Source organism: Hemitrygon akajei, chromosome 11 (genome assembly GCF_048418815.1).
Source record: "Hemitrygon akajei chromosome 11, sHemAka1.3, whole genome shotgun sequence".
In the NCBI taxonomy this organism is placed as follows: Eukaryota; Metazoa; Chordata; class Chondrichthyes; order Myliobatiformes; family Dasyatidae; genus Hemitrygon; species Hemitrygon akajei.
Genome location: NC_133134.1, coordinates 130,473,379 through 130,617,557, shown reverse-complemented (window position 1 = coordinate 130,617,557; position 144,179 = coordinate 130,473,379). Strand labels below are relative to the sequence as shown.

General features: G+C 40.3%; 3 protein-coding genes and 1 long non-coding RNA gene across 5 annotated transcripts; 2 read left to right on the top strand and 2 right to left on the bottom strand.

Annotated features, from left to right (window-relative positions):
* Positions 1-55,305: 55,305 nt before the first annotated feature.
* On the bottom strand, positions 55,306-69,338 carry LOC140736012 (spermatogenesis-associated protein 2-like). 2 transcript variants are annotated; one of them, XM_073061688.1, is made up of 3 exons: positions 69,268-69,338; positions 66,830-67,255; positions 55,306-61,098 (listed from the first exon to the last, which is right to left on the bottom strand). In XM_073061688.1, exons 2-3 carry the CDS (start codon positions 67,136-67,138, stop codon positions 59,851-59,853), a joined length of 1,557 nt encoding a protein of 518 aa, XP_072917789.1. In that variant the 5' UTR covers positions 67,139-67,255; positions 69,268-69,338; the 3' UTR covers positions 55,306-59,850. The 2 variants fall into 2 exon arrangements, with proteins under 2 accessions (XP_072917789.1, XP_072917788.1); XM_073061687.1 differs by lacking the exon at positions 69,268-69,338 and adding an exon at positions 69,101-69,261.
* A 5,804-nt stretch (positions 69,339-75,142) lies between these two features.
* LOC140736011 (uncharacterized) lies at positions 75,143-110,511 on the bottom strand. Its single transcript, XR_012100861.1, has 2 exons — positions 110,445-110,511; positions 75,143-75,509 (listed from the first exon to the last, which is right to left on the bottom strand). It is a non-coding gene; the product is annotated as an uncharacterized lncRNA (long non-coding RNA).
* rnf114 (ring finger protein 114) lies at positions 76,783-87,589 on the top strand. Its single transcript, XM_073061686.1, has 6 exons — positions 76,783-76,946; positions 79,983-80,133; positions 82,046-82,152; positions 83,571-83,682; positions 86,116-86,223; positions 87,169-87,589. The coding sequence occupies exons 1-6, from the start codon at positions 76,819-76,821 to the stop codon at positions 87,244-87,246; spliced, it is 684 nt and encodes a 227-aa protein (XP_072917787.1). The 5' UTR covers positions 76,783-76,818; the 3' UTR covers positions 87,247-87,589.
* Positions 99,957-103,335, top strand: LOC140736009 (protein snail homolog Sna-like). The gene is made up of 3 exons (XM_073061685.1): positions 99,957-100,166; positions 100,453-100,989; positions 102,419-103,335. The coding sequence occupies exons 1-3, from the start codon at positions 100,088-100,090 to the stop codon at positions 102,598-102,600; spliced, it is 798 nt and encodes a 265-aa protein (XP_072917786.1). The 5' UTR covers positions 99,957-100,087; the 3' UTR covers positions 102,601-103,335.
* Positions 110,512-144,179: the final 33,668 nt, after the last annotated feature.

The following is a 144,179-nucleotide window of genomic DNA, read 5'->3' as shown; positions in this document are numbered from 1 at the left end:
AGTTTTCTGTGCTCAGTGTCAGGTGTGGGAGGTCCTGGAGTTTCCCAGCCTCCCAGACGGCCATATCTGCTTCTGGAGTGTCGAGCTGCAGCTCCTGAAGAACTGAGTTTGGGAACTGGAGATGCAGCTGGATGACCTCTGCCTGGTCAGGGAGAGTGAGGAGGTGATAGAAAGGAGTTATAGGCGGGTGGTCACACCGGGGCCACGAGAGACAGGAGGGGGAAGAGGAACAATTAGGTACTAGAGCGTACCCCTGTAACTGTACCCCTTGACGTTAAGTACTCCTGTTTGAGTACTGTTTGGGGGGACAGCCTACCTGGGGGAAGCAACAGTGGCCGTGCCTCTGAAACAGTGTCTGGCCCTGTGGCTCAGAAGGGTAGGGAAGGGAAGAGTAAGGCAGTAGTGATAGGGGATTCCATAGTTAGGGGGTCAGACAGGTGACTCTGTGGACACAGGAAAGAAACTCCGATGGTAGTTTGCCTCCCAGGTGCCAGGGTCTGGGATGTTTCAGATCGTGTCCAAGATATCCTTCAGTGGGAGGGTGAACAGCCAGAGGTCGTGGCACATATTGGTACCAGTGACATAGGTAGAAAAAGGCAAGAGGTCCTGAAAAAAGACTACAGGGAGTTAGGAAGGAAATTGAGAAGCAGAACTGCAAAGGTAGTAATCTCGGGATTACTGCCTGTGCCATGTGCCAGTGAGAATGGGAATAGAGTGAGGTGGAGGATAAATGTGTGGCTGAGAGATTGGAGTGGGGGCAGGGATTCAGATTTCTAGATCATTGGTACATCTTTCGGGGCAGGTGTGACCTGTACAAAAAGGATGAGTTGCACCTGAATCCGAAGGGAACCAATATTCCTGTGGGGAGGTTTGCTAAGGCTATTGGAGTTTAAACTAGAATTGTTGTGGGGTGAGAACCGAACTGAAGCGACTGGGAAGAGGCAGTTCCCTCACAAATAGAGAAAACTTGTAGACAGTTCGAGAGGGAGGATAGGCAGGTGATAGATAAGGGATGACCTCAGACCGAGGGTTTGAGATGCGTCTATTTTAACACAAGGAGTGTTGTGAACAAAGCGGATGAGCTTAGAGCATGGATCAGTACTCAGAGCTATGATGTTGTGGCCATTACAGAGACTTGGATGGCTCAGTGACAGGAATGGTTACTTCAGGTTGCCGGGTTTTATATATTTCAGAAAGGACAGGGTGGGAGGCAAGAGAGGTGGGGCTGTGGCACTGTTGATCTGAGATAGTGTCACGGCTGCAGAAAAGGTGGACAACATGGAGGGATTGTCTACGGAGTCTCTGTGGGTGGAAGTTAGGAACAGGAAGGGGCCAATAACTTTACTGGGTGTTTTTTATAGGCTGCCCAATAGTAACAGGGATATCGAGGAGACAGATCCTGGAAAGGTGTAATAATAAGAGTTGTCGAGATGGGAGATATTAATTTCCCAAATATCGAATGGCATCTCCCTAAAGCAAGGGGTTTAGATGGGGTGGAGTTTGTTAAGTGTATTCAGGAAGGTTTCTTGATACAATATGTAGATCAGCCTACAAGAGGAGAGACTGTACTTGATTTGGTATTGGGAAATGAACCTGGTCAGGTGTCAGATCTCTCAGTGGGAGAGCATTTTGGAGATAGTGATCATAATTCTGTCTCCTTTACAATAGCATTGGAGAGAGATAGGAACAGACAAGTAAGAAAAATGTTTAATTGGAGTAAGGGGATTTATAAGGCTACCAGGCAGGAAATTGGAGGCTTAAATTGGAAACAGATGTTCTCAGGGAAAAGTATGGAAGAAATGCGGCAAATATTCAGGGGATATTTGTGTGGAGCTCTGTATAGCTACGTTCCAATGAGACAGGGAAGTTATGGTAGGGTACAGGAACTGTGGTGTACAAAGGCTCTAATAAATCTAGTCAAGAAGAAAAGAAAAGCTTACAAAAGATTCAGAGAGCTAGGTAGTGTTGTAGCTCTAGATCTAGAAGATTATAAAGCTAATAGGAAGGAGCTTAAGAAGGAAATTAGGAGAGCCAGAAGGGGCCATGAGAAGGCCTTGGCGGGCAGAATTAAGGAAAACCCCAAGGCATTCTACAAGTATGTGAAGAGCAAGAGGATAAGACATGAAAGAATAGGACCTATCAAGTGTGGCAGTGGGAAAATGTGTATGGAACCGGAGGAAATAGCAGAGGTACTTAATGAATACTTCACTTCAGTATTCACTATGGAAAAGGAACTTACTGATTGTAGTGATGACTTGCAGCAGACTGAAAAGCTTGAGCATGTAGATATTAAGAAAGAGGATGTGCTGGAGCTTTTGGAAAGCATCAAGTTGGATAAGTCATTGGGACCAGATGAGATGCACCCCAGGCTACTGTGGGAGGCGAGGGAGGAGACTACTAAGCCTCTGGCGATGATCTTTGCATCATCAATGGGGACGGGAGAGGTTCCGGAGGATTGGAGGGTTGTGGATATTGTTTCCTTATCTAAGAAAGGGATTAGAGATAGCCCAGGAATTTATAGACGAATGAGTCTTACCTCAGTGGTTGGTAAGTTTATGGAGAAGATCCTGAGAGGCAGGACTTATGAACATTTGGATTACAATTTGATTAGGAGTAGTCAGCATGGCTTCGTCAAGGCCAGGTTATGTCTTACGAGCCTGATTGAATTTTTTGAGGATGGGACTAAACACATTGATGAAGGAAGACCAGCAGATATAGCGTATATGGATTTCAGCAAGGGATTTGATAAGGTACCCCAGGCAAGGCTTATTGAGAAAGTAAGGAGGCATGGGATCCAAGGGGACATTGCTTTGTGGATCCAGAACTGGCTTGCCCACAGAAGGCAAAGAGTGGTTGTAGATGGGTCATATTCTGCATGGAGGTCGGTCACCAGTGGAGTGCCTCAGGGATCTGTTCTGGGACCCTTACTCTTTGTGATTTTTATAAATTACCTAGATGAGGAAGTGGAGTGATGGGTTAGTAAGTCTGCTGATGACATAAAGGCTGGAGGTGTTGTGGATAGTGTGGAGGGCCGTCAGAGGTTACAGCAGGGCATTGATAGGATGCAAAACTGGGCTGGGAAGTGGCAGATGGAGTTCAACCCAGATAAGGGTTAAGTGGTTCATTTTGGTAGGTCAAATATGATGGCAGAATATAGTATTAATGTTAAGACTCTTGGCAGTGTAGAGGATCAGAGGGATTTTGGGATCCAAGTCCATAGGACACTCAAAGCAGCTGTGCAGGTTGACTCTGAGGTTAAGAAGGTGTACGGTGTATTAGCCTTCATCAATTGTGGAATTGAAGTTAGGAGCCGAGAGGTAATGTTGCAGCTATATAGGACCCTGGTCAGACCCCACTTGGAGTACTGTGCTCAGTTCTGGTCGTCTCATTACAGGAAGGATGTGGAAGCCATAGAAAGGGTGCAGAGGAGATTTACAAGGATGTTTCCTGAATTGGGAAGCATGCCTTGTGAGAATAGGTTGAGTGAACTCGGCCTTTTCTCCTTGGAGTGATGGAAGATGAGAGGTGATCTGATAGAGTTGTATAAGATGATGAGAGGCATTGATCGTGTGTAATCGCTTTTTCCCAGGGCTGAAATGGTTGCCACAAGAGGACACAGGTTTAAGGTGCTGGGGAGTAGGTACAGAGGAGATGTCAGGGGTAAGTTTTTTCACTCAGAGTGGTAAATGCATGGAATGGGCTGCCTGCAACAGTGGTGGAGGCAGATACAAAGGGTATTTTAAGAGTCTTTTAGCTAGGTAAATGGAGCTTAGTAAAATAGAGGGCTTATAGGTAAGCCTAGTAATTTCTAAGGTAGGGACATGTTCGGCTCAACTTTGTGGGCCAAAGGGCCTGTATTACGCTGTAGGTTTTCTATGTTTCTAAATGAAAGGGTTGGCATTTAAGAAGCATTTCATGCCTGTGGGCTGTATACACAGGAGTTTAGAAGGTTGAGGGAGGAGATTTCATTGAAGCCTATTGAATATTGAAAGACCCGAACAGAGTGGAAATGAAGAGGATGTTTCCACTTGTGGGAAACTCCAGGACCAGAGGGCACAGCTTCAAAATAAAAGAATGCCTCTTTAGAACAGAGCCGAGGAGAAAGTTTTTTAGTAAGAGGCTGTGGAATTCATTGCCACAGATGGCTGTGGAGGCCAAGTCATTGGGGATATACAAAGTGGAGGTTGATATGTTCTTGATTAGTAAGTTTATCAATGATTATGGGGAGAAGGCGGGAGAATAGGGTTGCAAGAGGAAAGCAAGTCAGCCATGATCAAATGGTGAAGCAAACTTGAAGGGCTGAATGTTCTAATTCTGCTCCCATGTTTTAAGGTCTTATTTACTTATAGTGCACTATTAGGAATCAATACAATCATACATGAATAAAAGGATGCCCATCATCAAGGAAAAATGCTGCTGTTTCCCATCTCACTTCTTTAAAGAAATCACTGAACTACGTTCTGTGGCATTGCAGTTGATTTTCAATGACTAAATGTACTTACTGCACTTTTAAGTGGCAGCTTACTCATCATTGTGGGTTATCTAGCACAGTAGATTTGAAAACATTAAACAACATCCTTCACCAATGCTAACAGCCACAGAATTCAATAGAAAAAAATTGGCATTCTTGATGTACCATCTTATAGAGCAAGCTTACACTGAATTCTTTTTTCATGCTTTGAAACAGCAGGTTTTCAATAATGGATTAACAAATTAAGTTTTCTTCCTCTCCATAAGACATTCTTTTCCTAATTTTTCACTATATTTCTCATAGTGAACTTCAATCTTCCGTTGAGTCTGCCGTTGCTCACTCTTTCAATGATGCATAGCTCAACAATTTGAACAGTGGACACTCATTTGTTTATTGTTATTTTTCCCCCTCAGCATTTGAACACAAGCTCAAAATAATTCTAAGAATCCAGGCTTCAGGGGAAGCAAACAATAAATAGGATGATGGAATGTACAGAAGTTATCTCATAAAGTCGCCAGTGAATGTATGGTTTTGGTCTTTTGCTGCTCCAGCCCATTCACTTCAAGGTTCAATGTGCTGTTCATCTAGAGATGCTCTTCTGCACGCTACTGTTGTAGTGCATTACTGTCACCTTCCTATCAGCTTGAATCAGTCTGGTCATTCTCCTCTGACCTCTCTCATTAATATCTTGTTTTCATGCACAGATCTGTTGCTTACTTTTTGGGGGGGGGGGGGTTGCACCTTTCTCTGTAATCTCTGGAGACTTCTGTGAGTGAAAATCCTAAGAGATCAGTGGTTTCTGAGATACTCAAATCACCTTATCTGGCACCAACTATCATTGCATGGTCAAAGTCACTTAGATCACATTTCGTCCCTATTCTGATGTTTGATCTGTTTGATGTTACAGGAAGAAAGCTGAATCAGAGTATAAAAAATTGCTAGAAAGATGGAGAAGGAGGAGAGCTGTTGTTTCTCATTTCCAGCATCTGGTGTCCCTCATATCGAACAGCTGAATATAGTGTTACAGTTACAGAGATGGTGCAGTGCAGGGAGATAAAAAGTTCAAGAGTCCAATAAAAGTGGGATAGAAGCTGTCCTCGATTCTGGTGATTTGTCTCTCAGCCTTTGTATCTTCCACCCGACAGGAAAGGAGACGTGAGAAGAGAGAATGTGAAGGGCCTTGATTATGTTGGCTGCTTTCCTGAGGCAGTAAGAAGCATAGATGGAGTCAATGAGGGGTGGCAGGTTTGTGTGATGGATTGGACTGCATTTTCAACTCTCTGCAATTTTTTGTGACCTTGTGCAGAGTAGCTGCCATAACAAGCTGAGATGCATCCAGATAGAGTGGGAGGATGGGAAGGGGAGCTCTGAGAAACCAAAAGTGCCCCGGTTGTTCAGTAGTCAACCCAACACTATCTCTACACTTCATGAAGGGTAATCTCCATGAAACGTGCTATACTTGCAGGATCAACGTCAGGGAAGTGCAATGGTAGTGTTGTCACTGAGTGTCGCAGTAACTGTGACCATGAAGTTTTGTTTCAGTCTCTGTTAGGTTGGACCTGAAGAGGTTTTAAGAACTCACAGCTTGTCATGTACTGACACAGAAGGTTGTCCAAGCTTGGTGTCTCCAGAAAGAAATGTAGTTGTGTCACATTGCCTCTAGTCACACAGCAGCAAATAGACTGGGCACGTTAAGATATGAAGGTTACAAGCTTTAGCATGGTGCAAGTGCCACTAACAGCACAACTGCGATTTTCCATATTAATATCCCAAGAAGACAGAAAAATAGGGGCATGAGTAGACCAGCCAGATCCTCAAGCCTGCCCCAACCTAAAATATGATCTTGACTAGTCTTCCTCAGATCTCAACTATACATCTATATCAGTTCCATATAACCCTCAATTTCATGATATTTCTCAAAAATGTATTTTCTTCCTCTTAAACTAAATCCAAGGATTTACCTTCCATGACCATCTAGAGAAAACTTGATCTTGAAACTATGTCATCGAATTCAACATCCTCTCACCAGTGGAAACATCTCAACACCTTGCTCGTCAAGCCCCCTTAGGATCTCCCCTTTTGCAATATGCTTTATTTTTCTAAACTCCAAAGAATACTGATGTAACCTTTTTAACTGTGATTAAGCTGGCAAATCTCACATGTGTTGCTTCCATTGTCAGTATCTCTTCTTAAATCCAAGAATCAAAACTGTATAGTTTCCAAAATATTCTTCATCAAAAAGGGGCTTTATTCCCTCAGATCCACTGGGTACAGGCAACAACTAATAACCAGGTAGCTATCACCATCTTCATTCTGTGGGTATCATGTATACAGGTTTGCATTTGAATTTCCAATATCAAGTGATGTTTACTGGGCTACATGGCCTATCCCCAGTTAGCACAGCTGTTGATTTCTGCATATTGTGCCATCATTCGTACAAAAATGTTGCTCCACAGCACAAAATGTTACAGCACAGATCAATGGCATGCTAAAATAGTACTTCTTGCCTTGCAATACTTGGCAGAACTGAATTAAAGGAACGTGTTCTGTTTGATGCCCATCTCCTGCCAGGCTGCCCACGATCAATTTATGTCAGAACTCCTCCAGTATTTTGTGTTTGCTGCATTGGATTTTCAGCATTTGCAGAATTTCTGATGTTTGTAATGTAATTCACTTCTTCACTTATTGATAATCTTTGTGCATCATCATTTGGCTTTCACATAAAAATGCAACAATCTAGGAATCTAGGAGTAACGAGTAGGTACAAGCTGCATGATTCTTTATATTTGCTCACCCATTTAACTAGTTAATGAACCCTGCAAACCAGAATAATGAACTGGTTGAAAGGAAGGTCGTGAAGTGTCAGGATTTCAATCCGTACAGAGTGTTCAGTCGGTAAGTTATTGATCCCTGGTTTATTATTGACACTTGCACTGAGATACAATGAAAAGCTTTTGTTTGTTTGCCATTGAGATAATGCCATACTTATTTAAAAACAAAAACAGAATCCAGAATATCGTGGGCCAAGACACAAAGGAGTTGGAGTTACTCAGCGGGTCTGGTAGCATCTATGAAGAGAAATGAACAGTTGACATTCTGGGTCAAGATCCTTCAACAAGACAGGGGTCATTTCACAAACAAGAGAAAATCTGCAGATGCTGGAAATCCAAGCAACGCATACAAAATGCTGGAGGAGTTCAGAAGGCAGGCAGCATCTATGGAAAAAAGTTCAGTCGGCATTTCAGGCCGAGACCCTTCAGTAGGATGGACCTCTTCTAACCTCACTCCCTATGAACACTTTTCTCTCCACCCCCCCGCACCAATCCTAACCTCACCATCAAACCAGCATACAAAGGGGTTGCTGTACTAATCTAGTTGTCTGACCTCTACCTTGCTGAGACCCAGCGACAACTCTCAGACACCTCCTCATACCTACCCCTCGAACAGGATCACACTATGGAGTACCAGGCTATTGTCTCCCATACCATCACTGACCTTATTAACTCTGGGAATCTCCCATCCACTGCCACCAACCTCATTGTTCTAACAGCCCGCACTTCCCATTTCTACCTCCTACCCAAGATCCACACACCCACTTGTCCAGATTGTTTCAGCTTGTTCCTGCCCCACTGAACTCAGATCTGCATATCTCGACTCTGTCTTATCCCTCCTAGTTCAGACCCTTCCTACCTACATCCATGACTCTTCACACGCTTTGAACTCACTGAAAAGATCCAAGTTCCCTGGCCCCATCATCTTATTTTCACTATGGATGTCTAGTACCTATCTGTATCTCCCACCAGGAAGGCCTCAAAGCTCTCCATTTCTTTATGGACACCAGATCCAACCAGTTCCCCTCCACCACCCCTCTCCTCCATCTAGCAAAACTTGTCCTTACTCTTAATAATTTCTCCTTTGGCTCCTCCCACTTCCTTCAAACAAAAGGTGTAGCCATGGGCACTCGCATGAGTCCCAGCCATGCTTTTTGTCAGCGACATGGAACAGTCTAGGTTCCAGACCGACACTGGCATCCCTCCCCCAGTTTTCCTACACTACATCATTGGTGCTGCTTCCTGCACCCATGCCCAGCTCATCAACTTTGCCAGTCCTGCCGAAGGGTATCGGCCTGAAATGGCAACTGTACTTTTTTTTCCATAGATGCTGCCTGGCCTGCTGAGCTCCTCCAGCATTTTGTGTGTGTGTTGCTTGGGGTTCTTTGTTGTTTCTGATTTCCAGCAGCTGCTGTCCCTCATATCGAACAGCTGAATATAGTGTTACAGTTACAGAGATGGTGCAGTGCAGGGAGGTAAATAAAGTACAAGAGTCCAATAAAAGTGGGTTAGAAGCTGCCCTCGATTCTAGTGATTTGTCTCTCAGCCTTTGTATCTTCCACCCGACAGGAAAGGAGAGGCGAGAAGAGAGAATGTGAAGGGCCTGAGTTGGCTGCTTTCCTGAGGCAGTAAGAAGCATAGATGGAGTCAATGAGGGGAGGTAGGTTTGTGTGATGGATTGGACTGCATTTTCAACTCTCCGCAAGTTTTTGTGACCTTGTGCCATACCAAACTGTGATTCATCCAGATAGAATGCTTTCTGAAAAGGAACATCAATCGGAACATGCAAATTTCCTTCACCTTCTTAGCAGCAGCATTCATGTGAATAGACTAGGACAAATTGTCAGATATACTTACACGTCAGAACTTGAGGTAATCAAAGATCTCCACTTCAATCCTCATGATAGGGACATGTACTTGCCCCACTTTCTGAAGTCAATTGCCAGCTCTTTCATTTGCTGACAAGATTAAGCTTTGATGATATAAAGTTGTTGCAAAAATGTACACTCAGGGTCACTTGATTAGGTACATCTGTACACCAGCGCATTGATGCAACTATCCAATCAGCCAATCATGTAGCAGCAACTCAATGCATGAAAGCATGCAGACATGGTCAAGAGGTTCAGTTGTTGACCAAACATCAAAATGGGGAAGAAATGCAATCTAAGTGGCTTTGACCATGGACTGAATGTTGGTGCCAGACAGGGTGGTTTCAGTATCTCAGAAATTGCTGATCTCATGCAATTTTCATGCACAGCAGCCTCAAAAGTTTCCAGAGAATGGTGCAAAAAACAACAACAAAACAAACATCCAGTGCTGGCAGTGGGCAAAAATACCTTGTTAATGAGAGAGGTCAGAGGAGAATGGTCAGACTGGTTCAAGCTGACAATAAGGCAACAGTAACTCAAACAACCACATGTTACAAAAGTGGTGTGGAAGAACTTCTCTGAACACACAACACCTCAAACCTCAAAGTGGATGGGCTACAGCAACAAAAGTCCCCAAACATGCTCTCAGTGGCCCCACGTTGGGTACAGGAGGTGTCTAATAAAGTGGCTACTGAGTGCAGTTTTATATGGGCATGAGATGGAGTTTGAAACATACAGGAATGACAAAATGATAGTGCAGAGGTATTTGTATGAAACTCTACACAAGTAAAAAGTCAGCTGACACACTAGGTAGATTTCAGAAGGAATTTAGTTCCTTTAGGAATGATTGAGTGGAAAGAATTACAGTTTCATGACTTTAGTGGTTAGAACCTGACACCATTTAAGAATAAAATTAAAAGAAATGGCTCAAAAACTCACCTCCACTGTGAGTTGGGTGAAATGAAGGGGCTGAATTTAATAAGTACCAGCAGCCTTGCATTACACAATTGGCATTTATCTGCACACATCCCTCTCTTCCCAGCCCTACCTCCATTAGTGCCAAGAAGCTCTGGGCTCCCCTGTGGATTCAGAAGCCCTGACACTGCTGGGTAGGCTCTGCCAGGAAGTACTTAACCACACATAGAGTCCAGATTACAGCAACTTGCTATCAATTAGGCCAGAAATCCACCTGCCTGATTGGTTGTGTGGGGTCTTCATTTTATATAGAGTTGGGCCCTCTGCACATGGAATGAGACCCTCACTTAACTAATCATGTGATTAACTACTTAAGTAGTGAGATCACATGACAACACATGTCATGAGACCGGTAAGATGAGGACAGAATGACGAATAACTTACATAGGGTTATTTCTCCTCCTGAAATCATGAAAGGAGAGGAAAGTTTGCGAAGGACCATAGTATAAGGTAATTTACAGTTAGTTGTGAGTTAAAAGATTTAATTATTTAAAACATCTTTAAATAATTTCCTCATTTTCTTCCAAATTTTTAATGTGTTTTGAAGTTCTTAATAACTTGCTTACTGCTTGTTATGCTGCTGGTGTTTCGAGCAGCAGTGAAGGTCCTCTATCTCTATCTGTCCATACCATCGCATACAGATAAAGGAGGATTCTTCATTGCTGTATTCTGTAACAATTTTTTGGCCAGTCAGGGTTGTCAACCCTGAGCTGAACCCCAGAACCTGGAGGACTCGTAGATTGACCTCTATCCTTTGACCTGTTTGGCATAAGTGACCCTACGAAGGACCAAAACATTAGGCTGACTCTAGCCAATGTAGCCCTCTGGGTCATTAAGCCACACGAGCCTCCAAACCCTTTGATCAGGTTGTGGTCCTCTTAGAAGAGTGCGTTAAAAAAAAAGTAATTGTTAATTGTTTCTTTATGTATCTGAATGCGAGAAATCATCAGAAGCAGTTATTTTCTTTGATGATTGCAACAGCTAACTGTGCCTTGGAGCATATCAAGTGTGTTTTGGCTCAACGATTTGTGGCACCCCACACCAATTATCATCACCCCAAGTTTGGAGTTACTCCTGTGATGTCCTAGACATCTCACTATTTACATACATAAAGAGATTTAAAATCTACAAAGTATGAATAAGAAGATGATTGTGACACAGGGGTGCAGCCAGCAGAGCTGTTGCCACACAATTCTGGTAAGCTAGTTTGACCTTGTCCTCCAGTGCTGTCTGTGGGGAGTTTTCACATTCTATCTAATCTCATGGGTTCCCCCAGATACCCTGATCTCCTCCTATATTCTGAAGATTTGTGGTTTGCTAGGTTAATTAGCCTCTGGAAATTATGCTTTATGTGATGTAAATTGCAAAATCTTGTGGTAGATGATGGGAATATGAGAGAATAAAGTGCAGTAGCTTAATATACTTGGGTGTTTCATGGAGGCATGGAGCTAATGGGCAAAGGACCAATTTCTTGGAGCACCAGAGCTCCCCTCCCCTTTCTTTCTCCTGAGGCCTCCCGTCCCATGATCCTTTCCCTTCTCCAGCTCTGTATCACTTTCGCCAATCACCTTTCCAGCTCTTAGCTTCTTCCCACCCCCTCCGGTCTTCCCCTATCATTTCACATTTCCCCCTCCCCCCACTACTTTCAAATCTCTTACTATCTTTCCTTTCAGTTGTCCTGATGAAGGGTCTTGGCCCGAAACATCAACATTGCTTCTCCCTATAGATGCTGCCTGGCCTGCTGTGTTCCACCAGCATTTTGTGTGTGTTGTTTGAATTTCCAACATCAGCAGATTTCCTCGTGTTTGCTCTAAGGTACAGAATGCTACCTTCCAAAAGCATTTCTATAGTCTGCAAAACCATTGTGATGGTTTATCTCTTTATGACTCGAAATAGAATAACTATAGAGTATCTGAAAGAAAATACTTCTGATTGCGGCAAATAAAAAGATGCTTACAAGGGAAAGAACCATGCTGATGAAACACCAGAGTAGGTTTCTAGGCTAATCTTTTATGGTGCCAATTCATAGGACCTCATCTTAAATTCCCTAATGAACCATTTTATCAATGGGCAATGAATAAAACATTACAAAATGTTAGCATAGATTAAAAGAAAATTGTATTGTTGGGGCTACAGTTTTCTATTTATCATTTCCAATATACAAAAAGTTAAGGAGAAGCACTTACCAGAGAAAGTCTGTAGTTGCTAGAAATCCGAACAACATGCACAAAATGCAAGAGAAACTCAGCAGGCCTGCAGTGGGATCCCATCACCAAGCACATCTTGCCCTCCCACCCCCCCCCCCCACACACTTTCTGCTTACTGCAGGAATTGCTTCCTACACATTCGTCCCTCCCCACTGATCTTCCTCCTGGCACTTATCCTTGCAAGCGGAACAAGTGCTACAACTCCCTCACTACCATCCAGGGCCCTAAACAGTCCTTCCAGGTGAGGAGGCACTTCACCAGCGAGCCGGTTGGAGTCATTTACTGTGTTCAGTTCTCCTGGCGTGGCCTCCTGTACATCGGTGAGACCTGATGTAGATGGGAGACCGCTTCACCGAGTATCTAGGCTCCGTCCACCAGAACAAGCGGGATCTCCCAGTGGCCACCCATTTTAATTCCACTTCCCATTCCGATTCCAATATGTCCGTCAATGGCATCCTCCATTGTCATGATGAGGCCACACTTAGGTTGGAGAAACAACACCTTATATTCTGTTTGGGTAGCACCAACTGATGGCATGAACATCAATTTCTCAAACTTGCGGTAATACCCCCAACCCGCCACCCTCCTCCCCTCTATTTCCCAACCCCTTTTCCCTCTCTCATCTTATCTCACCATCAACTTCCCAGCTCTTTTCTTCATTCCTCCCCCTCCGGTTTTCACCTATCACCTGGTGGTTCTCTCTCCACTCCCCTCACAGTTTTTAAACCCAAAACGTCGACTGTACTTGTTCCCATAAATGCTACCTGGCCTGCTGACTTCCTCCAGCATTTTGTATGTGTTGCAAGAAGCTCTTGTAATATCCCAACACATCGCCACTGAAAGACCCTGCCTGGAAAAGCTTTCTCTTATTCATCTTCAGCATTCCTTCACTCAAAAAAAAATCCTTACCTCCATCATCTTCATTGCATAATTCTTTGACCTCATGTCCAGAAGTCCTTAATCTTGGTGTTCAATGTACTCAAACAGAATGTTCATTGTCCTAACCCACCTGGACAAAAAAGACACATATGTTAGGTTGCTGTTCATAGACTTTAGTTTAGCATTCAACACAATCATCCCTCAGAAACTGATTGGAAAGCTGAGCCTATTGGGCCTGAACACCTCCCTCTGCAACTGGATCCTAGACTTCCTGACTGGGAGATCTCAGTCAGTCCGGATCGGGAGCAGCATCTCCAACACCATCACACTGAGCACGGGGGCTCCCCAGGGCTGTGTGCTCAGTCCACTGCTGTTCACTCTGCTGACCCACGACTGTGCTGCAACATACAGCTCGAACCATATCATCAAGTTCGCTGATGACACGACCGTGGTGGGTCTCATCAGCAAGAATGATGAGTCAGCTTACAGAGAGGAAGTGCAGCAGCTAACGGGCTGGTGCAGAGCCAACAAACTGTCTCTTAATGTGAACAAAACAAAAGAGATGGTTGTTGACTTCAGGAGGGCACGGAGTGACATCTCCCTACTGAACATTGACGGCTCCTCGGTAAAGATCGTAAAGAGCACCAAATTTCTTGGTGTTCACCTGACGGAGAATCTCACCTGGTCCCTCAACACCAGCTCCATAGCAAAGAAAGCTCAGCAGCGTCTCTACTTTTTGTGAAGGCTGAGGAAAGTCCATCTCCCACCCCCCATCCTCATCACATTCTACAGGGGTTGTATTGAGAGTGTCCTGAGCAACTGCATCACTGCCTGGTTCGGAAATTGCACCATCTCGGATTGCCAGACCCTGCAGCAGATAGTGAGGTCAGCTGAGAAGATCATCGGGGTCTCTCTTCCCGTCATCACGGACATTTACACTACACGCTGCATCCACAAAGGAAACAGCATTATGAAGGACCCCACGCACCCCTCATACAATCTCTTCTCCCTCCTGCCGTCTGGGCAAAGGCTCCGAAGCATTCCGGCTCTTACGACCAGACTATATAACAATTTCTTCCCCCAAACTATCAGACTCCTCAATACCGAAGCCTGGACTGACACCTTCCTCTACTGTCCTGTTTATTATTTATTGTAATGCTGGTACTGTTTTTGTGCACTTTATGCAGTCCAGTGTAGGTCTGTAGTCTAGTATAGCTTTCTCTGTTTTTTTTAATTACGTAGTTCAGTCTAGTTTTTGTACTGTCATGTAAACCATGGTCCTGAAAAATTTTTTCTCATTTTTACTATGCACTGTACCAGCAGTTATGGTCGAAATGACAATAAAAGTTGACTTGACTTGAAGAGAAAATGAAACAAGCATAATCCCCACTTTCTGAGATGATGCAGCCAGAAGATAGTTTCTAAACATTTATACTCTCTGAATCAGTCATCTTTCAGTGCAACATCTTTCAATTTTTTAAAATCTCTGTTAATCTATAGGCATTCTTTATTGAATCTCTATTCAGAGGAGGACTTCTCCATCTCAGGGTGACAAATATGTCCAGCCATTAGGATGAAGACAGTATGGTGCCCAGTGCTCCAGATCTAATCCTACCAAAGCATGTAGATAGAATTGCAGTGTCTTCTTTAACCTTATACTTTAACAATCTTGCAATAAGCACAAGTGTATTCCTTCTTGCTCTCTCTGCTGTTTAGGGACCCAAATCCTTCTGAATATCAATATTACTAGGTCTTACCATTTAAAGTATGTTCTGTTTTCCTATATTTTACACTGAAATGAATACCCTTTCTTGATATTATGATATTTTCTCACTCACTTAAATCACTCATGATTCTTTGCAGATTTACTTCAACCTCCTTACAAGCTACTGTCCACTAACCATGAACTTTGGGAACATATATATAAAAAACCTGGTCTTCCACCCAAGTTAAATTGCAAATAATTTAGGTCCATGTTCCATATGTAGGAGCTTGTAAATTGGAGAATAATAATGTATTCCACTCCTGGCTTTCCATCTTTTATCTTAATTCATGCTAATATTTTTCTGCTAATGTTGAACCCCTATTTTATAACATAATAGCTTTTGAAAATCTACCTTTATGAACATCCTACAACCAGTGGTTCTCCATTATCTTCTCGGCTAGCTACCTTCCCTAAATATCTCGGCTATCCAGTCAAGATTTTTTTCTCTCAAAAGTATATTTTAATGTTGCCTAATTCCTGACACTGTAGGACACCAGCTCCCACTATTCAGCTTTCTGCCATGTTGATCTTCAAGCAATTTTCCCAACAATACCAGCTATAGACTTGTTGGTACAGCATGATAGAAATGACGTTGCAAAGAAATTTTCACGAGGATTATCTGTTATAGAGGCTACTTGCAGGTGTAGAGACAGTTATGCTGGTAGGCCACCATGTTAATTTCCTTAGATTTTCTGTCAGTATATTATGCAATCTGAATTTAGGCAGTTTGACTATTGCAAGTATTATCTACAGTTATGCAATAAGAAGAATTTATTGACAGCTATATAATTCTGTGCTAAGTCAAAGGTTGTAATATGAGAATCTTCTTGTAATGAACTCTTTGGGTTTGTGTGAGGAGCTGGAGAGCACTGGGCTCTGAAGTTTTGAGAGCAACTACATTGGTTAATTTTTGTTCAACAGAAGACATCCTTTTGAGTGTGAGTGTGGCAAAAGGGTGCAGAACATTGAACACATTCTGCGCAACTGCCCACTCTCACCTGACTTAGCTGACACTGGCCTGCTCAACATCAACCAAACAACACTAGAGTGGCTGGCTGTCCGGTGTGACAAGCTATGATGAACAGAAGTCATTATCATTTAGCGTTCCTTGTGCTTTTCTCAAGTGATGTACACTTTATTGTGCAGTCTACTGGTGCTTTCTGTAAAAACTTGTAAAGTTTATTTGAATAGGCCCATAGATTCCGTGTTCCTTGTATTATTTAAGCAGACACCCGATTAGCTAATCGCAAGACACAAGTTTTTGAGAATGTTGCATCTCACGGTACTGCTCAGCTGAGTCACCGATGTTCTGTTGGAATTCTTATGAATAGACCTTGGTCACTCTCTCTACATTGAAGTCTGCCTTTCCTCTGTACTTTGGTTATCACATTGCAAGCATACATTGTGACAGAAGGACCCCACCAAGTAATGGATCTAGTGGAGGTTGAACAGCATTTTTGACATTAGGTGGCTTTAGGTGAGAATATTATCTATTCTCAAGTCCAAGTTCTGAATGTTTCTAGTCTACATTATGAGTTTCTTGAGTCTATGTTCCAAGTATCTTCTGTCTACATTAAAAGTTTCTCTAGTCTATGTTCCAAGCATCTCTAGTTCATATTACAAATTTCTCAAGACTACATTCTGACTTTTTCTAATCTACATTCTGAGTTTCTCAGTCCACGTTCCGAGGACACATTCCAAATGTCTCTAGTCTAAGTTCCGAGTTTCTAAAATCCATGTTCTGTACTTCACTTGTCCACATTCCAAGTTTCTAAAGTCCATGTTCTGAATTTCTATAGTCTATGTTCAATGCTTTTTTGGGTCTAACGGCTTCCCATGGCCCTTTCAAAGCTTACCAGCTTTACTCAACATTTCCTCAGGTCTCTCATGGCTGTTAGGTGCCGGCCATAAAGAGGGGGGTAATGTAATGAGCTCTTTCAGATTTTGCGGGGAGCCAGAGAGCATTGGACACCAAGGTTTTTAAGAGCACCTGAACTGGTTAATTGTTGTTTAATGGCAGTCGTTTATCCATTGGAGTTCCTTGTGTTTTTCTTCAAGTAACTCACTCTTTGTAATGCAGTCTCCTGCTGCTTTCTGTTCTAAACTTGTTAAGTTTATTTTGATAAACTCAAGGATTCTGCGTTTCTTGTATTATTTAAGTGGATGCCTGATTAGCGATAATTGTGGTGCCCTAGTTTTGAGAATGTTGCATTACCAGTGACGTTGGTGACCGAGAAACCGATGTTCTGTAGGAATTCTTATGAATGAATGCTGGCTGCCATTTCTACGTTGAAGTCTGTCTTTCATCTGCACTTGGGTTCCAACATTGCCAGCACACATCGTGACTTCTTTTAATCTGAGGAACTACTGTTTCTTTGCTGAAAATATTTTTATACAAATTGATTTGTACTGAAAACAGCATTTCATACAATATGTAAACAGCTTGGTATGATTCATATGACAGTACCTAATGTTAAGAGATTAAAATAAACTAAATTGATTTCACTGAATAGCCTACTATATGAGATAGACAAATGTCAAGGTTCGTCAGCAAACTGTCCTACTGTACTTTCCAAACCATGGAGAAATATTCTGCTTTCATTACTGTAAGTCAGAACATCAGAAGTATAATATGAGTGTTAATTGATTCTCCTGTTTCTTGGTAAATTGAACCATAGAACATTACAGCACAGAAACAGGCCTTTTGGCCCTTCTTGGCTGTGCCGAACCATTTTTCTGCCTAGTCCCACAGACCTGCACCTACGCCATATCCCTCCATACCCCTCTCATCCATGTACCTGTCCAAGTTTTTCTTAAATGTTAAAAGTGAGCCCGCATTTACCACTTCATCTGGCAGCTCATTCCACACTCCCACTACTCTCTGTGTGAAGAAGCTCCCCCTAATGCTCCCTTTAAACTTTTCCCCCTTCACCCTTAACCCATGTCCTCTATTTTTTTCTCCCTTAGCCTCAGTGGAAAAAGCCTGCTTGCATTCACTCTATCTATACCCATCATAATTTTATACACCAGTGGTGTTAAAAGTCTTAATGAACTGTTTAATTCAGAAACCTCTATCAGAACCAAAACTGGCAAAAGTCTCTACCATATAAAGGTAATACTTAAAAACCTTCATTTCTCTCAAGCTGACAAGTACAGGGGCTGCTTTCAGCAGTGAAAAAGGTTTAAAAAGATCAAATCAAAAGGTTTACATCAGAGTCAGAGTTCTGATTTATTATCACTGACATATGTCATGACATTAGTGCAGTGCTAGACTTGGAAATTGCCGTAAATTTCAAAAATCAATAAATAATGCAAAAGAGGAATAGCAAGGTAGTGTTTGTGGGTTCATGGACCTTTCAGAAATCTGATAGCAGAGGTGAAGAATCTGTTCCAAAAATGCTGTGTGGCTCTTCAGGCTCCTGTACTTCCTCCAGAAGCTTGGTGAACATATCTCCACCACTGTCATTCTTGATTCTGGTGGACATCCCTCCTTTTGCTGAGTTGTTGTTAGAGTGGAGTGACTTCAGGCTTTAGACAAGTTAAGATTCAGGACAGCGTTTAGCAATCAGTTGTCAGAGAGAAAGATTACTAATTGAATGTTCTACATAAATGCTATTCTGGTTACAAAAAGACAAATATTGGGCTCTAAAATATTGCCTTTGTAGTATATTTAAATAAGTATGATATCAGTTGTGTCATATTTGATCATATGTGTATCACAGTTGGTATATGACCAGATAAGAAGAACCATAAATATTTTAGAATTCTCGGTGTTTTCTGCACCATAACCTGCACACTGCATGTTTCTTCACCATGAATGCTCAATGATAATACCTCAGTCTGGCAATGAGGAAGAATCAGAAAAGGAAGTGGGGGGTGCTTGACATTGCATAGTAACTGAAGACATGAAACAGCTATACACTGTGATGAATCACAGTGATTTCAAATTGACTTAAAGTGATTGGATTCAATTATAGACTTCAGTACAGAAATCAAGTGAAGTTACCAATCGTGAAACACCCAAATGTTGTATATTCAGAATTTTAGAAATATTTGAACAATATTATAAATATTTTGTTTGACTAAGCATTCTTTGTTGTTTTCATAATGCATTGCAGATTATACCTAAAAGTACATAAATGGCATATGTCATTACACCACCACATTATACATTCGCATCTCTCAGCTCCCTTGTTTTCTTTTCAACTGGTTTTATGTTTTGGGGTTAAAAACTTAACAGTGGTGATGAGGTAGAACCATAGGACACTACAGCACAGTACAGGCCCTTCAGCCTCCATGTTGTGTCGACCCATATAATCCTTAAAATAAATAGTACTAAACCCACACTACCCCATAACCATCCATTTTTCTTTCATCCATGTGTCTGTGGAAGAGGATCTTAAATACCCCTAAAGTTTTAGCCTCCACCACCATCCCTGGCAAGTCTTTCCAGGCACTCACAACCCTCTGTGCAAAAAAAACTTACCCTTGATGTCTCCCCTAAACTTCCCTCACTTAATTGAGCTTTAAAAGAATCCAAAACGACTACCCACCTGTTGAAGTGCATTGAGAAGTTTAAGTTTTTAAAAAAGTGCAGCAAGAAGTGGTCGAGTAAAAACATAATGCAGCACATGCTCAAGTTTAAAAAAGGCAGAAAATGGACAAGTCCACAGGTTCATATATGGTGAGTAGCAGGTCATAATAATCATAAATTAAAAAAAGCTAAAATAGCTGGCTACATTGGAAAGCTTGATGCATTCAATTGTACAAGAAGTATTTGGAATATGTATACTGAGCTAATTGAGTAAAATTTTAAAGCAAATGAAATAGCCAATGAGAAACAAGTACCAACCAATTTTTCTGAATGTATTGGATTTAAAGGCATACAGTTGTTAAGAAGTTCGACTGCTCCAACCAAACCAGCTGAAACAAGCTTTGTTGAAATCATGAAAGTAAAACAGAAACACTTAGAACTGAAACCATTGTTGATTGCAGAAAATTTCAGGTTTCATAAGTGGAATCAAAAGGAACCAGGGTCCTTTTCAGTGTATGTGGCTGAATTGAAGTGGTCGTCTGAGAATTGTCAATTCAGTGATGAGCTTAATGATACCCTGGTATCTTACAAGGAAGCATTCAAAAATAGCTCCTAACACAAGCACAATTCACATTTAAAAGAACAGTTGAAATCACTGTATCAATGGAAACAGGAGACAGAGACACAATTGAGTTGCATTCAGGAATGAAAGTAAGCGTGAACAAAATTGCAACATCGAAACAGAAACCTGCCTGGCCAAACAAATTGTGTTACCGTAGTGGCAGGGGCTCACATTCACTAGACCAAGGCATGTTTAAAAGTGAAACTTGCAGAAAATGCAACATTGTAGGACATACTCAAAGAGCATGTTAGGCAGACAAAAGTAAATGGACTACAGAGGGAAGAGAAAAAGATAAAAAGTCTAGTTACATTTTCAAAAAGAGCATTTTTAAAAATCCGTTGGTGAGAGTGACACAAGACTAGGTAGGCTTGAGATGTACAATGTAAAAACTAACATGAGACAAACAATATGGCTTACACCAGGAATGAAGGGTAAATTAATTAAAATGGAATTGGACACTGGCTTGGCTGTTTCAATCTTTCCTCAAAATGAGTATGAGTGGCATTCAATGATACTAATCTGAAGCCTGCAGATATTCAACAAAGAACTTGTACTGGAGAAAAGTTAACTCCTGTGGAAATGACATTTATAAACATGAAATACAACAACCAACAAGCCACATTGGGCTTGTATATGTTAAAAACAAGAAGTCCAGCATTTTGGGGGCCTGATTGGCTGAGACAACTACAACTTGATTGGAGATCCATCCACCATTTACATACCACATCCCCTGTAATTGAGTTAGCTAAAAAGCAAATTAAGAAAGATAGAGGATGATGCCACAAATGCCTCTATTCTGTACACCATAAACCATTGGCCAACAGACGGCTTACAGGTGTTGGTGGCAACCTCTGTACCTCTGGTTGGAAAGCATGTTGGACCAAGAAGGACCATTCTAATGAGAGGAATCCTGAAAATGATGAAAGCAATGGTCTGACTGCAGCAGTTTTTTTTTAGCCAGCATATCTGAGAAAGCTTCTGATATGTTAATCAGGCAACCACTTGTGAAATGTGGCTTGGTTTTAAGCTGGAAGATAGTTCAGAAAAGTTTCAAGCAGTCAGCTTTTATAAGTGAGTATAAAGAACCAGAACCTGCTCTGTGTGCAATAAGGTTATTGCATGAACTTCAAGCTGCTTGTAAAAGTTGATGCAAAGACCAAAGCCCAGCTAGATGAATGAAAGGCCAAAGAAAAGAGTCAATTGAGAGATAAAATCAAAAGATTCATCAGATGATGTTGTGGTTGAAGAAAGAAAGAGGAGAGATCAGATCATAGAGGGAGCAACTGAAGAATAAATAAGAGAATACGTACTCTAGTGAACTAAATGCATTTTTCCAAGATCAAGATATAAATTGTGTGGTCTGTACAAACCAGCTGTGTGGTGAATAAAAGCACAAGAGTGCCTCTTTCACCTCAGATGGTAGAAGAAGTTTAGCATGAGTCCCCAAATCCTAAGGACTTCCTACAGGGGCACAATTGAGAGCATCCTGACTGCCTGTATCACTGCCTGGTATGGGAACTGTATTTTACTCAATCACAGGACTCTGCAGGGAGTGGTGCAGACAGCCCAGTGCGTCTGTGGATGTGAACTTCCCACCATTCAGGACGTTTACAGTGACAGGTGCGCAAATGGGCCCAAAGGATCATTGGGGACCCAAATCATCTCAACCACAATCTGTTCCAGCTGTTACCATTCGGGAAACGGGCAGCATAAAAGCCAGGACCAACAGACTCCAGGACAGCTTCTTCCACCAGCCCATCAGACTAATTAACTTATGCTGATTTGAGTGTATTTCTATGTTACATTGACTGTTCTATTTATTATAAATTACTATGATTGCACATTTAGATGGAGACATAACATAAAGAATTTTACTCCTCATGTATGTGAAGGATGAAAGAAATAAAATCAATTCAATTCAATATATTCTTACATATAGCTGAAGGACCATTTCACAGCCCTCACTATCATCTTTCCTATACTGGTTCAAAGATTAAGCATTTACAGACAAACAAAAACGTAATTGCTCTTACCTGTGCCTTTTCACTGAAGCCTTTTTATAAAGAGCTGCTCTCACTCCCTACATCTCAGATTTTTTTATTTTATTGAAGTAGAATGGGAAAATGACAATCCTGTCCATTTGAGATTTCTTATCAGTAACTGCATGGGATTTGTTCATTTTGGAGACAATGACATTACCGATACTGACATCCCTGATCAAATTTGAAATTTAACAGTTTCACCTGAGAATCACCTTTAGAAGTATTGAATTTTACAACTTAAATTATTGAAACTTAAATCAAAAGTGATGTGTTACTCATTGGACCACTTATCCTCAGTCAAAATTTCAAGTAACTTCTTATTTCTACTTCATTCTCCACAAATGTGTTTGTAACTTTTTGTAATAATTTGTTTATTTTATTCTGTTTTCCATATCAAGGACATTCTACCCATTCTCCTTCACCTTACTCCTTGTCTTCTTTGACTTTGTCTTGGTACTCTGCTGCTGCAAAAAGCTGATTTTCATGGCATTTATATCCTGTGTATGTATACCAGTGACAACTATAAACTTGAACTTAGCTCACTGTAGTTTAAAACTTCTTGTTCTTCTCAGACTAAAAGTGATAAAACTTGTTCTTCTCAGACTAAAAGTGATAAAATTTATTATCATAAGTAAAGCTGGTTAACAATTTTTAAATAGCATTAGCCACTTAGTATTCTGCAGTGAACTCTTTGCTTATGCCATATAAAATCACAAAGCAAGAGTCTTAGAATTTTATGTAATTTAATTATCACTGAGAAATGCCTGAAACCACTTCAGGTACAAACGTTTGTAAATTGGCTCACATTTTACTGGAACAAGTGGAGATAGATTGTGTCCCATCAGTGTGAGTGGGAGCATGAGAAGAAGCTATGTTTTCACGTAGCTTCATAGCTCAAGATTAAAAAGGCAGCGCTTCGCAGTAATTTTTCAGAGTTGGACCACACCCAATCAGTGTGCGGGAGCATAAGAAGAAGCTATGCTTTCACTTCAAGATTAAAAAGGCAGCGCTTCGTGGCAGATTTTTGGAGTTGGACTATCCCCAATAAGTGAAGAGATTCATTAGAAAAGGTGAATAAAAAGAAGGCAGGGGCAAATGGAATGGCCACTGTTGGAGCAGCCATTGTGTGAGTGGGCCAGTATTGGAGTGGCTTTGGCTCATCAAATTTTGGCAAGATCGGGCTTGGGTGAGGTAAGTATCTGGTAAGTTTCTTTATCTTTTTTTTTTATTTTTCATTCCTTGTCTGTTAGGGCACAGTTAGTGCAATGAGAATGGTTCCAGGGTTTGTGTTTTGTCCTGCGTGTGGGTTGTGGGAATTCTGGGAGACCTCCAGCCTCCTGGATAACCACACCTGCACCAGGTACACTTGAGCTGCAGCTCCTCAGAGAACGTGTTAAGGAACTGGAACTGTAGCTCGATAACCTTCGATTCATAGGGGAGACACAGGAAGTGATAGATCAGAGCTACAGGAAGATAGTCACCCCTAGGTTGTAGGAGGCAGGTAACTGGATGACTGTTAGGAGAAGAAAGGGAAATGGGCAGCCCTGTGGCCATTCCTCTCAATAACACTTTAGATACTGTTGACAGCGAGGTCCTACCAGAAGGAGCTGCAGTGACTGGGTCTCTAGCACTGAGTCTGGTGCTGTAGCTCAGAAGGGAACAGAAGTGAAGAGGACTGCAGTGGTGATAGGAGGTTCCACAGTCAGAGGAACAGAGCCAAGATTCTGTGGTGCGATTGAGACACTGGCTGGTATGATGCCTCCCAGGTTCCAGGGTCAGGAATATCTTTGATTGGGACCATGGTATTCTAAAGGGGAGGGTGAGCAGCCAGAAGTCTTTGTAATATGTACATAGTTAGGAAAGGGGAGGAGATGCTAAAAGAGATTTTAAGGAGCTAGGTAGAAAGCAGAAAAGCAGGCCCTCTAGAGGAATAATCTCTGGACTGTTCGTGCCACATATTGTTGAGGGTAAGAATAGGATAATTTGGCAGATGACTGCATGGTTGAGGAACTGGTGCGGGGGCAGGGTTTCAGGTTTTTGGATCATTGGGGCCTCTTCTGGAGAAGGTATGACCTGTACATAAGGGATGGATGCATCTGAACCCAAGGGGGACCAATATCCATGCAGGTAGGTTTGCTAGAGCTGTTCTGGAAGGTTCAAACTAATTAAGCAGGATAGGAACTGGAGTGATGGGTCTGAGAATGTGGCCATTGTTTTACAAACAGAGGCAGAGAGTAGCGAGTCTGTTATCAAGGACAGGCTGAAACTAGGGCAAATTTGCAATGTACAAGGGAGACAGAATTGGAGAGGGTGAATACAGGACTGAAGGTGTTACATCTGAATGCACATAGTATACAAAATAAGGTAGATGAACTTGTAGCACAGTTACAGATTGGCATATATGATGCTGTGGGCATCATTGAATTGTGGCAGAAAGAAGTTTATAGCTGAGAGCTTAAAGTCCAAGGATATACATTGTATCAAAAGGACAGACAGGTGGGCAGAGGGGGTGTAGTGGCTTGGTTGGTAGAAAATGTAATCAAATCATTAGAAAAAGGTAACATGGGATTGGAAGGTGTAGAATCATTGTGGGTAAGCTAAGAAACTGCAAGGGTAAAAAGATCCTGATGGGAGTTACATACAGACCTCAAAACAGTAGAAAATAATAGGAGATAGAAAATGCATGTCAAAAGGGTAATGTTACAATACTCACGGCGGATTTCAATATGCCTGTAGATTGGAAAAAATAAGTTTGGTGCTGGTTTCCAAAACAAAGAATTTCTAGAGTGCTGACAAGATGGCTTTCTAGAGCAGCATAGTTGAGCCCACTTGGGAATTCACAATGCAATTTGTCAGATGTTTCAGTATTACTTTGGAATAAAGGGAATTACAGATGTATGAAAGAGCAGCTGGCCAAAATTAATTGAAAGGGAACACTAGCAGTGATGACTACAGAGCAACAACGACTGGAATTTTTTGGAGTAATTCGGAGGTGCAGCTCAAGGACGAAATATTCTAAAGGCAGAATGACGCAACTGTGGCTGACAAGAGAAATCAAATACAACATAAAAGCCAAAGAGAAGCAGAAGTAGATATTGGACCACTGGAAAACAATGCTGGAGAGGCAGTAATGGAGGACACGGAAATGGTGGATGAACTGAATAAGTATCTTGCATCAGTCTGCACTGAGGAAGACACTAGCTGTATGCACGAAGTTCAAGAGTGTCAAGGGGCAGATGTGAGTGAAGTTGCCATTACAAGGGAGAAGGTTCTTGGGAAAATGAAAGATCTGAAGTTAGATAAATCACCAGGACAGGGTGGTCTATACCACGGTGTTCTGAAATAGGTGGCTGAAGAGATTGCAGAAGCATTAGTAACAATCTTTCAAGAATCAATGGTTTCCGGCATAGTTCTGGAGGACTGGAAAACTGCAAATGTCATCCCACTCTTCAAGAAGGGAGAGGCAGAAGAAAGGAAACTATAGGCCAGTTAGTCTGACCTCTATGGTTGGGCAAATGTTGGAGTCAATTGTTCAGGATATGGTTTTGGGGTTCTTGGAAGCACATGATAAACTAGGCCATCGTCAGCACGCTTTCCTCAAGGTAAAATCTTGCCTGACAAATCTGTTGGAATTAATTGAAGAAATAGCAAGCACGATAGACAAAGGAGACTCAGATGATGTTGTGTACTCAGATTTTCAGAAGGCCCTTGACAAGGTGCCACACATGAGGCTGCTTAACAAGCTACGAGCCAATGGTATTACAGGAAAGATTCTAGCATGGATAAAGCACTGGCTAATTTGCAGAAGGTAAAGAACGGCTGCCTGTGACTAGTTGTGTTCCACAGGGGACTGTGTTGGGACCACCTGTTTTACACATGTCAGTGATTTGGATGAAGGAACTGATGGATTTGTGGCCAAGTCTGCAGATGATACAAAGATAAGTGGTGAGGCAGGTGGCATTCAGGAAAGCAGAGAAGCAATTGGAGGACGTAAACAGACTAGGAGAATGGACAAAGTGGCAGATGGAATACAGTGTAGGGAAGTGTCTGGTCATGCACTTTGGTAGAAGAAATGAGAGCATAGACTATTTTCTAAATGGATAGACAATTCAAAGATCTGAGATATGGAGGGATTTGGGAGTCCTTGTGCAGGATTTCCTAACAGTTAATTTGTAGGTTGAGCCAGAATTAAAGAAGGCAAATGCAATGTTAGCATTCATTTCAAAAGGACTAGAAGATGAAAGCAAGGATGTAATGTTAAGGCTTTATAAGACACTGGTAAGGACTCACTTGGTTTTGAGCTCCTTTTCTTAGAAAGGATGTGCTGACATTGGAGAGGATTTAAAGGAGATTCTCGAAAATGATTCTGGGATTGAAAGGCTTTTAATATGAGGAGCGTTTGATGGCTCTGAGCCTGTACTCACTGGAATTCAGAAGAATTACAGTGAGGGTGGATCTCATTGAAACCTATCAAATGTTGAAAGGCCTCAGTAGAGTGGATGTTGAGAGGATATTTCCTGTGGTGGGAGAGTCTAAGACCAGAGGACACAGCCTCAGAATAGAGGGTCTTCCTTTTAGAAAGAGGATGAGAAGGAATTTATTTAGCCAGAGTGTGGAGAATCTATGGAACTTGTTGCCACAGGCAGCTGTGAAGGCCAAGTTATTGTGTATATTTGAGACAAAGGTTAATAGATTCTTGATTAGTCATAGCATGAAGGGATACAGGGAGAAGGGGAGAAGGCACGAGATTTGGACTGAGAGGGAAATGGATCAGTCTTGATGAAATGGTGGAGCAGACCTGATGGGTCAAATGGCCTAATTCTGCTCCTAAATCTTATGGTTACACACATTTGTGCACATTTAATTTCAAAGCATTTGTTCACAATATTCATATAACTAGAAGCTCAAAACATCACATCAAGGAAATCAGTCCGCTATGAGAAACGGAACCACAATTTATCCCCTCCCCTGTGAGATGAATGGATTGATAAATAGATGCAGGAAGGCCTGAGAAAGCAGATATATTAAACTGAATGAATCCAATTATAAATCAAATAGAAATAAAATGAAAAGAGTTGGTTCAGGAGAGTTCATAAAAAGACAAAAGTTGGATATGTATTTAGAAAATGTCTTTTAAAGTATTCAAAATCTAAAGGAAAGAGATTCAACACTTAGAGTTGTCCATTTCCTGTGAATGTTTAACCATTAAGAATGTTTTAAAATGCAATTAGTTGCCTTTCATTTCATTTGCTATTATTTGAGGCATCATTTAGTGTGCTTATGTATTATCAATAACTTCTGTTAATAGAATATAAAGTGGGAATGTTCTAGAATGAGTGAAGATTCCATTTCTTTAGATTGCTGGCCATGCAGAATGATTCTGTGACTTCATGACTTTACCTAGAGTATAGTCAAGAATTCTGAGCTCTACTCTTTATGAAATATAAATAAATATGCTGCATAAGTTTTATAAATTTATAAAAATTTATGCTCACTACTTAATCTGTTATATTTTTCAAAGCTGGTTGAAACTGTTTGTTACATCCTTAAGTATAGACTACAGCATCTTCTCTTCTCCCGTCATTAGATTGTGAGATCAGTTATACCCAAAAGTTTCAAAGGTTCATTTATTATTACACCATGTAAACAACCCTATACAACTCTGAAATTTGTTTTCTCCAGATAGCCATGAAACAAAAAAAGAACATGAAGTCATTCAGCAAGAAACATCAAACCCACCTCCTCCCCTGGAACAAAACAGAATAGCATCCCAATCATCAATCCACCCCAAAAGCCTCTACCCCACACTAAACAGAACACTAGAACATCAACCCCCAAAATTCAATCTGTCCCCCACTAACAGAACACGAGAACATCAACCCCCAAAATTCAATCTGTCCCCCACTAACAGAACACGAGAACATCAACCCCCAAAATTCAATCTGTCCCCCACTAACAGAACACGAGAACATCAACCCTCAAAATTCAATCTGTCCCCCATTAACAGAACACGAGAACATCAACCCCCAAAATTCAATCTGTCCCCCACTAACAGAACACGAGAACATCAACCCCCAAAATTCAATCTGTCCCCCACTAACAGAACACTAGAACATCAACCCCCAAAATTCAATCTGTCCCCCACTAACAGAACACGAGAACATCAACCCCCAAAATTCAATCTGTCCCCCCCTAACAGAACACTAGAACATCAACCCCCAAAATTCAATCTGTCCCCCACTAACAGAACATGAGAACATCAACCCCCAAAATTCAATCTGTCCCCCACTAACAACACGAGAACATCAACCCCCAAAATTCAATCTGTCCCCCACTAACAACACTAGAACATCAACCCTCAAAATTCAATCTGTCCCCCACTAACAGAACACGAGAACATCAATCCTCAAAATTCAATCTGTCCCCCACTAACAGAACACGAGAACATCAACCCCCAAAATTCAATCTGTCCCCCACTAACAGAACACTAGAACATCAACCCCCAAAATTCAATCTGTCCCCCACTAATAGAACACGAGAACATCAACCCCCAAAATTCAATCTGTCCCCCACTAACAGAACACTAGAACATCAACCCTCAAAATTCAATCTGTCCCCCACTAACAGAACACGAGAACATCAACCCCCAAAATTCAATCTGTCCCCCACTAACAGAACACTAGAACATCAACCCCCAAAATTCAATCTGTCCCCCACTAACAGAACACTAGAACATCAACCCCCAAAATTCAATCTGTCCCCCACTAACAGAACACGAGAACATCAACCCCCAAAATTCAATCTGTCCCCCACTAACAGAACACTAGAACAACAACCCCCAAAATTCAATCTGTCCCCCACTAACAGAACACGAGAACATCAACCCCCAAAATTCAATCTGTCCCCCACTAACAACACTAGAACATCAACCCTCAAAATTCAATCTGTCCCCCACTAACAGAACACGAGAACATCAACCCTCAAAATTCAATCTGTCCCCCACTAACAGAACACGAGAACATCAACCCCCAAATTTCAATCTGTCCCCCACTAACAGAACACGAGAACATCAACCCCCAAAATTCAATCTGTCCCCCACTAACAGAACACTAGAACATCAACCCCCAAAATTCAATCTGTCCCCCACTAACAGAACACGAGAACATCAACCCCCAAAATTCAATCTGTCCCCCACTAACAGAACACTAGAACATCAACCCCCAAAATTCAATCTGTCCCCCACTAACAGAACACGAGAACATCAACCCCCAAAATTCAATCTGTCCCCCACTAACAGAACACGAGAACATCAACCCCCAAAATTCAATCTGTCCCCCACTAACAGAACACTAGAACATCAACCCCCAAAATTCAATCTGTCCCCCACTAACAGAACACGAGAACATCAACCCCCAAAATTCAATCTGTCCCCCACTAACAGAACACGAGAACATCAACCCCCAAAATTCAATCTGTCCCCCACTAACAACACGAGAACATCAACCCTCAAAATTCAATCTGTCCCCCACTAACAGAACACGAGAACATCAATCCTCAAAATTCAATCTGTCCCCCACTAACAGAACACGAGAACATCAACCCTCAAAATTCAATCTGTCCCCCACTAACAGAACACAAGAACATCAACCCCCAAAATTCAATCTGTCCCCCACTAACAGAACACGAGAACATCAACCCCCAAAATTCAATCTGTCCCCCACTGACAGAACACGAGAACATCAACCCCCAAAATTCAATCTGTCCCCCACTAACAGAACACGAGAACATCAACCCCCAAAATTCAATCTGTCCCCCACACAAAAAACTAACAGAACATTAGAATATCAATCCCCAAGCACCCTCCCCTCACAAAACAACGTGGAACAAGAATGGATGAAAGAAAAACACATTAAAACCGTAAGTCCGACGAAAGTCCACTGTCCATAAAAGCAATAGTTCAATCCATAAATGTAGAACTACGATACCACCCTACGATATCACCAGCATTCATCAAAAGAGAGGATGCCACACGAGCCGAGAGGCCTACCTGCCTGTCACAGCGAGCCACACAGTGATAGGCTGCTCACGGACTCCTTCTCTGGCAATGATCAGAGAAGTGTAGGCAGTCAGCACTGAAACTTTTGCTTATCGTTTTCATTCGCCTCAATGTCTCAATCTTCCTCGACACTTTAATCAGCAACTAATGAACGCCTTAGACTGAGAAATGGAGTCAAATATCGCCTCAAACACTGTCTCTAAGTTTCTTCTCATCAAGGCCACCCAAGTACTTGCTTGCTTCCCAGAATCTTCTCAGAGACAGCAAAGTGCTGGATCACTCAGATGAACTCCAAACTGTAAATCACAAGCTCTAACAGTCCCAGAAACACATTTAAGGTGAAAAACAGAAATAGAAGTAAAAAAGAGGGAGCGTTGAATGCTGGCGCCATCTTGACGAGACCTAGCTTTCTCTTCTCCCTGCTTTCCCAAGTAGATAGGTTACACAAATAATTCCAGACCCTAAGGAACTTTTGGAAAATGATAACAAGAGCATTCGCTATCTCTGTTGCCATTCCTTTTACAACTGTGAAACATAAATAACTGAGTTCTGGGATTTACCAGTTTATAGTTCTACCAACTTTAATGGTGTGATTTACAAATACTTATTTCCTACAGTTCCTCATTCTTGATTCTCTGTTATTTCTGGTACGTGTTATGTGATTTCTTCCATGTGTCAGGACCTCAGCCCCCTCCTTTGTGAGAATCGCAAGAGAGAGAGCCTTGCGGTTTGGAATGTGGGCTGGTCGCTCAACAAGACAAAAGCCTTGGACATAGCCATTGTCTTGGGAGACACCTTTGTGGAATAAGGAACTGGACTACGTGCAAACCCTAAGGGCAATGTGGGCTGGGTGATGGGGGAAAGATTGCCTTACCCCCACCCTGATTGACATCTACAACCCTGCCAGTCCAGATAAAAGGTGGGCTGCCGAGGCGGGGCCTCAGACGCACCAAGGAGACACCCGAAGAAGACACGATAGTGCTTCCAGTCGGGACGGGAAGCCATTCTGAAGGAAGCCACGTGCGTTAGATTCCGGATCGGGAGTCTGTGGCTGGACCCAAAAGGAAAAACAACTTTAACTAACAGCAGGGATTTGCTTCGCAAGGACGACGGGCAAGTGTTCCTTCTCTCTCTATCCAACACGTGAAATGCCAGCGGTCCACCAAAACGGGGAAGCCTCCAGACTTTGAGTGACTCTTATATTCCATTGGACTCAGTATCCCCTAGACAACGATAGAGCTCATTTTTGATTGATTATTACTACACCTGTGCTTTAGATTGAGTTTTGACAATGCATATGATCTGAATGTTTTGTATTAACCATACGTTTGTGCCCCTTTATAAATAAAACGTTTGAAAATAGTAGCACCAGGCTTCAGCGGACCTATCTATCTTTGCTGGTAAGTCACCCGGTTACTGGGGAATGTAACACATGAAAACAGACTCAAAGTAACTGCTTGATTCCTCTTGCATTTCCTTTTTCCCGGTCTGACAGGCAGAACAGGTGCAGAATGCTTTTAATAAAAAACAAATTACAAATTTGCATGAACCTCATCTTGCTCTGAAAAGATTCTTCATGTTTGTACAAGAATGCCAAGAGTCAATTAATGCTGTAAAATAGAATGAGAAATACCCATTAAGAATAGAGGTGAAAATTATATTTGGAAGATGGGTGGACTGAATGCAGGCAGTACATCCTGAAGCCTTGAAAGACTTTCAACCCTTCTGACAATAGCAACTGTAACTCTCTCTAATCTCCTCCATTCCAGCTCCAACCAGCCTGCAAGGTATTTGAGAATCGGTTTAAACATTTAAGTGCAGTGGGTTTTTCCTATGGCTAAATGCCAGATTTTGCAAGTATACTTAATGGAATAATGGTGTTTTAGCCAAATTGGGTTGGCTTAATTTAGCAGCGCTGGCATCAAACTGACATCACATAAAGACATTTATCAGTATCTGCCCACTCAGCATACAACTAATGTGAGTTATCATCTTATACTTTCTCCCAGATCCCCAAAGGTACAGGTTACTCTGAAAATTTGCCCGAGTGTAATTTGCCTCGGCTAAAATATAGACTTTCATTGTTGATTTTGTTTTAGAAACAAAGGTAGATTAAGTACTGCATAAGTTAGCCTGTAACAGCATAGTTTAGTTGTTCAGAGGGTTTCTTACATTGTGCTCATTTAGTCCCATTTCACAACCATATGGTTCTGAATTCTCAAATTTATGTCATGTTTGTGGAATGCTGAAGGCTCAATTTTAAATTTTGTATAACTGGAAACTTGATTTTATTGCCTGCTTCCATTGCTGGGGGGAAAGAAATCACACCAGCTTTCAGAGATGCAGATGAATAGGTACAGAAGTAGTGAGACTTGGAAGGAGGGAGGGTATTGGGGTGCGGGTTTGTGAAAAATGTGTGTGTGTGCGCGCGTGCACAATTACTGCTATTCTCTATGTTCTGTTTGAACCCGACAAGGCAGGAAATCCAGTTAAGGCTCACACAACTGCACAATTCAAGAATCCTTTCAGAAGCAAGGTTATTGAAACATGAAAAAAATGAAAATGAATAAAATAATATAAGTATTTTTTAAAATAATGTAACCTCCCTCGCTCTCCCCCCCACCTCTCCACTCACTCCCCTCTTGCCTCATTAGCTGCTCTACCTCTGTTTGTCTCTTTCTCCTATCTGCAGTTCAGATGCAAATTACCCTTTAAATATTACATCCTCTAATTATAGATGATTTAGGATACAAACCACTGTGATGGGCAGTCAGAATGTTATCCCAGTGGCTTTTTTAGAAATTCCCCTCTCCCTCTGACTGTATTTATTTATAATCCAAAAAAAAACGATACGCATGGCAATTTGATTGCTACAACCTTCCCGTCTGTTTGAAGCATCTTCATCCTATTTGCTGGATGCAGAAATATTTGATGTCAAACCATTGATGATGCTTTGATGGAGAAACAAATACCTGTACTCCTAATATTCACACTGACAACAGCCTGTTGAGGACAGCCAGACCGCCCCCACCCCATATCTTTATTTACACACAGCCGGGATCTGGGAACTGGCATAAATAGATACATTTGTAAATAGACATTTTTGTTTCTCCCTGCTTCCTTCATGAAGGCATCCTGCTTGATAACGTCAGAGCTGCTGGGCCCTAGGTTTCTCTTCAGACAGTTGCCAGTAGTGAAAATTGGAAAAGTTCTTGCTGCCGAGATCAGCAGACTTCGTGGGAAAATTCCTTGAGATCAGTGAGATCACTCTACTGCTGACTGCAAACTCCTAGTCTTCAGTGTGCAGATGGTGGAGGACGCTGTATTGTGGCTGATCTGGGCTCTTACACATATCAGCACCATTTGCATGAATTTTTGCAATGCTTCACAAAGGTTCTAACCAGAAAAATTAAATGGTGCATTATCATAAGTTTGATTTTGCTGATACAGCATCATTGTGACACAACACCACAATTATATAGGAGCACACAAGTTGTGTTCAATTGTTCCACAGATTTCAGAGCAGTATCTTTTTTAAATATTTCATTGAACATTTGAATTTTGATGAAATAATAGTGCTTTGACAGGTGGGTAGTGTTAACTTTGATTCAACTGATATTTTTAATTACTATTTCTGCAGCTTATTTACAATACATGGACAGTTCAATGTTTCTCACTGTTTCGAACAAAACCCAATGATAATGTCTCGATCTTATTTATGCAATTCACCAGGATGATGCACATTTCAGGTGAGGTTAGCAGAATGGAACAGCTCTCTCCTGCTCCTCCATCCTGAAAGTCACTTCATTGTGGCAGAAGAGGAGGCCATGGACTGACACGTCGGAATGGGAATAGGGATTGGAATTAATATGGTTCACCACAGGGAAATTGGTAGATGCAGCAGTGGTGCTTGACAAGGCAGTTCTCCAATTTACGTCGGGTCTCACCAGTGCAGAAGAGCCACATTGGGAGCACCGAATGCAATAGATGGCCCCAGCAGATTCACAGGAGAAACGTTGCCTGAAAGGTATCATAGCTGGGGGAGATAGTGAGGATAAGATCCCCACTACCTTTTAAATGCTCCCCATGGCATGAACCTCTAACAGCCTCTGACAACCAAGTCCAGCTCCTGGCCTTCACGTGTGGCTTAACTACTAATCTCGGCAGAACTGTTTCTACTGACGGGAGAAGAGGGAAAGATGAGTTACTGGCTCCTTAAAGCCAATTGCTTCAGGCAAATGGGGTTCATCGTTTGTAGTTGACAGCTCATCTAGGAGAAGGAAAACTTTGATCTCAAACCTCTTCTACCTTACGGCTATACTCACTCACGGGGAAGGCTTCGGGAGTAATCCCCGAGGAAAAATCTGGAGCTGGCGTCCCCAACGCGGTCCTACATTGAGCTCAATGCTGACTGGCAACTCCTGCAATGATGGTGGTGGGTCTTTGCCGTTCCGTTTGATTCTTCAGCTGCATGGAGGGGGTTGAGGCCTGCAGCATGGGCAACCACTCGCACTCCATTTCATACTTCGCTTCTCTGTGTACCAGCCTGCGTGTCACACAGACAGCTGGGCTGCAATATCCATGGTCGACGCTGACCAATGGAACGCCTCAGACCTGGACATTTCGTTAATCATTAGCAGCAGTAACCACCGACGGTTGAGAGTAATCTTTACATCAGTATTGGGGAAGGAGAGAGCTGTTCCATTCTGCTAGCTTCGCCTGAAATGTGCATCATCCTGCTGAATTGCATAAATAAGACTGCAGAGAGCGTTTTCACTTATGGAAATGTCCTGGGTTGCTGTGTGGGCCCTTACTGGTGGGGGAATGGTGTACATTTGGGGCAAGTTGTTGGAGAATATTAAATATGCTTCCCACGGGTTTGCAAGCTTCAGTAGATAATAAATTGAAATATGCATCAATTCCAACATGAAACAGTGTCTGGAGTGGGAATGATCTTGGTTTTGAGATGAAGGTGATGGAGCCTGAATAGCTTCCTAGCTTCACTCCGATGGGAATGGTTGAAATAAATGAAGATACAGTTTGTTGCCCCTCTAACCATATTGTTTGCCATCCATATCAATGACTTGCATGAGAATATGCAAAGCATGGTTATTAAGTTTGTAGATTACACTAAAATAGATGGCATCGAGGACAGTGAAGAAGGACATAACCAGGGATCTTGACCATCTGAGTAAGTAGGCAGAGGAATGGTAAATGGTGTTTAATTCAGTTAAGCATGAGGTATTGCCTTCTGGAAAATCAAATTACAATTGGACTTTTACAGTGAACAACAGGGGTCTGGAGAATGGTATGGAACAGAGGAACCTTGGAGTTATAATATATGGTTCCTTGAACGTAAAGTCTCAATAGACAGGATGGTGAAGAAGGCTTTCACACACAAGTTTTCATACAACTCACCAGTCAACGCATTGAGTATAAAGTTGTGAGGTCACGGTGCAGTTGTGCAAGATGCTATTGAGGCCATGCCTGGAAAACTGTGTTCAGTTTTGGCAACCTATGATGTTATTATACTGGAACAAGTGCAGAAAATAATTACAAGATGCTTCCAGGACTTGAGGGACAGAGTTATAGAGAGAGATTGGACAAGCAGAGAGATAGAGGTGTATAAAATCTTGAGGGTCATAAATAAGGTAGATACGCTCAGTCCTTTTTCCATGGTTGAGGAATCAGGAACTAGGGTTTGGAGGTTTAAGGTGAGAGGGGAAAGATTTAGTAGGATCTTGAGGGGCAACAATTTTACACAAATGATGGTCCATATATGGAATGAGCTGCCAGAGGAAATGGTTGAGGCAGATACAATAACAACTCATAAAAGATAGTTAGACAGGTATGCGGATAAGACCATAAGATATAGGAGCAGAAGTAGGCCGTTTGGTCCATTGAGTCTGCACCGCCATTTAATCTTGGGCTGATCCAATTCTTCCAGTCATCCCCACTCCCCTGTTTTCGCCCCATACCCTTTGATACCCTGGCTAATCAGGAACCTATCTATCTCTGCCTTAAATGCACCCAATGACTTGGCCTCCTCAGCGCTCATGACAACAAATTCCACAGATTTACCACCCTCTGACTAAATTAATTTCTCTGCATCTCTGTTCTAAATGACATCTTTCAATCCTGAAGTTGCACCCTCTTGTCCTAGACTCCCCTACCATGGGAAATAACTTTGCCATATCTAATCTGTTCAGGCCTTTTAACATTTGGAATGTTTCTATGAGATCTCCCCTCATTCTCCTGAACTCCAGGGAATACAGCCCAAGAGCTGCCAGATGTTCCTCATACATTCCTGGAATCATTCTCGTGATTCTTCTCTGAACCCTCTCCAATGTCAGTATATCCTTTCTAAAATAAGGAGTCCAAAACTGCACACAATACTCCAAGTGTGGTCTCACGAGTGCCTTATAGAGCCTCAACATCACATCTTATTTTCTATATTTCTAGAAATGAATGCCAACATTGCATTTGCCTTCTTCACCACCGACTCAACCTGGAGGTTAACCTTTAGGGTATCCTGCACAAGGATTGCCAAGTCCCTTTGCACCTCTGCATTATGAATTCTCTCCCCATCTAAATAATAGTCTGCCCATTTATTTCTTCCACCAAAGTGCATGAACATACACTTTTCAACATTGTATTTCATTTGCTACTTCTTTGCTCATTCCTCTAAACTATCTAAGTCTCTCCGCAGGCTTTCTGCTTCCCCAACAGATAAGAAAGGTTTAGAATGTTATTGTTCAAACATTAGCAAGTAGGGCCAGGGTGAATGGGCATCTTGGTCGGTAGGACCAGTTGGGATGAAGGGCCTGTCTCTTTGCTGTATGACTCTATGACTCTGGGATGGATAGAATCCACACTGTGATTTGGAGTAATGCCAATTGAGGACAGCACTGGCAATGATTCATCACATAACACTAAGCAGGGAAATCCTCTGTGGTTATCATAATCTTTTCCTAAATGTGGATCGGACTTAGAACATCTGAGTTCCCCAGAGGTTTTTATCCTAGACATAGTAGATGCAAATTTGGGTACGTCCAAATTTCAAAGTTCAACAGAGACTTTCTGTCAAGGATACCATTTGCATTGTAGCCAAAAATCCTTTTCAAAGTTCTGTTGTTTGTCAGGGGTGGTGATGTAGGTGAAGATCTACCCGCATTTTCATCTCTCATTTGTGTCAGCTTACAGTCTAATTCGATAAGCTTGAGCCAAGTTGAAAGTATTCGTGCAATACATATTTGCCTGGAAGAGTTTTGCTCTCTGAAAACTCACAAATTTCTGCAACATAGACACACAAGCTGCCCTACATAACTTAATAAATATTTCCTATTGTTTATTCACTTTCAATCTTTCAATAGTACATATTGACATGTTTAAAAATATGGATCAAAGCAATAAGAAAAGTTAAAATCACCTAAGTAATCAGTTTGGAACTTTAAGAGAGAAATTTTAACATCCTTTGATTAACAATATATGATTAGGCATACAGTCTGCCTCCCAAACAATTTTCTACTGAAATCAATCACTAAAAATAACATTTGATTTGATAGGTACTGAAGGCAATTTTATTGATGAAGTTAATATCAGCTTTCCTGTCTGTTAGGCAGCAGTGATGATTTCTTGATTCCCTGAATCATCGCCCAAATTAGTTGAACCCATTGTTTGGGCTGAGTGCATCTGCGTATAACAAGCATTAACCTTCCACATGTACTTGTGAGAGAGGAACCTAACATCTGCTGAAGAACCTCTTACTGAAATGAATTTGTATTGAGTGAGCAAAGATTGCCTACCCAACTAAAAATCCCTCATTCATTTATTAGAAATTTCTTTCAAATTCATTGTATGTGAATAAATTATGTCCATTTGGCAGATTGTGCTATAATGCATTGAATTGTTATATAGCCAGAACACACTCCAACTCCTATAGTTTATTTTGGGCTACTGACACCCAATGTTGAACATTGTCGTTGGGTGGGTTGTCTGGAGTTATGTGCGGATGTGAGTAGAGAATGAGCTCCTGACTGTCTTTGGGGCTTTTGGATTGGGCAAACACTGTGTTATCATACTGTCTAATATATACCATCTCAGTTAGATCTTCTATTTGTCCGAAATCAATCTGAAAACTGTATCTAGTTCACAATCTAATTCTTTGTCTTTCTGGCAAATGTAGTCTAACTCACCTGAAGGTCTTTAGTCATAAGACCATAAATACAAATTAAACTTTTATAAGAGCCAAATGGATTGAAATCACTGGACACCATGTGACCAAACACTAAGACTGCCAACACAGATGCCTTGTGTAGGAAGGCACAGAGTCGACTGTACTTCCTTAGAAGGTTGGCGTCATTCAATGTTTGTAGTGAGATGCTGAAGATGTTCTATAGGTCAGTTGTGGAGAGCGCCCTCGTCTTTGTGGTGGCGTGTTGGGGAGGCAGCATTAAGAAGAGGGACGCTTCACGTCTTAATAAGCTGGTAAGGAAGGCGGGCTCTGTCGTGGGCACAGAACTGGAGAGTATGACATCGGTAGCAGAGCGAAGGGCGCTGAGTAGGCTACGGTCAATCATGGAAAACCCTGAACATCCTCTGCATAGCACCATCCAGAGACAGAGAAGCAGTTTCAGCGACAGGTTACTATCGATGCAATGCTCCTCAGACAGGATGAAGAGGTCAATACTCCCCAATGCCATTCGGCTTTACAATTCAACCGCCAGGGGTAAGATATGTTAAAGTGCCGGGGTTAGGACTGAGCTTAAGTTAACATTCAATGTATTTTAGTAAACTATTTAAGAACTTTTTAAAAGCTATTTATTAATGCTTTTTGAGAGGGTGATTTTAGATGCATATCATATTTATACTGAGTTAAGTATTGTATGTAATTAGTTTTGCTACAATAAGTGTATGGGACATTGGAAAAAATGTTGAATTTCCCCATGGGGATGAATAAAGTATCTATCTATCTATCTATCTATCTATCTATCCTGTACCAAATGTAAAATACTTCAGATTTGTAAATTGGTGAATTGCTTGATTATTGTCACATGCACAGAGGGACAGTGAAAACCTTGTCTTGCGTACTGGCCATATAGATCAATTCCTTACCACAATGCGTTGAGGTAGTACAAGGGAAAACAAAAATGAAATGCAGAATAAAGTGTTACAGTTACAGAGAAAATGCAGTGCAGGTAGACAATAAGGTGCAAGGTCATATAGAGATAGATTGTGAGGTCAAGAGTTAAATTTATCATACTAGGGATCTGTCCAATTGTCTTACAATAGGGGATAGAAGCTGCCCTTGAACCTGGTGGTACGCACCCTTGGGCTTTTGTATCTTCAGTCCAATAGGTGGAGGGGGAAGAGAGAATGTCTGGGGTTGATGGAATCTTTGATTATGCTGGCTGCTTTACTGAACAATGAGTGTAGAAAGAGTCCACTGAGGGGAGGCCGATTTCAGTGGTGTGCTGAGCTGTGTCCACAACTCTCTGTAGCTTCTTGCTGTCCTGAGCAGAGCAGTTGCCATATTAAGCCATGGTACATCCATGTGGGATGTTTTCCATGGTGCATCAGTAAAAACTGGTGAAGTCCAACGGGGACTTGCCAAATTTCTTCCTGAGGAAATAAGGATGGTTGAGCTTTCTTGGCTGTGTCATCAATGCAGTTGGACCAGGACATGCTGATGTTCACTCCTAGGAACTTGAAGCCCTCAACACTCTCGGCCTCAGCACCATTGAAATTAACAGGAGCATGTACGGCACCCCACCCTGTTCTTGACCAGCTCCTTTGTTTTTCCAACATTAAAGGAAAGACTCTTGCTATGACACCACATCACTAGGGTTTACAGTATATCCCCTTCCTATATTCTGACTCGTTATTTCAGATATGCCCTCTATCATCTGAAATCTTGTAGACTGAGTTAGACCAGCATCTGGCCACATAGTTGTGAGTGCACAAGGAGTGGAGTAGGGGGCTGCAGACATAATCTTTTGGATCCCCAGTGTTGATGATAATTGTGGTGGAGTTGATTTTCTGATACTGATTGTGGTCTTTTTGTCAAGTCAAGGATCTTGTTGCAAAGCGAGGTGTTGAGTCCAGGTCCAGGAGTATGGAGATTTACTTTGAATTACAGTATTGAAGGTGATGCTATAGTCGATAAAGAGTAGTCTGCTGTAGGTATCTTTATTGTCCAAATGTTCCAATGATGAGTGCAAGGGCCAGGGAGATGGTGTCTGCTCTGTTTCAGCAGAAGAGGAATTACAGCGTATTGAGATTGACTGGGGTTTGATACATGCATGATCAGTCACTTGAAACACTTCATGATGGTGCATATTAGATTGACCAGACGGTACTCATTAAAGCACACTTCCTTGTTTTTCATAGCTACTGGGATGATTAAGGCAGGTGGAAACTTCAGATTGAAGCAGAGAGAGCTGATGAATGTCTGCAAATACCCCTGCCAGGTGATCTGTGTAGAATCTAAGGACATGGGCAGGGACACCATCTGGGTCCTGTGCTTGCTGTGGGTTCACTTTCTGGAAGACTGGTTTTATGTCTGTGGTGTGACTACACGTAAAGGTGCATTGGTGGCTGCTGACATTCCAGTCCCCTTCTGTTTGAGAGCTGAATAGAATGCATTAAGCTCAATGAAAAGGGGTGCATTTTTGTTGCCGATGCTGCCTGACAAAAAGCAGAAGATAGTACAAAATACTCTGTTCTGGAAGAGCATTGTTAGGTCTACAGCGGTTGCAACCTCACTGGCGCTCCACTGGGCTTTGGGCCACTTGGGCAACAGCAATAACTACGCCAGGCTGCTGTTTATCGATTACAGCTTGGCGTCCAACAGCATCATAGTCTTGGTACTAATCAACAAGCTTCATAACGTAGGCCTTTGTACCTTCCTCTGCAACTGGATTCTTGACTTCCTCATCGAGAGACCACGGTCAGAATGCATTACTGATAACATCTCCTCTGACAATCAATGCATGTCACCTCAAGGATGGTGATTAGTAGCCCACTACTCTTCTCTCCTTGCACTCATGACTGTGTGCGCAGACACAGCTTGAACACTATGAGTTTGCTGATGACAGCATCATTGTTGGCAGATTCTCATATGGTGACAAGGAGACATACAAGGGTGAAATAGCTCAGCTGATTGAGTGGTGCTGCAACAACAACGTTGCACTCAGTATCAGCAAGAGCAAGGAATTGATTGTAACTTCGGGAAGGGAAGTGGGGAGAACACACACCAATCCTCACTGAGAGGTCAGATGTGGAATGAATGAGCAGCTTCAGGATCCTGGGCATCAACATCTCAGAGAACCAACCCTGGGTCCACAATATTGACATATTAATGACATGTGACAACAGTGGCTAAACTTCATGAGTTTAGGGAGATTTGCTATGTCACCAAAGACTCCAGCAAATTTCTATAGATATACGGTAAAGAGCAATCTAGCTGGTTGCATCACCAGTGCACAGGGTCGCAAGAGGCTTTAGGGGATTGTAGACCCAGCTAGTTCCATCATAGACAAAAGCCTCACCACCATTGAGGACATCTTCCAAAAGCAGTGTCTCAAGAAGCTAGCATCTATCATTAAGAACCCGCACCATCCAGGACATGTCTCTTCTCAATGCTACCATCAGGGAGGAAGCACAGGAGTTTGACAACCCACACTAAGTAATTTAGGAACAGCCTTTTCCCCTCTGCCTTCAGATTTCTGAACTATCCATAAACCCATGATTGCTATCTCGCAATTCTTCTTCTGCACTATTTATTAATTTATTTTTATTGTAACATTATAATTTGTTCTGCCTGCAGTATGCTGCTGCCACAAAAGAACAAATTTTATGATTTGTAGCAGTGATAATAAACTGGATTCTGATAACAATTCTGGAGTGTGCTCTTGAATCAAAGAAATTATTTCTTTCAGGTATGACAACATTCTTTCCTCCTCTTTTCAGTCAGAATGATAGAACACACACAGCGCAGAAATGAGGCCTATCAGCCAGCCTCACCTACACTGATTATAATGCCTATCTACACTAATCCCACTTGCCTAAGTCCTTCTACAGCTTTCTAAGTACAAGGTTCTTCCCGCTTACATTGATGGTACAACTTACTGCTTGATAGCTGACCAAGAAGCTGGAAACCGGTTTATTTGGACATCAAATCCCTATGCTTTGGAAGCAGATAACATTGCAATATTTAAGAGGCATTTAGACAGCCACATGAATAGCCAGGAGGGATATTTGCAGGCAGATGGGATTAGTTTAAATTGGCATCATGGTCGGCACAGATTTTGTGGGCTAAAGTGACTGTTCCTATGCTGAACTGTACACACACATGCCACACCAAGATGGCTGGAAAGTCCTTTTCTTCTTCCATAGTAAGAGGCCCAGGCACTGTTCCTCCTACACCCACTGTCTTTATCAGGATGAGTTCATTCTCATATGTTATCAAACATATCCCCACTCCTCAATTCTTCTAGCAGCTTGCAGGGTTTCAACCTGCAATATTGACATTTCCCTTCTCCCTATAGATGCTGAGTTCCTCCAGCAGATTGCTTGTCTCACTCCCAGTTCCGACAAACAATCTTCAATCTGAAACATCAGCTCTGCTTCTCTGCCCATGAATGTAGCCTGACCTTCTGAACAATCCCAGCATTTCCTGTTTGTATTCTAGACTTTCAATAACTACAGTTCATTTATTTTTATTTTCTCATTGGTTTCTATTCCACTTCCTACAATTCAGCTCTCCCTTTCACCCACCAAGAGCTAGGATTTGGTCCTCCCGATCTTCACTTTCATCTCCATTTCATTCAATATGAAATCACTGCTGGACACATTTTGTCCTGCTCTCATCTTTCAGCATTCTGAAAGGACCATTTCCGTTGTTACACCTTGGTCAACTCTCCATCCTTCCCTACTCCCCTTCTCAACTCAACTGCTTCCTTTACCATAGGTACAAAAGATTCTGCAGATGCCGGAAATCCAGAGCAACACACACAAAATGCTGGAGGAATTAAGTAAGTCAGGCAACATCTATGGAGAGGGATGAACAGTCAATGTTGTAGGCCAAGGCCCTTCATCAGGACTGGAAAAGAAGGTTGAAAAAGCCAGATAAAGAAAGATGGTGGAAGTGTTTCAATCTAATAAAATGTTCATAGATGCTGCCTGACTTGCTGAAATGAGAGATACAGGAATTATCTGTAGCTGTTGAACTGCACATTGAACTCTGAAGGCCATAATGTGCCAAATCTGACAACGAGATGATGTTCTTGAAGTTATGTTGAACTTCATTGGAACTCTGCACCAGCCAGATTCAGAGAGGTTACAGTATGAGTGGGATTGTAATGTTTTGCAAAGCACCTCCCAAACTTTAATTTGTCCTGACTAAGCTGACACTGATTTGATTTCTTTTGATCAGCTTTTGCTGCTGAAAATTAGACCCATTGGAAACTTAGTGGATCAATAACCAAACTTCATTGGCTTGCAAGATTTTAATGATTGCAAGTTGAGTGCACTATTAGTTATTGACCTGTAAAAATGTCTGATGTGATGTCATGAAGACTTTTTGTTGTTGGCAGTGTCTCCAGTAAAATTTCCATAACTTGCCTAATTATTGAGAAAAGAAACCAAAGTATTTTTTCAATGTTCCTTTTTGGAAATTCTTCTTAGACACTGGTTATTTTCATCATTGCAGTAACTTTGATAGGCTGGAAAATATCACTTTTCTTTTGCTTAATAATTAAGTTTGAGAAACCATGCTATCTTGGGACAATTCCTTCTCGATGGCTTATATTTTATCATTTCAGTAGATGATATTCAAAGGATTATTAATGTATGTGTTACCAAATTCTTGACTTTAAAAATTGGGCCTAGAATTTGATGTGATCACAAAACTTCACAATGTCCTGTGCACCCCCGTACGCAGTGATTTTTTTCATATCATGAGCAGTTAGAAAAATAATTAGTATTGCTTTATTCATATTGTACATCTTTTAAATTGGCTGATTAAAACTTTAGTCTACAGGCTACCATTGATATTCACTGTGAATGTTTCATTATTCCTGTCCTTCTCCTCTCAAATGTCTTCTCACTTTTCCAGTTCTGATGAAGGGACCTTGATCTGTAAAATTCTTCTCTCTCCTCAAAAGATGATTGACCTAGTAAATTCTTTCAGCATTTTCTGTTTCTGTTTATCTTTTACGAGGTTGATAGCTGTTGGAATCAAACAAATGTAAAGAAAATTGCACAGAACCCAGAACAGTTTGCACAATTCTTGTTCTGTTATATACTCAGTGACCATTTTATTAGCTATCTCCTGTACCTAACAAAATTTTCATGGTCTTCTGCTGCTGTGGTCCATTCATTTTAAAGAATGACATGTTCTGCATTCAGAGATGCTCTTCTGCACACTACTGTTGTAACATGTAGTTATTTGATGTACTGTCGCCTTCCTGTCAGCTTGAATCAGTTTGGCCATTTTCCACTGACTTCTCATTAACAAGGCAAATTTTTTTCCACAGAACTGACACTTTTTGGATTTTTTTTTGTTCTTTTGTTTTTTTTCTGATAAGCTCTAGAGACTGCTGTGTATGAACATCCTAGATCAGCAGTTTCTGAGATACTCAAACCATCCTAACTGGTGCCAACAAACATTCCATGGTCAAAATTACTTAGATCACATTTCTTCCCCATTCTGATGTTTAGACAGAACAACAACTGAACCTCTTGACCATGTCTTCATGCTTTTATGCATTGTTGTTAGCACATGATTGGCTGATTAGGTGTTTGCATTAACGAGCAAGTGTACAGTGTCCCTAATAAAATGGCCACTGAGTGTATCATCAAATTTCAATGAAATGTCAGATGGAATTGAAAATCAGAAATTTCAAACAAATTATATGGTCTGATATTTTCACTATCCAGCTATTTCCTGTACTGGAATATACTTAAGAGGGAAGTTAGGAAGGCAGAAAGAGAATATGAGTCAGCTTTGGCTCCTAATGTAAAGGAGAATCCAAAGAAATTCCAAAAATTTACTAAGAACTAAAGGGTAACTGGAATGTATTTAATATTTCAGTAACATTTGAGTAATATTGTAAACATATTATTTAATTAAGCATTCTTTGTTTACAAAATTCATTACAGGTTATATGTGAGAAGTACATGAATAACATATGTGATTACGCCACTGCATCATATCGGAACACCTCACTAAAAAAAAAGGAATGCAAAACTAACTAGGGAAATATCCTGGTTCGTGTTTTTCTTTCAATTAGGTTATAACAAGATATAACAGTGCATTGAGGAAGTTTTAAAATGAACCCAAGACAACTATTTACCTATTGAAGTGCAGTAGATTTTTCTTTGGAAGTGGAGAGAGACATTGGAGTTAACAAAAAGGCAGACAACAGACCAAATTAACGAGCAACAAGTATGGCCACAGGTTGATAAACAGTGGGTACTGGGTGATAATAATAATATTTTTTAAAAAAGCAGAAATGGCTGGCTACTTTGAAAACATAGGTGCGTTTGATTGCTCAACAGATAACTGGTTGATATTTACTGAATGAATTGAGCAGTAGTTTGAAATAAATGAAACAGCTGATGAAAAATGAGTGTCAGTGTTGCTGAGTGCAATGGGGGGAAAGCATGCAGTTTGCTTATAAGTTTTAATGCTTCAACCAAACTAACTGAAACTAGGGAGTCTATTACAGCTTACATGGCTAAATTGAGGAAATTGTCTGAGCCTTGTCAGTTCAGTGATGGACTTAATGATGCACTGACAAATTATTTAAGTTGCGGAATCTCACAAGAAAGAATTCAAAAACTGATCTTGCAATAGAGTGAACAGAAAGCAAATTAAGGAAGGAACTGGATGATACCACAGCAGTATTCAAGGATGGCATTGCAAAACTCAAACACATCAAGGGTTAAATAGTGCTAAATGAAAATGCTATACCCAATGTTTACAAAGTCCATCTGGTTATACCATTTGTGACAAAGTAGCTGTGAGCTAGATTGCATAGAGGCTGAAGGAATTCTTTCCATGTTTTAGTGGAGCTCCTAAGCAATACCAGTGGTCCCAGTAGCCAAAAAGGATGAGTCTGTCAGGACATTTGGTGATTGTAAGGTCTCCATCAACCTGATACTGAAAGTAGTTCAATGCCCACTGGCCAGGATAGGGGATAAGTTTGCAAACCTTTCTGCAGGGAAACACTTCAGCAAAGTGGACTTGGGTGAGGCCGACCTACAAATGGAGATGGGGGGGGGGGGGGGAGAGAGAGAGAGAGAGAGACACACACACACACACAGTGGTATGTCGAATACCAGGTGAGCGAGAAGTCCTTGGGGAACTGCAAGTCTGTGTCTTTGCTGTTGCTTTGGTGCACCTGAGTTCTTGGTGGTGGGTACCGATCCTTTTTTTGCTGGAGGGGGGAGGGGGGATCGTTGCTTGTTGCTGCTTACACGCCAGAGGGAGGGGAGCTGGGAGGGGGGGTTGTCTTGCGGTTCTAACATTTAACTATCATTCATTCTTTGGGGGCACTCCTCTGTTTTCGTGGATGGTTGTGAAGAAAAAGCATTTCAGGATGTTTATTGTATACATTTCTCTGACATTAAATGTACCTTTGAAACCTTTGAAATATCCCAGCTCCTGTGTTTTTCTTTCGATTTGTTTCTGGTGATACAAAACATACAGTAACCAGAGAGGGAATAGGCCCCTTTAAGGATCAGTGTGGTCATGTACTGTATGTGTGAAATTACCAAAGATGGTTGAGACCTTCAGTAAATATTTCTCATTTGTATTTACTATGGAGAATGTTGTGGAATCTAGAGAAATTAAGGGTAAAAAATACTGATGCTTAGGAAAATATCTACATTACAACTGAGGAAGTGCTAGTAATATTAAAACCATAAGATAGAGGAGCAGCATTAGGCCACTTAGTCCATTGATTCAGCTCTGCCATTTCATCATGGCTGATCCATTTTCCTTCTCAGCCCCATTCTCCTGTCTTCTCCTGTAACCTTTCACACCCTGACTAACCAACAACCTATCACCCTCTACCTTAAATACACCCTGGTCTCGGCAAAGAATTCCACAGATTCACCATGCTCTGGCTAAAGAAATTCTTCCTCATCTCCATTCTAAATGTATGACAAGAGTCCTTGATGAGAATAGTTTGGACTCAAATGCTGGAGGCTCCGAGGCTAGGATCGGGACACAGAATAAAACTAAATCGAGAACTGAGCACAAAACAAAATGCTGGGTGATATCTCTGGTTGGGCTTACGATTGAGCACTGATTCAGGTGCTCTTTAAATACTCAATTCCTGGTGCCCAAAACATGATTTACCAATTAGTGGGATAGTCCCAAATCTTTAAAGGGGCCTTGCCAACCATCCATATTCCAGAGAGTTAGAGCATCTAAACCCCAGAAGCTGGCGTGGTTGGCTGTGTGTTGTAACGGGCTCCCTCCCCTGTGGCCAACTCCTGATGGCCTTGGCTGCTCGGAGAGATGATGCTGGTAGTCAGGGATGGGAGCCGGATCCAAGATGTCACTTTCAGGAACCCACCACTATTCCTTAGGTCCGAACCCTTCCCAGTCCATGAGGAACTACCAAACACCCCGAAGAGTTTTTGAATCCAAAATCCTTATCACAGTGAAGACCAGTTCCCCATCGACAAATCTAGACAGCGGCAGAACTGATGGTGGTGGGGCTGAAGGGCTTGTATCCACATGTTTTAATTTGGAAATGTGGAAAGTGGGATTGATCTTGAGGGTCTTGGGGAGCTGCAAGGTGTAAGCCACCAAGTTTACTTTCCTGAGAATCCTGAAGGGTCCAATGAACTTGGGCACCAATTTCCTGGACTCCACTCGGAGAGGCAAATCCTGAGTCGACAACTAGACCTGTTGCCCAGGCTGAAAAACTAGTTCCTGTCTTCTCTTGCAGTTAGCCTTTATTTCAGCCTTCGGGGTAGAAGCCAACAAAATCTCCCTTGCTCTAGTCCATTTTTCCTTGCAGCATCAGACGAGATATTTGGTTGCAGGAACCCCAACCTTGGCAGAGAACACCCAAATTAGCATTCCAAAGGGGAACTTAGCACTTCTAACATTCAAATAAGTCTGAATGGTATAGATCTTCTTCTGTGAAAAAGAGAAAGCTGCAAATTGACATAAAATCTGCCTTTAAAATTAAGAAGGGGTGAATCCATAAATAGTAACTAATAAAACCAAAGAAAAATTCTGGACAGACAGTTCTGCACACGGAAGAGAAAAGGAACAGAAACATAAGCTAATACCGTTAAATGAAGAATGGGAGGAGGTTGAATTGCAGCACCTGCAAGGGAAAATAGATTAAAATATCAGCACCCTTAATGTTTCTTAGCAGTGAATTCCATCTCATTCTGGTTCTGCTTGCACTCAATTTAAAAACAAATGTGCTCCATCTCTTGTCTACAATTTTCACTACTGACTGCTGTAATTTCCAACTAAGCTTGATCTCCCTGCTGTTACTTAATAAATCCTGGCGCCAACAAGACAGCGTTGACTTGAACCATTGTTTCTCTCTTTCCACAAAAGCTGCCTGAACAGATTATTTTTGTTTTTATTTCATTAAGAAGCTGGAGACTACCCTGCAACTACCCTGATAGAAAATCAAAGAATATTATTTCAGTTCACCATGCGTTCACACAATGTCCATTATATAAAACGTTCTTTGTGTGGTGGGAGCTTCTCTCTGTTTAACCAGAGCAGGAATTTAGTAGAATGGAGTACTATAACAAATCAATGCACTTCTGAAACCAAAATCTGTCAAAGACATAAAATGTTGCAGATTGTGAATGACAGCTAATTAGATTGACTAATTTAATTTATGATTAATTCCACTTAATTATGGTTCAAGCTGTAACAAATTTACACCTCAAGTTCAGTTAAACTTTCTGGTTTCAGACATTTTTAATTTGTGTGTTAAGGTCAGCAACATAAAATGAAAGTGGGAAAACCGAATCTAAAGAGAAAAAAAATTCACACTGGCCAACCAGCTGAAAAAATAGATATAATTATGGCATAAATTAGGTGTCTGAGGTAGTTGATACCAATTGAATTAGGCTCAACAATAAGGATAGCTTAATACATCTGTAAAAAAAGGTAATTTGAAAAAAAATGCTGATAAATTGAACGTAATTAAAATGCTTTTTATTCATTTTCAGAGTAACTTAAACCCCAAGGGCAAGGCTGCTGTTGGTGCACAGGAGGAAGAAGAAATGACTAAGCAGGGGAAAATAGATTGAAAATATCAGAGAGTGCATTTTCAAAGGCAAAATCCATTAGTTTGAAGCTATTTATATCCAAGATCATTGTTAATTTAATGTTACTTGATTAGTGACTATGAAATCCTACTTCAAAATATATGAATTTACTTTATTTTAGCTCTCAATTTTATAAGTAATATTACAGTGTAAAACACGAAGATGATACTTACAATTCCATCATCATAGTAGAGTAATAAGTTTAGTTTCAAAATTTATGTGATGATTAATAATCCTATACAATAGACAGTCTGTTTTGTAATCATGAAACAAAAATGCATTATATCAGCATTTTTGTTAAGGATCCTTTCAGTTATTCCACATGGTTAAAAGTTTAAAAATGAATATTTTTAAAGGCAGTGTGAGCAGCGGTTGTAAAAAGTAACTTAATCAGTATAAAGCCTACTAAGTAGTGAAAGAGAGTGGCAAAGATTAATTAATTGGAAAGAAACTCAGTGGTAGTAGTAGCAATCACTCAAGTCAGTTATGATGTTCTCCGAAGGGGTTGTCTATTGGTGGATCTTCAGGTGGACAGGAGGCCAGTCTGGGATTCACATAATCCTGCCCCCTTCACTAGTTGTTGATCACCATAGGACTTAATCCGTGATGTTAAGATGGATTCCCTTAACGTGACCTTGTTTAACACCACAAGATGCTAGAGGAACTCTGCAGGTCAAGCGCATCTATGGAAATGAATAAATAGTCAACGTTTCATCAGGTCTGGAAAGGTAGGGTGGAAAGATGCCAGAATGAGAAGGTGGGCTGGGGCTGGTGGGGGGGGGGGGGGGTGTGCATGTAAGGAGAACACGCTAGAAGGTGATAGGTAAAGCCAGGTGGGTGGAGAAGGGTGGATGAAGTAAGAAGCTGGCATGTGATAAGTGAAAAATGGCAGAAGGTGGAGGAATCTGATGGGAGGAGAGAAGATCATGGGAGAAAGGGGAAGAGGACTGGCACCAGGGGGAGGTGATAGGCAGGTGAGAAGAAGAGGTAAGAGGCCAGAGTAGGGAAAAGAAGAAGAGGAAAGGGGGGGGGGGGGGAATTACAGGAAGTTGAAGAAATTCATGTTCATGGAATTAGGTTGGAGGCTACCTAAATGGAATATGAAGTGTTGCTCCTCCAACTTGAGAGCAGCATCAGCATAGCAGAAAAGGAGGCCATGAACTGACATGTCAGAATGGGAAACAGGACAAAATGTGCAGATTCTGGAAATCAGAGCAATGTACACAAAATGCTGGAGGAACTCAGCAGGACAGGCAGCATCTATGGAAAAGAGTAAACAGTTGATGTTTCGGGCCGAGATCCTTCATCACCCCAAAATAGATCTCAATTCTCAATGTTATTGATTGGAATTAAAATAATACACAATATTGGATAAAATCTACTTTGTATTAATTGACTAATAATTATTTTAATCTCTTAGGTTTGTAAAGATAAAACAACAACTTATAAAAACATTAGGTAATTTTCTAACACTACATAGCTGTCCTATATAGAAATTCTGCAGCTCGCGAACGTGTATGTGGAACCAGCAGTGTTCAGGAAACCAGATAATTTTTTTAAACTTGATAAAGATTGCCATATTAATACAGATGATGCACAATAAGTTGTTATTGTTAGAATCTGGAAGCTCAAGCTTTGATTGTGTATTTATGCATAAAATACACAATAGATACAAAGTCACATGTGGAATTCAACCTTCCCTCTGCAAACCTCTGAAAAAGCAGGAGCTTCTGAAGTGCTGGTTTTCAATGGGAACCATGTGTCAAACTAGCAGAGCTCACCTTGCAATAATCACTTTGCCCTTGAAAGGAGAGAGTAATAAACACCAGCAAAATGCTTCTCCAAAGGAAGAGGTGGCAGAGATTTTATTGGTTAGAAAATATAATTAATTAACTTCAAGAGCATCAGTCTAGTGATGGCACTATCCAGAAGGTGGAACCTTCACTGCTGCACATCCATTGAAGGCTCAAGTAGGGTCCAAACTTTGATCTTACATAGAAAATAGGAAGAGAAACAGGCCATTTGGCCTTTCAGGTCAGGTCCAGCATCCTCAGAATCATAGCTGATCATCAACTTCAGTACCCCTTTCCTGCTTTATTCTTATATCCCTGATCCATTTAGTATTAAAATATATAACTGCAATAAATTTACATACATGGCCTCTGAACTCCAGTGAATAAAGGCTCAATCTAATATCTCCTTATAAATCAGTCCTGCCATCCTAGTAATCATTCAGGTAAACTTTTGCTTTACTCCCTCTATGTAAGAACACCTACCCTCAAACAGGGAGACCAAAGCTACACGCAGAGCCCCAGATGTGGTCTCACCAAGCTACAGCCAAATGGCCTCGCTCCTGTACTCAAGTCTTCTAGAAACAAGGACATTCTTAACTGCAGATTTGGAAAATCACATTTAATTCCCTCATTCAAATTATTTATATGTATTTTGAATAGATTGGCAACAACACTCCCTATTTCCTGCATGTCAACCGATTCTCAATCTATGTTGGTGTATTATCACCTATGAAATATACTTTAATTTTGCACACTATCTTTTTTGACTGGGATTTTAATCATAAGCTGTATGAAAGCCCAAATACACTACATCCATTGGTTCCCCCGTATTATTTCTGCTAATTACGTTCTGGTGTCACAATGCAGAAATTTGGGTAAAAACTATAATCTGCTTGTTTGTGTTTAAAGTTGATAAATTGGTTTTGTAATAGTACAGTGAAAATCTTTGTTCTGCATGCTGCCCATACAGATCACTTCATTAGATGTGCAAAAGCCACTCTTGAATCTCCAGAGATGCATCATGAAGGGCACGTTTTGAACTAAGAGATGTAATTTTAGGTCCCTGTGAATAATGGCTACTCCAGATGCCATGTTCTCAGAGCAAGGTTACTTAATTCACCTCTGAAAATCAAAATAAATTTTGTTCCAAGAAAACCAACAGCCAACAATTATGCAAAAAAAAGAATTTGCTGTGATCTTGTTTCAACCCCTTTGTCAAGAAGGTTCCAAAGCAATGCAAACCTTATCATTGAAGATGCAGTAATATTGAAGTATTCTCCCTGTAATTGTAGATAACAAAGATTTGTTAACCTGTAAATTGAAAGGACAAACCATAACCCTAATACAGAGATTGTACATTGTGCAGAAAATTGCATATTTCCATTAGCAACCTAATATAGGAACCGATGGCTGCTGATGTACTTGTGAAGATTTAGAGACAGAGATACAGGAGGTAACTGATGTGGTCAAAATGTCTTAGACATATATTGCCACATTTTCTACAACATTTTTATATGCTTTATTGATGCACAGTGAACCTGTGTATTTAAAGTGATAATAGTTGCTTAACTTGAATTTTAAACATTTGACTTATAACTGAAGTTATAAGTTATAAGTTAAAGTGGTCTGATAAGAAAATTTAAAGGACCATGCTATATTTTAACACTGAAAATTCATATATAAAATTCTGTAACAAAAGAAGAAGAAAAATATTACTGTTTTGCCTTGTTATTTAATTTCTGGTAGAAATGTGGATCCATTGCGCCATCTGTCTGCAAAGAAGGCTCTGGCCCTGATTTCTCAAATTGACCAGTGAAAGACTGGTGGTTCTGTTTTGATGCATTTTTCATGTTGCATCAACAAAAGATCATCTTGCATTGTCGTTCAAACAAGTTTGACCTTCCACTAATATGAAACATCCTTAGACCAAACACACATAAATGGGAAATGTTAAGCAGCAGTAGCATTTGACAGCTGCTACTGGCATCAGAGATTAGCCAGACTTATCAAGTTTTTTTTCAGCTTTGCTTGTTCCTTCTGGCTGGCGACCCTCCCCCAAGGTGATGTCTTGATCTAAAGTGGCATCAGGACATTAATTATCAGAAAGTAAACATCAGAAAATTCACAAAAGGCACATATTTATCAAGTAGGTCAGTACAGAGCACAAGCAGATCCCTACTGGCAATAACTTTTGATGCAGTTTTACTTTGATATTTGCCAATTAGAAGCAAGTAGAAACTTTAATATTACTAAATAGCACCTTTTCACAGTAGGCAATCTTTCTCAATGGCCACCTATTTTAATTCTACATCTTGATGCCATTCCGACATATTTCCATGGCCTTAACTGCCACAATGAGACCCCCTCAGATTGGAGGAACAACACCTCATATTCCATCTGGGTAGCCTCCAACCTGACAGCATGAACTTTGATTTCTCTCATTTCTGGTCATTTTTCCTCCCTTTCCCTTTTTCCATTCCCCTTTCCGGCTCCCCTCTTATCCCTTCTGTTTTTCTCACCTGCCCATCACCTCCTTCTGGTACTCTTTGTCCTTTTCTCCCATGACCCACTCTCCTTTCCTGTTGGATTGCTTCTTCAGCCCTCTACCTTTTCCACCCATCATATCCCAGCTTCTCATTCCACCCCTCCCCCCACTCACCTGCCTTCCATCTTCACCTGGTTTCACCTATCACTTGCCAACTTGTTCTCCTTCCCCTCCCTCAGCTTCTTATTCTGGCTTCTCCCCACTTCCTTTCCAGTGCTGATGAAGGGTCTTGGTCTAAAACGTCAATTGTTTGTTCTTCCACATAGATACTGCCTGACCTGCTGAGTTCCTCCAGCGATTGTGTGCTGCTCTGAATTTGCAGCATCTGCCGAATCTCGTGTTTAAAAGGGAACTAAAGGCCAGTCAGATCCCTAAGACTTGATAGCCCACATCCCAAGACCACAGCATACAGTAGCATTGTTGGATTTGTTAAACATGGGTTTCCATTCATAAAATCAATTTATTTTGAGGATATAATCAGCAGAATACACAAGAGAAACTTTTGAGGATTTTCAAATTGTATTTTATAAGGTTAAAGGTGCATTAAGTCCGGGGGGGGGGGGGGTAGCATTGTACCTGATAGTAGACTGTATCCTACAGCTTAATTAACTTGAGTTTAAATCCCAACATAGCAACTAAGGAATTTAACTCTAGCTAATTAACTATATCTGGAATTTAAGTAAAACATATCAATCTCAGTGAAGTTTGGGGAAAGAAAAACTGATGTTCTCATTTGTTTTGGCCTGCATACAATTCCATGCTCACTTACGTGATTAGTGTTTAACTGCCTACTCTGTTTGGTGCCAATTAGGGATTGACAAGAAAAGCTAACACTGTTGCTGATGTCCATGTACCTTTAATAAAATATTTTATATGAGTACTGTACTCACAGGATGAGGGTAATATTATCATAGATGAATAATTGAAGAACAGAAGAAATTGGATTAAATAAACCTTTTCCAGTTTGACAAACTGCTACTAGTGGGGTCCTGCAAGCATCACTGCTCAGCAGTCAGATATTCCACATTAATAACTTAGAAAGAAAGTGCAACCAGTTCAAGTTTGCAGGTAACACAATGTTAGGTAAGGAAGTGAACAGTGGGTGGGAAGCAAACAAAACTTGTGAAAAGACAGATTGGAATAATGTAGAAACAATGTTGGAGAATAGGCTTATTCCCTCTGGCAGGTAGAACAATATTCTGTTTTTAAATAAAGCCACGAGAACCTAGTAAATTTGGTATAGTTAGTTCATGAAATGCTAAATATGTGAATATTGCAGAAAACAGGCAAAAATGCAAGTGATACATTAGTCTTTACACTAATAAGCTTGGAATACAAAGAAGTTTTGTTGTTCCTCCATAGAATGATGGTCCAAACATACCTTGAGCCCCATGTGAAAGTCAAAGTCAAGTTTATTGCCATATGTTCAATTACCTTTAGGTACAGGTGCAATGAAAAACTTATTTCCAGCAGCCTCACAGACATGTAGCATCATATAAGCAGCATTCACAGAAATACATATATAACACAAAAATTATACACAATATTTACAAGAAAAAAACATTTAAAACAAAAAAAGTCAATTTTAGTGCCAGATGATCGAAATCGTCAGTGTTGCTAAAATGAATAGAGTTGTGTGTAATGTAATAGGCTGCATCCACTAACGTCTGCAGCTGTTTATATTTCCATGCATTTGAATTGCCATACCAAACATCACTGGCCTCCGAAGAAAGTAAAAATGCTAGCACACCTTTCAAATCATTGCATTGAGGTGCTGGAGCCAAGACAGCTGATCTAATGTTAATATCCAAGAGTTTAAAGCTGTTGATTCTCTCCATTACTGATTCCCCAATGTTGACCAGTGATTCACCCTCCTTCCCCTTCCTGAAATCAACAATCAGCTCTGCAACGTGCAGTTTGGTCTCCTGCACTCATGAACCAATACATTTGGTGCAGAACATCACGCGACTGATTTCTGAATCAAAGAACTGAAAAGTGAAGGCAGATCAAATAAAATGGCCTTTATTTACAGGAATTTAGGACACCGAGAACTAATTTCATTTAAGCATGCAGGATTCTGAAAGAGGCCAGTTGCTTATACATGAGCGTCAAGAACCAGGGACATCTCTTAAGAGTCAACCATAATTTGTTTATAGAGGGTTATCTTTGCAAATCACATCTGGAAACTGGACATGCTTGGTAGGATGCAAGAATGAAAGCAATTGATTATAGGGCACTAGGGGAATTTAGGGTTTTGGGCAGGAAATCCGATGAGATATAGGATTTACAACTGGTTTACTGAATGAAGCAGCAAACTGGAGATTTCTAGATGGGGTGATCTTAAACCTGTCCATCCTAAAACACTCAGCAAACTTTTCACTCCTTCAGGTCTGGTCTTAGTGACACCACCACTTGTTTGCCCATCAATGACAATCCTATCTTAAGCAATGCAAGGGTCTAACTTCAGGAATCCCCTTCCTAAACCTTCTCATTGTATTTTTGTTTCTCATCATAAACATTTTGTACTTCAGACACGGTCTTCTATAATGCTCATTTCGGGTCCCTCTTTGGATTGGAAAATGGCAACTGAAACACCTTTATTTAATTTGTTATTTCCATATTTATTTAAACAACTATCTTCAGAATTGAACATCCACTCTTATTTATATCGAATTGCCTCTCAGCTTTCTCTCCAAAATCACAGCATTTCTGAATCACCCTTGAACTTTTATACATCTTCTGTGAACCCTTCTCTAATGTCTGATTATTCCTACAAACGGGATGACCACAATTGAACATAATAATAGTTAAAGCCAGATAAATGTCTTATAAAGGTTTAGCGTGAATTTATTGCTTTTGTACTCAATGCCTCTACTTACAAGGCTGAGAATGTGACTACTTTATTAATCATTTTCTCAATCTGCTGTGGCAAACGATTTGTTTCTCACAAATCCTTTAGTTTTTTCCCTTTCAGATCGATTCTGCATTGCCTTTCCTCATTTTTGCTTCCAAAATCCACTACTTTATTTTTCTACATTAAAATTCAAGTGCTGTGCCTCTTCCACCATCATGTTTTATACCCTCCAATCTGTCACATGCTTTTTGCAGTCCACAATACTGTTTAGTCTTTTGCAAAGTGAGAGTCACTACTGAAAAAACATGAGTGATGAAATGTGGAATCGTTTTCCTTGGAAGGAAAGACAGATCTGAGAATTTCCTTATTATTAAAAATCAAAGAACTATGTAGGAACAGAAATATATGAGTCCATGCAGAGAAATCACAGAAGGCATGAACGTCAAGAGTAGTTTTTATGACTAATTTATTACAGCCCAGAGAAACAGAATGGACTTCCTGCTCCTTTAAACTGCTTTCCACATTGCCCATAACAAAACACTAAACACATCACATACATAAACTACACAAATCCAATGAATGCAGGCAATTAAAGGTTCTGCAGAAAAGTATTAATTGTACATTGAAATGAATTGCATTGAGCTAAAAAGGAGTTTCAGTAAGCAGGATGACAGTATATTATAATTGTACAGAACTCTGGTTAGACTGAGTTTAGATTATTACATTGTTAGGGCACAAGAATCAAAGAATATACAGATAACATATTTAATATTCACTTATGGCCTAAAAGGATTCATTTATGAAAATAGATCACTCTAGCTCAAGTATCCTATATAGAATCATAGCAATTATTTAAGCAAGGAGAATCATTTGACCTATTGAGCCCACAACAGTTCTGCAATTTTAATCCAATTACTTACTCCCCACAATCTTCTTTTCTCCTACAAATATCTACCCAATAATGCCCTTTTCAGAGCTTCAATCAAATCTGGTTCACCACACTTTCAGACAGCTGTTCCACTTTCAGAAAGTTTATCATGACTGTCACCTTAAATTGATATTCTCTAGTTCTTGATCTTTCTAGCAATGGAAACAACTAACCTTAACTCAATTTAGATCTCTGATAATCTTCACCTATTTTAATCACATCACATCTCAATCTTCTCTGGTTCAAGAAAATGACTTATAGTTTTTGTACCAAATACAGAATATTAAGTGATGATCAAATAGAGATGTTAAGGTAGCTGATGGGGAAGAATCCTGAACACAAAGGCCTAACTTTCAGACTTGGACAATTCAAAGGTGATGTTATTTATGAAAACAAGGGAAATTTTAATTTCTCCTATAATCAGTTTGAGCCCGAAAATCCACTGAATATAACAAAACTTGGATATATTCTTGTTGGTTAGCTATGAAGCAACAGAACTTTAATACATTCAAGAAGGCCAAAATTAACTACTCCCATTCAGATCAACTGCATTACAGATTGTCAAAAATATTATTGTGGACTGCATAAATTGTGTCAAGTGTATAGATTTTAGATACATAGATAACAAAATTCCACAGAAAGGTACAAATTGTGTATGGAAACATTCTGCATTCACTTACAGTAAACAAGAAATTCAATTTCCAAAATGTTTAGTATAGTTGTAACATATTCACAAGTCCTACTCCAGAGAGTAGAATACAAAATTCCATGTGGGCACTCCAGAACACAGTAAGTACTATTAGAGATGCTATCTGTTGTTAAACTGAAGCCATCGCTGCATTCCTGGGATGCAAAAGTTTCCAACATGGTTTTAAAGAGCAGTGAAGATATTATCCCTCTGACTTGGCCTACATTTGTTCCTTAAACATCCTAGAAGGTTGGATGGTTATTGTCACATTTCTGGCTGTAGCAAATTGTTTCTGACTGCCACATTTACCATTATTGCATATTAGAAAGTATTTCTTTAGCTGTGAAGCAATAGGAACATTGTGAAAGCTTCCATATAAATTCAGGAGTATAGTCACTACCACATAATTCTATGCCACGCACCACAAACAGCAGAGGCATTTATAGATTTTTGATCTGAGTGGAGTCAGATCTTTTATTCCTTATGCACACTCTCCATTAAGCCAAAAGAAATCTGATAAGCTCCCAGTAATGACAAGACACAATATAAACACACCCCTAAGAGTCAGTGACTTTGCAAGCACAACAAGTATAAAAAAAATAACATCTTACAGTTACCTTAGTGTTATGTATTAAAGCCAATGCTGAAAGATCAATTGGAACTTGACACAAGGTTATAGTTAACAAAAGTTTAACTTGTTCAAATCAAAATGGCAAAAAATATGCATTGTGAATGGAATACATTAAATTTAGTTCAGTGTCAGAGATCTGGTGTACATGGCTTTCCAGCTATGGAAAAAAGATCTATGAACTTCACAATGTCTTTAAAAAGTGCTCTCAGTAATGTAAACACATAAAAGAATAATTCAGAGTATGTGTTTATCCAAGTTCATACGCAATTCAACCTTGGGCTAAGACAAACCCTCAAATTTTAGCAGTGCCAAATGTTTTATTCATATAAGCAGTCATAAAATTATTTAAGTTTTCAACAAAAAATGATAAGCCGAAAGCAAGATAGGGATTTCCTTCAGAAAACACACTTGTTCACCTATTGCAAGTAAAAAATAATTATGAAACACCATCACATTAGAAAAAGACAAAAGGAAAATTGCACATCAATACCAAGGCTTGTTTGTATAAACATTTGACAGCTTTATGTTAAATCCAACATCAACTGTTCTCTCTCATTCACTTGTAGTTACAAATGGTTTTGTTCAAGATTCTGAAGTACCCTCTTCTGCATTGCTGGTATGAATTAATAGATCAAAGCAGCTTTTATGTACACATATCAGCCCTTGAAAAATATAGCAGCAGTTTAAATACCTTAAGGTGCATATTGTAGGACAAGAGATCACAGTGAGCAATTATATGTCAACAAAATTTTCATTCTACAATCTGCCAGCTTTCAAAATATTCCTTGCATAGATTTTTCCAGGGCTGATCATGCATCATTATTTCAGATTATACAATTTATCGGTATATAGAATAATTTTTACTAGATTTGAAACTGAGCTGGCTGTTGGGAAAGAAATTGTGCGACTTATTTTTGCTGCATAAATCCAAATGATAACCACTCTTACAATCATTACAGGAGACCTTAGAACAGTTCATACAAGTGAATTTTGCACCAGGTTTGTCACAAAATCCACAGCGCAATATATTGGTACTCTTGGAACTGGGTAAGTGCTCTTGATACGGTGATGTGGTACCATGTGCACATTTCTCTTTCAGTGTAGAAGTTGCAGACAGGTCAGTTTGAAAAGATGAAGAACGTGCTAAGATACTCACTGTTTTTGGATATTCGTGTCTACAAGGGCACTGGTTACAAAGAACATTGTCACATTTTTGGCAACTTGAGGTTCCACTAGATATTCCACACATTTGGCACTTCAATGCAACTGTGCTTGCTATACTTTCTTTGGTAGTACGTGGAGTTTCATGGTACAGAGCTCTTGCTTCGTTACTTTTTATCAACCTTGTACTGTGACTGTTTGCTGGTTCTGTCCATCTTTGTGGTAAAGTGCTTCTGGGATCTTCAGCTGTGTAAAGATCCAAATCATCAAATGTATGGTAAGGAGTGTTAAAATTGGGTTCTGCTCTCCAGCTACCATTGGGAGATTGCAAGTATTCCTCTGAGCCTCCACGAGGGGAACTTGACATAGCAAGAAGTGATGGAGTAGGACGAAAAATTTCATCAGTTATGTCATCAGAAGAGTCATAAGCTGCTTCCTTTTTACGATGTGCAGGTGTCAAATGAATTTTATTTAACTGCTTTTCCAAAGAAGTTTCATCATTATCGACAGGTGAAGCTTTGTACATCAAGTGTTTTCCGAAATTGTTTGTTAATCGTTCATTGTCTGATCGGCGGAAATCCATTTGAACCATTGATGTATGCAAGCCTTCCATTGACCTTCGTTGTCTTTTCATGGCGTCTATGCAACCTTTCACATCATCTGTGCTGTTCTTACGTTCTTGCACTACATTAAGCTCTGAATAACCCCTCATTTTAATTTGTGAATAAATTTCAAGTAAATTCTCACACTCAATTCCAGCCAAGAAAAGTTCAAAAGAAATGAATTTCACATGATTAGTGTTTACTTTGCTTTTCAGTTCATACATTTCCTTTTCATAGTCATATCCTATGAAATATAGGATATTAAATACATCATCTTCACACATTGCAGATTTGATATAGTAGACAAAATGCCCTGTAAAAGTCTACAACAGAAAGAAAAGTAAATGAATGGTATTCTTAATCACATTACAATTGTTAACTTTACCTACAATCTACATACTGTCAATTTCCTGTAGCTGTACTAAGTTGGGAAGGCAAATTGATAAAACAGGCATTAACCAGGAACGTTTCAAACTTGAATTCAACTATGAATGTGAAAAATTGGTAAGTTATTAACAATTTACAGTGCTTTGAAAAAGTATTCAGCCCCCACAACTAGCTTCCCATATTACTAAACATGAGGAAATCTGCAGATGCTGGAAATTCAAGCAACACACACAAAATGCTGGTGGAACACAGCAGGTCAGGCAGCATCTATAAGGAGAAGCACTGTGGACGTTTCAGGCCGAGACTAGTCCTGACGAAGGGTCTTGGCCCGAAATGTCAACAGTGTTTCTTTCTCCTTATAGATGCTGCCTGACCTGCTGTGTTCCACCAGCATTTTGTGTGTGTTGCTTCCCATATTACCTCCTCATTTTCTAACTTTAAAATATATTGAAGTAGGATTTTTAGGCTAATCTACAAAACATTGCGTATGATGTCAAATCAAATGAAAAATTCCAAAGCCTGTCAACAAGTCACTAAAAATCAGAAACCCAAATTGTGAGGCTGAAATAGTATTTTCATCCCCCTTGTAATTACCACACTAACTTCCTCAATAGCAATTTATTACCTGACTAACTCACCTAGGTGGGGGGGGGGAAAGAGGAGAGGAGAGAGGAATTTGCTGGTGTAAAAAATTGGATCATCTGTTTTCAATGAATTCGTAAGAACAAATAACCACTCTCTGAGGACAAACAGTATGATAGATTTTCAACAGAACAAACCAAAATGAAGTCAAAAGAGCATTCAAGTCAAGTCAGGGAAATGATAATAGCGAAACACAAATCTGGGGAAAGGTACAAGACCATCTCAAAGGCACTGTACATACCACAGAACTCAGTGCAATCCATCATGATAAAGTGGGAAAATATGAAACCAGTCTGCCTAAATCAGACTACCCCTCTAAACATAGTAGCTGGAGAAGAATGGCACTTCTGAGAGACAACTGTGACGCCAGTCACTGAGTGAGCTGCAAGATGCAGCTGGAGATGAAGCTCATAGCTCCAGAATCTCTAAAGCATTGCAGAAAAAGAATATTTATGGAAGAATGGCAAGGAGGAAGCTTGGCTTTAAAAAAAAGCATATCCATGCCTATAGACTTCTCAAAGCATCATTTAGAAGATGCTGTAAAGATGTGGAAGAAGGTCTTATGGTTGGAAGAGACAAAAGTGAAACTTTCTGGCCTCAAAACTAAGCAGAATGTATAACATAAATCTAATACTGTGTGTCAGCCAGGTAACGTCATCCCTACTGTAAAATATTGTGGAGGTAGCGTCATGCTATAGGGATGCTTTTCAGTAGCAAGGACTATGAATCTAGTCAAGACTGATGGGAAGATGAATGCTGCTAAATAGAGAGAGATTCCAAACCTCTGACACAAAGCTTAAACTGGAGAGGAAATTCATCTTTCAGCAGGATGACTCAAAGCACACTGCCAGAGCAACTATGAAGTGTTTTCAAATTAAGAAAATTATGTCCTTGAGTGACCAAATCAGAACCCTGACCTTAAGCTAATCGAACATATCTGTCAAGACTTCAAGATTGCTGCCCACTGCCACTCCCCAACTAACCTGGCAAAGTTAAGAGCAATTTTGCAAGGAAGAATGGGCATATCTTGTTCCATCACATTGTGCAAAGCTAATAGAGATCAATTCAAAAAGACTACTGGCTGTAATAGATATGAGAGGTGGATCAACTAAATATTGAGCAGAGAAGAATGAATACTTCTGAACTGCTGACATTTCAGTTCTTGTATTTTTTGTTTTTTATGCTTTACAATTTTCCGTTTTTTGGGCTGTATTATGAAAAAGGAGCATGTGACTCACGAATAAAAGTGCTTAGATAAATTTATCAGAAGTCTGTGGTTTTAATACCCATTTATGTGAACAAAGGGTTAGGAGCTGTATACTTTTTCAAAGCACTGTATGTTCCATAAAAACAAAGCAGGAAATGCCTTTTCTACATTTAGGACATCTTGTTGCCAAAGTATAAATATACAGATCAAACATTTGCTCTAAAATGATAACAGTCCATGCTGAGTTTGCACATTTTTTATGTCTGCCTAGGTTTCACCCGACTGCTCCATTTTCTCCCACATACCAAAGATTTAATGATTGGTATGTTGAGTAGTTACTGAACATTGGCCCTAATATAGGTGCATTGCAGAGAATCAGGAGAGTTGACAAAGATGCAAGAGGAAAAATGGGTTTAGTATAAATGGATGTGTAATGATTAGTGTGAATGAGGTCAGCTGAAGGGCTTGTTTTCAATCTTGTACAGTTACCGAGGGAATTAAATAATTTAAACTCATTTTAAACTCAGAACTTAATCCCACTATCCCTGTAACTCACAGGCCCCTTAGCTCCTTTTATAGTCTATGAGTTGACAATTGCTGTTTCCTTAGTCTTTTCTTTGTTCTCTCTGCTCCTCTTTCTTCTGTTTTCTATTTTTGTAACACTTAATAAGCAACAATTTTTATGCCTAATTCTTCACTTCCAAAGTACCTTCAGATCACAAAAGTATCAGGTCTAACACAGTGAAAGCAGGTGAATTTATTAAACTGCCACGCAACAGCTCAAAAAGGTGCATTTAAAGTGTGTTGGTGTTTAAAAAGTCCAGAAAATTTGCCAGTCCTGCTCAACAATATCAAATATCTAAAGGGTATTTGCTATAGTTTTGCTATAATACAGCCAATTTGATTTATTCCATTAATGCATTTTTTTAAATATGTACAGTGCAAGCAGAGCATTTTGTAATGCTGTGAGTATACAGAGAGAAAGCCATTAAAGGGCATAATAGTGAATAAGAGAATATTAAATTTGAGTAAGCTTGTAATTAGGATGTTACAAATACAGCTTCATACAAAATAAACTGATATTCTACAACATCATTTTGGAGAACAGTGCAATAGTTCACCCAAAAAGGACAGAATACTTGAATGAGAAAGAGCTGAAGAAAGGGTTAAGCCAAACTTACAGAAATAAGGAATGAGTTTCTGACATTTATCAGTGAAGATTAACCAATTTATCATGGTCAGGTAGGATGATATGACTGCAAACAATGATTCCCAGTGAAACTAAAGGGCAAATTAGTGGCAATAGTTGTTGTAGTGCAGATAAACCTCTACATATTGGTACCAACGACACAGGTAGGAAAAGGGAGGAGGTCCTGAAAACAGACTACAGGGAGTTAGGAAGGAAGTTGAGGAGCACACCTCAAAGGTAATAATCTCAGGAGTACTGCCTGTGCCACGTGACAGTGAGTATAGGAATAGAGTGAGGTGGAGGATAATTGCATGGCTGAGGGATTGGAGTAGGGGGCAGGGATTCAAATTTCTGGATCATTGCGACCTTTTTTGGGGCAAGAGCGACGTGTACAAAAAGGACGGGTTGCACTTGAATCCAAGGGGACCAATATTCTGGCAGGGAGGTTTGCTAAGGCTATTGGGAAGAGTTTAAACTAGAATGGCTGGAGGGTGAAGAGATGGAGGAAGGGGTGGTTGGCTCACAAATCCAGAAAGCTTGGAGACAATGCAAGAGGGAGGATAGGCAGGTGATAGAAAAGAGATACGCTCAGACCAATGGTTTGAGAAGTGTCTATTTTAATGCAAGAAACATCATGAATAAAGCAGATGAGCTTAGAGCATGGATCAGTACTTGAAGCTAATATGTTGTGGCCATTACAGAGATTTGGATGGCTCAGGGGAAGGAATAGTTACTTAAAAGAGTGCCAGGCTTTAGATGTTTCCGAAAGGACAGGGAGGGAAACAAAAGAGGTGGGGGTGTGGCACTGCTAATCAGAGATAGTGTCATGGCTGCAGAAAAGAAGGAAGTCAAGGAGGGATTGTCTGAGTTTCGGTGGATAGAAGTTAGAAACAAGAAGGGACAACAAAGAGGTAATGGAGCAGCTATTGGATTGCTTTGAGTCGTTTAAGGACTCATTTGTGGATTTGAATGAATACACCATGATTGTCACAGACTGTAATAGTTGTAGATGACTGTGTCCCCATAAAATCTTTCAGAGTCTTCCTCAACCAGTAGCCCTGGATGAACCATGAGATCCACAATCTGCTAATGGCCAGATCAGAGAATTTCAAGTCTGGTGACCAAGAAAGTTACAAAAGGTCTAAGTACTTGGACAACTTGGAAGTAGATACAGAGGAGATGTCAGGGGTAAGTTGTTGCTTTTTTCTTTCCTTCCCTTTTTAGAAACGCAAAGAGTGCTGAATGTGTGGAATAGGCTGCCAGCGACGGGGGTAGACGCAGTACGAAAGGGTCTTTTAAGGGACTCCTGGATAGGTACATGGAGCTTAAAAAATAGAGGGCTATGGGTAACCATAGGTAATTTTTAAATTAAGTACATGTTCGGCACAGCATTGTGAGCCGCAGAGTATTGTGCTGTAGGTTTTCTACGTTTCCATAAAAAATTTTTGTACTGTTTAACTGGACGATTATACAGATGTTAAACATACAAATTCACAGCACATAAACAGTGATGGGGTGTTGAAATTCTGCCATTTGTACATATACAAATCCTTGCCCTATGTGTTTCCAGTTATGTTAACAAAGGGATATAGCAACAAAAGAGGGATAGATCACTGGGAAATATAGAATATAAAAAGAAAATCACTGGGATGGAAGACATGATTAAATAGGTCATATGAAGTGAAATTAAAGGAAGGCAGTTTTACCAAAATGGACAACGGAAAAAAGCATTAGAGGAAACTAGTACATTCAACTGTGTCAAAGGGCTTCAGCGAAGTAAGAAGAATGCTCTATGCACATAAAGTTGCCTTTCATGATTGAAGTGCATAATTCTAATCCTTTAAAGAATGATCAGAATATCCAGGGGTTTCAAACTTGAATAAAAAGCAACAGTTTGTAGCGAACAGGAATGACAATAGGTTTTTCTGTGAAGACGGGATACCTCAGGAATGAAAGAATTGTTTCACATTTTAGAAATACATTTTCTTAATTTATTCATGATAGCCTGGTGGTTAGCGTGTCATTTTACAGTGCCAGCGATCACCAATACTTAATTCCCGCGACTGCCTGTAAGGAGTTTGTACATTTTTCCTGTGATCACATGGATTTCCTCAGGGTGCAACTGTTTCCTCACATATTCCAAAGATGGTCAGGGTCAGTGAGTTGTGAACATGCTACGTTGACATCAGAAGTATGGCAATACTTACAGACTGCCCAGCACTGTTTTTCTTTGTGTACATGTGACATAAAGCTAATCTTTAGATTTAGACATCACTGTATTCTCAATTGCCCGAGGAAGCCAGATCAAGACAACAATTTGAGTCAGGCACACTGCTATAGGTTGGAGTTATAAGCCGACCATTATCATTATTATTGTTGTTGATGACAATTGCCTTCTCTGATAAATAGAAACATAGAAAACCTACAACACAATACAGACCCTTGGTAACTAAATGTTTTTGTACAATTCTATAGCTTAATAGCTTTTTATTCAAGTTTTTATTACTGTAATTTAAAACCCAAAATAGCCATGGTGGCATTTGAATTTTTAATGTAATTTGCAATTACAGAATTTATCCTATAATTAATCTGTCAAAACTATTTTGTTGCATTAAGTTTAATACTGTACCTTTATAGTTTTAAATTCCTTTTTCCAAGGGTAAAGAAAGAGGTTGATGCAGAAGGTTTCCAGAACTCCAAAGGCGGTAAGAAGTGCATTTAAGCTTGATGTTTTGACCACCTTCAAGGAATTCTCCACAATATCATAAAATCTGAATAACTTAAACCTTTCTGATGGTTCTTGGCGATATAAGTCAAGTAAGGATGTAGCCATCTTCTTAAGGCTTGCATCCTCTACGAGATCATTTTCACTTAATTTCAATTCACAAATCTGTATGTATTTCCGAAACAGTGAGTCTCTGATTTTACTTGGATCCATTAGGAGCCGCTTGTGTGGTCTGACGTTTCCTACAACTCATCCATGACTCAAGTTGTTTTCAGGCAAGGAGTGGATTCAATGTTATAATTCAAATACCTGGTATACTGATAGATCTACCTGCAACATGAAAGGATAATGAATTAAAAAATACACTGCATTCTATCATTCCAGATCAACAAATTTAAACAGAAACTGGTAAATAAAACAGTTAATTGCACTTTATAATGCAGACATAGGAGCAGAATTAGGTCATCTGGCCCATGGATTCTGCTCCACCATTTTATCATGGCTGATCCATTTTCCCTCTGGTACTTTCTCCCCATATCCCTTCATGGACTGACCGATCAAGATCATGACAGGAAATATCAACAAAAAAATGAATTCTGCAGTTAAACTGCAATGCAGTTTTCTTTTGTTCAAATTTCAAATTGAGATGCAATATGCTTTTGTTCCTGGGGTCCAAATGTTGTAATTAAGGAATAAGCACTTTAAAGAATCATCTATTAATATTTTTAATGATAAACTGTGTTGGCGCATGGCCTAGTGGGCAAGGCACTTAACAACACACTGCTCTGCGGTGCCAAGCTGCATGGGTCCTAGTGCCCTTCCTTTGGACAACATCGGTGGCGTGGAGAGGGGAAGGCCCTTGGACAACTTGGGCAACTGCCGGTCTCCCATACAACCCTGCCCAGGCCTGCACCCTGGAAACTCCAGGCGCAGATCCATGGTCTCTTGAGACCGACGGATGCCACCACCAAACTGTGCCACACTTGACAGTAAAATAAGAATTGAGCTAGGAGTCATAAGCACTATTGAAACATTTCTTAGATTCTAATACATATCCAATCTGTTTGTATAACCAGTTATGAACTATGTAATTCTTAAGGTTTCATTTACTACCCTGAAAGAAGGTAGACTTTGGATCATTTACTGTTATTTCCCCATCCATAAAGTAAACATGAATTTTTAAAGACCTTAATAGTTCATATATCTTCCAAACACACAACTGAAATAAAACAGTATTGAAGAGTTGTACAGAAGATGAATATTTTATATCAATTACAATCTCTTTAAATAGGAAGTATCACGCAGGTTTATCATCCTTCAAAACTCAAGGGGTGTTGTCAAAAACTAAACTAATTGGTTTTTGGTATCTACAAGTCCTTAGGTTGCATGTATTAAGCCACGACCCTAGGAAAGAGTTTGGACGTAATCGAAAAGAAACGGGTCATCATAGATAGAGCACTACCATGTTAAACATACAAATGTATTCTAGCAGCACACACTAAATGATGGAGGAACTCAGCAGGCCAGACAGCATCTATGGAAAAGAATACAGTCGACGTTTCAGACTAATACCTTTCATCAGGACTGGAGAAAAAAAAGAGTAAGAAGGTGGTGGGTGGGGAGGTTGTGCTTGGAAATGTATTCTAGATCATCTAAATATTCCCAACAGCAAAAATAAGTTTAAAATTGATTCTGAATGCTGTTGTACTGTAGCATACAAGTCTACCCTTCCTGTTGATACTGTTCACCAAAACTGGATTCCTGGAACGGCGGCTTTTTATTTCAACAGGTTAAATCCGAGCTGTTCTAATATCATGTTCGTCAAACAGTAGGACTCGCTCCCTCGACATGGATTAAATGTCCCTATCTATTTACAGTCCCCAAGATTAACATGATTTCATATTGAACGACTATATTATTTTTCGGCATCACATTACAGTCTACAATATTTTTATCTAGACTTCCTGATTGCTTAGTTAAGTTGGTTGGCGGTTTTTAAGTTTAAGACACCAATTAGCCAGTAGAAATTCTCTTGACCACAAGCAGAAATATAAGAGCAGCTACTGGAAGGCAAGAACCTCACGCAGAGTCACAACAGGCCCACTGCCATTTGAATCACTGAAAGCTGTCCTCTAACGTGACGGCGCCATCTTTGCCTCAGCCATCATCACTTACTCCTCAGTTTGATTCATTCCTGCCTTACGCGTAACAATCGGCTCTTTTCTTCCGCCGCAGTGAGATTGCGTGTGTGATACCGATGCCGGTAACACACGGTACAGGCTCACTGACCACTCACAGCCATTCGATTACCAACCGCTAGCAACAACACAGCGGACAAGTACCTGCACACCTCCAATTGGTTGGAAAGCATTTCCGGCTCCGCGTGCTCGGGAGGAAACGCGCAATGCGCCTGCGCACCGGGAGACCGACACGCACACCCCCCTCCCGAATTTATGTGGACTGTTCAGCGCGCCTGCGTGAGAGGTGACCGTCTGAATTGTCTACCCGCACATGCGCACATCGTTTGCAAGGAATTCATTAAAGTGATACGTATGGTCGACGTTAAGTTGATAACTTGTATCTTAACGTGGTTTGATGAAGACCCCAATATATTATTTTTACTGTAGAATCAGCCACTCCATTTGTACGCAACAATGAAGATGTTTCCGTCACCATGACATAGAACAGTGCAGCGCAGGATTAGTAATTAGTAAACTAGTAGCTAACTAATCTCTTCCGCCTACCCAATGTCCATATCATTACATTTTCCTCACAGTCATGTGTCTATCTAAACGTCTCTTAAAACTCTTCAATGTTTCTGCATCTACCACAATCCCAGGCAGCGTGTTCCATGCTCTGTGTAAAAAATCTCACCCCTCACATCTCTCTTGAAATCCCTTCCTCTCACCTTAAATGCATGCCCTCTTTACATGTCCTATTGTATCTTCATCAAGAGCAATCTTTTCCCCAAAACATATACATTATTCATGAAATGGACATTAAATATTTGTCATTATCGTCTTTCACTAAACCAAGTAATTCAATACATTCCTTTGCAATATATCAATATCACTAATGCTTCCTCCCTAGGCACAGCATTAGTGAAACATTTGATTGCCTTTTAGACCATAAGACATAGGAGCAGAATTAGACCATTCAGCTCCTCGAATCTGCTCCGCAATTCCATCCTGGATTCCATTTAACCCAATCACCTCCATTCTTACCATATCCTTTGATGCCCTGACCAATCAGGAAATGATCAATTTCTGCTTTAAACATACACACAGACTTGGCCTCCACCACAGTCTGTGGCAGAGCTTTCCACAGATTTACTTCTCTCTGGCTAAAAAACTTCTTTCTTACTTCTCTGTTCTAAAGGGTTGCGGATACCCACACCATAGGAAACATCCTCTCTATATAGTCCTTTCAACATTAAGTAGGTTTCAATAAGATCCCCCCCCCCCAAGCCCCGCATCCTTCTAAATTCCAATGATTACAGGCTGCCAAATGTTCTTCCTATGTTAACCCCTTCTTTCCCAGAATCATTCTCGTGAATCTCCTCTGGACTCTATCCAATGACAACACATCCATTCTGAGATATGGGGCCCACAACTGTTGACAATACTCCGAGTGCAAACTGACTAGTGTCTTACAAAGGCTCAATATTTTCTTCTTGCTATTATATTTTATTCCCCTTGAAATAAATGCCAACATTGCATTTTCCTTCTTTACCACAGATTCATCTTGTAAATTAACCTGCTAGGAGTCTTGCACTAGGACTGGTAAGTCCTTCTGCACCTCTGATGTTTGAACCTTCTCCCGATTTAGGTAATAGTCTGCACTATTGCTCCTATTACCAAAATGCATTATCATACATTTCCCAACACTGTATTCCATCTACCACTTTTTTGCCCATTCTTCCAATTTGCCTAAGTCCTGCTGCAATCACATTGCTTCCTCAGCAGTACCTACCCCTTCACCTATCTTAATATTATCCACAAACTTTCAATTCCGTTATCCAGATCATTGACAAACAATGTGAAAAGCAGCGATTTCAATACTGACCCCTGAGGGACACCACTAGTCACTGTGAGCCAACCAGAAAAGGCTGCTTTTATTTCCATTCACTGCCTCCTGCCTGTCAGCCATTCCGCTATCCCTGCCAGTATCTTTCCTGTAATGCCATAGGATTTCATCTTGTTAAGCAGCCTCATGTGTGGCACCTTATCAAACCAAGTAAATGACACCCACTTCTCCTTTGTTCACGCTGCTTGTTACTTCCACAAAGAACTCTAGCAGATCTGTTGGGCAAGATTTCCCTTCACAGAAACCATGCTGACTTTGGCTTACTTTATAATTAGTCTCCAAGTACCTTGAAACTTCATCCTTAATAATAAACTCCAACACTTTCCCAACCACTGAGGTTAGTCTAACTGGCCTATAATCTCCCTTCTTAAAGAGTGGAATGACATTTTACAAGGTGTCCATTGGTAGCAGGATCTGAGAGTGTCGTTTTCTCCATTCAGCCTTTTCAGTAGTATCATTGAGCTTCTGTGCTTCGCTTGACAACACTGTTGTACATTGGAATGTGCCCTTTCACAACATTCACTTGGAGACTTCACCTTGCACTGGAAGACCAAAAGGTTTCAGGCAGATCTAAATATGTCTTTCATTGAGTTGATTTTTATCTCGCTTTGGGACTTTAGGACCACCCTACAGAGCACAGAGTCTTGTGTTATTCAGCTGCTTCCAACGAACCTCTACAAAGACCCCTGCATCCTTTTCCAAACCTTGGTCATAATCAACCATCTACAAAGTGGTGAACAGTGCCTCATCTACATTACATCCATCTTGAGGGCAGTTCATGGCGGGACTGAGGCTCCTGCATGAAGGAGCTGACTGAGAGGGCTCTTGTCATCACCAACCATGCTTTGTAAGTTCCATATATGAGGCATTTTACCAACTGATTTTGACAACAGCGTTGGGCAGCTATCCCACTAGGTCCATTATCTTCTTCTACTACAGGGCGTCCAAGATATTCCATATGGACCACAACCTGATTGGCTTGCGGTCTGCACAAACTTTAAGGGACAGAATATTCCACCGGAAGGAAGTCAATCTCACACTTCACAACCCCGGGGACATGTAGAACCTCAGCACTTAGTGGCCCTTGAAGAATGCATACACATCTTGATGCAGCCAACACATAAATGTGACCTTCAGGATGAAAGCTATAATTAGTTATGTTTTTACGCTATTTTGAGATCTGTATGCCACCTACTGACAGATGACATCCATTTTGGATTTCCAGATGAAATGGAAAATGATTCACATGATTGCGGCAGTACAGGAGCATGGAGTGATCCACATGTGTGCTGTAATTTCATACCCAAAGACTGTCTTTAAGATGGAACATAGTTCTTAGATTCCCAACTTCTGCTTCACTTTGGCTCTAAACAATTCTCACTGCAAGCCCTCATTCCTTGAATCCAGATTTCTCAGCACCTTCCAGCTGTTGATGATCTGATTGATGATGAAGGGAACAGCCAATCATGGGATCAGCTTCCAAAGGTTATGCCCCAGCTTGTGCTTCAATTGGCTGTGGCCCCTGAGGTCTGCTCAAAATGGTGGCAGATACTAATCAATCTGCAGAACGAGCAGAAGGGGGCAATTTACCAGTGTAGATGTTGAGTTTGAATTGAATGTTGGGTTCGTCACTCCTCTTCTGTGAGTGCCTTTACTGATGGATTTGGCAAAAAGCACAGTGCAACACCCAAGCAAGTTAGGGTACAGTGTGCAGCCTTACCTGATTTCATGTTTAGATTTCTCCCCAAAGGCCATCTTGAAGACAATGTCTCTTATTATTATTATTATTATTATTATTATTATTACTTTATTGTCACCAAACAATTGATACTAGAGCGTACAATCATCACAGCAATATTTGATTCTGCGCTTTGCGCTCCCTGGAGTACAAATCAATAGTAAATATAATTAGAATTTTAATTATAAATCATAAATAAAACTGAGAGACAGGTCCGGATATTTCATCCGTTCAGCAGTCTTATCACAGTTGGAAAGAAGCTGTTCCCAAATCTGGCTGTACGATTCTTCAAGCTCCTGAACCTTCTCCCAGAGTGAAGAGGGACAAAAAGTGTGTTGGCTGGGTGGGTCGTGTCCTTGATTATCCTGGCAGCACTGCTCCGATGCGGTGTAAAGTGAGTCCAAGGACGGAAGATTGGTTTGTGTGATGTGCTGGGCTGTGTTCACGATCTTCTGCAGCTTCTTCTGGTCTTGGACAAGACGACTTCCATACCAGGTTGTGATGAACCCTAGAAGAATACTTTCTATGCTGCATCTATAAAAATTAGTGAGGGTTTTAGGGGACAAAAATTTGCATATTTGAAATCAAAATTTGTGCTGCTAGAAAAATGTCTCTTAGAGCAACTTCCCGTTCCCTTACTGAGATGACTCCTGCCAAAGAAACTGCCTCCCACTTTGGAACATACAAATTTTAAATTTGAATGTCTTGCATGTCTGTTAAGAGGCTTTCTTCCAGTTCAAGCCGACCAGGCAGGTGTCTACCCTTCATCCACATCTACGTAGGTGACCAGATCCCATGGTAGCATAGCACCATCAGATTTTATTGCTAGGTATAGCATATGTCTGTTCTGGTGCATCTCCTGCCTCAAGGCAGACTTGGCTTGTTTGGCAGTAACTTGAATAGCATCATGTAATCCACATTCAACAGTGAGGTGGTCACCAATTTTTGATCTCCTTTCCCCCTTCTGCTTATAGGTGAAAGTGATAATGTTCTTCGTCATTAATGTTGATTTGCTGCTAGATAGAAGCACAAGTACACTAAATTGTAGCAAGTATGGGCCCATTCTATCTAAAGATCTGTTGTTTCCAGGAATGTTATTCTTATCAATGTAACAGATAAAACTTGTAAGTGCTCTAGGATTGAAGGCTGATCCAGACTCTCCTGCTTGTTTTCACTTCAAACCTCCCAGACAGAGCTCAGGACATTCCAGGAGGTTATGCTGTCTGCGCCTTCCCATTGCACAGACCATTATAGAAGGATTTGCAGAACCTCAATATGTCCAGCTCTGTGCACAAATTAGGACATTCAACTTAAGCCATCCTCTTCCTTAAGTTGCAGACCACACTGGGAGCTCTGAATCTTTTAGAAGGAATGCTCACTCATCAGTAGATAATCTTGGTGGACTCTGATGCAAAGAGACAGGAGCCTTAGGTCCCACACCATCAGTTTCAGGAACAGTTATTACCCTTCAACTATCAGGGCCCTGAACCAGCGAGGATACTTTCACTCTAAATAGATTCCACAACCTATGGACTCACGTTCAAGGACTCTACAAGTTAACCACAGTATCCTAAAGTTGTTGTTATTGATTCAGTATTTTCCAAAAGGTGTACAGTAGCTGCATTACTAAAGTAATTAGAGTCCATGCAGCCAAACAGGACCTGTGGCCTAACTCATCCATGCCTACCTATGTTAAAACTATTTTCCAGCAATTAGTCTATATCCCTGTTTTTCTCTCCTATCCATGTACTTGTTCGAACATTCTTTAAACACTGCTTTTCTGAAGGCTTATTTTATCACCCTTTGCAAAAAAAATTGCCCCTCAGGTTTCCTTAGACTATTCATCTCTCAGCCTAATCCCACAGCCACTAGTTTTAGACTCCACTACCCATGGAAAACTTCCTAATCGCCAATTCAAAACAAAATATTTTCCATTTTTAAATCCATTATATTTTAAATGTAGTATATTTTAGTTTCTATCATAATCTTAAATTTCAACCCTATTTTTCACCATGAAATTTGCTACAGATATTGGATAAAAATAGTGCTTTGCTTTTTTTCTGTCTGAGATCATTCTTCCACGTGATTAACCAGTTTAACAACATCAACACTGCTTTTCCCCAAGACTATCCAAAAATAGAATACCCAGTAATTGCAAATGAAATGCATTTTTTGAATAATTCAAATGACATTGTTGCTCTGAAGATGCCATTGGCTGACCTCGTTACCATGCAAACGACAGCATAAGAGTGAGAAATAGAGAAACTTACATTTAATAATAAAACAGACAAAAGGTTCATTGTACACCTGAGGACTGGAATAGAGACTGAAATTAACATGTGATTTACAATATGTCAGTGACATACATACATCAAAAGGCCACCATCTATTAAGTGTGCAACAATATCACTTTTATTTTGTCACAACTTATGAAAATGCCTCCAGGTTGAAAATTAACACAATACAGTATATTTTTTTGATTTTATTTTGCAGTTTTTATTTTATTTTTCAGATTTTCTTTTTTACCTTGGTTAAAAACAATGTTAGTTACTCAGGCACTTGATAAGGTTCCTCATGCAAGGTGCATTCAGAAAGCATGGGATCCAACGAGACCTTGCTTTGTGGATCCAGAATTGGCTTGCCTGCAGAAGGCAAAGGGTGGTTGTAGATGGTTCATATTCTGCATGGAGGTTGGTGACCAGTGGTGTTCCACAAAGATCTTTTCTGGGACCTCTCCCCTTTGTGATTTTTATAAATGACCTGGATGAGGAAGCAGAAAGGCGGGTTAGTAATTTTGCTGATGACACAAAAGTTGGGGTGTTGTGGATGGTCTGGAGGGTTGTCCAGGACATTGATAGGATGCAGAACTGGGCTGAGAAGTGGTAGATGGACTTAAATCCAGATAAGTGTGAAGTGGTTCATTTTGGTAGGTCAAATTTGAAGACAAAGTATAATATTAATGGTAAGACTCTTGGCAGTGTGGAGGACGTCAGAGATCTTGGAGTTCATGTCCAAAGGACACTCAAAGCTGTTGCACAGGTTGACAGTGTTGTTAAGAAAGTGTATGGTGTGTCGACATTCATCAACCGTGGGATTGAGTTCAAAAGCCATGAGGTAATGTTACAGCTTTATAAGACCACAGAACCCACTTTAAGTACTGTGTTCAGTTCTAGTCACCTCACTACAGGAAGGATGTGCACACTATAGACAGAGTGCAGAGGAGATTTATAAGGATGTTGCCTGGATTGGGGGCGTACCTTATGAGAATAGGCTGAGCAAACTTGGCCTTTTCTCCTTGGAGTGACGGGAGGATGAGAGGTGACCTGATAGAGGTGTATAAGATGATGAGGGGCATTGATCATATAGATAGTAAGAAGCTTTTTCCCAGGGCTGAAATGATTAACACGAGAGGGCACAGGTTTAAGGTGCTTGGAAATAGGTACCGATGGGATGTCAGGGGTAAGTATTTCACACGGAGAGTGGTGAGTGCGTGGAATGGGCTGCTGGCAGCGTGGTGTAAGTGAATGCAATAAGGTCCTTTAAGAGGCTCTTAGATAGGTACATTGAGCTTAGAAAAATAGACGGCTATGCGCTAGGGAAATTCTAGGCAGTTTCTAGAGTAGGTTATATGCTCGGCACAACATTGTGGGCCGAAGGGCCTGTAATGAACTGTAGATTTCTATGTTCTAAAGCTTTCTTGTCATTGTTCAGGACAATAAAAATCTGCAGTCCCTTTTCATTCAGTGCAAGCAGCATGCTGGCAATTCAACTACTAAAATCACAATGACTACTTTTAAAATACGACTGAGTTATTTAAGGTGACATCTAAGGACGTTTGTTGCAAACATGGACTCCTGAAGCTGGAACGTTCCCTTGCAAAAGGAGGTTGAATGCATACAGGAGGTGTTTGCTCTCAGTCATCAGATATAATCATATGAAATAACTCCTGATCATTTGCAATCGATATTGTCCCCGTAGCTTGCCGGGTTTTGCTGCTTGCTCTCATGTGTTGAGACCCGCTCCGCCTCCATTTGACGTTTGCCATTTGCGGAAACAGACCGCAGTAGAAATGGCGATGAATTTCGAAGAGGACGCCTCACGTCCTAATGAAACAGGAGGGGATGACAAAGAAGCTTTAACCTGCCCCGTTTGCTTAGAAATTTTTGAAAATCCAATGCGAATCGAATGTAACCATATGTAAGTAACCATTTTATGTTATTTTTTTCTCCTTAAACCCGTCTTGATTGGTAGCCAGCTTGGAGCTTCCTTTAAACTTGCTGAAATATATTTGTTTGCGGGAGAAAATTCACGACAAACAGTCTGCTTTCTTCAGTGGATGTTTAAAGCTAAATATAACATTCAGTATGTCGCAGTGAGTGCGCTAATATTTCAGTATCGTTTTATGATCTGTTAGGTTGACAAAGGATTTGGGGAACTGCAATTTTTCTTTCTCTGTTTCTGCTCCGTAAATCCTATAAGATAATATTATAGTTACTGGTATACTAAATATATAAAATTCGCTGCTGCCGGATCAGTGATCTAGTTGGTTTTGGTTTCGACGCATTTGAAACTATGGAGTACTTCAATCGCATTTTCATTCTATCACGCAACACCCTGAAAGCTGGTGACTCATTTTAGTGGCTGTATTTTTGCATAAAGGAGGATAAGTAGGACTTGATTTATTGATATTTTATTTTGGGATCAGTTCTGGATTGTTCTTTGGAAAATTTGGGTATTGTCTATTTCACTTTCACTTTCCATGCTCTCTCTCGAGAGGCCATTGGGTTGTTTTCTCTGGAGCGCCGGGAGTCTGAGGGGGAGATCTCTGAGCAACACGTACGAAATGCTGGAGGAACTCAGCAGGCTTGCCGAAGGGTCTCGGCCCGAAGCGTCGACGGTACTCTTTTCCATAGATGCTCCCTGGCCTGCTGAGTTACTCCAGCATTTTAATGTGTGTTGCTCGGATTTCCAGCATCTGCAGATTTTCTCTTCTTTGTGATGGCAGATCTCTGATAGAGGTTTGCAAGATTATGAGAGGCAGAGGTAGAGTGGATAACCCTGTTTCCCAGGATCGAAATGTCTAATACCAGAGGGTATTACCAGGCTGAGGGTAGCAGACACCAACAGAATCAACAAACTCTTTCGTAAGGCCAGTGATGTTGTGGGGGTGGAACTGGACTCTCTGACGGTGGTGTCTGAAAAGAGGATGCTGTCCAAGTTGCATGCCATCTTGGACAATGTCTCCCATCCACTCCATAATGTACTGGTTAGGCACAGGATTACATTCAGCCAGAGACTCATTCCACCGAGATGTAACACTAAGCGTCATAGGAAGTCATTCCTACCTGTGGCCATCAAACTTTACAACTCCTCCCTTGGTGTGTCAGACACCCTGAGCCAATAGGCTGGTCCTGGACTTATTTCCACTTGGCATTATTTACTTATTGTTTAATTATTTATGGTTTATATTGCTATATGTTGACACTATTCTTGGTTGGTGCGACTGTAACAACCCAGTTTCCCTCGGGATCAGTAAAGTATGTCTGTCTGTTTGTCAGAGAGCATAGATTGAAGGTGAGAGGGGGCAAGTTCCAGGGGCAAGTGTGGGTCAACGATACCTGGTATAGTGGGAGAGGCAAATATATTAGAGGCTTTTAAAAGGTGTTTGGATATGCATATGGATGTAAGGCAGATGGAGGGATTAGTGTTTGGGTGCTTTTGATTTGCTTTTTAGCTGGTTTGGCACAACATTGTGGGCCAAATGGCCTACTCCTGTGCTGTACTGTTCTATATTCTATGTCACTTTCTGCTATTGAAACAAAATTGGTAATGACAGGAACAGGTGGAATGATGTTAGATCCACCAACCTGTCCACACTATCTGGGCTAGGTGTAGACTGACCCCACTGAGCCTCCAGTCCCTGGAGGTAATTGAAACAGGTATAAGAAATCATCATCAGGCATTCGACTGAGGCGTCACACCCAGAATGCCCTGACAACTTTTTACAATAGGTGGAGGTGGGAGTAGAACATTGCCTGTTTCAGTATCCATGTAGTTGCAGTCAGGAATGAAAATGACCATGAGCAAAATTGCAATGCCTAAATAGAACAAATTGTGTTACCACTGGGGTAGGGGCTCACATACACCAGACCAATGCAGGTTTAAAGGCAAAACTTACAGAAAATAGCATGGTAGTGTAGTGGCTAGTATAAAGTTTTACAATACTAACGATTTGGGTTCAATTCCTGCTGTTTGTTACAAATTTGTATGTTCTCCCCATGACTGCATAGGTTTCCTCTGAATGCTTTAGTTTCCTCCCACAGTCCAAAGCTGTACCAATTGAAAGGTTATTTGGTCATTGTAAATTGTCCCATGATTAGGTTAGGGTTGTTGAGTGGCACACCTTGAAGGGTTGGAAAGGCCTACACCATGCTATATCTCAATAAATAAATAAACTAATCCTGTGTGACATTCTCATATCCCCAGCATGATTTTTCTCATCTTCCATCACTCATTTCCCAGTTTCTTACTAATATCTTTTGCCTCTTATAAAAATCAGAATGCACCCAGTTCCAGAAAACCAAGATTTCTCTTCACCATTTCTCCTTCATCCTGCCATCTCTCTTACTCTCTATCCCTTTCCTTCCATCTCTCTTGCCATTGAACTCTTCCCTCTATCTACATTTCAACCTGACCTTCCTCTGTTTTTGTCCATCGAGCCCTTTCATTTATTGTTTCTTATGATTATGTCTCAAAACTAGCGGTGCCTTCTTCATGTCTTGCATTTAATCAATTAATGCTATCTATTCTCCTTTGAATTGTTAATCTTCTGAAAATAATTTTGACTTTCATTGTCTACAATGCTGTTTCCTAACTCACTTACTACTTCTATAGTTACTCAAAAACTACTTTTAACTAGCAACATACACAAAATGTTGGAATAACTCAGCAAGTCAGGCAACATCTATGAAGGGGACTAAGCAGTTGACATTCAGGCTGAGACCTTTCATCAGTACTGACCTGATGAAGGGTCTAGGCCTGAAATGTCAGCTGTTTATTCCCCTCCGTAGATGGTGCCTGATTTGTTGCACGTTCCTCAAAATTCTCAGAATCTGCTGAATCTCTTGCGTGTTTATTCTTTTAATTGACATTTGGTGCCATTATTGAATAACTGATTCTGATTGTACATTAACTTTTCAAACTGAAGTAAAATCTAATCTTGTTTTTGTGTAGATTTTGCAGCAATTGCCTATCTGCACTCCAGAAGCCAAAAAAGCCAATTTGTGCTGTATGTCGCTTTCCTCTGAAAGGTGCAACTAGAGCTGTTGAAATTGAGAGGAAATTAGAAGTAACCCTTACAAGCTGCAGTGGCTGTGGAACTCAGGTCAGTGCTGTCTTTTTAGATGGTATAAACAGAAAGACTGGATGGATTGATTACTCTGGATCAATTTATTGGCTTGTGCATTTAATATTTTGGAAGTAAAGTATACCTCATTGGGTTACAAGATGAATGTCATCTACTTTGAATACAGGATATGTTGTCTCGTCATAAAAGATATATGACACCATTCATTTTTACAGGATTAATTTTTAAAAGTAACAGGCCATAACATATGTGTCTGGATGCCTTTAACCATTTTATCCAAGAAGGGCTGGCAAACCCTCAAGAGCAGGTGTCGTGTTTCACTAAAACTGAGCCACACGGAAGCTATAACTGGGAAATATATAAAAAGAACTTTATTTACACAGCAAACCTTCAGGAGAGGAGGAGAGAGAATGAGAGAATCCTAAAGCATCTCACTCTACCAGTACAATGTCTTATACCTCTTGAGCACAAAGAAAAGATTAAAAAAATAAATGATTAACTGCAGTTTTAATTGCTATAATTAGCTACTTAACTTTAACATTTGTGTTTTAGTCAGTTAGATCTACAGTTATATATTTATAATGGCAACACATGCCAACTAGCAGAACCCTTTTAAAATATTTACTGCTGGTGCCTGTTCCAAAAGCCTCAGTGAAAATTGCAGACACCCAAAATATACCCCATTTGTTAGTGTTGAAGGATGGCTAACCAGAAGGCTGAATGTCAAAATAGATCTGTCCTGAACTGTGCCTGAAGTGGTAGAGATACATAATTTAATATTGTGCTAATAGCAGGTACGTTATCTTTCCTTGGCAAACACGAGGAAATTTGCAGATGCTGGAAATTCAAACAACAACACACACAAAATGCTGGTAGAACACAGCAGGCCAGGCAACATCTATAGGGAGAAGCACTGTCGATGTTTCAGGCCGAGACCCTTCGTCAGGAAGGTTGAAGGGTCTCGGCCCGAGACGTCAACAGTGCTTCTCCCTATAGATGCTGCCTGGCCTGCTGCATTCCACCAGCATTTTGTGTGTGTTGCTATTATCTTTCCTTACTTATTTTGAATGGGACAGCATCTGAATGCCCACACCCAGTAATTGGTTTCACTAGCAAAAAGTAACAGAAGTTAAATAATGTGTAGTTTTTTTCTCTGAAGGCTGATTCGCATTTTAATTAATCTCCATAATTTCATAACTTCAGAATGGGCCCTGGCAGCCCGAAGATTTTTTAAATGGTAAGTGCCTTTTTTTAAAAGGGTTAGCAACCTTGCATCCACTGTCTCATGCATCAGTTCTGATTTCAAAAATAATGATGAAGAATGGCTCCAGTTCCCATGCCTAATTTGTTCCATTAATGATCCAAAGAACTAACCAAATTAGCAGAATACTTTGTGATACACACTTCTGCTTTTATCCATATCATGGCAAATATAAGAGAAATATAACCATTGGAAGTTCAGAGAAATGTAACTAGTATAATGCAAAAAATACATAACTTTGTTTGAACCACCACACTTATATTTTCTAGCCAAACAGCAAATTTGTTGAATTATCTTGGCTATTGAGCTGGTGTTCATTCCCATTCAGGAAAATTGCAAGCTATTTGTGTCTTCTGATGCAGTATTTTAAAAATACTTTCAGTGTGTTTGATTCAACTAGCACCTTGCACATCGGCAAAATATATCCAGTACAGCTGACGAAGTGGTTATATAACCAGCGGCAACTGTGCTTGAATTTACTCTATATTTGCATTTATTATAGATTTGGTACTTGGGTTTGCAAACTGACATGGTACAAAACTGTAATATGCAGCAGGATATGTCAATCTGAAGATAGTGACATTCTTAGGTGATTTTTTTATCAACATTCTTGCAGATTAACTCTGTGACTGTCTTTCGTTTAATGTTTTTTTTTTCAAATTGATCCAGGTTTACATGAATAAGTTGCGATCCCATAATGCATCATGTCCAAAATATCAGGACTTTATTTCGGAGGGAGTGAAAGCTTCCATGAAAGATCAGCATCCCAGTCTTAGGTGACTATTTTCAAGTATTATAGCTTCTTTTTCATTCTAAGTCACAGCTATTAAACTATAATCTTATTTTGTTCTGCTTTGTTTTTTCAGAGGCATTCTTTTCAGGATAATTTAAGCAAATGGACTGCAGTATTTATTAGACTGAATTTTATGTTTGTTGCTTGATTGTTGGGCAATTGTCTTCATTGTTTAAAGACGCTAAGAATTCTTATAGTTATGAAGAAGATGATCCATTCAGTTTGTACTTTACAAGGATTGGTATTTATACTATAACAGGATCGGACTTTTGTGACTGTGCAGTTGCTTTGCAGGCTTTTTATGAACTTCCAATAATTCAGCACTACAGCCATTGGAAATAATTATGCCAGAAGATTTCAGGAATGTTATTCCCTTTTCAAATTGCTTAGCAATAATATTTAAATATTTATTTTACACTCTGCACCTATCAGGAATGATCTAGTTAGGGTTCAGTTTTAGGAAAAAAAGACACTACAGTGCATCAAAGCTTCAATGGGGGAAAAAAATAACAATAAGCTTCAACAGAGGATTTTGTAAGTTGGATGTCCTTTTTTTAATTAAATGATTATTTTTAGAAACATGGGGCTGGAAACTCTTTGACCCCTGAAAAATATAGAAAGTCAGTTGTGAGCAGTGGAACAACTTACTGAAGGTTCAGTGCTACAGAATACTTCAGTTCCACAACAAATTACAAGGCAGGATACATAAATTAATATTAAAAAGGATTTTGCTTGTCATGAAAAACTGCACTTCCAACATGGTCTGCACTATCTGTGGGCCATTGGGATGGTAAAAGAGCATGGAAATTGCATTTAAACATGCATGGGATGCCAGTGGACATACTTGACCATCTCCATGCATTGCTGTGTCAGGTGCACAAAGGAGCCAGAAAGAAAATCTCAAGACTTCCATCCTTATGGCAAATAGCCTTCAGTTTAAGCAAAAGTTTATATACATATATAATATAAAAATTATATTGTGGCTCATATAAACATTGTGCTATGTCAAAAGTTCTGTTGAGGTAGAGCATTATTATTGGCACAAATGCCGATTGAATTGAAATGGAGATGGTACTGCTGAGAATACTTCTGAAATTTCACTTAATGTATTGAACACACTGGAACTGGTATTAATGTGATCATAATAATAAGAGACTGGGTGGAGGTGCATTGGAGCTAAGTCTATGCACTTCTTTTAGTTTCAAAGCTGGGGTTATTCTGTGATTATTGAGTGGCACAAGGTGCTCTACCCATTTTCCACCCCTTCAGACAATAAAAGCATCTAATGCTGTAACTACTACAGCAGTTGAGATCATTTAATTCTAAACAGGTTGTAAATGAAGACTATACTTGTCCTCTTCTGGATTTTATAACTACATACATTTTGCCTTTTTTTTATAGCATGCCCAATCGATTTACTTTTACTTGTCCATTCTGCAATGCAAAAAACTTGGACCAAGACAGCTTGGTTGAACATTGTATTTCAAGCCATACTGGAGAATATGCAAAACGGGTAAGATTTAACAAAGAAAACTTATCGAATGGGTTGACCCAAGATACTTTACTGCTATAATATCGCTCTTCCTTGAAGCAACAATTTAATTTTTGAGCATATAGTTTAATTATAATATTCAAATTTAACACAAAACTGCCCTTCGCTTGAGGTATGATGTAATGGGTGGCAGTATATTTGCCCTCTAAGTCACCGTGATATGATAAACTATTTTGAAGTGTCTTTATCTAAATATTGATGATGATTGAGTTCAGTTTGTAAAAGCAAAAGTTACATTTTAATTGATTTAATAAATGTAAGACATTTATTTTGTAATCACTTCTCTCAGGATTACTTAGAGCTCAGATCTATCTTGTTCTTGAATTGACAGCTGAACATTGAGTACAACATTGTAATGCATTTTTTTAATCCATGCTCTTAAAGTATAAGTTTCCATTGGGTGCATAAGAATCAATTTAATCCATTTCATACAACTTCTGTGCTGTATTTTACCCATTCTAAATGTTGACAAGATTATTATTTCAGCTGTGCCTTGTGTGTTAATATACATAATTCAGTGCCTACATGTATGTTGAGCTAGTAGCTGTTTAGATAAAAATTGATGAAAAAACTAAAAGCTGAGTATAGAACTGAAGAGGTTTCCAGTTGGGATGAAAGTTTCCAAGGGTCATTATTGACGCCCACATTTATTGTTCAGATTTACCTGGATTTGGGTGATGGATTGAATTTAATTTAAGGCAATAATGACCTTCAAAAGGTCTAAGACACAGCGGACTATAGTGTAACGTAGTGAAGCGGTGTAAGGAGAATGGGAAAAGCATTATGTAATGATAACCATTTTCTGGGATCTAAGAAATATGGGAATATTGGGGATGCACATGCAGCTTGTATTGCAGGTACGTACTGTTTAAGAGGTACTCGAGATTGAGAATTTCTAAAGGATATTTTGTTTACAGAAAGCATGGAAATTGTGAAAAACCTTAATATAAAAGATTAGTCATGATACATCTGGAGTACTGTGTGCAATGTTTGCTGTTGTGCTCTTGAAAGAATGACAAGGCCTTAGAGGGTCTCTAGTGGAGACCTACCAGAATGATGGCAGGTTTTAGAAATTTCAGTTAGATAGGGGGAAAATATGAGTAACTGAGGTTGTTTTCCTTCATACAGAAAAGGATAGCAAAAGTTTGATAGAATTGCATCAGAATTTTTGGATTTAAAAATGGATTAAGAAGGGGAAACTTTCTGGAGGCAGATGGACATGATCTTATTGAATAGGATAGCAAACTCCAAGGACGGAATGGCCTATTTCTCAATGGTTCTTGACATGGATTTTAATTACTAATAGACATAGCAATAGGTAACTAGTGGATTAACCCAAGGATCATTTCTTGGCTCCATGAACTGAAGACATGGAAGAACGAACAGTAATCTAATGTTTCCAGATTTGTAGATAATACGAAAATGGGTGTTTTGAGAGATGTACTGTGATATGGTTTGAATGTGTGAGCAAAAGACTGACAAATAGAGTTTAACAGATAGAAGTGTGAGGTCATACACTATGGTAAGAATTAAAAAGCAGATTATTTTCTGGATTGAGAGAAACTACAAGTGAGTGAAAAACAGGAATCTAAACATTCTGGTAAGTTAATTGCAAAAAGTTAGCAGACAGGTCCAACAGATACTTGAGACGAATGACACTCTGGTCTTTATTGCTTAGAGGTTGGAGTTTAAAAATAAGAGAGATATTGTTACGGTTGTATAGCTGGAATACCGTGCACATATCTAGTTCTCTTACCTAAATGAAAAGATACAGTAACATTGGAAGCTGTACAAAAGGGATTCGTCCTGCTAATTCCTGGGCTGTGAGGGTTGTCCTATCAAAGAGTCTACAGTAAATAGCTTGGGCCTGTATTCTTTGCAGTTTAGAAGAATGAATGGTGGCCTTATTCACACATATGAGTTCTTGTGTGTGATCTTATCAAGGAAACATGTCCTTGCCAATACTCCAGCAGAATACTTATCTTTGCATAACTCTAATTTTGCAGGAAATTCCTGGAAGTTAGCAACTTCAGTGTATTTGAACTTAAACCGATCCTTTGCTCTTCACACATCTTTGCAATTGACTTTTTTAAAGTTCTCTGAAAAAGACTACTGTGAAATTCCTGTTTCTTTGGTTTTTGGTTAAGTTGAAAGAGGAAAGTTTAAAAAGGACCCAAGGAGAAATTTCCTCACGCAGAGGGTGGTGGGTAGACAGAACAAGGTGCTAGAGGAAGTTGTAAAGGTGTGTACAATTATAATGTTTATGATATATTTTGACAAGTATATGGATAGAAAAGGTTGAGAGGGATATGGGCCAAACATGACATATGAGACTAGCATGGAGGACCCATTTACCTGCTGTGCAGCTACTGTTGTGCTCTTATTTCTTCCAAGGTTTGCCCTATTTGCTCTTCCATGCCGTGGGGTGACCCAAACTTCAAAAGTGCAGACTTGATACAACATTTGAAAATTCGTCATAGATTTTCATACGATACTTTTGTGGTATGTACTTTCTAGTTTCAGATAACTTGAGTGTAAATAATAAAGGAAAGCCCTCTTACAGTGGGCCACGTTTACACTAATCTTGGTGAAATGTCTTGGCTGTGAGGGTCCCTTTACATTCAGGTGGTACTCGTGCCATCTAAGGGTACATCTGGGAAATTGGTCATTTGGAGAGGCTGTAAACTCCAACGGAAGATTGGAGGCTGGAATGAAGGCAGGGAAGTGTATGCCCTTCCCTTTGTCATAGAGATCAGAGGATACAATTGTGACCCCTTTTTGAGGTTGCTAATAATCTATTTCTCATAACTTGTGTTTGTTTCTTATGCTAAACAAAAATGTTCCAATGTGTCTCTATAGCAGGAGATCTGGAATTTCCCATAGGCAGTTCCATGTTGATCCCTTGAGTGTAGCAGGAGTGGAGTGTTATTTTTCTGAAGCCTCACACTTCAGTACAGTGTAATGCTTCTTCACAGTGCTGCACTTTAGGATACCATCTTTCAAAAGAAATAAATAGAGATTCTGCCTGGCTTCTCAATGACCTAAGTTAATACAGTAATATTTTGCTGGCATTTGTCCATTAATCAACAACCTAACTGATGATCTAGATATCTAGTTGCTTGCTATATTCCTTACATAATTATAAATGCAATTGAGAGGTACTAAATTGGTTTTCAATTATTTGGGTGTAGTCCTATCTGAAAGGCACAATTTAAACACAAACTTGTTCGGTTGCCACTTTGGGTGTGGTCCTGTGGGAATGTCACAATTTAAACTGACGCTTGTTTGTAAATTGTTTTTAAATTCGATTTGGTTTTCATTTTACCTTTCATCCAAAGAATTTATCGAACCAAAGCCCTCATCAATAGCAGTGCGATCTATACCTCTCAATAACTACCAAGTTGTTAAGCGAATGATTGTATAATATACTCCTTTTTTTTAAAACAGGATTATAATGTGGATGAAGATGAAATGCTCCAGGAAGCCATTGAACTATCACTTCAAGATAGAAGTATGAGATATTAGGGAACTAATGTTTCTCACAAAGTAACAGTTGAAGTTCATCGAATGAGTACTGCCCTATAGGTTTTATATGTAATTAAATCTTTCCTGTGCACTTTTGATGATTCATCAGTTACACGTAAAAATATGTTGGGGCGGGAATTATATTAGCAGATCTAACATACTAAGGTACCCACTATATCAAATAAATATTTATCTGAAGATTATTACAGCACTTTAATCTTGATGTTTGGTAATGGATATAATTACTTTTGATTAAATCCCCATTATAATGCCTTGTAATTTGTATTAATGCCCAGTTTGAAATAGCTTTTGAAAAGATCAATAAAATATTAGTTGGATTTCAGGTATGGACTGAATTGGCTAATGCTTCTTTATTACTACTAATAAGTTTGTTTTATATGCGTAAAGTTCACTCTTTCATGACTTAATCGGTACTTTTATAAAACATCTTCACTAGGGCAGTGTCAGCTTCTGAGTAGAAAGAAATTTGTCATTCTATCCTCAGGAATGCAAAACAACCATAGGAATAAACAATGGCAACCTCCAGTCCCACAGCCAAACCATGTGAGAACTGTTCAAGCTTCCCCCTATCTATGCACATCTGATCTTTTATTCTTTTATTCTCTATTTCCTCAAGTGATAACTGATTTTCACATAAATTTATCTACATTGATTTTCTCAAATACTCTCTTTCAGTGGTCTCTTCAAGTAAATGTGATTTACTTCCACTTGGTTTTGTGGTGGCAAATGAGACCCACAGACATTATTACCAAGGCCTCAGTGTCCCTTAATAACCAAGGTTCCTTAAACCTGTTAGCTTTGCCTTTCATTCAAACAAGAGTATACAGATAATGTACTCTCAATGTTTCTCTTTCGAAAGCCTCCCATTTAACCAAGCACTCTTTGCTGGTAAACTAACTATCCCAATCCATGCCTGCCAGATCTGATGCCATCAAGATTGGTCTTATTCCAGCTTAAAATCTCAACCAGAGGACCAGTTCTCTGAATTATAGGAAAGATGTCAACAAAATAGAGAGAGTAGAGAGGAGATTTACTAGAACGTAACCTGGGTTTCAGCACCTAAGTTACAGGGAAAGGTTGAACAAGTTAGGTCTTTATTCATTGGAGTGTAGAAGGTTGAGTGGGGACTTGATAGAGGTACTTAAAATTATGAGGGGGATAGATAGAGTTGACGTGGATAGGCTTTTTCCATTGAGAGTAGGGGAGATTCAAATGAGGACATGAGAGTTGGGGGCAAAAGTTTAGGGGTAACACGAGGGGGAATTTCTTTACTCGGAGAGTGGTAGCTGTATGGAACAAGCTTCCAGTAGAAGTGGTAGAGACAAGTTCGATATTGTCATTTAAAGTAAAATTGGATAGGTATATGGACAGGAAAGGAATGCAGGGTTATGGGCTGAGTGCAGGTCGGTGGGACTAGGTGAGAGTAAGCATTCGGCACGGACTAGAAGGGCTTAGATGGCCTGTTTCCGTGCTGTAATTGTTATATGGTTATAATTATCTTGAAAACCCAGAGTTCGGGGGTTCGGCTCGGGGCTAACAACCCTGACTGGATCTTAGAAAATGGTTCTTCCACCAATGCCGACTGAGGAGGATTTCCTCAGAAACGTCATTCCACATTTTAAACTGAATGTAATTGCCCCAAACAGCACAGCAGAGGGAGCTGGATGTAAGTGATTCTGAGATCAGACTCTGACTCCAGCTATGCATCTCTAAATTGATGAGTAGCCTTTGGTTATCTCTACTTCATGGAGATACTGTTGTGTTCAGCGCCACTGTCTACATCTCCCACCGCACCCTCCCCCCTCCCCGCCCCCGAGTGCAAATGCCAAAGACACACTGGAAGAGCTACCGGGTCCTCTACAAAACCAGCTTTGGGGTGGTCTCTTCATATTTGCAGGAGACTTAAATCAAGGTAACCTTTTAAAAATTTATTTAGGGATACAGTGCAGAGTAGGCCCTTCAAGCCATGCCACCCCAGAAACCCCACAACCCCGATTAACCCTAACCTAATCACAGGACTATTTACAATGAATCACTAACGTGCCTTTGGACTGTGAGAGGAAACCGGAGCACCCAGGGGAAAGCACACACATAACATGGAGAGGTCATACAGAAACTCCTTACAGAAGGAGGTCATAGTTGAACTGGGAACTCTGGAATGGCCCAAGCTCTGAAATAGTGTCACACTAATCACTAACTATGCTACTGTGGCACCAAGCCAGACATTTTACCCAAATTCCACCAATCCCTTGTGATTGCCACAAGGGTAATAAACAGACTGGACCATGTTTATACAAACAGATGTGGTACTCATCAGAGTCATCCCACACCCTCATCCCTGGCCAGGTGTTTGTAATAGATAGATAGATAGATAGATACTTTATTCATCCCCATGGGGAAATTCAACTTTTTTCCATTGTCCCATACACTTGTTGTAGCAAACTAATTACATACAATACCTAACTCAGTAAAAAATCTGATATGCATCTAAATCACTATCTCAAAAAGCATTAATAATAGCTTTTAAAAAGTTCTTAAGTCCTGGTGGTAGAATTGTAAAGCCTAATGGCATTGGGGAGTATTGACCTCTTCATCCTGTCTGAGGAGTATTGCATCGAAGGTAACCTGTCGCTGAAACTGCTTCTCTGTCTCTGGATGGTGCAATGTAGAATATGGGTAAACCAGTCAAGAGCACCATCACTATTTGGCCTAATGAAGCAATCTCTAGGCTTCAGGATGGTTTTGAATGGACCAACTAGCAGATGTTCAAGGAGGTACTACAAACAGAGTAGGCACAGCTTCAGCTGCATCAGTAAGTGTGTAGACAATGTCGGTACCTCAGGAACAGTCATCTCAGGGCCCAACCAGAAACCCTGGCTGAATGCAGAGGTGTGCTCCTTACTAAGAGCCTGGAAAGTCTGGTAATAGAACAGCTCTCAGAGCAGCCAGGAGAAATCTTAACTTGAGCATCAAGAGGACAAAGAATGCCTCTGCAAAAAACATTAATGCTCTCCAGCATACATGGCTGGGCATCCAGGGAATTACAGACTACACAAGGAAAAGCAGCATTGACTGTTCCAGCGACGCCTCCCTCCCTGACACTCTAAGCAACTTTTATGTATGCTTCAAACCATGCAACACAATGCTGGTGGCAAAAACTATACCCCCAGCCCAGAAGAGCAGCCACTATCTTAGCAGCAGCAGACGTGGGAAGGACTCTGCAAAGAGCCAACGCCCATAAGGTGGCTGGGAGAGACAACATCCCAGGCCGGGTACTCGGAATGTGCACACAAGCAGCCTGACAGATTCGTGGGCATCTTCAACACTTCATCCATCCAGGCTGCTGCTTCAAATCAGCCACCATCATCCCTGTAGCAAAGAACTCCACACTTTTGAACTATTGCCCAGTGGCACCTGTGTCAATCATGATAAAGTGCTTGTAATGGCTGCTAATGGCACACATTAAAATCTCCATTCATTCCACACTGGACACTTACTGTTAAAATCACTCTACAACAGATGCACCTGGTCTGACACACCTAGAAAACAAGGACACTTGTTTCTGGACACCTACTCCTACTCTTCGGTCTAAATAGATCTCTGGGTGTTGGACTTCCTTAACAACAGACGTCAGATAGGATGTACAACTGCTCCTCCCTCCCTGTCATCCTCAACACGAGTGACCCCAGGGCTGTGTGCTGAGCCCACTGCTGTACGTGGCCTACAGAGAGGAGGTGGAAGAGCCTGAGGCCTGGTGCCAGGCAAAAAAGCCTCTTCCTCAATGTCAACAAAGGAGATGGTTATCAGCTTGAGGAGAACTCGCACCACTCACGCCCTTTTTCATCGGCCGCTCAGCAATGGAAACTGCATGTAGTTTCAAACTCCTGGGAGTGCACATCTCACACGGCCTCTCAGTCCCAGAGCACACTGTACACAAGTAGGAAAGCTCACCATGCCCCTGCCTTCCGAGAAGGCTGAAGAGAGCCGGACTTTGCACATCTATACCCGTGTATACGAGAGCATCCTAACAATTTGCATCACTGCATGGTACGGAAACTGCACTGTGGCAGACGGGTAGTCAAGACTGCACAACACATCACCAGCACCAGCTTACGCACCATCAAGGACAAATATGCAGAAGGGTGCCAGAAAAGGGCCAGTTACATCACAAAGGATCCAATCCACTCTGCTCATGTACTGTTTGTTTGATTCCCTTCAGGGAGCAGACTATGTAGAATCTTTGCCAGGATCACCAGACTCAAAACTAGTTACTTTCCCCAAGCAGTAAGACTGATCAACACCTAAACCTACAAGTTCAACCACTGATTTATTATTTCCCATTTGTCACCTTATGTACTTCCTGGTGTCACTTTATGTACATACAATCAATCTATGTATATAAGCTATCTTATGTATTTTTATTTATTGTGTAATTTTATTATAATTAATGTATACTTTTTGTGGTTTTTTGTGTAGATCAGATCTGTCAGAGCAATTATTTCAGTCTCCTTACACTTGTGTACAGGAAAGGACATTAAACAATCATAAATCTTAAATCTTGAATGTTCTCCCTTCCTGGAAGGATAATCACAAAGACAAGAAGATCTGCAGATGCTGGAAATCCAAAGCAATACACACAAAATGCTGGAGGAACTGAGCAGGTCAGGCAGTATCTATGGAAAAGATTAAGCGGTCGATGTTTTGGGTCAGGACTGAGAAGGAAGGGGGTTGATACCAAAATAAAAAGGTGGGAGAGGGGAAAAGGCTAGCTGGGAGGTGATGGATGAAGCCAGGTGGGTGGGAAAGGGCAAGGACTGGAGAAGAAAGAATCTGCTATGTTTTGACTGTTCCCCCACAGTTCCCTGTGGCAAAGAAGTCCAAATAAATCTCCGAATGAAGGAATTCTTCCTCATCTTGGTCTTAATTGGATAGCCCATATGCTAAGACAATTCACCCATAGTTCTGGACTCTCCCATTGGAGGAAACATCCTCAAAGCTTTTACTTTATCTGCCATTCCCCCAAGGATCTTATATGTAATATGTACATTAAAATTCACCTCTCAGCATTCAAAATTTCAGTGAGTAGGTTATGAGCCTGTTTAATCTTTCTTGATAGAACAACCCATCTAAGCTCCAATGAAATATTCTTAATATGATCGCATTATCCAATTTTGGTCTCCCATAATTTTATGTGTACCGCACACAAATACTTCAAAATACAATGGATTTTATATTTATATTTTGACTTCAACTGTAAATATAGTGAAGTTCTGACTTTTTAATTAGATCTAAAATATTTCAATTTAGACTCAGTCCTAGACTCCCCAACCATAGGAAACATCCTCTCCACATCCACTCTTTCGAGGCCTTTCAACATTTGATAAGTTTCAATAAGATCACCCTCATACTTGGGAATTCCAGTGAGTACAGGCCCAGAGCCATCAAACGCTTCTCATATGATAAACCTTTCAATCTCAGAATCATGGCAGCTCCACAGTCGCTTCAGCCACCTCTTTTAAAACTCTGGGGTGTAGACCATCCTGTCCAGGTGATTTATCTACCTTCAGACTTTTCAGTTCCCCAAGCACCTTCTCCCTAGTAATAGCAACTTCATTCACTTCTGCTGCCGACACTCTTGAACTTCTGGGATACTGCTAGTGGCTTCCACAGTTAAGACTGATGCAAAATACTTATTCAGTTCATCTGCTATTTCCTTCTTCCCCCATTACTACCTCTCCAGCATCATTTTTCAGTGGACCAATATATACTGTCACCTCTCTTTTACACTTTATATATCTGAAAAAACTTTTGGTATCTTTAATATTATTGGCTAACTTACCTTCATATTCCATCTTTTCCTTCTTTATGACTTTTTAGTTGTCTTTTGGTTTTTTTTTAAAGCTTCCCGATCCTCTAACTTCCCACTTATTTTTTGCTCTATTACATGCCCTCTCTTTGGCTTTTATGCTGTCTTTGACTTCTCTTGTCAGCCATGGTTGCATCCACCTGACTTTAGAATACTTCTTTTTGTTTGGGATATATCTGTCCTGTGCCTTCTGGATTGTTCCCATAAACTCCAACCATTGCTGAACTGCCATCATTCCTGCTAATGTTCCCTTCAAATCAGTTTTGGCTAGATCCTGTCTCATGCCTCTATAATTCCCTTTACTCCACTGTAATACTGATACAGCTGACTTTAGTTTCTTAGTTCCACCCACAATGATTCTACATTTTCCAATCCCATGTCACCTCTTTCAATTGATTTAGTTTCAATTTTTACCAACCTTGCCACCCAATCCCCTCTGCATACCTGCCTGGCATTTCCATACAATGTGTAACTCTGGAAGTTAACTTCCTGGCTATAATATTCTTTCAGCCACATTTCAGTGATGCCCACAATATCATACATGCTAATTTGTAGCTGGGTTACAAATTCATCTACACTATTCTGTATACTGTGTACATTCAGATATAACTTATTCATTCCTGTTATCATCACCATTTTCCATTTAATCCCCCTTTTATATTGCAGCTCATCCTGTTGACTGCAATTTTGCCCTATCATCAGCCCTATCACTTTGATTCCCAGATCCCAGCCAAATTAGTTTAAAATCTCTTGAACAGCTCTAGCAAACCTGCCTGCAAAGATATTGGTCCTCCTTGGGTTCAAGAGTAATCCATCCTTTTTGTACAGGTTGTACCTTCCCTAGAAGCAATCCCAATGATCCATAAATCTGAACCCCTGCCCCTGTTCTTCAGCCATGCATTCATCTGCCAAATAATGAAATTCTTACCTTCACTGGCATGGGGTACAGGCAGAAATCCAGAGCTTAGTACTGTGGAGGTTCTGTTTTTCTACTCTCTATCTAGCTCCCTAAAATCTCTCTTCAGGACCTCCTCATCTCATCTACCAATGTCATTGGTGCCAATACATACCAAGACCTCTGGCTGCGGAGCCTCACCCTTGAGAATGCCATGGACCCGATTCGAGACATCCCTGACCCTGGCACCTGAGAGGCAACTGTGTGTCTCTATTGCACCCACAGAATCTTGTTCTTTTCCTCTAACTATGGAATCTCCTATCAACATTGCAGTCCTGTTCACCTCTCTGCTCTTCTGAGCCATGGCGCCCGACTCAGTGCCAGAGACCCCGCCACTGCAGCTCTGCCTTGGTAGGTTGTACTCCTCAATAGTACCTAAAGGGGAACAGCCGCAAGCATGCTCTGCCCTGGCTGTGCATTTCTCTTCCTTTCCGGACTGTCACCCACCTACCAGTCTCTGAAACCTAGGGGTGACTACCTCCCTGTAGCTCCTATCTATCACTTCCTGAGTCTCCTATATGAGCCGAAGGTCACTGTGCTGTAACTCAGTTTCTTTACACATTCTCTGAGGAGCTGCAGTTCAGTGCCCCTGAGAGGCAGGAGGTCTCCCAGAATTCCCACATCTCGCACACCAAACAAAACACAGCCCCTGGACTCATAACTGTGTCCGAACTGATGAGGAATAAAGAAGAAGAAACTTACAAGATACTTAGCTCACCCAAGCCTGAGCTTGCTGAAGCCACTTCAACACTGGCCCTCTCACACAATGGCCGCTCTGCTTGCCCCTGCCTTAACTTTATTTGCCCTTTCTAATGAACCTGTTCACTGATCAGGCTCAGTGCAACTCCAAAAACTGCCCTGAAGTATTGCCTTTTCAAGCTTCAATCACAGAAGTATGTGAAATTGCCTCATCCTCTTGTGTTCCCATTCACTTATTGGGTGCAGTCCAACTTACTATAATCATTAAAAACACAAAATGCTGGCAGAACTCAGCAGGCCAGACAGCATCTATGGGAGGAGGTAGTGACGACGTTTCGGGCTGAAACCTGACTCCTGATGAAGGGTTTCGGCCCGAAACGTCGTCACTACCTCCTCCCAAAGATGCTGTCTGGCCTGCTGAGTTCTGCCAGCATTTTGTGTTTTTATTTATTTCCAGCATCTGCAGATTCACTCGTGTTTACTATATTCATTATTTGGCATAGAATATTTAAAAATAATTAACTTTTTCTTCCTTGTTTGCTGTATGTGAGACAGAAAAGACTGGAAATAATCAGTCGAGTAAGTAGCACTGGTCAAAGGCCTTTCACCACATCTAGTATAAATTATAAACATGTTTTGGATTGCAGAGAAGGGGGAGGGTTGGGGAGAACAATAGGAATGACTATAGAATGAGAGCAAGAAAGACCAAATGACAGGGCTGAGAGAGTATTAAAGTCTAGATAACTGGTGATGATTTGTTTAGAGGAGGTGTAAATGGACGGAGGTGAATGAGATTAGAGAATGTGGTGGTGGGGGTGGTGGGTCGGCAATGCTGGAGCTGTTAAAACACACAGCATTTATGAGAACACAGAAATAAAAGCAAATGTTGGAAATATTCGGAGTCAGGTAGCAACTGTGGAGTGAGGGAAACAGAATTTATACTACATGTTGGCATGGTTGGTTACCTAAAATTGTTGCAGTTACTGTTGAGTTCTGAGGGCTACAGATTAGATGGATGAAAAAAGACTGTTCCTCATTCTTTAGCCAGAGGCAGAGAGACCAGAGTAGGAATGGGGTAGAAAATCAAAGTGATGAGAAACTGGAAACACAGGGTCAGTAAAATGATTTATTATGATTGTTATTTACACCAGTTGATGTCAGAGAACGTGGTCTCATGACTTTTCATGACATGTTCTCGACCTTTATGTATACCTTTTATGGGTTCAATGGGAAATCCTGTTGCTTTGTGTCTGATTGCAAATTTCAAACCATGTTCAAGAACTTTATTAATAAGTACCAGTAACACATTTTTCCAGATGCTGTCTTGAAAGTCTTGCCTTGCTTCATCGTGATATAGAAATTAATCATGATATTTTCATCATTTTTATATGGGAAGTGTTTAATTGGACTACTGGGTTCATTAACAGCAAGATTACATTAATAGCTATTCAAACTGAAATTATTAATGGTGAGATGTTATACTAAATTTAACCAGCAGGTGTCAGCCTTGGCAGTCTTTGAAATGAAACCATACAACCTGTAAAAGACATGCTTCATCATAAATTCTTAGAATTTTATTAAATAATCAATGTTGACATCCTAAAATTATTTTGTTAGTACAAGAACATCTTCATCAATTAGTTCATTCTGTGAATGTCCCTAATATTGCATTTTAAAAATATCTACCACAATCTGGATCCATAATTATGGAAATAACTACCTATTTGCAAAACGATAGATTGGTTTATTTCAGTATTTCAGAACAACATTTCATTGGTTCAGTGCCTGGAATTCTGGAAAACGTTTCATAACTTTTGAGGAATTTGCATAGTATAATCTCAGACTAAAGTGAAGCTGGTTCTTCCTTCCAACAACATACCAGTAACTCAGAATCCTGATTCACCTTAACTATGAAAAAGATGCTGAGTTCGGCACAGCACAGCAAGGCCCTACCTCAGGTACCAGTCTTTGGTACTCCAATTGAATGGCCACTCTTTGCATGTGAGACTGAACACTGACTAAGGCCTGTTCTGTTCTTCCATTTAACCTCATAGGGTTCTAACATTGATTGTGTATGAGAAATCTGGGTTGCCATTTTCCCAGATAATCACCACCCCAGTATTCCCCACCCCTTCCACACATCCCAAGTATTAATCTACAGAGCACAGTTGGGTTTGAAACAAACAGTATAAAGAAAGCTGTGCAGAGGGAAACATTTAATGACAAAATATTAATAGATTTAGTGAAATGACAAATTCATTGCAAGTGTATTTCAATACAAACAAATAAACTCATCCACATTGAATTGAGAACAGTTAGAGGAATGTACGGATGTACTTATGAATTGGTGAAACTAGGAAGGGTTGCCCAAGAGAGTCACGAAAAGTGCTTAGATCATTAAAATATCATGGAAAAGTAAAAAACATGTTGGATTTATGTTCAATTATTAAGATACAGTCCAAAATAGGCCCTAGATTTAACCCTGGTTTAATCACAGGGCAACTTACAATGACCAATTAACCAACCAACCAGTACGTCTTTGGACTGTGGGAGGAAACCAGAGCACCAGGAGGAAACCCACAGAGTCACACAGAGGACATACAAAGGCAGCAGGAATTGAACCTGCATCACTGGTACTGTAAAACATTGTACCTTTGTACTAACCAGCTAACCACTACACCAGCATACTGCCCAGCTGTGTGTGTATGGAGATATATATATAGATATATAGAGAGAGAGACAGAGAGAGAGAGAGAGAGAGGATTAGATTTCAGAACTATACAAATCTCCTTGTTAGGCTACAGTACAATACTGCACACATTTCTTAGCCTGGCACCAGATAACAGCATAATGGCCTTGAGGGAAGTATAGCATACTGAGGCCAAAAGACCATGAGGAAAGATTCCACGAATTGGGAATGAGTTTTCTGGAATTTAAGAAGCTGTGCAGTGAATTCATCAAAGTTTTCCAAGATACTGTATTAAAGAGAACCAATACTATTGGTAGACAGAAACAACTTCCGTTGATTGAGGAGTTGAGGTAAAGGGAAAATCAAGGCAAGTCTTACAGAAGTTGATCCTGAAGTGCAGATAAAAGTTTAGAACTTCCTTCCGCAATTATACTAGGTTAATTTAAATCTGATAACAGGTTTAGTTTAGATATGAAGCGAAAATAGGCATGTGAAGTTAAAGTCGAACCTTGATGGCAAAGGATGAGCCTCGATGGCATTGCGCTGGTGCGTTGACCTTCAACGGCTGATTCTATTCTAGACTAAATACTGCAACTAATTCTGTTAACAAATGCAAAATACACAATTACCTTGGTCTTTTCAGTGTTTTAATTTTATTTTTGAAAACTACTTCGACCATAAGTCGAGAATAGTGAGGGGAAAATCGTTGAACATTTCCCCTTTAACCGCTGTAACCCAAGACGATGTTTGAAAAAATGGTGTTGCTCAATATGAATGTTATTCTAACCACACAATTAAAAAATCGATGCCTTGCTCCATATTAAAGTGTTAATATTGCCCGCTTTCCAAATATGGGCAACATGCCTCGAAAGTGTCGCCGAAGGTGCCTGCAGACGCACGCCTTTTAAACATGTTTTGCTTTATGCTACCATAGCGTCAAACTCTGTCATTAGCCGAATGGAAAACAAAGAGCTTCTCAAATATTTTTGCGTTGCTGATTCGATGAATCAGTGCGCAATCTCTTCAACCATCTGCCCTGGAGGCAGGGACTTCCTCTGCACTTGTATCGACTCCCGTCCAAGTGCCCCCGACTCTTCGCAGTCTGCACCTGTACTGGGACGTCTGCCGTACCTGCCTCGCACCTGAATGACATCAACAGCGGAACGCCGGGCAGGTGCATCCTGTCCTGACACGTGGCTCGAAGCCTGAGGGGACAAATGTCTGAGGAAATCTGAGTCACAAGCCAATGTTTTCTTTGCGTGGATTTTGTTCTACGTGCCAGTGACTCCAAATAAGAATCAAGCTGTCTTTAAACAAGCAAGATGTGACTTGCATGGCATCCATGGTATTGTGCGCATCTTGATCTTTGCACGCGGCAAATCCACAAGACACAACAGAATGAGTTCAGAATTTCGATTCCATGTTTTCCGGAAAGTGACCCCTTAAATTTTACAAAGTATCACGTGAAATAAACTTAAGCGTTAGGTTTTCACGAACGGGGCTTCATCAGCCTTAAAATAAAGCAAGGTCTTTCATCTATCTTTATATTAACTGTGATAAAGTTTGTAACTCTGTTTCCAACCGTTAAACATCAAGTAGTTGCAACATCTAGCGAGTGTTTGAGATGCGTTTCAAAACGGAATAACCAACAAGTACCTGAGAATGTTACATTTAACAGGGGATATTTATTCATATTCGAGTGAAGCCCAGTTATGCAGCAGGATTCGCGCTTGAGTTCTCCTCCTGCAAGAAGTGTCCTGCCTAACCTAGGCATCTTTCCTTTAGATCTGTAACTTTGTACAGATGCCAGATTGAGGGAGGGAGGGGTGAAGGTGCGGTTACCCAGCTCTCGGCGGAGTACAGTACCAGCGCTTAGTTTGTACGGGCTGCGAAGGCACTATTCTCAGCCCGACAAGTTAATGGCGCTAGAATGAAGAGTATATTCTGTGACAACATTCACAGAACGGGCAGTTCCGCTCCAAACTCAACATTTAGCCCAAGGCAGAAGGGCGGTTAATCCGCGGACCGATTTAAAGACAGACTACTTGTCCCTTTGACTCATTAAACGCTCCAAGGTTTAAATTAAATCGGGGAGATCCCTCAAGAATGTTTTAAAAGTATTTGCAGCTCTCCTTTGCATCATTTGCTCCTGATGCACATCACTTTAGTGTGCTGAGACTTATTGAAGTGCTTATCTATAATACATTGTGGTGGGAGCAGCAATTTGAAACTCATTTACTCCTAAACGGCTGTGAACCGTTGCCCTGGTGCACAACAATGGGCTTCGATCGGTCTTTCTCGGGCAGTCTGTATAGTGAGATCCTGAGGTTTTAGAGCTTTGTACAGACACCTGTTGGAAGCAAATCCTGACGCCGAAGCCCCTCCTCGTCTCTCGCTTCCCCTGTTGCCTCTATCCTATTGGACAGCAGTGGGACAAATGTGTGTTCTCTCTCCTCCTCCAGCCGGCTCCAGAACCCAATATTTACACCAGTTCGCGCACATTTTCCACAAGTGAACTCCCTGCATTAAAAGGGAGGACGTGGTAGTTTCCGTCAAGGCAGTCGTTGCTTAAACTGGACTTGGGAGTCTACAGGCAGCCCGCAATCTCAAGATGCCTAGGTCTTTTCTTATTAAGAAGCATTTCTCAACCAATAAGAAACCCAATTACGGTGAACTGGACAGTCAGACAGGTAAGGGAAGACGCTCCCCTGTATTAAGGGTGTCCATGACTGTGACGAGATGGGAAGGATAATTATCAAAGTCAGGATTTGTAAAAGAGTCACTAAGACTTAGCTTCAGGGCGTTAGTAGTATCGATACTATTTGCACGTGTTTGCGGTTTCCGATAAATTAAGCGGTATTTTTGCTGGTAATGTGTACGGGATAAATGTAGGACAGACATTAGATGAACTGATTTGAGATGGCTTTTCTATGAACGGCCCCGAAATGTTCACGGATATTTCGCTCTATCTTTCAGTGATCATCTCCCCGTTTATTTATGAGAAGTACCCTGTCCCCGCCATCCCTCAGCCTGAAATCCTCAGCTCGGCCGCCTATTACCCCACCATCGTCTGGGACACAGGGCTGATCTCGAGCTTCTGCTCGGCTGATATCGAAACCAACCTTTCCAGCAAGAAAATCGATTCGCCAACAGCGGACAACGTGAAACGACGCAAATCTCACGACCTCGCATCCTTATCGAGCGAGGAAGAGGACGGGAAGACATCGGACCCTCCCAGTCCCGACTCCTCGGCGACAGAAGCAGAGAAATTTCAGTGCAGTCAGTGCACCAAGTCCTACTCCACCTTCGCCGGACTGTCCAAGCACAAACAGCTACACTGCGAGGTCCAGGCCAGGAAATCCTTTAACTGCAAGTACTGTGAGAAGGAGTATGTGAGTTTGGGAGCCCTGAAGATGCACATCAGGAGCCACACGCTTCCTTGTGTTTGCAAAATCTGTGGCAAGGCTTTCTCCAGGCCCTGGCTGCTCCAGGGGCACATCCGCACACACACTGGTGAGTAGAGGACCCTTCTCTGTTCATAGACTTTTATTCCGTGGGTCTTCAGCCCAAGTGGAATTTTCTAAATCCTGCTCCTCCCCAAATAATAAATGTGGAAGCGACTCGCCTACTCGATATTAGACCACGTTACAGTTGAAATATGTGCCTGGTAACCGTCCCATTCCGGGATATTTACCGCCGTTATAAAGAAATGTACGGTTATGCGCATTGGAGTCGAAAAATCTGCCCACAGTTCCCAATTTTAACATGTAGTTGAGAGAATATTTACCATTCCTACTTTACTTTTGTACTACATAGTCGTTCTAAAACGTGAAGGTAACTCGCTCTTCCTGAATGTTTATGTGCATAACATTTATCACATTCTGATATACAAGTTATTCTCTATTGAATCGGTACAAAAGGGACACATGGTGCAATAAAGCCACCTTTCAGCCAAAACATTGCTGGTGGCTTTCCAGACTGCGTTTTTGTTCCCTACATTGTCTCCACCAGCTAAAAGAGGATGTTCTTAGTGGGAAACAAAAAGACCCTGTTGTGATTCTTCGTTTCACCACTATTGCATTTAATTCTTTCTGAGTGGTGGTGTTGTCCTGCGAAGGGCCATGTATGTGAATGACTGACAGACATGGGGCAGGTGCATTGATGTAGCAGTGCAATTTGTACAGTGCACCTGTTACAGTGCACTGCAGGCACAGCTATAGGCTCCAGCTGTCACCTTTTGGGCCATCAGTTTTAAATACAACAATTATCACTTTTCACAATGCAGCCTCTCCAGATCTATTTACCAGCCTTTGGCATGGGTTAGTTCTGACTTTGTTGTTGATTTCACACCTTCTTAAGTACGCAAATACTCTCAAAGGAATTAATTAAATACATTTTTTTTTAATTTTTGATTGTAAATTGTTTCTTAATCACAGTTGCTTTGGAAATTGTTTTCTTAAAATTTAGCTCCAACATTTTCACCTTCAACCGTGGTTGAAGACCTCAGACTTCCGCTGTGCAGCAAACCTAATATTGTTTCATTTGATAGCTGGTTCACCAAAATGCTGTTAAACTTTCTTTGCAAAACCATCTAGTATTTCACACAATCTAGCACATACTGAGAACAGGGCACTTTAAATCCCTGTTCTGTGTTTTTTTAAGTGTGAATATATTCCATTATTTACTTGTTTCCTTTAATTGTGTGGCTACACGGATCAGATAGGATTTAACAGCATTTCAAAGCTTAATTAATTTGTTTTAACTTGTTTCAACTTTCAGCCTTTTCTATTTGAATAAAAACTTGATTATAATCAATAAATAGAGCCAAGATGTAATTAAAGTAAATGAGTCTTTAAAGTATGTTGTTATAAAAATAGGAGACACTTGAAAACACTAATTTCCTATGAAAATTCACCCAGCTTTTTTTCCTCTGCTCTTTCAGGAGAGAAGCCTTTTTCCTGCCCTCATTGCAACAGAGCATTTGCAGATCGATCCAACCTCAGAGCCCATCTTCAGACTCATTCTGATGTGAAAAAGTACCAGTGCAAAAACTGCTCCAAGACTTTCTCCAGAATGTCTCTTCTTCACAAGCACGAAGAAACAGGTTGCTGTGCAGCTCGCTGAGACAGACGGTCATTCAACTTCTGTGTGCATTTCAGCCCGTTGCAGACTGAATCTTTTTATGTCGGACTAATGCTGGTTTTTATTTATTTTGTGATTAGAACATGAATATTAACATTCCACTTTTGTAAATCGCAGCTATCGCCTTTTTTGGAGGGAGGACAGAACAGACTGGCTAAGGTGTCTCAATCATTTCAGTATTTGATTCAGTATAAACCACCAAACAGGGAGATTTTTTTATGGTGTAACTATGCAATAAAATGGTAAATGAGGGCTGCTGACATAAAATGTTCTCAGTGGAACAATGAAGCCCTGCAATGTGTAAAGATTTGTGCAATGGGTTTAACAGACATGGCTTGCTATTTGAAACAAAATTCCTGTTTACGGGCAAGCTGTGTGCTGAAGCACCTGTTAATATGAACCTTAACAACTGCTTTTCAGTGGAAGTGTAACTAATGGCAAGCAGTTGTCACATGCTACAATGCAGGGCTTAGATAAATGCCTGACTATTGACAGGTGTGTGCCAAAAGACTTTTTATGGCTATTGACAGGTGCCTGGTGAATGCATCTTTTTCTATACAGTGTACACAATCGTCACAATATATATTTGTTTACATTACAAGGGTACACTGGTAATGCTCTTTGTATACTGTAATTTTTTACGTGACAGTTTTGTATTGCTAAGACTTTAACATGTACATTATATAAAGAATATGTAATAAAAAATTTTACATTCAACGGACTGTGAAGTAATTCCTTGCCTGTAAAAAAAATGTGTATCAACTATGTTAACTTTTTTGATAATACCACAGCCAAGCTAGAATCAAATTAATTTCTTCTAATTTAATTTTTAGCAACTAATATTATCATTATATTATAGTGCTGTGCTGTTGAGCTTACTGCACTGATGATTAGAAAATCCAATATAGCTCCTAAGAAGATTGCAGTGACTAATTTCAATAGTTCCCATTGGAAAAGATTGAAGGGAATTTTTAAAAAAAATCACATTCTATTCGTCCCTATCTTCACTCTCCTTCTCCAGCCCCAGAAGTAGCTCTATCTTTTGTATCTTCTCTTTCCTCAGCCACAGAATAGTTGCATTGTACCCTCAGGAATTCTGACATCTAATCCAATCACCATTAGGCTCCCTTTAAGAAATAAGTTTCAGCCATTGCACCAATTCTCTTTCTCATCAGCTGTTTCTCTGACACCTCGAGGTAGTTTGAGTCAGTCATCATAGTAATGTTGCCTACCAAATGATGAAAGGACTAGATAAGGAGGATGTTTCCTCTAGTGGAGATATCCAGAACTAGAGGGCACTGTCTCAAAATTGAGGGGTGACCTTTTAGAAGTAAGGAGGAATTTTCTTAGCCAAAGAATTGTGACTCTGTGGAACGCTTTGCCACAGAGTGGTGGAGGCTACCTCCGTTAGCATATTCAAAGCGGAATTTGATAGATTCCTGATTGGTCGATATGGTGAGAGGGCAGGTGTATGGGGTTGAATGGGATCTGGGATCAGCCATGATGGATAGGTGGAGTGGACTGGAGGGGCTCCTATATCTTATGGTCTAATGTAATTACACCCAAAAATACTACTATCTCTCTTATCAAACCATTTTACTAAACTAAATACTCATGTCAGTGCCTGTTTCTGTAGGCCCTTCAAAGCTAATTAAAGCACCAAAATGTCACCTGTAGTACTGGAGACAGACACCATTTAATAATGGAGTTGGTGTGCACACAAAAACATTCCCCTTGAAGTATGCAGAACGGTAGCCATTTTGGGCTGCTTGCTGATTTAATGTCAAAACTGCAGCTCCTCCCTCTAACGAATGTCTGCTTTTAGCTAAATCCTCAAAACTGTTTAAAATGATCGTCTACTACTTGCAATTAACTGCCGATAAATTTCTGACTCCTGCTAGTGTTTTGTGCTCTTAATTGTTTCCAATGTCCATTGGGCCTAATGTGAATGAAGGCTTAAATAAATCAGCTGAGATCACCTTCTGCACACTACACCATCTCACTATCTGGCAGAAGAGTTCTTGCCATTTGCTTTACAGTGAATAATATATGAGATGGAGGTGCAAAAAGAGGAGGGGAAAGAGGTAGCAACCCAAACAGTCACTTGGGCTGCTCATGAAGATACCTACTGACTGACAATCCCCCAATCACCAACAGATTTATGGCTTTCCTTCCGCCTGTCATATTGCAAGAATGATGGTCACTCCATCTTAACCTTTCTAAAACCAACAATTCCTTTGACCATTGCTAGAGCCTAGTTTCTCCTCTGCTTTGATATTTCTGATATGGAATAGTGCTGGAATATGATTTTAAGCAGCCTCAAGCCTGGAGAACCTGGGGCTTTATCTGATCTCAGCTTTGGCTGTAATAGCTTGTGCAAACTTGACTGCCAGGTGCTGGGCAGGGCACTGCTACCTAAACTGTTGAGTTCCTCCAGCACTTTGTGTGTCATTATAGAAAGATAAATGCTGTTTCCTGACAGGACTGCAAATCAAAGCTCCATGGAGCTACTGCCGTTGGCTCAGAAGTCCTAAACTTTTGGAGGACAGATCTATGGGTTGTTGCGATACTATACACCAGTTGGCATATTGAAAAGTGCTGGAATCCAAACCTGTATGACAGCAAGTGCTTGGGTGATGTAGATCCATGTTTTCAAGACAGGGCTCTGAGCTTGCACTCTGGCACTCAAACTGCTGCTACAGCAGACTGCCCGTTCATTGTCCTTTCTACCCACCATGCCTGAAAACCGCCAGCCTGATGCCTCAGTGAGTGCAGAAGTTGTCTCATTCTACCTAGTGACAGCAGCTATGATCACGGAACTATGCAACACCTTGTCTTTGTCATCGCTGCCTATTTTGTGCCCCAGCTACCTGCTCTGGCTGCACTAGGGTTCCTGAAAGGACAGAGGCTAGGAGGAGATGGGTTCTGATGACTGTAAGTCAGAAAACATTGTGAACTTAGCCTCTCTGTGTGGAGTTTCCATGTTCTTACTGTAACTCTGTGAGTGACCCCCAGGTGATCGGAGTATTCTGGTTTCCTCCTACATCCCAAAGTCATGCTGATTGGTACCTTAATTGGCATTGTAAATTGTTCCTTAGTGTGGTAGGAGAATTAGGGTGAAGTTGATGGGGTTGTAGGAGGGAGGAGTGAATAGGCTACATGGGAATAAGTGAGGGAATTGGTTTGATGGAACTGTTCTGTGACCCCTATCACTGTTGTAAGAAAATATAAGCTGTATCTTTTGTATACCGTACTTACTTATAAATTCCAAAGGATCTCATTGCAAATTATGCACTGTTGCAATGACAAAATGCATTGAAACACTGCAGTCAATTTCCATACTATATTATTTGAAAAACACCTACAAGATTATAAAATTCACTTCATTGATTAATGTTGCCCATAAAGTTAAAATATTTCCCCGCTCTTGTTTGACAAATATTATGTTCAATTGAGAGGACAGAGAATGCTTGTGTTATCAGTTCATTTCAAAGCTATACTTTGTGGTTTATAAACAGCTCCACCACTTTCCTAGTTGGCAATCTCCTCACGAAGAGGTGGCTGCATTGAATTGGCCGGAGTGATTTTGTGTCTCTTCATATCCTGCATTGACCAAAAGGCTGGGCAGGTTCACCTGATTTCCCAGTGAGCTGTTTTGTATTAAACCAACTAAACCCAGTAAAATAAATGGGTTATTGGATACCTGGCAGATTCCTTTCTATGATTGTGGCAGTTACTACACTTCATTGCTTGCTAAATGCAAAAAGATCCACATTTTAACATAGTCACATTCATTCTTCAATGTACATGGCAATTAATTCCATGGCTTCAACTTTTCAAAACTTGTGCTCCAAGTGTACAATAATATCATTTAATAGAATAGAAACATCTTAACTGAACAAAAAGGACATATTCTGAACTCAACTCTCTGACAAATGCATCTTAGTTGAAAGGTATGTTTCTCCATTCTTTATTCACAACCTGGACCTCCAATACCATGCTAGTCTTCTCCATATTTGCTCTATTATCGGTAAATCTCCCTTGTCTTGGTGATCAGATCAGTATTCAAGGCTTGGTCTGATGACATAACACAATTTGCTGATTATCTTCTCTATAACTGTTTTTATCCAATCTCTCTTACTGCTGCTCTGCAATACTTGGAAGGATTACAAAAGGCATCTGCTGAGACTTGAGTCCTGCTTTGTCCTTAGTTGTTTTGCCGCATATGAGTATATGTCATCTATTCCTGTTTCTTACATTTTCATGTATTCATTTATTAACTCTGGATGTGTCAGGCCTGCACAGGCAGGCACGTCCCAGTTTTCACCCAGCTAAAACGGATCACCTACTATTTGTTACCAACTCATCACCTGCAGCCTATTTAAACCCAGCTCTCATCCACAGCCATTGTTCACCCATCAAATGAGCCAGCCTCCATCAGTTGCTCCTAGTCTTCATTTACCTTGTTATCTGTTCTTTCTTGTTTTGTGGCCTCTCGTCACTTTTTGTTTTGCAGTTTATTATTAAAGTTACTGTTCTGTATTACAGACCGGTTAGTCTGACATTGGTGGTGCGGAAAATGCTAGAGTCGGTTATCAAAGATGTGATAACAGCACATTTGGAAAGAGGTGAAATCATTGGACAAAGTCAGCATGGATTTGTGAAAGGAAAATCATGTCTGACGAATCTTATAGAATTTTTTGAAGATGTAACTAGTAGAGTGGATAGGGGAGAGCCAGTGGATGTGGTATATTTAGATTTTCAAAAGGCTTTTGATAAGGTCCCACACAGGAGATTAGTGTGCAAACTTAAAGCACATGGTATTGGGGGTATGGTATTGATGTGGATAGAGAATTGGCTGGCAGACAGGAAGCAAAGAGTGGGAGTAAACGAGACCTTTTCAGAATGGCAGGCAGTGACTAGTGGGGTACTGCAAGGCTCAGTGCTGGGACCTCAGTTGTTTACAATATATATTAATGATTTAGACGAGGGAATTAAATGCAGTATCTCCCAAGTTTGCGGATGACACGAAGTTGGGCGGCGGTGTTAGCTGTGTGGAGGATGCTAAGAGGATGCAAGGCGACTTGGATAGGTTAGGTGAGTGAGCAAATTCATGGCAGATGCAACTTAATGTGGATAAATATGAGGTTATCCACTTTGGTTGTAAGAACAGGAAAACAGATTATTATCTGAACGGTGGCCGATTAGGAAAAGGGGAGATGCAATGAGACCTGGGTGTCATTGTACACCAGTTATTGAAGGTGGGCATGCAGGTACAGCAGGCGGTGAAAAAGGCAAATGGTATGTTGGCAGTCATAGCAAAAGGATTTGAGTACAGGAGCAGGGAGGTTCTACTGCAGTTGTACAAGGCCCTGGTGAGACCGCACCTAGAATATTGTGTGCAGTTTTGGTCCCCTAATCTGAGGAAAGACATTCTTGCCATAGAGGGAGTACAGAGAAGGTTCACCAGATTGATTCCTGGAATGGCAGGACTTTCATATGAAGAAAGACTGGATCAACTAGGCTTATACTCACTAGAATTTAGAAGATTGAGGGGGGATCTTATTGAAACGTATAAAATTCTAAAGGGATTGGACAGGCTAGATGCAGGAAGATTGTTTCTGATGTTGGGGAAGTCCAGAACGAGGGGTCACAGTTTAAGGATAAAGGGTAAGCCTTTTAGGACCGAGATGAGGAAAAACTTCTTCACACAGAGAGTGGTGAATCTGTGGAATTCTCTGCCACAGGAAACAGTTGAGGCCGGTTCATTGGCTATATTTAAGAGGAAGTTAGATATGGCCCTTGTGGCTAAAGGGATCGGGGGTATGGAGAGAAAGCAGGTACAGGGTTCTGAGTTGGATGATCAGCCACGATCATAGTGAATGGCGGTGCAGGCTCGAAGGGCCGAATGGCCTACTCCTGCACCTATTTTCTATGTTTCTATGTTCATCGCTGAATCATCTCCACTGCTCTACTTTTGGGTTAAGCCTCCTCGACATTTCCTGCAAGGATGGGTAAACCAATGATTGACCCAGCAGAATTTGCTCACCTAAACAAAGTGCTCGCCAACACAAATGCAAGATGCTGAAGCAGCAGGAAGCCATTGACCATCTACTCGTCACTCTCAACCAACTCTCTATCTCAGCCAACCTCGTCCCTTGTAGCCCCAGGTTCCAGTGCCCAAACACATTGATGGGTCCCCAACCCGATGCTCAACTTCCTGTCCCAGTGTGTCTTGCACGTCAGGCTCCAGCCAGCTCTGTATTCAATGGACTGAGCCAAGATCGCCTTCATCAACTTCCTCCTGACTGGGTGACCTTTGATCTCAGCCACCAATAACTGGTATGATAAAACCACCATTTGGAATAAATATGAGGAATTCACCGTTGAGGTGTGTCGGGTTTTCGGCCATCCAGGTATTGGAAGAGAAGCAGTGAATCAGATACTTCACCTGCATCAAGGTTCACACTTGGTGCCGGAGTACCCCACGGAATTGAAGACCCTTGCAGCTGGAATGCAGAAGCACTGATGGCCCATTTCCATCAAGGCCTCTCAAAGCGGAATGCAGCTGGGAAGCCTTATCACTCTGGCCATCCGCATGGACAAACATCTTCTGGAATGAACCTCCAGATCACCAGCCATTACCCCAGTTCCATTCCCAGAACTATTTCAAGTTGCAGGACTCTCATCACCAACATCTCCAGAGCCAATCCAAATAGAGAGAGCATCAGTGGAGGTACAACTTGTGTGCTTATTGTGAAGTAGCCGATCACCTACGCATCAAATACCCACTGCGTCCAGGAAACATCACCATCTTGTAGAGACGAGAAGTCTTCTACCTGGTAAACTCCCCCCGGCTCCTCATTCCAGCACCATACCCCAACTCACACTCTCTGTCCTCCTCCACACCCTGACAGTTTTACACAAACAGGAGGCTCTGGTGGATCTGGCCAGCATGTAACTTTCTAGATTGGATGCTGTGTGTGCATCTTGGATTCCATACTGAGCCTATCTCTCACCCCCCTGCACCCCTTCTGCATCATGGGTGTCTCTTGGGGTTGGGGATGGTCAGACTGTGCACACAGCCTGTGCACATGGACATCGGAGAGAACTGTGAGTCTATCTAGTTTCTCCTTATCACCTTACCCAAAGCTCCTCTCATCTTGGGTTGCCTCTGGCTCTCCACTAACAATCCATACCAGTTCACTACTGTTAGGGAGCCACCTGCTGGACCAGCTACCTTCATCCTCAGTTGGCTTCACCCTGTAAATCCGTGGAGACGAAGGAAACCCTCGACCTGACCAAACTCCCTCAGGACTACCACAACATAGCCATTGCCCTAAATAAAAGGGATGCCAACACCCTGCCACCTCACAGATCAACCTCCTCCTGGGCACCATCCCTCTCCAAGGTCGGTTGTTCTCCCTCTCTGAGGTTCAGAGACCTGAACCATGAATGATTACATCACTGAATCACTGCAACATGGCTTCATTCAAATATCCCAGTCCTCAGCTGGTGCAGGATTCTTCTTTGTCAAAATGAAAGATGGGGGTTTCTATCCCTTCATCAACTACAACGGACTCAACAAAATCACCATTAAGACTGCAGCTCCCTTCCCTGGATGGCTAGCGCACTTGATTCACTTTGCAGGGCCCAGATCATCATCAGATTGGATCTGTCGAGTGCAAACAACCTGATATGTATTTGCCAAGGGGATGAGTGGAAGATGGCGTTCATGACACCTGTTGGTCACTACAAATACTTTCAGACTTCCCAACATTTTCCGTTAATGAGATCCTACAAGACACAGAAAGGTGGTTGTCTACCTTGACAGCATTCTCATCTTCTCCAAGGACCCGCAATACTATATCTGTCACATTTGTTCAGTCTTTCAGCATCACCTTGAAAAAAAATTAATTGCAAGTTAGTGAAATGCCAGTTCCACACCCCAGTCATTTGCTTACCGAGTTAAGACATTTCACCGCAAGGCATTTCACCATGGACGCAGATAAAGTGAACGTCATCGTTGAATAGCCATGTCTCTGCATCCTCAAACATCTACTGTGCTTCTTGGGCTTTTCCAACTTCTAATGCCATTTCATCAGGAGCAACAGCCAAATTGGAGCTACTCTCACTTCCCTCACCAAATCACATACCTCACAGATAACGTAGTCAGTTGCCATGGACCATACTTTCGAGAAGCTCAAGAAACACCTCTCCACTGCTCCCATTCTTCACCATCCAAAACCCTCTGGACGTTTAGTGGTTGAAGTGTACACATCTGACATGGGTGCTGGTCCATCCTCTCCCAGCAAGGACTGGGCGGGAAGGCACACCATTTTGCCTTCTTGCACAGGTTCAACTTCACACAGTGCAATTTTGGAGTAGGAGACAGAGAGCTACTTGCCATTAAATGGGCCTTGGGGGGGATGGAGGCATTAGCTGATGAGAAACACTGAGCATTTCCTGATCTGGCCTGATGACCAGAACCTCATATCCAAACAACAGACCCACCAACTCAACCCATGTCAGACTCACCGGGCCATCTTCTTCAAGTAATTTAACTTCACCATTTCCTACCAACCCAGCTCCGAGAACACTAAGGTGGATGCCTTGTCACGACGGTTCGCCACTCAGCCGATCATTGATTCCTTGCAGATCCTCGCAACGATCGTATTGGATATTGAGAAGCAGATCTGCCAGGCACTCCAGTGGGCCCACTCCTCACTACTCTTCGACCATCCAGGAGCATGATGGACTCATGCTCTCATCCACTGTCCTTGTTCACCATCGAACCAGCCAGCCTCAACTAGTTGCTCCTAGCCTTCAGTTACCTTGTGGCCTGGGGTGGTTAGTATCTGTTTTCTTTTGTATTGTGGCCCCTTGTGGCTTGTTATTTTTCAGTCTATTATTATATTACCATACATCACTGAATTGTCTCTGTTGGTCTGCTTTTGGGTCAAGCCCCTCTACATTTCCTGGCAGGATGTACATTGACTCTTTGATACTAAATTTTAATAAATTATCTATATCAGTGCCACAATGATATGAAAGCATTCATTGATAATTTCAACCTTAAAATTCACAAATTCTGTTCCTCAATGAGTGGTGGAGGAGGATCTTCTAAGGCAGAGGAGAACAGATTCCTAATACACAAGGGAGTGAAAGGTCACTGCAGGTTGAAAGGAATGCAGAGTTAAGGTTATAAGCAGAACAGCCATGATCTCATTCAAAGGCAGAATATGCTCAAAGGGCCAAATGGCCTATTCCAGCTTCCAATTTGTATGTTCATATATTCCAAATACTTTTCTTCACCAGCACAATTGCAATTGAATAGTTTGCGAGTGCAGTATTTTATGCAATTATGCAATAAGATATTCTTGCATTTTTAGCTGCACTGGATATTTAATTTACTGTTGCTCATGTTTCCCCTGGGTAATTGAAATGCTTTTTTTAAATAAATAATTTTTGAAAATGTCTTTGCACAATATCATGTTTGTCAAATATAATAATCCATGTATTTTCAAATGTCAATTTATTTTTCTTATTACGTCGGAAGTTTTGTCTATAATCATCATAATGTTAACTGGTCTGCAGTCCCACATTTAACGCTTGCTCCAATTTCTTGAATTTGAGTTATCATCTGGATTACTCTAGTGTCTTGGAAGGATTTGGCAGAAAGACCATTATATATGGTTTTCTTGCCAATGGACATTGAGGGGCTGGGCTTAGTATAATAGCCTCGCACATTTATCTCTGACAAACTGACTGGGACTGAAAATTGGTGACAACTTAACATTTTGTAAGTGTTAAAAAGCAAAATAAATGATATAATTGATCATGTGAATGAAGCTAATGTAATGCCCCATTGATTAAATATATATTATATGAAGAAAGGGTATTGTTGTAAAAAGTTACTTTCTTTGGAAGATTATGGGAAAAGCCTCTATCTCTACTTCCTTCACAAACCTTAGGTGCATCCTTTCCTGCTTTCCTACTTGGTTGCTTTTGTGGATCGCCAGTCTCTTAAATAATTTCTCTTCTCTGCACTTTCACTTTTTGTCTTGACACTAATTATATTCCTGAGAAATGCACAAACTTCAAATAAAGATTGCCTTTTAGGCTCATAGTAGCCCTTACCCTCTTCCTCACTTGATTAACTTTTTATTAAGTTCAGGTTTCTCTTTTATACTCAGTGGCCACTTTATTAGGTACACAAGCTGATAAATTTTAAACATTTTCTTGTCCCAGATAACAGAAAATCCCTTGAATTGCTGGTAGTCTGCAGTCTGAATGAAATTCATTTGTTTGAACAGTCGTTGTTGATGTCCTTAACAAAGTACTTGATAAAATTATCATCATTCACAGTCGAAGACAATGCAAACTAAGATAGATTTGAGCTAATATAATTATTGGACAGGTTTATCTCCTCTTAATTAGTTTACTTCCAATGGCTGTGAACCATATAAAGTCAATCTAAATAAAATCACGTGATAGACACAAAATCAGTCAGAATAATAAAGCCTGGTGGAAGCAGAGAGTCAAATAGTCATCCAATTAATAAACACACAGGTTCAGCTTACAAAATACTGCTACGTAATTTTTTCAACTAAGGGAAATTATCTGAACCAGATGAATGCTGAAATCTTTTAGTGTGAATCTTTCATTCATGATAATAAGATCACTGCTTCATATTTAGTTTGTGGCACAAATTGTGGGTCTTAGTCATTAATGAATAATTAATAGTGTAAACAGCAATGATATTCATTTATTCCAAAGCTGATCTTCTTATGGAAGGAATTTGAATTTGAACTTTCTGAAAAAAAGCCTAGTTCTCTATTTCCATCTGTTTGCTAAAGGAATGATGGTCCCATTTTGATGTTGATCCTTCCATTGTCCCTAGCTTTTGGGAGTCAAGGACTGGTAAATATTCTTGTTAATATTTATCAAAGTTCTTTTCTACCATCTGATTCATTTGATGAGAAAGGCCCTTTCCTTGTTGTTTTCATGTTTCCTCCTTGTGGCTTTCACTGCCTGATACATCACTTGGTTTCCATTAAATCTTATATTTTATGTCAGCTAATTTTTGGTGAACATCTATACTTACAATGGAAAATCAGCAGTGAGCAGATAATTATGGAGAGTCTGACAATGTGAGAATGCGGAATTAAGATGCACAGCTGAGATAACACAAAGATAGGAACTTCTTGGTAGACATACAGACTTTTCCTGATACCAGTTCAATTCTTTCACTTGGTCAGATTCAATACCCTTCAGGATATTATCAGTGCTTCTGTTTAAACAAAAACCAGTGAGGGAGTAACAAAAGATTAGAAAATGTTGGGAAAGCTCAGTAGTTTACAGTGTATTTGTGGGAAGAAAAACAATTAACGTCAGTAGTTAACATTTCTGCAGAAAAGCGTCCCGTTTCAGAGTTCAGATTTTCAGAATCTGTAGTTTGGTGTTATTTTATTTATGTATTTATTTACTTATTTAGAGATGGAGCATGAAACAGGCCCTTCCAGCTCAACGAGCCATGCTACCCAGCACCCACCTATTTAACTCTAGCCTAATCACTGGACAATTTATAATGACCAGTTAACCTACTGACCAGTACGCCTTTGGACAGTGGGAGAAAATTGGAGTACCCAGAGGAAACCCACACGGTCACAGGGAGAACATACAAACTCTTTACAGACGGTGCCAGAACTAGTAACAGAAGAATGCTGGATTTACGCTTAAACTCCCTGCCTGTAAAATAAATCTATATTTGATTGCAATAGAGGTTCTCTGTTGAGAAAGGCAATGCTTTAATAAAAAAAACCATTGTTCTACGAATCTTTTAATTCTTATCAACAACATGCATCCGTCGTTGCGTTGAAATTGCAAGGAGCTAGAATTGAATAAAGAATAAGGAAAAAATGTAGTCGGCTCACATGCTTTGATCCGATAAGCATTGTTTCAATAAAGGAAATCATTTTGCACATTATGATGTAGCGATTTGCTCAGACAGATGTTCTGCGGGAAGACAAATTTCAGGGTTGTATACCACATTCATATTTTGATAATAAATGTACTTTGAATCCTCAGTTGTGTTTATTTTGTTCAGAAACAAAGATATATTTTATTAATATATTTTTGTAAAGGTTCTGTGATGGAAAGAATAGTAAACCAAAAGAAAAGTAATATCTCTACAAGACCAGAAATTGCTCTAAGTTAGTTGTTCGCAACATGGGGAGGCAATAAGGATAAAGAGGGTGGTGGAGGCTTGGTAGCAAGGGGACAGTCGAGGAGTTACAGGCTTAATTTAACAAATAATTTCTTATTATAAACATTTGATCCTCGGTGCCTCATAATGTATTGCAATGATCATGTAATCACGTCATGTCTTGCTAACCCAATGTTTGCTTAGACTTTGCTCAAAGTGTGTTGTAGTCATTGAAAAGCAACGTGACATTTCTGTATTTGGTAGATCATGAGAAATCTGGACTGAATAAATTGCATTATTTCCGGGCCCTGCTCATGTAATATTGCCGTTCACTACTGCAGTACAGTGTTAGCTATTATAATTCCCAAACTTTAAACACACAGTGACACATTTCCTGTGAATTAGGGTATGTCATTCAATGGGGTAAAGTTCAGAATTTGCCCTTTCGAATGATCTTGACCACATTTCTCTAGCCCATTGTCCAACCAAGATATCAGTGCTCCACTTTATGTACCTTCAGACAGAGAGTCAGGTTTTGACATAACTTTTCCCTTTATTGATTGCAGTGCTTGAGTTTGGATTTAAACAATAGACAATTGACCGTGGTTGCTAATCCACAATGAAAATGGCAGAAGCCGACCAAACATAAAAGAAGTGTAGAATGTAGGGGGTGGAGTAATTGTAATATCCGTTAGTCTCGAGAGACCATGGATTTGTGCCTTGGAAAGTTTCCAGAGCATAGGCCTGTATGGGAGACCGGCAGTTGCCCATGCTGCAAGTCTCCCCTCTCCACGCCACTGATGTTGTCCAAGGGAAGCGTAAGGGCCGATTCAGCTTGGCACTGGTGTTGTCACAGAGCAATGTGTGGTTCAGTGCCTTGCTCAAGGACACAACACGGTGCCTTATCTGAGGCTCGAACTAGTGACCTTCAGATCACGAGACCGACGCCTTAACCACTTGGCCATGCACCAGCATCGAGTATCTGTATCTGAATTTATATTAACATCAAGCAAACAACAGCAGCTTATGTGTCTGTTGTGTGAAAAAGTTTTTTCAAATGAGGCAATGAAATTGTCCAGGCTCCTTGAAAACTTGAAGAGAATACACTCTGATTAAGCAACTGAGAGCTTCACTTCATGAAGACTTTTAGAAACAGAAAACACTTCAAAGCATGTTTGCCAACTCTTCACAACGATGGCTTCGTACAAAGTTTTCTTGCTCATTGTTAAAGCCCCCATACAATTGGTGAAGAACTGATTCTATCAGCAGTAAGGGAGGTTCTGAGTATGGTTCTTTTCAATAATGAATGGATGAAATGTCTGAGAATGTGGAAGACACTTTCTGCGACATTCTTAGGACAAGAGTTTGCTCTGTAGTTGGATGAGTCAACTTTGCCAGGCAACAAATTTTTGCTTCTTGGTTATGTTTGCTTCATAAAAGATGAAAGCATGGTTCAAGAATTTTTATTTGCAAGGTGACTGGAAACAGATGCAAACTATATTCAATTGAGTTGATATAAAGAAATATAGTCAATATTTCAGGTTGTTGAGCAGATTTTCAAAGAGAAGGACATTCTGTTCATCAGCATCTTGCTTGACAGGACGCCACTGTGGAGCTATTACTTTTATGAAAAAAATCTGCACTTAACTTACTTACCCTTCACAGAAAACATCATGTTGCAAAAATCCTAAGTAATCAGCTGCACAAAACATTAAATACTATTATCACAGCAGTAAATAAAATTAAGTATCATGCTTTCAATTCCAGAGCTTTGTATTGAGAATGATGAAGAGTTTGAACACTGACTCTTCCATACAGATGTCAGATGGCTCACAAAAGGAAACTGCCTGAGACACTTTAAAACACATTTTGAATCTGTGATAAAATTCTTTGAAGACTTGAATGCTTCATTCTGTAATCATCTCAAGAATATTAGGCATGACATTGCTAATTTGTCAGAATTATTCAAAAAGTTTAATGAGTCAGTCTTCAATTGCAAGGAAATTATGTAAATCTTATCAAAATCAAATATCATCTCCACATTTCTGTCCAAGTTAATCCTATTTTAGTACATTGTAGGCTGTCATGGCCTTTTCCAATTTCTGAGGATTTCTGAGTTGGAAATGAAAGAAGTAAGACTAGATGATGATTTTAAGTATACTGTGCTCACCTTAATGAGCTGCCGAAAGACAAGTCAGACAAGTTTTCAGGATCTTCTGTTGATCCAAATTCCAGACTGGGTAACAAATCCATTCCTATACTCTTGTAATGTGGAATTAACAGGAAGGGTTTAGGAAGATTTAGGAAGAAGATCACTACTTTGAGCTGATGTCAAGGTTCAAAAAAAATCATTTCAGAACTTTTGGTTGGAATCTCTGAACACAATCCTCCACTGTGGAAAAAGGTCAAGCTGTTCTTTATTGCCTTTCCAACATCATATTTAGTGGAGTGCGGTTTCAAAGCAGTCGCCAACTTCTTTCAAAGAAATGAAACAGAGCAAATTATTGAACATGGGGATCCAAGACTCCTCAGTGACACTCAACCTAATGTTAAGAAGCTGATTATCACTGCACCAAGCCCATCCATCACTTTGAAAGCTGAAAAAACAAAGTAGTGAATAGTTGGACTACTAACGCGTGCTCTAAAATTGTTGATGAAAATTGTTTTTACTGTAATTAAGTAAAGAAACCATTTTATTTGTAGCTTTAAATAGATTTGAATAATTTTTGCAATTATTTGTCACAGCTTTGAATTTGCTGTTCCTATCTTCTTTCACTGTGCATTGTAAATTAAGATTCTTTAAAGTTTTTATGCAAAGGCCAGAAAGGGAGAGGGGGCACTGTGGATGTGATCTGGGAGATAATGGGGATGTAAACCCAAAGAAGTTTGGGAATCACTGCTCTAGATACTACTAGTGGAGAAGAGCTGTATTTACATTATCCTTCATTAGAATGCGAAAAACCGACATGTTTTAGGTTTGGGGGGAGGGGATGCAATGGGGCGTGGGGTGATGAGAATAAAGGTTTTAATGCCTCTGAAAGGTGGAGACCAAGTTGGTGCAGGTTAAACTGCTGGTGTTTATGTAGTTTATGAGAGGGTGCTAAATATTTGTTAATTGCAGTTGGTCTGCTTGGAGAGGTATAAAGACAGATAAACGAGATAAGTAGAGAGAAAAGAAATACAATGCTGGAACTGTGAGACACAACTGTTGATATAAACTGAAATAATAAAAGAGAATGCCAGAAATATTCAGCAGATCAAGCCACATTTTTAAAGAGAGAAAATGGGAGTTAATTTAAATAGTGAATAACTTTACATCAGAACTATCTAATGAGTAACCTGTAACCATTGGATCTGCAATTGGATTCTGGCAGCTAAGTCTGCATCAATGGTTGACCAAGCAAGCTTGAGCAGCTGATTTGCCTTTGTCTGAGGCTGACCCAGCATGAGATGAGGAACTGCTGTGTACTTGCTCTTGCAGAAACGTGGCTTTAAGCCAATATCCTAAACACCATCAATGTTCAGGCCAGGCCACTCAGGGACTTGTGCTAATGTTATTTTGAGACAGTATATGCATTAGTAATTATATGTGCTACATGCCTTGTTTTGCAGCTTGAAGCTGGAGTAATGCTATTTTGTTTAACTGTGTAGGGTTGAATTTCAATCAAATTTGAACTTGAACTTGAAGACAGAAGCTAAGGTGCAACTCTTCAGGATTATATTGAGTTTAGCTGGAATAGTATAGGAGGGAAATATCAGAGAAGTCAGATGAGAGATAAGCCTGTTGGAAGCTCCTATAGACTTACAGATGTGCAAACTGGAATGCTAATTCAAATGCAGATATTTGAATTCTGAAATAAAATCAGAAATTGCTGTTGATAATCAGGAACTCAGTCAATTTCCATGGAGAACAATGCAGAATCTGGACAATGGAGAATAAACTGCATTTTCAGAAGCAGAGGAGGAAAGGTGGAAAGAACACAGGGAACATCTGATGTTTTAGTACGAGACCAAGATTTACCAGGTAAATCAGAATCAGGTTTATTATCACCAGCATGTGACGTGAAATTTGTTAACTTAACAGCAGCAGTTCAATGCAATACATAATATATAAGGAAAAAAAACACAAAATAAAATAAAAATAACAATAAATAAATTACAATATATGTATATTGAATAGATTAAAAATTGTGCAAAAAACAGAAATACTATATATTAAAAAAGTGAGGTAGTGTCCAAGGGTTCAATGGCCATTTAGGAATCAGATGGCAGAGGGGAAGAAGCTGTTCCTGAATTGCTGAGCTTCTGTACCTCCTACCTGATGGCAACAGTGAGAAAAGGGCATGCCCTGGGTGCTGGAGGTTTTTAATAATGGACACTGAGACACTGCTCCTTTAAGATATCCTGGGTACTTTGTAGGCTAGTACCCAAGATAGAGCTGACTAAATTTACAACCCTCTACAGCTTCTTTCGATAGCCCCCCCCCCCCCAATACCAGACAGTGATGCAGCCTGTCAGAATGCTTTTCACAGTACATCTTTAGAAGTTTTTGAGTGTATTTGTTGACATACAAGTGCACATAGATGCCATCAAAGGGAAAGTGATGAATATTTGTTCATTATTGATCTGGAAGACAATTAAACATTATAAAAATCTGCTATCTCATATCAAGGAGATGCTAAATAAAACAAACCTAAAATGCAGTAGATCTGCAGATCGTGATCATGAAAAGAAAATACATTCTAATAAATTTTCTAATTACAAACATTTTTTGGAGTGTCTTTTTAGAGTTAGTCCTTTCTGTTAAGTGCAATATGAAATTATAAAACACATTGTGATAGACTAATTTTCAGTAATGCTATAGGGTCATGTACATTTCCTTTTAAGTTTAAATGCTATATATATACATAGTAGATACAGTATATCAGTGCCATCAGACACTGATTTTACAAACCACAGGAAGGAAGGAATTGTAATTTCCAATTTTGTATATAATTTACATTGAAGGATATAATTTTAGAGAATAATTTCACATTTCCTATAAATATAATTTGTGGGGGGGGTTGTTAGTTTGAAAGAGTTTTATTTTAATTTGATAATTGATATACTTTCTGAATTACATCCAAATCACTACCTAATCACCGAAGGACTGATTATTGCATCTGTAGTTCTAAAATTACATACAGAATGTTGAGAGTTTTGAAGATTCATTTCCATAAATAGTAATTTCTTTTCAATATGTATCAGTAATTCTTGTTGCAATATAATTGACTTAGAATTAAACTTCAGCATGCTTTCACTGTCTTTAACAGTGGTGTTAATCAATTTATTTTAAAAAAGCAATCTTATCAAAGACCAAACAAAATCATTTCAGACAATGTGTTGAGCATTGATACATTGGTATTCTGGGTAACCTGTTTATAATTTTGTATAAGATGCTTTTCAATTCAGAATAAATAGCATATTAGGTTAAATCTAAGGCTCAGATTCAGAGAATCCCTGAGATTTGTTTGTGGAGAAAGAACAATCAGTTTATTATACTGTAAGATTATCAACTGTCCTCCATAGATATATCTGCTCACATTTACAAGCAAAGAGGAGGTGAATCTACAGAGAACTGTAACATTAACCAGTCCTGTGCACAATATTGAATTGGAATCAGAATAAGGTTTATAATCACTGAGATAGGGAATGAAATTTGTTGTTCTGTGCCAGCGGTACAGTGCAAGACATAAAAATTATTAGAAATTATAAAAGTAGATAAAAAAGGAGAATAATGAGGTATTGTTTATGACCTTTCAGAAATCTGATGGCTGAGGGGACAAAGGTGTTCCTGAAAGATTGAGCAACACAAACAAAATGATGGAGGAATGCAGCAGGCCAGGCAGCAACTATGGAAAAAAGTACAGTTGACTTTTCTGAACATTGTAGCCTCTGCACTAAATGGTGATGTAATGAGTCAGAAGACTAATAAACTCTTCTCAGGCTTCCAGCTGGGTACAGGTATCAATCTCAATTACAAACTCTGCCGTCTTCATCAGGGAAGATGCCTGGGCATGTCTAGTCCAGTGGTACTTATGGTGATGGAAGCCATCGAAATAAACTCGAGGAAAAGAATTTTAACAACGACTTCAGTCTCGCTCTAAGTAAGAACTGGAATTTGATTGTAAGCAAGGTGGGACAGCAGAAACCTGATTGGATGAGAACTAACCAATCAAGAGGGATGGATGACGGGAGTATAAATACCACCTTACAAGGGTTCTCCCTCTTAAAGTATGCTCCGATGTTGGCCTTTGAGACAGAGAGCATAGAGTCTCCAGATGTTATTCCCACTTTTGAAATGTGCATAGTAAATGTTGAGCACAACAGGGAGTGAAGCATCTCTGCCAATTATACTGTTAGGTCATTGCCTTGTAGGAAGTATTGGCCAACCCAGCCATAATCGTGCATTGTGTCTCTAACTTAAAATGGAATTGCCATTTTGCTCCCATGCTGGCCTTCTATAAGTCATAGCTGGACTTGTTGTAGGGTTCTGAGATGTGACCCTTGAATGCCACAGATCTATACCTCAGCAGACTGTGAATCAGCTGATTCATCCAGAACTTCTGTTTTGGGAAACCTCTGTGTGTTCTCAAAGGCTTTGATGTGTTCTCAAAGGCTTTGATGAGGTCGGTGACAGCTGTGGCATATTCCCTCAGATCTGAAGCTGAACCCCTGAAGTTTCTCAGTCCACCGATTCAAAGCCTCTGCCTCCTTTGGCCAAACCTTTGCAATCCTCAGTCTTTCTATATTCTGGGAGTAAATGTTACAGTCAGGCGATTGGAGTCACCAAAGTAAGCGTTCCTGGTGGTGTAAAAGTGATTGAGTATGTCGTCTCCTCTGGTTCTGTAGTTGGTATGTTGATGGTAGTTTGCTAAGAGACTTCAAGCTAGTTTGGTTGGAGTCTCCCACAATGATCAGGAAGGCATCAAGGTGCACTGTCTCATGACTTCTTATCACAGTGTTCAGATCCCCCAGTGCCAGCTTGGCGTTTGTCAGGAGTGAAATGTGGACGGCTGCCAGGACGATGCCAGAGAGCACCCTTGGCAGATAAAACGGATGGCACTTGACCGCCAGGAGTTTCAGGTTAGCGGGGCAGGGCTGAGACAGAACTGCCATGACTGTACACTAAGCTAAATTAACCTTGAAGCAAATGCCACCACCTCTATCTTTATATGACGTTGCTGTCCTGCTCATGCAATGGGTGGTGAAGCTCTTGAGATGCAGGAAGTTTTGAACATGATTTTGTGTGCTAGTTTGCATGCTTTGAACTCACGTTATCTTTATTATCTGTGTACTAATTTTTAAAAAATATTTCCTGTAAAGTTAGAAATGCAATCAGCTAAACTCAACTTTTTTTCCTTTTTATCACTAATGATGTTTTGAATTGCAAATTTTGAATGTAATAGCAATCATATTCATGAAATGAGTTCTTGCTCAATTAAAATATTCAGGATTTATTCAACTATTACATCAGGATTATTTATGAGCTCTCTGTTATTCAGTAGATAAATGAATCACGCAGTGTGATTCTGAGCCAGTGCAATTTGCAAATCCTGCACTGGTAACTGGTTTGTGCTAAATTAGGTGAGTTTAGGCAGGGTGGGATTTGGTTTACCTCAGCGAGGACCCCAATATGCAATCCTTTCCAATGATTGGTTCCTAAGGTTGTCATAGCCGGGGTGGTAGTGGGGGTAAGCTCCCACCACTTATAAAGTGCTCCAAATGGTGTGCGTCTCTAACAGCGTCTGACAACCAAGTCCAACTCTTGGCCTTCACATGTGCTCAGCTACTAGGCCCAGCGGAACTGTTTCCACTGACAAGAGAAGGGGCAAAGGTGGACCACTGGTGCCTCAAAACCAGTTGCTTTGAGCAGGTGGGGCTCATCAGCCTTGGATGGCAGCCTACCTAGGAGAAGGAAACTCTGATTTTAAACCTTCACTGCCTTGTGGCCATACCCACCCATGAGAAGGCCTTCAGGAGTAAACCCTTAAGAAGAAATCTGGAGTCGGCGTCGCTAAGGCAGTTTGATGTTGTTTACAACTTCACTCTGGCAACCCCTGCGATGACACTGGTGCCAAGCTGTATCGGTGCTTGCCCTTCCTTTGGACTACATCAGTGAGACGTGGAGAGGGGGAACCCGCTGCATGGGCAACAGCCGGTTCTTCAAATCTTCCCACCCAGACCTGCGCCCTGAAGAGGACACAGTCCACCAGAGGCGCATACCCATGATCCCCTGGGATCAATAGCTGCCTACTACTATCAAATGATTATAACTGAAATGTCTACATATGCAGATGTTAAACAAGATCCCAAAAATAATGCCTTACGGATGACTACATTAAAGCAATGGCAGGTTGACTATAATACCAAAGTTTTACAGACACATGGAATTGTACTTAAAAGGGGAGATAGGGAAAAAGTGGGAACATTGTTTAGGATAATATTGGATGTAAAATTTACTTTCCTGGATATTTCATGTTGCAGTGAAGTATCCTTGCTATAATAAGGTTTCAGTGTGAGAAACTATTTTAACACAATTGGCATGGTAATGAATTTCCTAATGGATATGTTTTACTCTCTGTATAAGTCTAAAGGAAGATTTATTCATTTAGGAATCCAAAGGAAGATTTGTTCCCTGAACAGACAGTGTAAACCTCCCTAAGCTCAATAAAATCATGCTGCTTTAACATTTCTAAAATAATTAATATATATCCCTGAGTTCTTTCTTTATCTTTAAGAAAAATTTCTATCCCAAATTCTGTGTACAAACAAAGTAAGTGAAATATCCTTTTAGCTTCATTCACAAGTGCATTATGTATCAGCTGCAAACCATCTCACTGGTGTTGTTTACAGCTTAGCTCTGTGTTTGGAAATTCAAACTGAATGGAAGGCACATAAATCTAAAATTTGGCTTCATTGCAAACTAAGAAGCATGACCCGCAAAAGGAAATAACCTCTTTTAAAGCAAGGGCATGGTGCCTTGAAATTGCATTCAGACTAAAGACAGATTGTGTGCGGTACTTAACTCTTTTATTACATCCACTTTCAATTCACTTCTGCTAAAGTAGGAAATTTCACTCTTACCTTGAAAATTGCTGCTCTCTAATGGCTGCGACTTGTTGGTTTTGCTTCTTTTCCTTGCATTTAGCAATGCTTAAAGGAGAAATTTAATTTCTAGATGTATTGAGAGAGGAGCTGCTCAGGAAGACGGGAGACCCAGCACTTCTTAGCATCAACTTTTAACATAATCCTTCACTAACCAAAAACAGGAAATGAAGCCAATGTACATTTGTCAATTTCAATGCATCTCTAAAGGGACATCGAAAGCATACGGTTTGTTGCCCTTCATGTCAACGAAAAGAAAGAACTAGACTGTACAGATGAAAAAAGCTGCTATTGAATTCACTAATAACTTGATGGACATCACAATGCAATAGGCAAGTCAATGTACTCAAGTAAATCATTTTCCCTGATAAGGAAGAAACCTATGCACTCACCAAGAATATGTGACTGACGGGTTTGTCAGAAAAGTCAGCAGCAGGATTGTAGTCTTTGAAATCAATGAAGCAAGCTATTTAATAAAGTCATCAGGTCTGTGAATCTCAGCACAACAGTAGGTGCACTAGACCATCTCTCTGCCCTTTCATTTCCACCCCTCTTAATAACCTATTTTGTACCAATCCTCTCTGAAAGCATGTCCACACATCTTCACAAGGGGTGGCATGGTAGCATTGCAGTTAGCATAATGCTTTGCAGTGCCAGTGACCTGGGTTCAATTCCTGCTGCTGCCAGTAAGGAGATTATATATTCTCCTGGTGACTGGGTGGATTTCCTCTGGGTGCTTCAGTCTTATCCTACATTCCAAAGATGTATGGGTTAGTAGTTTAGCTGGTCACATGGGTGTAACTGGGTGGCATGGGTGTAGCTTGTTGGGCTGGAATGGCCTATTGTCATGCTGTATCTCAAAATCTTGGAGCTATTAGTAGATACACAAATTTGTAATATGATACTTTTCCTTTACATTCATCAACAAATAGTTTTATATCTAATATTTTAAGTGCTCTTTCAAGATTGCAGGTGTTTTGTTTCCACTCCAGTTTTTTTCATGTTTTGCAATGACTGATGAGGCCAATGTTAAACCCACAAACATGCCTGATAGAGAACGTGGTTGGATATTCTGTGAGGGATGTGCTTCTTCCATCATGTGCGATGGGCTTTTGTGTGCTTCCAGCACTTTGGGTTCTCAGTATCAACCCTAAAGATTCTTGTCCGCTCTGATTCACTGGTGATTCCCATTTTTCAAGAAAGCTTTGAGCACAGCACATCCTCAGATCTTTCTTCTGTACGTCCTATAATTATATCCCATGCTAAAGCCTTGAACGGAGTGTCTGTTTCAGGAGCTTAACGTCAGTTGGGCAATGTGACCCACCAGTATAGACACCAAGTGCAAATGGGACTGGGGATATTTTATATTAATAGGATATTAACGCCCTCTCTTCAATCCTTACAATCTATGCGTGGCTCATTGGTCCTTTCATTCCCTCCTCACAGAAAGACCAGGGAAAAACAACGATTCAGAGCTTGTTCTCCAGCAGTCACTCTATCATCACCTGCAGAGGTGAACACCTATGTTGGAATATATGGTCAGAAAATACAGGGGATCTGGGGACTTTCAGCAACCTGATGACAAAATTCTACCTCATCCAAACAATTTGCATACACCAATGATCTGGATTGGACGTCAATGATGTGAAGTGTCAATTGTCAAAAAAATCATTGATATGATTAAAGACATCATTTTAGAAATTGTGCTTTCACTATGGTATCCATCCCATTGGCTTCAATGGAATTAATTTTGGAGGCAGAATACAGCCTGCTGATATTCTCATATTATGCATTCAGTTCCATTGATTGGAGCTGTACTTCCAAAGATTCTTATTCCATAATTCTAAATTGTGCCTTTAGGCATGCATTCCTCTTTCCAACAAGATGTTTAACAAGAGGACGATGTTGATAATCCCTTGGATGTGATCACTTACTCTTGGGACTTGTCTTATAGGACTCATGCCCATCACCCATCTATAATGATCTGCATGGTGGGAGGTGGGTTTACACACTGTGAATAGGAACAAAGTATTTAGATGTGAACAACAGTAACAAATCAACTTCAGGTATTATGATGATAATCACTTGGATGTGATCACTTCCTTACTTGCCTTTATTTGTCACATGTACTTCAAAACATTGAAACATTTAATGAAATCTGTTGTTTGCATCAACAACCAACGCAGTCAAAGGATGTGATGGGGCAGCCAACAAATGTAACCATACTTCCTTTGCCAACATATCATTGTGTAAAAGGTATAAACGATGGACAGAAACTGAATTGGATAAGGCAGGGCTGCAAGCTTGAGGGTTTTCTTCATTGGTTGAAGGGGCTTCTATTCACAATGAGCTTTTTTAGCGAGCAACTGAATGTCACATCCTGGATATCAGAGGAGTAACATACTGCCATTCTAACAGTTACTGCAGCTTTCTTATCTGTCTCATTTTCCTCTTTCTACCCCTTCAGTGATTCAGGAACAGCTTCTTCCTGTCTGCCATCTGATTTCTGAATGGACATTGAACCCGTGAACAATACCTCTCTACTTTTTGATTTCTGTTTTTGCAGAAATTTAACTACTTAACGCACATACTTGCTGTAATTCACATTTTATTCTATGATTACGTCTTGCATTTTACTGCTGCTGCGAAGACAATCAATTTCATGCTGTACGCCGCTGATATTAAAACCTGATTCTGATTCTTTGGCATTCTCCTGATTTTTTTTTTCCAAAGCACCTACGGTATATATTCCTTGTCCACCTCTTGATGCCTCGTAGAGTGCTACAATGGAGCACCACAGGATGAGGGAATCACTGCTGCTCCTTGGATATACACTCAGCGAAGCATACTCCTGAGTTTGGAAACTGGCTGCTAGTTGGTGGAGCGCATTGATCCCACTTTCCTCTCAGCTAAGACTAGCCATTTTTCAGCTATGTATCCAATGTTGGCAAATTATCAATGCCAATCTTAAAGTACTCGTTGTCACTTCTAGACTGATTTGAATATTTCCTGATAATGTAATAAATGGCAAATGTAATTCTGACTTTTGGTTGTTAGTGAGGATAAAATGAATGACAAATGGCAATTATTTAATATCTTGTGCATCCAGCAAATTTCTGATGTATTCAGCTGAGTGACTGGTACATTATCTTCAGTTGGCCACTTCAACTCTTCTTTTCTGGAGTTCAATTATTATTACAGTAGAATTCTGGGATAGAACACAGAATACAGTACACAGAATAGTACAGCACAGTACAGGCCCTTTGGCCCACAATGTTGTGCCAACCCTTAAAACCTGCCTCCCATATAACCCCCCACCTTAAATTCCTCCATATACCTGTCTAGTAGTCTCTTAAATTTCACTAGTGTATCTGCCTCCACCACTGACTCAGGCAGTGCATTCCACGCACCAACCACTCTTTGAGTAAAAAACCTTACTCTGATATCCCCTTTGAACTTCCCACCCCTTACCTTAAAGCCACGTCCTCTTGTATTGAGCAGTGGTGCCCTGGGGAAGAGGCGCTGGCTGTCCACTCTATCTATTCCTCTTAATATCTTGTACACCTCTATCATGTCTCCTCTCATCCTCCTGCTCTCCAAAGAGTAAAGCCCTAGCTCCCTTAATCTCTGATCATAATGCATACTCTCTAAACCAGGCAGCATCCTGGTGAATCTCCTCTGTACCCTTTCCAGTGCTTCCGTATCCTTCCTATAGTGTGGCTTCCCTAGATTCACCACCCTCTGGCTAAAGAAATTTAGTTCTGTACTAAAGGGACAGCCTTCTATCCTGAGGCCTAGACTTTCCCCGCAACAGGAAACATCCTCTTCATGTTCACTGTCTAGGCCTTTCAATATTCCACACGTTCAATGTGCCAAGCAATTGCCAAAATATACTTAAATTTAAATTATTAATTTGATTTTCTAATGATATTTCCATCATAAAATTTCTCTTGGTTTCTGCTTTTCATTGTGACCTATTCCCTGGTTAGGGACGGAAGTATATTTTTAAATGAAAAATAATCTACAGATAATTTTAGTTCTGTTTTATGAACAGTGAGCAAGATTTTCCCTCCAGAAAGAAAATTTTACTGTTATGCAATATCTCAGCTGAGTTTGGTTTAACCTTACATGATTCAAGTAATTGATTTTAGATTATTGGACCTTCCACTATATTTTTCAATGTGTGAACCTGGAAGTCAATTTTTGAACTATTAGATTGCATGTGGTTTCTGAATTGTAAATAGCTTGTCATCTTTTTATTTGATTCAGAGGTCAGACTGTTTCTGTATTTCCTGTTATTATGATAACATACTGTAGGCTATTCTTTGTAAAAACCACAACTGTGCAGAATGTTACCAGGCCAGTAGGAAAGAGCACATTTCCATAATTATCCTCACAGAAACCTTTTGGCATCAGGCGGGAGCACAATGCTGAGGGCTGACACTTTCCCAAAAAAAGAGCAGGTTTGAAATCAGACTATCCAGGTCATTCTGTATTTGCTTAAGTATCAGATTTGCAACTAAAATCAACAGAAAGTCTGAGAAGAAGTTGATATAGCCTCTGCTGGGGAATAACAGGTAACTTAAATAAGGACAAACATGAATGCCTAGAAATTGGATGAGTCCTGGTTAGGAGCACTTGCTGTAGCCTAGCCGATTAATTTAATGGGGAAGATTATACAAGAAGTCCAAACAATGTAAAAACTACAATCTATAATCCTATATTTATTCATGTGTAGTTTACAATCTTTATTGGCTCAAACCAGTGAACATTTTTATTCAGTCCTGTACAAGTAGACATAATAGGCCAGATTGTGCTATGCTGCCCCTGCGACTTCCTCTGGCAGTTTGTTTCATATATGCACCACCCTCCGCATGAAGAAATTACTCCTCATGTCCTCTATTAAATGTTCTCCTCTTACCTTCAACCTACATCGTCCAGTTTTAGACCTCTCTCGTGTGCAATCCATCATGATTTTATATATTTATATAAGGCCTCCTTCGCGCCTGGGACAACAGTCCCAGCCTATCCAGTTTCTCCGTATAAATGAAGCTCTCCAATCCAGGCAACATTCTTGTAAATATTTTCTGTGCCCTTTCATGATTAACCACATTCTTCCCATACCGTGGTGACTGGAACTGCACTCACTGGCATATTCCAGGTGTGGTCTCACCAATGTCTTGTACGGGGGAAAACAATGACCCAAGTCTTGTACTGTACAATCTGAACAATGGTCAGAAAAAGGAATAATTTTTATTCCATGATATCCATCTTTGTACGAGGCAGCGCTTGAAATTAAATGGACAATGCAGGTTGCTTAAGAATATGCCAACTCCCTGGGATTGACACTAAATAAGGGTCTCTACAGTGATGCCTGTATCTTGAGAAATTGACTTAAAAAGAATTATGCTTTCATTAGTTAATAGCTTATGAGATTTGTTCAGGCTCCATATTCCCAAAACTCCATCCTTATGTATCCACATTCCTGCTCAATCTATTGGTTCCTGCTGAAGAAAGATGAAAAATAAGGTTTCCTTTTATAACTGGAGAGTATTAGTGACCACCCTGGCACTCTGGTGCTGAGCGCACCATTATTGATTGGCTGTTGCTGCCTTGAATGATCCAGAGGCTAGAAAATTCTGAGACACTGTGGCATTGACCTTTAAGAGCAAATGTGCCCAAATGTGCCCACATGGGTGCATGGTTGGATCTCTGATTAAGAGCATAAGACCATAAGATATAGGAGCTGAAGTCGGCCATTCGGCCCCTTGAATCTGTTCCATTATTCAATCATGGGCTTATCCAATTCGTCCTGTCATCCCCACTGCCCTGCCTTCTCCCCATACCCTTTGATGCCCTGGCTAATCAAGAACCTATCTATCTCTGCCTTAAGTTCACCCAGTGACTTGGCCTCCACAGCCACTCGTGGTAACAAATTCCACAGATTTACTACCCTCTGACTAAAGTAATTTCTCTGCATCTCTGTTCTAAATGGATGCCCTTCAATCCTGAAGTTGTGCCCTCTTGTGCTAGAGACTACCATGGGTAATAACTTTGCCATATATAATCTGTTCAGGCCTTTTAACCCTTTCATTCCTGGTACTATTCTCGTGAATCTTCTCTGAACTCTCTCTAATGTCAATGTATCCTTTCTAAAATAAGGAGCCCAAAACTGCAAACAATACTCCAAGTGTGGTCTCACAAGTGCCTTACAGAGCCTCAAAATCACATCCTTGCTGTTATATTCTATACCTCTAGAAATGAATGCCAACATTGTGTTTGCCTTCTTCACCACTGATTCAGCCTGAAGGATGAGTCCCTTTGCATCTCTTGCATTGCTAGCAGAAGGACACAACTCTGTGTCATCTGTTTTCCCTTCCTCCAACAACTGTCCAACTCCACCTAATGCAACAGGAGCACCAAGACACCCACAAGTCTCACTTGGCAGAAGTGGAGAAATGGCAATGCACTTCAGACATTCGCTGTGTGGATGTCTGACACACCCACCAACGCCTAGAGCGGGCAACAGCTGTGATAATTGGATGAGTAACTCTTTAAATAGAGCAGCCTTTTAAACATTATTTATACAGCACAAGGGGTTTACTGCCCACCCTATTTGCCCTGGAGAAGGTAATGGCGAGCAGCATATGTAATGCATGAAAACATTGCCCTATGAATGACAAAAGTTTTTTCCAATTAGAACACTGCATCCCAATTTCAACAAGACTCCTAATGAATGTTACATGTGTGGCCTGACTCAGCACATTGCTGATGGGCCAAACACACAAAGTGTATCAAGATATACCAAAACCCAAAGATCTAGGTCATATTTCCTGAATGGCACAGCTACTCATATAAACATTGACATTCAATTTCAGGCTGCTTATAAACACAATGCAATGTTTCATTTCCTTGGCAATGGCATTTACATAATAGCAACCAACTTCCTTCTTGGTCTTGTCCTGAGAGCATACGAGGTCAAATCATTTTATTCAGTTTGTTTGCCTAAACTGCAGCTCTGATTTTCTGATGGTGCATTTCTGATGCTGACATCCACTGAAAAAATCACAGAAGGAAAATTCATTCTACCAGCATATACAGATATGTGAGCACAAAGTTAGTATATCAGGCCTTCCGTTTAAAAATCAAAGGTCTTGTCCTCAGCTTCTATTTTCCTTCACCACTTGTTTACAACAGCCCTGTGCTATGTGTGGTTACTCGCAGTGAGGACGTTTTGCTGGACATACCTGCCAAGCTATTTAAAACAAGCCCTCAACCCAATGTGACTTTAGTTAGAATCAAAGACTTGCGTTTATTATTTCTAAGAGAAAGATCCACATGATTGCAATGCCTCTGTCCTATGGAACTCTAAGCCAAATAAGAAGAGGCACAAGAGACTGCAGATGCTAGAATCTGGAACAAAAACCCAACTACTGCGGGAACTCAGCAGGTCAAACAACATCAGTGTGGGGTAGGGAGGTCATGGAGACATCAATGCTTCAGGTTGAAATCCTGTCAGCTGCAGGATCCGATGGAGGGCCTCAGCCAAAGAGTTAGCAATTCCTCCCCTCCCCCCCCCCCCCCAATGCTGCTCAACTAGCTGACTTCCTCCAGCAGTTCATTATCAAAATTAGAACCAAACTTAAAACCAAATTATTTTTGCGACTGCCACATAGATTAATCAGTTTAAGTCATGGTTTGCCTCCAAAACAGTGAGATTTGTTCAATGTTCTTTCACTTTTGAAAATCGGGCATCCATGATGCAGAGGTGCATTGGAAACTTCACAGGAATTGATTTCAGATTTTTAAAAATAGTTTTAAATGTGTGTGAGCACAAATTCAAAAAGAATCAGGTTTTCTAAATAAAAATCAGCAGGCATATTTACGAAAAAGAAAGAAGAACATTGCATTAATCTCACTTTTTATGCAGGAAATTGATTGGAACTATTTATTCTATGTAGTAGAATTATTTGGTTTTAAGTGTAGTAGAAATATATTTAGTTGATTTATCCATAATAATATTAAGCAAAATACATATTAGCAATTTGAACTATCTTCCACATGTTTGAGGTGTTTGTCTCCCTTGAGTAACGGATGCATGATTGACAGCGTTGGGGTTTCTGGAAAATCTGGAAAAATTAACTATTTTTGAAAAAAATACAGTAAGGAGAATCAATCCTCCAATTACTTGTGGTTAGGCTTCAGACCAGTCCAAGGGTGGCCAGTTGCTTTGCTTTGACTTTTCAGACCACACATGGGGCATGAAATATCCTTCTCTCTAGTACTGTCATCCTTCAATCCAATTACCACCAAAAATGCAACTGGAACTAGCAGTAGTCATAACACATAATCACAGTGAGCTTCATTCTAACTTACAGTAACCACTTACAATACTCCACCCTTTTTCATTATGGTTATGATCCCACACTGAGTATATACATGCCAAAGCATGTTTATAAACTCCACATTACAATGTGCTGATGCATATTTTCCCTTAAACATATTATGTTATATTATCAACACTGTATCCAGTTTGTTAACAGAAGCAAGGTTTCTACTTCTGTTCTTGTTAAGCCCATTTCCAGACTTCACAAAATATTTTGAAGAATAATTGTTAGTGAGATCTTTCTTTCTGCAGTCTTTATCCTCTTTATTTTCCAGTAGGTGTCTAGTTCAGTTCTCATGTTTGAAAGTACAGCATTACTCCTTTGGCTTAGTCGCATAACACACATGCCTTTCACTGCACAAAACCACATGAAGTGCAATTTTTGTCTAGCTAGACTTCACTGATTGTTAGTATAATCACCATTGCAAAAAAACAACTGTTTGATTACATATATCCAGATAACAACCTTCTATGATTCTAATGCAACCTTACTGGGGAAATGATCAGCCTTTCCTATATAGGTTGTCTTTGCTTTTACTGTAAGTCGATTTTATCCATAAGTCAGAAAGCACAAAAAAAGTTGATATGACAACTTCACCTTTACAGAATTGTAATGAATAGCAGTTATGTGGGACAATAACATGAGCATTTACTTATTTTCTTTCCCTACCTGGTTACTATCATACAGACTCAAGATATTCCACATTTGATGGCAGGTTTCAATGGACTTGAAGTAACAGCAGCTGTTGCATTGCCTAATGGAGCATTTTTGCACATCTATCAATGGAAGTGAATGCTTGTCAGTTTCCAAAGTTATTCTCTTAAATGGCCTCCTGAAATTAAACTGGCAGCCTATGTTCTTAAAGTGACAGTAGTATCTGACTACTGCATGAAGGTTACATGTAAACCCATTTGTTTTTCAACACTGGTTCTCTTTTGAACTTAATAATATTTATGGGAGCTCATTTATATGACGGGGCATCCAAAGGTTGGACAATCATAGCCCAGGGCAGGCCTGGAGATGTTTTAGCAATGTTTAAGGACACCAACTTTTAAAAAATCCAAAATTTGTGAAAATAATGCAATTATAAATGCTGATTGAAACAGTAAAATATTACATGACCTTAGAGGGTTTTCTTTTTATGTCATTATTGATGTATTTCTCCAAGGTGTAACCAAAATGAGAAAGCCTACTTTTATCTTTTGGTTTTGCAAAGTCAGATTTCATAACACAAGCAGAGTTTGTGACATGGAAATGGTATGGTAAGTTCTCTTCCAGTTGTAAGAATATACAATATGCTCAATAAAAAGCTCAGAAGAGAGCAGCAGTGTAGCTGGTGGTTCAGTTTATTAATTTGCACAATGTTTAAATAGAGACATAGGCAATAGTAATTCAATAGATTAACTCACTCAATTTAGGAGAATGGGTATAGCACATAGAACTCAGTTTTGATGACCCTTCCACCAATGATGAAACTGAAAAACGATTGTTCAGGGAGAATAGGTTCAAAGCAATGAGGAACCTACACAGATATAGGACAATAAACAATCAGGGTAATTATGATAGGATTGCTGAAGAAGGATGAGGATTTCAATCTCCATTCAGTGGAGGACCATGAACAAATGTACAGGAGCAAGTGGAGAAACAAAAATGGTCGTTTTGTTATGGGGAGAGGAGATTGAATGGGTTCGCCTTAGGGCACTATAGAGTTGTGAAGGAAAGAAAGACCGCTGAGTTAAAGTGTTTGAAAAGTTGTCCTAAAGATTAATAAAAGAGATGTTTCTTTAGATAAGATCAGGGAGATGAAGAAGAATAGGGTTTTAAATCACAGAAGTAAGAATGCTTATAACATAGATGAGAGCACTCACATCATGGAGTCTGCACCTGCTCTTTGAAAGTGCAAACCAGTTAATCCCACTCCCTCAGCCCCTTGGCATGCTGCTGCAAATCCCATCCTTTCACGTGCTAATACAGTTTCCCTTGGAACAGTATAATGGAATCTGCCTCTGCGTCATGAATGTAAACAGGAGTATGCGTACCGCAACATCCCTCCCCTTCCTGAAGTCAATAACCACCTATTTTGTTTTGCTCACATTGAAGTTATGACACGATATGACTAGGCTCTCTAACTCCTTCCTGTAATCCAACTCATTGTTGTTTGAGATACGGCCCATTATGGTGGTGTCATCTACAGACTTGCAGATGGAGATAGCCAGGCAATCATGAGTGTATAAGGACTAGAGTAGGGGGCTGTGAATGCAGTTTTGTGGAGCACCAGTGTTTAGAAAGATAGTGTTGGTGCAGTTGCTGCCTATCCTTACTAAGTGTGGTCTGTTGGCCAGCAAATCAAGGATCCAGTTGCAAGTAGAGGCCTTGAGTCCCAAATCTCGGAGTTCTGCGATTAAATCACTTGAAATTATTGTACTGAAGTTTGACATAGGTGTCTTTACTGTCTAGATGTTGAGTAATGGGTGTAGGGCTAAGGAGATGGTGTCCAAAGTGGACCTGTTTTAGCAGCAGGCTAATTGGAATGGTCGAGGTTGCCTGTGGAGGCTAGACTTAACGTGATCCATAACCAGGATCCCAAAGCTCTTTATGATAGTGCCTATCAGAGCCACCAGAGGCAGAAGTCATTAAGACACTTTGCCTTATTTGTCTTAAGTACCATGATGATAATAGTCTTCTTACAGAAGATGGGAACCTCATATTGACGTAGGAAGTGGTTAAAATGTCTGCAATATCCCCACCAGCTGATCGTGCACAGCATCTTAAAATATGGCCGGGGTCATGATTTGGGTCCAACGTTTCCTGTGGGATCACCCTACGGAAGATGGATCTTACATCTGCAATGACGGTGACTGTGGGTTCAGATGTATTGCAGTCTGTCAGGGGACATTTCAAACCCTTTCCATTCAAAACATGCACAGAATGTGTTATGGTCATTGGGAAGGGATGTGCTGTTGTCAGCGAAGCTGCTCGACTTCATTCCGTAGCCTGTTATAGCATGTAAGCCCTGTCATAACTGACAAGTGATCTGGGGCTCTATTTTGGACCCTTCTTGTCTTTTGGCATCCATGATAGCTTTACAGAGGTAGTTTCTTAATTTCCTGTATAGGTCAGGGTCAACCAGTTTGAACATTGCAATCCTGCACTTTAATGAGGGTTATATCCTTTTAGGATTGTATCTCACCAGTTTCATTAATTGTTACTTTTCTTTGGGGAAGGTGGCCTACCACATTATTCCAGTGCAGATTTCTGTGATTTCAACCCCACCTAATGTTGTTGGCTCTTCATTAATCTCTGGGTGGTCTAGTAAGTGACTAGTTGAATCTAGGAAAACAAATAATGAAGAGGAGTAAATAAACATCAGGCTGACAGTGATATTCTCAACCTCAGAGTGATGTTTTGAAAGTCCCAGGCAATAGGTGCATTGAGATGGTGCAGCATTCTATTTTTATTCTTGTACATTGTGCCATCAAAGTTGGAGATGCATAACCCAGGTCCTGCAATGCTGTAAGTGCATCAGTATATGGAAAACATACATGATGCACAAACAGCATAATGACACCTTCTTGTTAACCAGTGACATGTATGTTAGAAGTTATTTTCGGTTGATAGGTAAATTGTCCTGTGGGCGGCGTGGCTTGAAGGGTCAGAAGGTCCTATTCTGCCTTGTATCTCAATAAATTAAGTTAAAAATAAAATAATAAGGCACTAATAAATAGTAAAGTGTTTGTGATCAGGAAAGGGAAAACAAAATTGGAAATGTAGAAATAATGGAAAATAAATTACAGACAGACATACTTTATTGATCCTGAGGGAAATTAGGTTTCGTTACAACCGCACCAACCAAGAATAGTGAAAAAATATAGCAATATAAAACCATAAATAATTAATAATAAAGTTAATCATGCCAAGTGGAAATAAGTCCAGGACCAGCCTATTGGCTCAGGGTGTCTGACAGTCCGAGGGAGGAGTTGTAAAATTTGATGGCCACAGATAGGAATGACTTCCTATGACGCTCAGTGTTACATCTCATTGGAATGAGTCTCTGGCTGAATGTACTCCTGTGTCTAACTAGTACATTATGGAGTGGATGGGAGTCATTGTCCAAGATGGCATGAAACTTGGACAGCATCCTATCATCAAATAGCATCAAATTATAATAATATTTAATACAGTAACTTTCAATAAAGATATTATATGCATATAATCTGTTGTGCCTTCTGCATTTATTGATAAACAGTGACTGAAATAATCTAGACAATTCATTCATAGTTTTAGATAAAATAAATATGATAAGATCTGTATTTTTATGAAATCTTGGATAGACAATAGATTTGCTAAATAGAAATAAAATGCTGGGGAAAAGACAGTGAATTAACAATTTTATGACAGACCAAAGGAATTTAAAATGGAAATGAAAAGAACAAGATAGAGGTATGTGGTATGCTGGAAGGAGGAAGAGATTAAATAACAAAAGGGGATGGTAATCTTCACATATAAAATAACAAAAGGTGAGTCTAGATGAGGTGTAAATGGGAACAGAAAAAGAACAGTGCCTGAAAAGTTGAACACTCTATTGAGACCTGAAGATTATGACATGCCCAATTGAAAAGCTCTTCAAGCTTAATTTGAGTTTTGTTACATTTATGTGGGCGAACAGCAATTAGAGCTCAGAATCTGCTCCTCAGTGGAGACATAAAGTATAAGACTGCAGATGCTGGAATCTGTAGTACTGTACCAAGCAAACTGCTGGAGGCACTCAGCATGCTGAGTAGCAACTGTGGAGGCAAAGAGATGGTTGATGTTACAGGCCGTGATCCTGCATCAGGACCAGTCCTCGGTTATCATTGACATTTCCAATCCCACCCAAATAGTCCAAGTTAAATCACCTGGCCTTTTACCGCTTCCTTTCCATTTTGTAAGTCACAAATAGACTTCTTTTTCTACAATCAGGTGAAATTGAAGCATTACAAATGTCCACTTCTCCTGTTCTATCAGAGCTGAATAATGTCCAACTATTATTGAATTCTCTCTCACCATGCTGGGTGAATGTCCTGCTTAACCCATCTTGACAAATTCAGTGTCTTTAGTGAACTGGTAAACACACCTACTTTGTGAAACAATAATTTATCTGCTTTTCTTACAGCATACATTGCATTCACTACTCATAGCATGCCTCATGAAGGCAGACATACATAGATGTACAACAAAGCACAATCCCTTATCCACTGCCAAGCTTCTGATTACATCACTATATCTCAATCACACTTCCATTCTACTCCCCATCCTCAGTGTCCTTATAAAGCTCAGAGTAACCTCAAGGAAAGGTAGCCCCTCTTTTAGTTGGAGATTTCAAAATGCAACATTGAATTAAATAATCACATCAAATAATTAAATACTGAATTAAGTAATCAAATAATTAAGTGACGCAATAAGCATATAAAACAGTTCAACTCTGTGATGGGAGAACACTCATCATAGTACAATAGTCTCTGTTTTATTATTTTGTGCATTATTATTGCATCGTATTGCACATTGGTAAATTATCATTGTGTATATTATCATTCTGTGTTTTATCATTAGTTAATATTATTATAGTTATAATTATTGCTAAGTGTATTTTTAAATGTTGCTGCTGTAGCAAAATAATTTTCCGCTCAAGGTCAATACAGTACTTTATTAATATTATTATTCTGTTGCAACATGCAAAAAATGCTCCAGCTACACATATAACCATGTAACAATTACAGCACGGAATCAGGCCATTTCGGCCCTTCTAGTCTGCTTACTCTCACCTAGTCCCACCGACCTGCACTCAGCCCATAACCCTCCATTCCTTTCCTGCCCATACTTCCTTAGAAGGTTGGCGTCATTCAATGTCTGTAGTGAGATGCTGAAGATGTTCTATAGGTCAGTTGTGGAGAGCGCCCTCTTCTTTGTGGTGGCATGTTGGGGAGGAAGCATTAAGAAGAGGGACGCCTCACGTCTTAATAAGCTGGTAAGGAAGGCGGGCTCTGTCATGGGCAAAGTACTGGAGAGTTTAACATCGGTAGCTGAGCGAAGGGCGCTGAGTAGGCTACGGTCAATTATGGATAACTCTGAACATCCTCTACATAGCACCATCCAGAGACAGAGAAGCAGTTTCAGCGACAGGTTACTATCGATGCAATGCTCCTCAGACAGGATGAAGAGGTCAATACTCCCCAATGCCATTAGGCTTTACAATTCTACCGCCAGGACTTAAGAACTTTTTAAAAGCTATTATTAATGCTTTTTGAGATAGTGATTTAGATGCATATCATATTTTTTACTGAGTTAAGTATTGTATGTAATTAGTTTTGCTACAACAAGTGTATGGGACATTGGAAAAAAGTTGAATTTCCCCATGGGGATGAATAAAGTATCTATCTATCTATCTATCTATCTACCTATCCAATTTAAAAAAAAAATCATGGGACAATTTACAGTGACCAATTAACTTACCAACCAGGTAGTGTGGGAGGAAACCAGGGCACCCGGAGGGAACCCGCATGATCACGGGAAGAATGTACAAACTTCTTACCAAGCAGCGGCGGGAATTGAACCCGGGTCACTGGTACTGAAAAGTGCTGTGCTAACCACTACGCTAGCTTAGTCAATTACATAATAGCTTGATAATAAATGTACTTTGAACTTTGAGTGGATCTTTGGAACTCTGTGGCCCTGAAGGTGCTCAAGACCAGTCAAGGTGGATAAATATTTGAAAGATTGATGGATAATGTATTATGGGGACCTGCCAGAACACAGGGGATGAGGCTAGCATACATCAACCATGATCAAAGCAACTGGTTGAGGAACCGAGTGGCCTACTCCTGCTCCTGTCTTCTTGTGTTCTTGTGTTTGAGCACTGACAATGGAATTAAATTAATTACAGTGAACAATAATGTTATTATTCTAGCAGAGTAGCATTTAGTCCCCAGGTAATTTGGATTTGCTGTCCTCTGTGCCTCCCCTTGTTCAGCTTGTGCTTAACTCAGGCGGTGATTGAGTAGAAAAGCTGTTTGTCTTGCTGTCGGACTGCCACCGTCACAATATAGACGCAAGAGATTTCAATTCTGGGAAACTGGAACATTAAGTAATCAGCTGGAGCAGCTCAGCTGGTCGAGCAGCATCTGTGGGAAGAAAGGAGTTGTCGATGTTGCAGGTCAAATTTCTCGATCAGTTCTGATGCAAGGTTTCGACCCAAAACATTGACATCTCCTTTCCTCCCACAGATGCTGCTTCATATAAATTTACACCTATATCTGCATTTGCTCAGTTTGTTGTCCATTGTTTACATTTACTGTTCTATGGATTTGCTAAGTATGCCTGCAAAAAAGGAATCTTAGGTTGTAGCAACACACACAAAATGCTGGTGGTACACAGCAGGCCAGGCAGCATCTATAGGGAGAAGCACTGTCGACGTTTTGAGCCGAGACCCTTCATCAGGACTAACTGAAAGGAAAGATAGTAAGAGATCTGAAAGTAGGAGGGGGAGGGGAAAATGTGAAATGATAGGAGAAGACCGTGAATAGATATAGGAGAAGGGGTGGGGTGAAGCTGGGAGCCAGAAAGGTGATTGGCAAAAGGGATACAGAGCTAGAGAAGGGAATGGATCATGGGACGGGAGGCCTAGGGAGAAAGAAAGGGGGAGGGGAGCACCAGAGGGAGATGGAGAACAGGCAGAGTGATGGGCAGAGAGAGAAAGAAAAAAAGGGAGGGGGGAAAAGAAACTAAATATATCAGGGATGGGGTTAGAAGAGGAGGAGGGGCATTAACGGAAGTTAGAGAAGTCAATGTTCATGCCATCTTGGGACGTGGAATTAAAATGTGTGGCCTCTGGGAGATCCTGCTTTCTCTGGCGGACCGAGCATAGGTGTTCAGCGAAATGGTCTCCCAGTCTGTCGGGTCTCACCAATATATAAAAGACCACACCGGACGCAGTATACCACACCAGCCGACTCACAGGTGAAGTGTCGCCTCACCTGGAAGAACTGTCTGGGGCCCTGAATGGTGGTGAGGGAGGAAGTGTATAAAAAGGCCACACTGGGAGCACTGGACGCTGAACCATTTCACTGAACACCTATGCTTTGTCTGCCAGAGAAAGCAGGATCTCCCAGTGGCCACACATTTTAATTCCACGTCCCATTCCCATTCTGATATGTCTATCCATGGACTCCTCTACTGTCAAGATGAAGCCACACTCAGGTTGGAGGAACAACACCTTATATACCGGCTGGGTAGCCTCCAACCTGATGGCATGAACATTGACTTCTCTAACTTCTGTTAATGCCCCTCCTTCTCTTCTAACCCCATCCCTGATATATTTAGTCTTATTTTTCCCCTCCCTTTTTTTTCTTTCTCTCTCTGCCCATCACTCTGCCTGTTCTCCATCTCCTTCTGGTGCTCCCCTCCCCCTTTCCTTCTCCCTAGGCCTCCCGTCCCATGACCCTTTCCCTTCTCTAGCTCTGTATCCCTTTTGCCAATCACCTTTCTGGCTCCCAGCTTCACCCCACCCCTTCTCCTATATCTATTCACGGTCTTCTCCTATCATTTTGCATTTTCCCCTCCCCCTCCTACTTTCAAATCTCTTACTATCTTTCCTTTCAGTTAGTCCTGATGAAGGGTCTCGGCCCGAAACATCAACATTGCTTCTCCCAATAGATGCTGCCTGGCCTGCTGTGTTCCACCAGCATTTTGTGTGTGTTGCTTGAATTTCCAGCATCTGCAGATTCCCTCGTGTTTGTATCTCAGGTTGTATGTGGTGCCATGTATATATTCAGAACATTTTACTTTGAACTTGCTGAGTTCCTCCCAGAGATAGTTTGTTGCTACTGTCCCAATGTGAACTCTTTTATCTAGATAACTGGTGTATTACTGAGCTCCCCAAAGGCCCATGCACAATCAGGCTGTCATTCAATCTTACCTACCTTCTACCTCATGGAACCCCTTAACATAAAAGCAAAACACTATGAATGTTAGAAATCTGAAATTAAACAGAAAGACTCAGCAGTTCGCAGCATTGATCGTTTGATGAAAAGTCTATGTATATACCTCCAAGGGAGTTGATCTATATATCTCAAAGGGAGTCTATGTATATACCTCCAAGGGAGTTGATCTATATATCTCAAAGGACAAAGGAATCAGAGACTATGAATATTATTAAGATAAAGAGGTTCCTGAAAAACAAGGGGTGGGGGGGTTAAAGTTTACTGGGGGCAAATAAGAACATGTGCCAAAATTATAGCTAAATCTAAGCCTGCTCATTGAATAACAGAGCAGGATGAAGGAGCTAACTTGCTTTCTTCTGCTGCTAATTTGCAAGCTTGTATGTTCCCATATTGATCACAATAACCATGCAGGAACATTTTGTGGAATATTTGGCTGTGATTGCTTTCCAAATTCATAAAATAGGAGTGGTAAAGATATTAGCTTGCAGTTTATTCATTTAACATAAGCTGTGATTTGCCCAATATTTATTTCCACATATTGGACTTTAAGACAGCAAATACACCATGTTACAAGAACTCCTGTTTTGGGTTAGAATTCTCTTTGTTGAGGTATAAAACATCACACCAAATGTGTCATCTACAATGCAGATGTAGATTGCATCAGCAGTGTTCTCTGGGGATCTGCTACTCAAGGGGAAAAAAGAGTTTGGTGCTTCATTACACTTATTTTGTAATAGTGTGAAAAATACACAAGATCCTTTGATATCTTGTATTTTGCTACAAGTAAAAAGCATTTTCCATTTTGAGAGAATAGCCCATGATTAGTAAATGGGGCACAGGGACACATTTTGTGACCACCTTGTGGGAACATCTGTAAAAAATTAGATTGTCACTGCTAATAAAAGAAAGAATTCAATCAACCTAGCTTTCTTAATTCCCCAAAGAGGGTTTGAACAGAAGAAGTGTTTAACTGCAAAGGACCATGACCTTAGGTAAGTTTTTAACCAAATTCTGCTGTCTTTGATTTAGGTCCTAGTATCCCCTTCCACAAAGTACATTCTTGTCAATTTCACCAGTGCAAATGTTGTCAACTTGAGATCAGTATGTCTCTGGGCTGTTCATACACATATATAGAGCAGGAATATCACAAACCCTTCAAAGAGAAAGCAATAGTGACTCAAATGTCACTTCAGAAAATAGATGTCGTCTACTAAGATAGTCCTCAAGAATATAGGAGACAGAGGTCAAGAAAGAAGTCAGAAGTAGTTAAGGTTGTGGTATCCAATTTCTACAGTCCATTTGTTAATTTTACATATAGCAAACAGAGCAACCAATGATCTCCAAGAAGTCAAGCTGATAAAGAAACATAGCATTCAGTAGATCGAATTACAATATGATATGTATCTCAAGGTGGCTGCAAATATTATTGTAGACATTAACTTTATATTTTTAAAAATTCGTTCTTTAGAAGGATGTTACTGGCAAGGCCTGCATTTATAGTTGTGCTTAATTGTCCAAACCTGATGCAATTTATCTCCTTGGCAGGCCAAATCAGAAGGCTGTTAAAAGTAAAAACACTATGATTTGCTTATAGGCCAAACTGAGTTAGGGCCCGATTTCCTTCCCTAGTTGCAACAGACAGCTTCACGGTCACTTACTGTTGCCAACATTTTTGTTCCCAGACTTCTTAAAAAGTGAGTACAAATTGTGCTATGGTGTTTTCAAAACACATAGAATTAGCAAAAAGAAGTGCACCTTATAAAGCAGCCCTGAATACGTTATTTTTGGTCTAGATCTGATTTATACAATATGCCAGTTTTCTTGTAGTATATTTTGACAGGCCTGTGAATGAATTCGGGAAGAATGAATCGCACGGAGACAAGCTATCAGGAACGGCACGTAACACTGCAAAGTGAGAATTGTTACATTACTCTGAGGGTGTATTAATACAGGAAGCAGAGCCAGTTCCTTTGAATAGCCTCAGGCTATTCCCTGTGATATACCAAGCTGCCCATTATTCAATAAGCATGTTGGAACTCACAAAGTATTATTTCAATTAATTTAAGCAGATTTTATTTTTTTAGATTAAATAGAACAAGCACATGCTTTGTAATATTATCTTCCAGCACAGGCAGTGAAGGGGCTCTAATGAAATTACATTTGTAATCCTGTAAATTCCTCCAGCCTTGCAATCCTTCATGTTCCTTGCAGTTGTATTTCTTTCTTCAATATCTTTTGTGATTTTAATCGTGGCTAAATTGATGGACGTATCTTCAACTGCCCAGGTTATCAGCTGAAGTCTTGTCTCCCTAAATCTCATTATTTTACTATTCAACCTGGATCTATTAGTATTGCTCTTGCCTGAGTCAGAAAGCTTTGTATTCAAGTCCCACTCCAAAGAATTAAACATAAAACACGGAGCTGATACCCTATTAGAGATGGGATGGGGTGGGTTTATTGGTGGTGGGTGCGGGGAGGAAAGACTTTGTCAAACTGGTAATGGACACTAAAGATTCCATGACATTATTTTGAAGGTGAGTAGAGCAATTATTTCTGGTACACTGGCCAGCATTTATAACTCACTCAACATAATTGAAGGCACTTAATTGGGGATGACATCGTGTCAAGAGCAGCTCCAATCCTGACCATCAATGCTGCATGTTTCTCTAGTGTTTTGTATGGCTTTCCTCCAAGTGCTCTGGTGTTCTCCCACAACCTGAAAGAATGCAAACTGATATGTTAAATGGCCAATATAAATGACCTCTGGTTTATAAGGTAGGTGAATCGGGGTTGAAACTGAGGAGAATGCGGTTAGGGTAGGAACCAGAATCAGGTCTATTATCA

Coding starts and splice junctions, on each gene's coding strand:
- LOC140736012 (XM_073061688.1), bottom strand. CDS start 67,138: ATGGATCCAAGTAAAATCAGAGACTCACTGTTTCGGAAATACATACAG. Junction 61,099..66,829: donor AGGAATTTAAAACTATAAAG/GTACAGTATTAA, acceptor TTTCTGTTGTAG/ACTTTTACAGGGCATTTTGT.
- rnf114 (XM_073061686.1), top strand. CDS start 76,819: ATGGCGATGAATTTCGAAGAGGACGCCTCACGTCCTAATGAAACAGGA. Junction 76,947..79,982: donor CGAATCGAATGTAACCATAT/GTAAGTAACCAT, acceptor GTTTTTGTGTAG/ATTTTGCAGCAATTGCCTAT. Junction 83,683..86,115: donor CTGGAGAATATGCAAAACGG/GTAAGATTTAAC, acceptor ATTTCTTCCAAG/GTTTGCCCTATTTGCTCTTC.
- LOC140736009 (XM_073061685.1), top strand. CDS start 100,088: ATGCCTAGGTCTTTTCTTATTAAGAAGCATTTCTCAACCAATAAGAAA. Junction 100,167..100,452: donor TGAACTGGACAGTCAGACAG/GTAAGGGAAGAC, acceptor TCTATCTTTCAG/TGATCATCTCCCCGTTTATT. Junction 100,990..102,418: donor GCACATCCGCACACACACTG/GTGAGTAGAGGA, acceptor CTGCTCTTTCAG/GAGAGAAGCCTTTTTCCTGC.